This window comes from Chenopodium album, chromosome 26, assembly GCF_948465745.1.
Source record: "Chenopodium album chromosome 26, dcCheAlbu1.1, whole genome shotgun sequence".
Lineage (NCBI taxonomy): Eukaryota > Viridiplantae > Streptophyta > Magnoliopsida > Caryophyllales > Amaranthaceae > Chenopodium > Chenopodium album.
Window position 1 is genome coordinate 6,933,160 of NC_137859.1, and position 111,101 is coordinate 7,044,260.

A 111,101-nucleotide genomic window follows, 5' to 3' on the forward strand; every position below is an offset into this window, starting at 1 on the left:
TTAAATTTCAATCATCTTACAACTATAGAAACTATGTTAATGCAAAATACTCCGTAGTGTAAAAAGATACTCTCTTGTTTTTGGGTCTTTTTTAACATATCAGTACGTCAGCACGTGTATACACTTTTTATTGTCTAAACCTTAAATATTTAATAATTCACCATTTTAAAATCCGATCCATAATATATTTGGCTCAAGCTATTGATCCAAGATTATTGATGATCAATTACAACAAATTAAAGTACTCCATATAAGCTAAGTGTACAACATGAATTATTTCCTTATCAAAAGTCAGAAATAATAAATAAAAATAACAATTCATGAAGAAAGTGCATGCACGATACAAATAAGCCATCATGCTTAAAGTAATGCAGGCTTATACAAGCAATTAAGTATATTCTCAGCCCATAAAACAAGCAATTAATAATTATAGCATAATTATTTTTGTGGTGCAAATTAATAATAACTTAATAAATAAGTATACAATATAAATATATACATGTCATTTTATTAAATTAAATTGAGAATAGGACGCAAAGTTGCACATGAGCATCTATTCAGAGTAGAGGTGTCAATTCGGATAACCGGATGGAGTTTGGGTCGGGTCTGTTCGGGTCGGGTCTGCTCGGGTCGGATATGTTCGGATCAAAATTATCCTTTTAACTCGGATCGGGTCGGATCGGGTCAAATTCGGGTCGGGTCAAATTCGGGTCATGGTCTATCGAGTCCGGGTCGGATATGGGTCGGGTCAACTCCAGATCGGTTCACTTTCGGTTCGGATAATTTTGGATCGGGTTTAAAACGGGTTTAACCGGATAACTTCGGGTCGGATGAACATGGGTCGGGTTGATTTCGGTTCGGTCAAGTTCGGTTTAATTAAGATAAGGTTGATCCGTTGATTCATTAATTGGTCAGTTTCGATTCAATTCCTTTTTGTGTTTGGCTGGATTTTGGTCGATCTGACCAAATTCATATCCAAATAAGGTTATTTTTAATCTAGAGATATTATTGAGTTTTTACCTTATTATTGGTTCGATATGATTATTAATTATGAAGCACGAAGTTTTAGTTTTCTCATTTGATCAAGTTATGTATAATTTTTATCTTAAAGGAAAATTGAGATTGAATAATTATCGATAACTTATCATACCTATATAAGTGAGACCGAGCTAGTGATATATTGATGAGTAATAATAGTTACATATGGTGATATATACAAAATAGAATATCAGTTTTTTAAGGTTATTACAAGGTTACAACTCTTCATCAATTGTACAATCTTGTGAGGTTATGAGTTCTGTACTATTAGTTTAGTTTATTACTAATTCAATTTGTATAAGATATTTGTTATGGTTGTTAGAATTACTTTATTACTAATTCAATTTTTATATTAAAAACTTGACATTATACATAGTGATAGTTAATTGTTACTATGTACATTCTTTTTATTTAAGCATAAATTATTGCATATGTATGTAGTGTGTATATAACCGTACGATGTATAATGCCTATAATTCTAGGATAATGCACAGTCGTAGAGGAAGTAGTAATGAAGGAATGTTATGTATTTGTAAATACATAACAACAATTAAAATATTCTAAAAACACATGGTAAAGAGAGAAAAAAGGAGAGAGATAGGAAAAGAGAGCTCTTTATATGGACCCCACCTACTTTTTGGTCAGATTGTCTCACTTGATGGGTTTGTTGTAAACTTAAGACTCTAGACTATTTCTTTGTAGTAAAAAAGTTAACTTATTAATAATTAGTAAATATATAGTATAAGAACTTGAATAAAAAGTTCAATAATCAATTATGGTCGGGTTAAATTCGAATCGGGTAAAAATCAAATCGAGTTAAAATCGGGTCGGGTTAATAACAGTTCGGGTCAAAACAGATCGGATCTGATCGGTTATTTGTCGGGTCAATTTCGGATCGGGTTGAGCTCGGGTCGGGTCAAATCGGTTCAGGTTGAGTTCAGGGCGGGTCAAATCGGATTCGGGTTGAGTTCAGGTCGGATCAAATCGGTGCCGGGTTAAGTTCAGATCGGGTCAAGTTCGGATTCGGGTTGAGTTCGGTTCGGTTACAGATCGGGTTTGGGTCTTGAATTTCTCGAATCAAATCGGTTCGGTTACAGTTCAAAACGGATAATTTTTTTCGGGTCGGTTCGGGTTTGACACCTCTAATTCAGAGTAGTAGTTATTATTGCCTATGCAAAGGCAGGCTGTTATGCTGCAATGCAGGCATAGTGGACGTGGTAAGTAACTCATCTAATTTATTTTTCTGTTTTTATTATTTACGGCTTTTTTTAATTTTTATTGTGCCTACATAAATATACTACTAGTATAACATCAGCTCACATGCAGCTCATACGTTAACTGCTTTTTTTTCAACCGAAAACATTTGGACCCACTATTCATGTGGACCCAACTCTTTATTATATTTCTTAAAAAAATATTTGTAATTTCGATTTTTTTATATTAATAATATAATATAAAGATAAGCTCTGTTCGATGATTAAAATTTCATTTGATTGATAGTACTTTGAGTATAAGTATTAAAGTGTCGCGATAACTTCTTAAAGGACCTTAATGTATGAAATAGCTATAAGTAATCCATGCATTATTTTACAATGTTTGAAAAACAATGTTTATGTTTCTTAAATTAGTAATGATTCATTTACTTGTTTTGACTTTCTTTAAGAAAAAGTTTTGACTTTTTTCCAAGGTGATTAAGATTGAGTAATGACTCAAACGAGGGCAATGTGGATACTAACATAAGGTACGGTCTCTAGTAAGATTGAAATCAAATTATAAAGGAACAATTACTAAGATACTAGTTGATATATATATTGAAAATTTAAACAAGTTAACATAATCAGCATATCAATTCGTTCATAAATTTAACACCTAGGTGTAATTATACATTCAATTCGCTCTCTCACATTCTTCTCGCTCCCTTTGTACTCACAGGACCATATACACGAGAAGGAGAATATAAAAGGGTGCAACATTACATCCGATCCGAACATAAGATAAATTTGTACGGAATACTATTATAATATATAACAAGCTCATATGTGGTCCAATCTTATAAGCACATCTACACTTGCCACAAACCATAAGCAACGAGCAACGGCTAAGTCAAAAGCACCAAATTAAAGCAGCTGCTGCACCATTCTGATTCTCTTATTGTACGTGCAAATAAACTTCTGCAAAATATACTTAAACAAGTTAAAACCCACATACTCTGATATAACTTCCATCTTTGGAAATATGAACATTTTATCCATAATTTGCATGATGTGTAACATTCACAAAGTTGTAACAGAACATGTGTAACACAAAGAAAGCAACAGTATGTTTACACATTTTATTCTGATCTGAAATTATATACATTTAATTTGTTCTTTCCCAAACACCAGTGGATAATAATCCTTAGTTCCTGGCCTCAGTGTGCATGTATGTACATACGTAGTACGTTTTCCTGCAAATTTTATGCTTTGAAATGCTTTACTTTCCCAATGTTTTGCTGATCCATTTTGCAGTAGATTTTTATTCAATTGAAGTTCCCAGGCCATATGCATGCACGGTTAATCTTCGATCTGCCCGGGATAATGTTTTTATTACGGACTAGCCGTTTATCTTCTCTGTAAACCGAGTGTACGTACATATTTCTATCATTCAGTTATAAAGAGTCTGATAGACTTTGACTAAATTCAAATTCGAGTAGTCATATACTCTTATCATATTCCATATAGCGATAGATATTGATACATTATTATTCTCGAGATTTGAAAGTGAGACATTTGATCAAGTTGAAACAGCTCAATAAAACTGATCGAATCGCTTGTTGGTTCAATTTTTATAATAGTTGTTTTATATATGATATATAGTAGCATATTCATGCAATACGTCATCCTTTGAAGTAAGAAGCCTTAGCTTAGAAGTGTATAAAATGGTACCCACTTCATGCACACGTATATGATAGGCTAAGGTAAGTGGTGGTTAAAGTTAAGAACCAATTAAATGAGTGAAATTACAACCGACATTATATTGAATATTTCAATATTTGAATGCATTAAGTTAATTTTTTAGTATTTCAGAGATATAATTTATGAATTTTACGTGACAAACTTTTGTAACATATTATTCAGCCATGCAGCATAAATCATGGTGGTATTATACAATTCGCCACACTTCCATAGAATTCGGTTTATCGTTTTCAGATCATGCATGCGACTATACCTACCCGTGCGAGACTTGGATAAGTTTTTCTTTTCCTTTTCTCCCTCTATTCAATAAATCCGCCGAATAATTTATACAAGTATACTCTATCTATCCACAAATAATTTTCAAATTAGTACTGATTTAGAGAGTAAATGATAATATATTCGTCTATTATTGAAGATGTAATTACTATTTAGCTAATAGTCTAATACTAATAGTTAAAGTCATTGGTCACTTGCTAAAAAAAAGTGAGGGCAAATTTATGAATTTATCCCTCAAACTAACATTAGAGAAAAATTAAGTACCATGTGTAAAAAATATTTTAATGAACTTAGTTGTTTTTATTATATAATCTCGATATCAAAGTTTGTGCCATAAGATCGTGTTACAAGTTTTTAAAAACAGAAAAAGTAATAAATTATGTCCTCTGTATAACACTATAACATATACAAAGTAAATTCCACTGAAGTAATTACACTCATCTTTGCTGACATTAATCTTTCTTTTCTTCCTTCAACCAATTTGCCCCTAGCTTATAAATGAACTTCCTACTTATAAATCAAGTACGTGTCTGTTAACTTAAATTTTGTTTTTAATAAAATGGTACTTCGTATTATAAGTAAGTAGGATAGAAGTATTGAAAAAACATGTAAACCTTTCGTCAAATGTATCTCTTGTGCAATACACAAAGTATGCAATAAATATCAGTTGCTTAGAACTATAGTAATCCATGATTTCATTGGTTTGAGGAGCTAGATGGAGCATAATAATGCCATGGTTTGTTTAGATGAGCGACATTACTTCCTCTGTTACAACTGATACTATTAAAAAACCTGCTTTTTCTTTTCGATAACTAACTTAATCCGTCAATTTCTTTTGAAATACATAGATGTAATTTGTACTCCGTAGGAAATTATTACGGAGTACAAACGTAGGTTCTTTATAGTTTATAACTAGTTTAGGACCCGTGCCATGCACGGTCTATTTAAAAAAAATTCAAAAATTGACAAAACATACACATAAAATATAAAGCGTGAACAAATTAAACAAAAAATTGACATAATGTAATGTTGTAATAACCATTTTATTGTTGTTAATAATAAAGTATTTGTCAAGAAAAAATCATTAAAGAAATAAATTAAAACACAAACAAATATAGAGAAAGAATAATGTTGAATTGCACATGTGTTATCATTTGCTTTGCCTTTTATTTTTTTCATCTCCGGTAGTTGTTCTAGAAACTTGAACAATTATTATTTATTCGAGGAAGATAGCAATTGAATGAGGGCGTCTTTCTACATACAATCACTGCATAAAAGAGTAAGGATCTGTATATCTTATGTAAAATTACATAATAAAATACTGATAAAATGTACAGTTGAGAAGTTTATTAAAAAAAAATGACATGTCAAAATTATATAGAATATATGTATTCTTGAATTTTTTGTAAGAAATTGATCCATTTTTTGGTGTCTCTATAGAACAGTCAAATGCTTTTGATAATAAAAATAAAATATACATATATTATATATGTATCAAAGGAATAAATAATATATGTATTCTAAATTAGTGACACATGAACCCTTTAAAACTTTGAAAGTTACGAAATCATCAATAATATATGCATTTCCCAATATGTTTAACTGAATTGCAAATTACCAAACAGTGAGCCAATTATATTTATACATGCAATATATATGATCTGTATATATATTAAAAGATAAATTAGGATTCCTTGTTACAGATAATTACGATATATTAGTTGAAGTACAATAAAATATAGTAGTGATAACCTTTAGTTAGCATTTTATTAAGATTCAAGGGCGTCCAAGTTGTCTTGAGGATAGCCACACACATCAACTATCAAAAGTAAATCTCGGCTTAGACTATTGGCAACTCTATTCCACCTCCACCCCCCTTAATAAAAGAGAAGGAAACAATCTGACACTCAATGAGTAGAAGCAAAATGTCATCGACAATAAAACCAAATTAAGAGGAAGCCTTAGATATGATCAAAACACATAAATCTCATTTATTAAATTTCATAAACCAAAAAAAAAAAAAATGTACTATAGTTTAATTTTAGTGATATTTAACTTGATTGAAAAAGAGGTTATTTTTATATGATTAAATATCATAAAAAATCACAGTTGATGTATTATTAAAAATAATTCAAAACCTTACATAAAAACTACTTGAAGACAAAATCACTTTATTATATCTATCTTAATAACATTACTCAACTTGATAACAATCTTCTTTTGAGTTTTATTAGTTGAAAACTCAGATGATGTGAGATGTCCTTCTGATAGTTCTAGACGACATTGTAGACAATGTGTCCTCAATCTCTTCAAAACTTCTCTTTTTGTTCGGAGTGATACTAATAGTTGAACAATTAATCATCCGTCTTCTCATTGTCATTGAGAGAATTATCCTACATAATTGAAATAATAATTAATAAAAATAAGTTTATAAAACATAATGGATATCTTTTTGAAAAACATAAGAAAATCTTTGTATATAGTCTATAATATCAATACCTACCTATTCATTTTGGATGGGATCATAAGATCCTTGCAAATATTGATGGACTTTGAAGTCACATCTATTTCTTCATGCTCCACAAACTATGTCAATAGAAAATGGTAAATACATATATAAAATATATATTATAAATCAATAAAGTGTTTGTGCAATTAATAAGTACCTTATTTGAATTGTCTGCATCTTCGAACAGTTTTATTAGGTTCATATCATCAGAAAATTATCCTGCATAAATATTGAAACTCCATAAAATGCTAGCACAACTTATACACACATATATATATATAAAAAAAATAGACAAATATTAGATTACACCTGTTCATCTAGTAAAACCATCTCTAAAGAATGTATATCGTTTGCATTATTAAAGATGGAATAGTCCATAAGCAGATAACATTTAAGCTTTAAATTTTATGCCATTAGAAAATATAATGTTTAAAGTTATTTAGTGGTTCAGATTAAATTTTGAATTAATGCTTTTTATAATGGTTACGTAAGATGTTTTTGGAAAAATTGAGATAAAAATAAAAGGTAAAAAGAATAATGCATAACTTAACTTACTTTTTGTAAATTTTATTCAAATTTTCCTTTCTTTGTTTAGTCTAAGATTGCATAATTAATATATTAAAATCAAATGTAAACATTATAGTATATAACCGAACTTGTATCATAATTGACTTTAATTTCTATATTTTTTTTGTTAAAACTATTTTAAAGCTATGGTAATATATATTAAAATAATATGATTAGCTAAGATTTATTTTGAGGGAAGATTGCATATCAATTGTAATAATTTTTTTTGCAAGTATATCAATCGTAATAATATGATTAGCTAAGTATTTTTTTTTTAAGGGAGATTGCATATCAACGGTATGGTAATATATATTTAAATAATGTGATTAGTTAAGATTTTTTTTAAGGGAAGATTGCATATCAACCGTAATAATATGATTAGCTAAGATTTGTTTTGTTTTTTTAAGGGAATATTGTATATAAACCGTAATAATATGATTACTGAGTTTTTTTTTTGTAAGGGAAGATTGTATTGCAATGATGGTAATATATATTAAAATTAAAATAATATGATTAGCTAAGTTTTTTTTTAAGGAAATATCGCATATCAACCTAGTAATATGATTAGCTAAGATTTGTTTTTTTAGGGAAGTTTGCATATCAACCGTAACAATATGATTAACTAAGATTTTTTTTGTAAGGGAAGATTGCATATCAACCGTGATATATATGTTAGGACAATCATGGTATATTTAGTAGATATCTATTTGGTGATTATTTAAATATATTGTATCTTTTTCATATAATTTCTAAGATTTATATTTATTATTTACATATATGCAAAATATCTCCTTCTTAAAATAATTTTTTTAAAAAAATATATAAAAATATATACTAAGGACACGCCAGAAGATGACACGTGTCATGGCTGGTGTGTCTTTTAGTATATTGTTATTGATACGATTATGCCAAAATAACATCAAAGTGGTCTGATTGCATGAAACAGGTTTTTGAAGTCTGTAAAGTAGTTATTACAGACAAGTTCCTTAATATGTGTTCTGTTTTAGAGAGTCCAAAAATAGTAAACACAAGAGTATAAAGCTCCCATTTATTAAGGGATTTGCATGGTTGAAGATCAACCTTTGCATAGAGATCATCAGATTCAGTAATCATCGCGCATTCACAATCTGTCTCTTAATTTTAATAATCTATCATCTAATCGCAATGAACCCACTCCAACACCCTCGCCGTGATAGTTTAATTTGAGAGATAACAACTCGAACCCCTCCTCCAACCCCCCTTACAAAGCCCTGGAGATTTAAGCCAATGTCGATCTCTTTCTAATAAACCCATATCAACTTTCCCCAACATAGGGTTCTTTTTCCTTCCCCTGCTCTTCCCATGGCTACCTTATGCAAGACAAACTTTATGAATGTTTTGCAGGGTAGACACATCCGGCGGCTGATAATATTGAGAGCTCATCATCATCATCGTAACTCACTAGTATCATACAAGAAAATTAAGGGTCCGAATACAAGCTATGATGAGCCATCCTTTCGCAGATGGTGCAAACCACCTACGGAAAAGACTGAAAAGGTAGAAAAGATACCGAGAGGATCCTTACCTGTTTATGTGGGACCACACGAAAAGAGGTTTGTCATCCCTATGGCGTACTTGACAATGCCGGATTTTGAGAGCTTAATGGAGACAGCCGCTGAGGAATTTGGGTTTAAGCAGGAGGGCGGGTTGAAGATCCCCTGTGACGAGGATGACTTCAAGGAGATCCTGTCAAAGTGCTTGGCAAATCATAAAGCCACTTTGATAACCAGAAACAGAAAATGGGCAAGAGGTTAGAAAATTTACAGCCTATTATTTTTTTGTTTTATAATCTGGATTTTTATTCAAAAATATGATAAAAATAGGTGAAAAAAGAAACAGAAAATAGTGAAAATCATATGAAAAATATATACTATCATTCTGTTATGATATCGTTGGACCATTGCAGAGTCTTGAACACCTATACATCTCAAAAATATCAAAATTCTAGTGCTCAATATAATGTATAATATTAGGAACACTATCTAATGCTTCTCACCAAATGTTACCAGTTAGATTTACAACGCTCAAGAGCATAGGGGGGTTGACTGGCACTGCAAGCAAGGAGGTGGTCGTCACAGCGAGCTGAGAGCAAGGTTGGCCATGAATAAGGAAGGAAGACAGTCATGGCACATTGATGTATATTTATATTTGATCTGTTCAATGAACCATACTGTGGAATAGCCTATCGAAGCGACTCCGAAACTTTTTTTCTATTTTTACTTATATAGGACACATAGGAGCTTCTTTGATTTCAATTCTTTCTTGCTATGCAATCCAAATATACTCTGGGAAAGAAAGAATTAGAAAGTCAGAAATATATCCATGATAACATTAAGTTGATAACTAAAGAAAAACTTATTTGTGCAGTTTATATGCTTACATGTACATGTACTGTTAAGTTTTTGAGTAACGATCAACAAATGCCTTTGCTTTTTCTGGAGCAAAGAAACGTGCCTGCATATGACACACAGACTGTCATTCATATGGCCATCACATCAAAGTTAAAAGGCTTTTAAATATTTTCCCAAAATCTTGCAGATTTCATGAGAATATGCAGATAAATGTGACTAGAAAATCTTACTAGAGTTACAGAAATTTAAAATCAAATGCTGATCAACTAAATCACCCCATATATACAAAGTTGAAGACTTTCATATCATGAAAAATAAGCAACAGGTGAAGACTGCTCCAGACAGCATGGAGAACAGGAGAAAGCTCACATGAATTAAGATAGTTTTCCATCTGTCTATTTTTCAGTTACATGTCTAAATTGATTCATGAACAGCAGACATGTCAGCATAACTGAATAAGAGCACATGACTGAAGATAAGATTATGGTACATGTTATGCCAGAAAACTTAGGAGACTACCCGGAGTGAAGATCATAGATTAAGAAATAATGTTCTTCATTTATCACGATGTGCAAGATTAGATCATTAAAAAAGGTTGCAGATTGAATGCAAGGGCATCAAAATTAACTAACACACACACAAGCCAAAGAATTGCTCAAGTAAAAGCTGCATGAACACTATATCTACATGATAAGCAAGGAACAGCTAACATGAAGCTAACCAGAGGATTTCAATGTCTTACTTGTATAAACATCCGTTCTGCATCTCCAACATTGCCATTTTGTTTCAATATTATCCCCTGCAGTGCCAACACATGAAACCTTTAATTGGCTTACTACTAAAGACAATAAATTGTGAGAAAGTAAACAGGTATAGAATTCTGAAGATTTGAAGGGACAGTTGGACAAATATATGTAGCATGATTTACTGGACCAACTGATGATACAAACCCTTCTTATTTCGCAAATCAAAGCCTCTCTCTGAATTAGAGCATTAGACATCAGGAAATTGACCAGACGTAACCGTAAACAAAAACCAATCTCTAAATGCCAGCTTTCTTAAAGAGTATGAAAGAATTTGGAAAAATCACCTTAGCTAAGTATCCCCGGAAGTCATCAGGATGACTAGAAATCAATTGATCATAAACAGATAATGCATCGCTGATATGACCCCAATCTGAATAGGCTTTTCCAAGCAGCAGTTCAACCTGGACAACAAATATGAACCCTTTATCAACAACTAGATTCCAATTCTGATGGAAATAATATCATGGTATAAAATACGTCAAATCCAGCTTTCCAATAAGAAATTACAATAAAAAATCAGGTGTTTTTTTGAATATATTAAAGATACATACAAAAGAAGAACTCAATACCCAATTACTCTCCCCCCCCCCCCCCCCACCCCTTCCCCTTCCCAACGATGTACACAAAGGGGAATTTAAGAAAACAAAATTAAGATGGATTCTAGTATTCTTAACCAGGTGAGACCTACGATCAAGGTTCTGAAAGCACATAAAATTGTATTAAATAGAAACATAATAAACCTGTGGATGGAGCAGAAAAATAGACACAAAGCCCAGCATTAACCTATTAAGCGGTCATAATAGCTTTAGATCAGAGAGATTTGTACTTGTACTCTGTGCAAGACTCATCAAGAAAGCTTCACTTTGTACATAAAAAGACACGCTGGTTATCCTAGTTCAGTTTCTGAACAACTAGTTTGTTCAGTTATGAAATATTTATGAAGTTACTGAAAATCTAATGTCTGAAGAATTATCAATTCAGACTAACTTGAATTGGATCCACATTCTGGGCGTCATTTTCCTCTGTGCTACTTTCCGTCTTGACAGTGCTATCAGTAGATTTACCATTATTGAGACGTTCACGGGTATCCAGAAGGACCTGAACAGCCTACAACCAGAAAATAAAACAAATCCAAGTCAACAGATAGGTGTAGGTTAGGAGGAAAACAAAAGCCAGATGAAAGATTTTTTGATAGGTGTAGGTTTTTTTGACAAGTGACACATAAAATGATAAAATGACTTATGCAATGTTCTTTCAAAGGTTTTTTAAGGGTACTGGATATTCAGAAATAATAAGTTTGATTCTAGCAGAACAGCCTACATGCAGCAGATATAACAATCAAAATTAGATTGATGCATGCTAGCAACATTTAGAAAATCCCAACTGAACTACTAGGATCAAACTATACACTTCTTACTTGTCAAAAAAAAAAAAAAAAAAAAAAAAAAAAAAAAAAACTATACACTTCTTACAAAACATCAGATGGAATTAAAATTTAACTTCAGATCATGATGCACAAGACAAGGGTAGATAATAAGCAAAATTAAATTGGCACATCAATGCATGTGCGCAAAATGTCCATTATTGAGATAGCAACACATGGAAAAGCTAACAGTCAAGTAGTAGTGCACTAGCATGTGTATTTTGGGCCAGGAGGATGATGAAAAAGCATAAGACTGCAGAAAATGTACTACAAAGTCTTGAAGAAAGCACTCTAGATAAGCATGTCCATGCTGAATTAGACCAACACCTACACTTCCTCATAACATAAAGCTAATAATTCAAGCAAGACTCTCTAACCAATAATTGATTCACTCAAGTGTATAAGTTGATGTAAATTGCTTATCATAGCAGAACAATAACATCTTAAAAAACTGGCATTTTACTATCTTATTGCAATTCATATCGTCTCATGATGCTGAAGTAAAGACTAGCATGTAAAAATACTGAATGTTGAGTTACTCTACACAACAAAAAGAAACAACTAATCTATAATTGAACCAGATGGCAAACCTCGTCTGGCTTCTTAGAAGCAAGCAATGCATTTGTAAGGCCACGCAGAACTTCAAAATCTACACCTTTGGTCACCTTTTAAGAAAACAAAAGTTATAAACTGTCAGGATGCATGCAGCTCACAGCACCCAAAAAAAAAAAAAAAAAAATATTTGAAATGAATTCCCTCTTAAGACAACTATTTATCTTCATTGAAATAGAATTTAATAGAAAGGAGGGAGCATCTCTGAGCGCACAGAAGAATAAATGAGAACAACCAATAATATTTCTATTGCATTAGAAAATGTTATGCATAGGATATTTTAGACTGATGGTTTGCATTAATACCTGATAAGTATTTATCTATAAATTTAGTGCCAGATATTGAGGTAAAAAAAGTATGTAAAATCATTTGGATAGACTACAAGTAGCAGCTAATGGAAAATGCAAGAAAAAATCTAAGCATAAAGACCTTTGCTGAACTTTTGTATGCTGCAGCGCTTCCTTCATAATCGTTGAGCTCGTACTTTATCTCCCCCAACAAGCGAAAGACATCCGGGTCACTTGGTTTTTCCTGAGAAATCAGAACAACATACTTCAGATTGCCTAAATTATTTGAATCATGTTACGATTATATCAAAGTAACAAACAACCTTTGCCAAGTTCTCGAGATAAGTAGCAGCCCGAGCATATTCTCCAAGTTCTGCTGATGTGACTGCAGCTCCCTGCACGATGTCTCTATGTTATAAAAGAAGTTGCCAGATGCTCTTTTTGGCTGATGCAATAATAAGTGACTGATTTTGCTGAAATTATAAGATTTTCATTCCGCTCTATAGAATTTTGAGTCAATCAAATTCCCATTCCCACCAGTACACAAATATCATTATCCAAGCTGAGCAAGATATATAATATACATGCCAACAGATAAACACCATCATATAATATACGTAGTACACCAATGCTCTTTAAGAAATGGTCCATATTTCAAGGCTTCAAGCTGAAGGTTGAGTCTCATAACACTCATAACAAGCTTATAACATACACAAAGATCTTGATCTCCAGTAAAAAAATAGGTTTGACCAAGAATAGGGTAAAACTGAAACAAAAAGGAAATTGGAAAGGAAACAACAAACATATGAGTGTACAGCAAAGTATAAGATACCCAGTGTACAACAGAAACATAGACCATTGTAGCATAAATAGTCTGTTTAACTTTCCCAAATAAGGATGCCCATAGTTAACGGTTATATGTAGTATAATACCCAAAGACAAACATAATGCATGAATATTTGATATTTTTAATCAGAAACAAATTTGAAAGAAATAATCACTCACTTCAAGAGCAACTGGATCTTTAGGCGAAGAGCTCAGAGTTGCCTCATATTGCTGAAGCCTACTCTGTTAAGATACAAAAACAAAACTTGTCAATAGGGAGAGGAATTCGATAAATTCCTCCACTCTGGAAACACTTAAAGAAGAAATTTCTTAAATATTATCAACATAATCAATAGAAGAATGTCGTAGCAAGATCCAAACAACTGCAAGAAATTGCAATTTATTTCCTCACACGTGAATAGATTGGATGTACTAAGGGTGTTTTTATAATATTTAGCTAAAACACGCAATGACCCTGTTGATGTTACCTTATTATTAATGGTTCTACCCCAAATTCTAATATCTATAATATGAGGTCACATAGGCAAACAACCGAGTAAGCTTCTCACAACTCTTAATCCCGTTTTCTTTCTTTTATTCTACATTCATGCTCTCACCTTCAACTTCACCATTTTCTCTCTTAAAAGATGTGTAATCAAAAGTGATTGAACATTCAACTTACAGCCTTGCAGTAATTTACTAGAAGCTATAGAAAAGGCAGCATGCTGAAAATGACCGTCCACAAATTTACCTGAAGAACTGCTGTCTCTTCTTTGGACAACTTTTTACTGACTGCTCCATTGTCTTCACTAGAAGTTATGCTGCAAAATATGGACAAGCCAAAGAAAAAAAAAATCACCAAGATTAAATATTGTTACTTAGGTGCACATATGATAACATTATATTGACACTTTTTTTATAGAAGACATATGTATACATATCATTTAACACACACATGAGTATGTCACTCAAAAAACCAAAACATACAGAAGCATAAGCATCATGATGTCAATATCAAAAGAGGTCCATTTTCACATCTTGAGACCATTTAGCATTAAGAATGAAGACATACGCAGCCTCTAACAAAAGGCTTGTTTACTTCAGTGAAAGATGCTAAAGCATGTGGAAGTGAAGCTACAGAGAGAAAACAATAGTAAGTCTCTATCTTCTTTATTTTTATTTTTTATTTGTTTTATTTTTTTATTTTTTTGTGCTCAGAAGATTTGATGAGCTTTGAATTTTTAGAAATAAAAAGAAGAAACAAGAAACAATGTGACCTAATGAAATACAACTTTATACAAACAAGAGAAAATTTTATGATGCTATAGTACCTTCCAGTCGGTAGAAAGTCTCCCAAAGCAAAAACAAGGCCAAAGACCACAACAGCAATTCCAACTCCGATCTACCATATTTTCATATTTCATTCAGAAAATAGCATAGCCACAAAACACGAGAAACTCCACCAATATGATAGTATAATTGCATGAGACTACTTTCCAACTCAAACCTTAGTCCCAAGCCCTATTGTGTTCTGCTTTGGTTCAATTGGTGCATCATAGTCTATTGCCCTAAACTCATTCGTTGTCTCTGATCTCTTCTTTTCAACAGCGGACCTGATAGAATATATCAGAATTTAGATATTAAGATTCTACCAAGCAGAATGGAGCAGATGGGAAAGAGAATAAAAAGGAAAGATGCATAATCAACAACAGAAGATGACAACGTTTTAATTTATCAATAACAGAGTAACAAAGTTGTGTTTGCAGTTTGTTGCATACATTGCAGCATAAAATGAAAGTCTAAGAAGTAAACAAAAATTAGACTCAATTTGATTTTTTTATAACAGATATACAACAGTGGATCTTTAACATAAAAAATCACAGCTCAATTATTGGGCCATAGCACTCACATACTAGACAAGTAGAGGTTCATTCTCAGATGCCGAATATATTTGTCCAATGACCAACTTCATATGGATAAAAACAGACTAGCCATGTTCAATTATCAGTAGCACTTGGTCAATACCAAATTTGGTGAAAGACTCTAGAAAGTATAGTAGAATATATCTTGGCAATTATATCATAATTATGTGTACACAACACAATTGTGGGACAGAAGGTACATGACTTACAAGAACCACTAGGTGAGGGATCAAGGTGAGACATATTTCTGAAAATTCAAAGCAAATAGCATAGCTAACAAGGTCATACAAATTAATGTTGAAGTTATAATATTGATTAACCATCCAGAATCTTTTTATCATTTAAATCTGAAGTATATTCCTCCAATAACCACCCACTGTAAAAGTAAGTAGATTCTGAAAATGCCAGAAAATTGCACCTTTTGACTGCTTGAAGCTTTTCCTCAAACTCTAGATCAGAGAGAGTTTGCTTAAACTTTTTGTCAGGCCTTGAACTCACTCCTGGTGCTTCTACAAAAAATATAGTCTATAATTTTAGAGAGGGCAATGTAGAAAAAGGAGCACAGAAAGAAAGTCCACAAAGAGAGGGCATGAAGATGTCCATAAATCTTTTCCCATAAGATAAACAGACTAAAATGGGAAGTACTATGAGACAAATAAAAAAATATAATAATATTCAGAATGGAAACATCATACAATTAAAGCTATGATTTTTATAAATCATCTTGTATTCGACCTCGAGAAAACAGAACCCTCTATTGAAATAGGAAAATGCTTGAATCTATGCAGTATCCAAAACAAGTAGAAGAGGGAAAACTCCACTTACGACCAGGCATAGAGCTAGATTTCGTACTTGCTGACTTGCTGCACATAGCAATATAGAAAAGATTAGATATTGCTTTGAGATACAAAGAGTAATGAAAAAAAATGACAAATAAATCTAAGGTGACAATATGACAAAAGTAAAAAACAAAATCATGGGAATTATATGCACAATCATATGAAATAGACCTTGGTGTATACAAGACACAGTTTTTTCCCCTTGTTTCAACAAATCTACTTCACTTAAACTTAAACATGTGTCCAACCTTTGAAACTCCTGGGTACATAAAAGTGTATGACACTAGACAAACACCTTAAATTGGAATTGAGAGACATAGGGTTCCCTGAAAATAGTGGATTTTAAACTTAAAATCACACCCTACCCGATCCTTGCTTCCTTGGTCCAAGACCAAATAATACTCAAAAGAACTACAATAAATCCTAGCATTATGTTCAAAACAACTTTCATCTTATCTTTAGAGTAGACAGGGATAATGGATTCTCAGCTATGGCACCTTGCCTACATTCTACCAGCCATCTAAAAGCTGATTTATTTCTGCTTTGATATTGTAGTATCTTAAATATTCTAGATTACTAAGTGATTAAAAAAAAAAAACAACAACAAAATAGTTGCACATAATTCATTATGCATTTGACCAAATTTCAACCAATTTAAGACTACAATAATATACATCATGTTATAATTTTATAAATACAATTAGAAATTAAAAATTTCACAATAGATAAAACTAAAAACATTGACATAAGTACAAACAAAACCCAAATTAAAGGTTAAATAAAGGACCTTTGTAGTGGAAAATTGCTCTTTTGCTGCTTTGAGCTGCTCCATTTTTTGGTCTGAAAAGATCAAACACCCAACTCAGCCAATAAAAAATAAATACAAAAAATTGCAGCCATAAAAATAACTAAGTTTCATCATAAGCAACATTAAAGAAAAGAAAATTAATGTTTACATTTTTAGTATCGTCTTCAGAGCCGAATCCACGAGGATTATCAGAACATTGAACACGAAATGAAGAATAATTGCAGCGTTTAATTACAAAGAAGCACGAATAATTCAATGGGGTTGCTGCAACCCACATTATTTTTTATGGGTGTTGCTTCAATTTTCAATTCCCAAAATTTCTGGGCTTTACCTGCTTGATTTTAATTTAGTTTTTTTATAAATTCAGAAGAAAAAAAATACTGTACCAGAAAGTAAAGTAAGAGGGGTTGATGAACAACGGATAAAATTGAAGAAAATCTAATATATAACTAGGTTAGATCCCGTGCCATGCACGGTGATATATATATATATATATAGTTATATAGTATTGAATGAGAAGTATTACTGTACAGCTGTACTCAGTATAATCATAAATTAGTCGATAAATAATAAAAGTATGAAATATGTTAATTTGGTATTTGCAATTTTAATTGTAGCTTCCAATACACAACTAAAACAAAAGTAGGCAAAAAATCTGAGCAATATTTTTTCTTATTGTAAGATTATTTTAAAATTTTGATTTTTGGTATATAATTGATTATTTTTTTTTAGAAAGATTTGTGAATAAATATTTTATTTTAAATATAATAATTACTACATGTTAATATGGAATATGTAAAAAAATTAAAAATAAATAAATAATATGATTTTTGTAAGTGATTTGTTTCCTTAATTGAAATATTTTTTTTAGTAAAAAGAAAAAAAATAATTAAGGACACACCAGGAGATGACACGTGTCATTGCTGGTGTGTCTTTTAGTATATAGTATTGTTTCCTTAATTGAAATATTTTTTTTTTAGTAAAAAGAAAAAAATAACTAAGGACACACCAGAAGATGACACGTGTCATTGCTGGTGTGTCTTTTAGTATATCAATCTATAATATAATTACAGAGTCAGTTAATGAGGTTCCTCCAAAACCTCAATCCTCAATTCTCAAGAATTTAGGGCTTGTTTGGCACCGTTTTTGGTTTTCAGTTTCCTGTTTTTTTTAAAACTAAAAACCAAAAACTGGAAACAAGAAAAAGGTGTTTCCACTTTTTTGTTGTCAGTTTTCAATATTATTATGATTTTAATAAGTTTAAATAATTTTTTATTCATTATGTGACATATATCATATACTTATAATAAACAAAAAAACCAAAAAACAGAAAACCACAGCAATACCAAACGAGCCCTTAGTTTTTTTTTTTTTTTTTTTTTTTTTTTTTTTTTTTTTTTTTTTTTTTTTTTTTTGCTATAACCTCCATTATATAACTTCCATCTTTTTTTTTTTGTTAATAACTTCCACCATTCCTATTTTTTTTTAAGGCGTATATACCGTGTGCAAGCACGGATACACTCTAGTAGTATTGATTGTAGAGTTTTTTTTGGCAGCACTTCACCACAAACCTCCAAATCCCCAATACTTAAATTCTATGCATTTGATTTTTTTTTTTTTTAAAAAAAAAAGACAAAACCAATAACTACCATCCTACTATTTTATTTTATTTATATTATTTTTCTGGTATTTTTTTCAAGGGACTAACTACTAACATTTCGCTTTATCATATTTTCTACTGCACGGGTATCAATTCTCATGCACTCTCCTTTTTTTTTTTTTTGGCATCCAAACAACTTCCACCTCTCAAAAAAAAAAAAAAAAAAAAACCTCCAAATAACTTCTACTATTATTTTACCGAAAAACACACAATTACCCAAAAAGCTATCTATTTATTACATACGGCGTACTATATAAAAATCAACTTTTTTTTACATATAATTTTGCTAATAGATTTTTTTAATATATCCCGTGCATTTTGCACGGGTACACTCTAGTAATGGGAATTTTAAAGTTTAATTCTTGCTAAACCGCCATAGAATTGTAGTTTGAGCTGTTGAGTGTCTTCCTGGGTAGCTTTCGACAGTTTCACTAGAGTAGAAGATTGAAATGGATAAAGAAGAAACTTGTTAACGAAATAACGAGTACTTGTTTGCGGGGCAGTTCAATCCTGGCTCATGACTTGTGACTCATGAGTAGAGCCGTAGGGGTGTGTACTATCTGGTCCGAATTGGTATTTCGGTAGGGCTGAGCAAAACTATCATTTCGGATGGTGCTGATGGATTTTTTATTCCGGTTTTACAGGCTAGTCTTAACATATTTCATTTTCAGTTATTCTTTGAAATTCTTGATTTGAAAAGCCCCACCAAGCCAAAACCTCATATGTCAACTTGACCCGAGTTAGTGGAAATGGAGGGAAACTTTAAGAAAAACACTCACTCAAAAGTGCTTTCAATAGAGTTGAATCCCACAACCTTATAGTTGTGACTTGTGAGATTCAAACCTAACTAGACCAAGCCTTAATTGGTATGTTGGGAGTTGTTGGTTGCTCATGAATGATAGATTTACCATGATTTTTATTTTTTTTTCCGTAAATGGAACAAATGGGTAAACGTATACATAACGCAACCTCTTTTTTTTTTTTTTTTTGCTGTATAGAAAATCACCTTTAATATCAGCCTAAATATTGTAGAAGCAGAGTAGGGCAAAGGCCGAAGTGAACCAGCTCCTTTAATTTTCCTAGTCATAGGCTTATAAGAGTCGTAGCAACAATAGGACAATCCCTGAATTATGTACTTGATCTTACATATCAAGATTACAATAATTATAGGATGTACAGCTGACATTCAAAGCATAAAATCGAAGGAGATATGAATCTAAAAATCTAGACTAGATAGTTTGAGAATCAAGCAGAATGGGAGCTACATAACCTGGACTGTTAATCTCTTACCTTGTCAAAATGCATAATCAATAAAATGAGCATTGGTTAATTCTTCAATCTTCATTAAGAAAAAAGAACTCAATCCAACTTGCACATTTCTTGGCTCTTATTACCAAAACAATGACCAACTAAAGTTTTCCACTCTTCAGATGAACACCAACCCAAGTACTGCTGGAATACGCAGCAGGTTTTTAAGCTTCTCAAACTTGTACGTTTTATTCATCAAAATTCTCAGCGTGCTACAAGAAACAATGCAGATACAGGTATATACGAGCATACATTAACTGGAACTGTGATAGCCTGTACAGGTCAACTAACAGAGAAAACCTCTGGAGATCTGCATTCTTCCCACAGGCAGCTTAGTAGTGTTAATTGTCTTTAGGAGTGTCCTTCGGATGAACCTGTCCATCAACTTGCTTGGGTTTAACTTTCTCTGCAGCCCTACAGAATGTTACACTCCAGTCAGGAAGAGGAAAAAAAAAAAAAACAAAACAAAACAAAGCAAAGATAGTAGGAAATACACAAAAAAAACACAGGTGAAATGACAAACCTAATAATTCTGTAAATCACACTTTTCATAAACAAGTGTCTCAAACACAATCATACAATGAAAGGAGGCTAGTGAATATCACTTAAGTATTGACTAAATACAAGTCACTAAAAGGTGAGCAAAGGTTATAGTCGGCCATCTCTAAGTCACATGGACTTTCCCAACCAAAGTTTTCAGAGCCAAACTTTGAAGCTCGGACACCTAGATATAGCATAACAGGTGAAGATGATGGATTTGGACAGGTGCCCATTACCATTGCCTCCATACATGTACTGATATATATACACACACCCAATCTTTATCCCTAGGTCCAGATAACATAACACATCTTTTCTTATGTCATTAACTGAACTGCTCTAATAAGAAGTTTTTGATCAGGAAGCAGACTTCTGTTCAACACACAAAAACTCTAACAAGAAAAAATCATCTATAATATCTCGACAACAAGGCATTGACCATTTAGCAAAATGGTTATCTTTCATGAATGAAGAAGACACCAGATCCAACCCTAGAAAGGCCATTTTGTAGCAGAACCAGACAATGTGAGTGATTAATAAACTTGTAGTCCACAATTAGTAAAAAGTTGAGCCATGTGATCCTGTATTCTTGTTACAACCCTAAGGGCCTGTTCACATTTACTTAATTTCAGTTCAGTTCAGCTCCAATCAGTTCAATTCAGTCAGTCCAGTTCAGCTCCAATCAGTTCATTCAATTCAGCTCCTAATTTTCTTCTTTCATGAAATATTCATTTCTGCCCAATTCAGTTCAGTTCAGCTCTAATCAGCTCAGCTCAGTAAAAGTGAACAAGCCCCTATTAGTGCAGGATTTCAATAAAAAGCAAGCCGTAACATTTGTTCAGATAGCCAAAGTGGTTGCACCATTTTAAGTGCCATACGCTTATTACAACATCTCAACCATAGTAAATTGTATTCACAAAGATGTAACTTCTTATTAGTAAGACATGAACCTATGTTTAACGTGCAAGTATAGAGTCATAAACTTGGTAGTTGGTATCAGCCTCAGGCTAAAGAACATAGTTGTAATTTGTATACATTCGACTCGACTTACCCTCAAAATGGACAAAAGCCTTGTTAGAGGCATTGTGTAATGTTATTGTATTGGCAATTCGGCACAGACCTTGTTCATAAAATATACAAGCCTAAATTTTAAATGATCAACTAATACCAATTTCTTCGAGTCGGCCTGATTGCTCATGTAACACGAGGATTAGATGTACGCAACCTTACCCCTACATTATAACATTATTCTCTAACAAACTTCAATAAATAAAACAAATGGACAAACAATTTCTTTAGTAAAATCACAATCATCCATCAGTTTATACTACTAACACAACATTCAACTTTCAACGCAAAAATTTCAAAAATACTCTAAACTAAGCTACATTAACACTATTGAAGTAAATCAAAACTAATACATTGTAGGATCAATCGAGAAGAATAATTCATGAAAAATAGAAATTAAGAAGAAATTGAAAAAAGAGGGGAGAGAGGAGATACTTGGAGGAAGAGGAGAGAGATTCTTCTTCAATCCAATTACGAATCTGACGGATGTTGCGCCGGAAAATCGTGGAGGAATTCCTGACGTCGCTACGGAGAATTAGTATGGCGGCGCTTACTCCGGCCACCGTCAATATGAAGTTTGTCAATGCCATTTTTACCCCTTTTGCTCTCTTTCCGTCTCTCTGTATATCTCAGCTACGATATAATGATATATGCCAGAGCCAAGTGCTAGGGCCTAGGGGTTCAAATTGGGGTTGTTTTTATTGCGTCCATCAAAGTTGGGTCGAGTTTGAGTCGCGCTAACGAGTATTGCTTTTAAATCGAGTCATTTTTGAGTCGAATTTATGTTAGATGTTACAAATAAAACATTGTGTTCGTCGTTGTGTGTGATATTAAAAAGATTTGTATTTTGTCGACAAAAAAAATGTAACTGGGAAATAATATAATAGTGGTAGATCCTTACCAAATAAAGAAGTGTTGCAATAATGGGTATAAAACAGATATAAAAGGAAAATGTTGTGACTATACAAAACGAAAGGGATATGTATAAAAATTAGAAGTGTTACACTTTGTGCCTTTGTGGGAAAGTTGCAACATGTGACCATATATACCTGCAAGAAATCGTGATTGAACTTAATAATACCTCCGTTACATATTATTTGCAACGATTAGACATTTTCCCTCTCTACTTTATGTCAAATTGTTGCAAATAATATGTAACGGAGTATGTGAGAAGTTTAATGTAAATTTATTTTATTATATTTATTTAGAAAAAAAAATAAAAATAAAAATAAAAATAAAAAGGCAAAGTTAAGCAAGGAGTGGTTTAAGTGGATTTTCTGCTCTAATGACTTGCAGTTCTGTTTAAAATAGTATAATTTACAGATAAAAAAGATAGGAACTGAAATGTAAATTAATCATGAAAAATGCATGCAAGATTAATTAATGTCATTCCACCGCAAAATTTCCTATGAATATGCTACTTGTGGGAACACACTTTAGGTCTCTCCATTTTATGACTATATAACTGGGCTTCAATTGATCATGATTTCAAGCAGATGTGAATTTAGATGTTCAGGTCATGCTTACTACTTTAACATCACTCGTTTCGGCACTAGTTCATGGTGCCAAGGTGCCTCGAGTTTTAATGGCGGAGGGTAAAGAACAAGGTGATGCAAAACAGTTGTTGAGGAAATCCTACAACTTTTTTCTTAGATGCACTTACAAGGTTCTATCAGTTGGTCCCATCCCGGAACACATCGCCTTTATCATGGATGGAAATCGAAGGTATGCAAAGATGAACAACATTGACCCTGAGGATAGTCACAGGCCAGGATTCATAGCCCTCATGTCGGTTATCAAACATTGCTATGAGCTTGGTGTAAGATATATCACAATCTACGCATTCAGCCTACACAATTTCAGGAGAAAGCCTGAAGAAATTGAGAGGTTGATGAATTGGATGAGAGAAAAAATCGATACATTTCTTGAGGATGAGAGTTTTATCAAAAGGTACGGTGTTAGAATATACTTTGTTGGGAACTTGGAGAAGTTAAGTGAAGACCTTCAGGTTGCAACCAACAAGGCAATGGAAGTAACAGCCAATAATACAACAACATACCTGCTAGTATGTGTGGCTTATACTTCAACAGACGAAATTGCTCATGCTGTAGAAGAATCTATCCCCTGCAATGGTATGATTAGAAAACACGAAAACAACCTTGCTAATTTTAAAATCGAGTTAGCAGAACTAGAAAAACAAATGTACATGGCAGTAGGACCGATGCCAGACATTTTGGTTCGAAGTTCAGGGGAGACGAGACTCAGCAACTTCCTTCTCTGGCAGACCGACAGATGCCTCCTGTATAGTCCTTCCGCGCTGTGGCCAGAGCTTGGGTTAGGCAATTTGGTGTGGGCAGTAATCAGCTTCCAAAGGCACTATCTCTACTTGCAGAAAATACGAAAATCGTTTTAATGTTATGTCTTGCTCCTATATAATTTTGCTTTGCTATACTTGGGTAAACTTAATGTTCTTGGCCATTATATGAGACGTCCATGCTAAATCATGGGTCATCATCAACAAATTGAATGTCTGTAGTTCTGTTTTAACTGTTGGAATGAATCAGATTAGACATTTTTTATCAGTACATACTATAAACTTCTTACACTCTCAGTCTCTCACTAACCACTCCAAAACCTAGCTATCCAATGGGACTTGCAGAAGTTGGTCAGTCATAATCTAAGGTCATAATCCTTCGCAGGCTACATATTCCTCAAATAAGCACCTGATTTTAGCGCGCCTGTAATAAATCTAGGCGTATTGCATGTCATTCGCGTGCCAATGAGTGGCAAGGGGCAACATGAAGGCACTTAAGCGCGCTATTTAGATGCACAATAGAATTTGCGCTGGTATCTAGTTTTTCTTAAACCCAAATTAAGCAGTAATTTTGTGTATATCTATTTGGGACCTTACATGATTGAGCCCTTGGGGGTCAGCAATTTGCATATGGCAATCAGGCAAACAGTGTTAAATCAACAAACTTTTAGGAGTTTGTGCCTAATATTTAGGATTGTATCCTTTTAACTCCCCAAGCATCAACCCAAAAAACAATTTTACTCGGACTCTTTATTTCAGCTAAACTTGTCGAATAGTCTAATCTCAAACACGGGTATGACACAAACGCTCCATTTTGACCAAAATCATGTTAAATTTTAGGAAATTTTGTTTTTTACCACCTTACAAAAGCACTAAAATCTCTTTTACCACCTCCCAAAAAAAAAGTATTACTTTACCACCTTATAAAAAAAATAAATATAGGTTTTACCACCTCCACCTGACTCCGGTGACGGAAAGTTGATGTGGGTCCCATTCTAACGGCTACTTTTTGAAATTTACCCCTTTGTTCCTCGATTTTCCGTTATAAATACCCCTTTTAACCAATTTGTTCCAAAAAATCAACAGATTTTTGTTTTTTTTTTCGATTTGGTTCCAAAAAACTCAATTTAAGTGTGCCCTAGCATTCCCAGCATCGACTTGTTTGATATTTGTGCTGAATTAACAAAGTTCACTGAGACAGAAATTGGAAGGAGGTACGATGTTCAATTAAATCTCGAATTAGATGATTTTGTAGCAAATTTTTGCAAATTGTTGTCTGAATTATGTCGCAAATGTGATGTTTGATTGTAATTGTGGATATGACTTAAGAATTGAACCCCAATTTCGTACTTTTAACATTAGGGTTTTTGTTAGTTTCAATTGAATTGGGGTTTTTTAAATTTGAATTGATTATTATAATTAGGGTATGGCAATGGTAATTTTGTTCAACTGGGAGTAATGTTGATGATGGTGCTTGCCAATTGTTGAAGGAAATGTCTTCCGTAAGCTATTCACCATCAAAAGAAAAAAAATGTCAATGCGGAGTACCCATGGCGAGGCTTACTTCCTGGACTAGGGAGAATCCGGGACGCAAGTTCAGGTCGTGCAAGTTCTATGACCCTGTGACAGAGACAAGGGGTTGTAAAGCCTTTGAGTGGGTGGATCAGCCAGATGGAACACCATGGCAAACAGAGGTGATTAACAACTTAATACTTGACAAGAAATTGATGAAGGGTGAGATAAATGACTTGAAGAGGGAAGTAGATGATGTGAGTGGGCAGAGGAGATGCTTGTTGAATGAAATTGATTCCTTGAAGATCAAGTGTAAGGCACTGAATTCTGACAGGAAGAAGATGAGCATGGAGAGTCAAGGAAATGATGGATCATCAAAGAATTTGACTATGTTTATGGGTGTTGTTGTGTTTTGTTTCCTAGGTTTGGTTATGTCCTTGTATTTTGCTAGAACTTAGGATTAGTGTGGACATTAGTCAATTTAGGCAATGTTTTATGGCTTTTGTTAAGGTATCATGTTATGTATTTGAATATTTTGCGTAATGAAATGAAATGAAATATTTTGAAAAGGTTGCTCTAACTTGTAGTGCTTAATTTAGTCATTCCCATTCATTGTAGTAGCAAAAGGCATATTTACATATGCATACAAAATGTTGAGAAAGTGTTGCAGCAAAAGAGCACTACATATGTTGACCTTTAAAAACTAAGTTGTCCAACTACACACATGAAATTACTTAAAAAACTAAGCTGTTCATGAAGTACATATTCTCTAAACTATTACAAGCTGTTCAAATTCTTTGTCCTGCTTCTGGTAACTGGCAGCTTGGGCCTTGGTTGTGTTGCTTGGGCTGGCTGAGATGAAGACTCATTTGGTTGGGGTTGAGTTGAGCTCTTTTTTCTGCCTCTAGGAGTGGGTTGACTCAGAGATTGATAGGGTGCTGATGATGCAGGGGCAGTTGCTGAGAACTGGGAAGATGTTGCTGCAGTAGTAGCCTGTGGTTTTGGCATTGTCAATGCAGCCTGCATTTCAAAAAAAAAAAAAAAAAACATAAGTCATCAACCTAAAACACATACAATGAATGCAACATTTCATGTATATACCTGTTTTGCAGCTTTAGCCTCACTTTTCTTCCTTTGCTCTTTCATCCAAGCTGTCTGCAGCTGTGGCCTTCCCCCTTTGGGATTTTGTGCAGGCTGCTGTGGTTTTTCTGGTGCAGGACCTTGCTTACAGGTCTTGGCATAATGTCCAAACCCACCACAGTTTCTACATTGCTTTTTGATCTTTTGTTTTTTCCCCTGAGAAGTAGCAGCAGCAGACCCTTCACCTTGTTCAAGCTTCCTTTTTTTCCCTTTTGGTCTGCCTGGCTGAACCTTTATCACAGGTGGCAAAGGCTCTCTAAGCTGGACCCTTTCCCAATGCTTTGAACCAGGCATTGCAGCTATAGGAGACTCATATGCATCTAGGTAAGTGACCCTATAATAGTGTGGATGCACATACAACTCAGGGTCCTCCCTCTTGTCTAAAATGCAAGCATAAGCATGGGTACAGGGTATCCCTGTCAACTCCCATCTATAGCAAGTGCAGGTCCTATTTGACAAGTCAACAATGCACTGGTCATCTTTGTATTGAACCTCATAGGTCTCTCCCCTAGAAGCCACAACAGTACATGCCCTAGCATACTTCTCAATGCCATCAAACAACTTGTTGACATATGGTGTTAATAAACCCTCCCAGCTAGAGGCAGCCTCCCACTTATCATTACTTCTCTTCATCATGTACCTTCTTAACCATTCCATTTGGGTAAGAATGGGCTTATCCCTAGCTTCCCTAATCACAGCATTAAAAGTCTCACACATGTTGTTTAACAACATGTTAGACTTGCATGTAGTTGAGAAAGCATGCCTAGACCAGTGGTGGGGGGGGATGTTTGCAAGGTACTCATATGCTTCGTCATTGAGGAACTGAATTGACTCCATAGCCACCTCAAATTCAAACTAACACACACACACACACAAAGACACACAGCATACAAAAATTACTCAGTTTGTACAGCAATGCCAAACAAAGGATATACAGCTATCCCAAATTCAACAATCCAAATTATACATTCACACACAAGATATCACATGCAAACACAATTATACACAAAATATTCAAAACAAATGCAAAGATAAAGTCAAAGTTCTTGTATATACCACTGTGCTTGCCCTAGCTGCTGCCCAAAAAAGCTCCTTGAAAGTGGCCCCATGAAATTGCAATTTGAAATTTGCCCAAATGTGTCTGACACAGAACCTCAGCTCTGCCTTTGGGACAACTTCAGCAAATGCTTCAATCAATCCCTAGCATATGACAACATACACAAAAGTTAAACCATATACATGTATAAAAAAAAATTAAAAAAAAACAGAGTCAAGGCACTTACTTTCTGCCTATCAGACATGAAAGTCAAGCCATGTCCTTTGTCAAAGCACCCTAGTGACTCCATCAGACTTTGAAGAAACCAAACCCATGTCTCCTTATTTTCAATCTCACATGTTGCCCAGGCTATTGGAAATATGTTGTTATTTCCATCTTTACTTACAGCCACCAAGATTTGCCCAGGATATGCTCCTTTAAGGTGGCAACCATCTACCCCAATAATGGGTCTGCAACCAGAGACAAACCCAAAACTCAGTGGAGCAAGGCAAATGTACATTCTCATGAAGATTGGCCTCTGTATCTGATCCATTGTATCCACAACCACATTGCAACTGCTGCCTGGGTTGTACTTTAGGATAGCTTTCCCATAGTCCCATACCCTAGCATATTGCTCAGCTGCACTCCCATAAATAACCAATTTGGCCCTGCTTCTTGCCAACCAGGCTTTGTAATACCCAACTTTAATCCCCAAATCATTCAATGCCCTCTCTTGAATCTGTCTTAACTTCCACCCTGGGTTACTCCTAAATTCCTCTAAGTACCTGTTTGCCAGAAATTCAGCTGTCACCTTCTTGTTCATCTTTGTCCTTACACACCTATGCTTCAACACTAAAGACTTAATCTGGAAAGCATCTGATTTCAGTAACCTGGAAGCATAGAACTTGAATCTGCACTTCCTCCCTTTCACACAAGTACACTGAACCAATCTACAACTTTTCTTGTTGTACTGACAACTACACCTTCTTCTACAGTAAGCTGTTATCCTTTTGCTGTCATTATGTAATAGGTAGTACTCATACCTATTCTCAATTGCATGTTGCCTCAAAGCTTTCCTCACCACTTGAACATTGCTGAACTTTAAACCCACTTCAAATTGGATAGGCTTGGAGAAATCTGTTTCAGCATTAAACCAAGTACAACCACCATTGTCATCATCAGACTCACCATCTAAGCTCCTAAGTTCCTCAGATTCATCATCAGCTTCTTCTTCAACCCTGATGTCAAGTGAGTTCAGATGTCTATCAATGTCAACCCTAGGATCCTTAGGCTCCTCTGGATCTTCACCTACACCTTCCAAGCTGCCCTTCACCTCACTTCTAAGCAGATCTAAGTTTTGCCTCAACCACTCTTCATCAGATTCATCATCATACACATCCTCTTCTCCCTCCTCCCAGTCCAGTCCTAGATCACTGTGCTCAGAATCAGAAGACTCAGTTCCTCCCTCCCTATCACTGTACTCATCTTCAAACACCAACTTCTTCCCTGCTCCTTGCTTCTTCTTGCCTGCACCTTGCTTCCTAGGTTCTTCACCCCCAGATCTAGCACCAATAGCTCCCTCAAGAACCTTTCCCTTACCCTTTTCAGCTGCAGTAAACTTCCCAGAAGCTCCCTCACCTAACTTTCCCTTTCCCTTATCTTTTGCTGTCACTCTATCTGTAGCTGCATGCACTCTTTCACCCCTGTCCTCAGCTTCTTTGTCATGAATCTCAATCCCTTTTAACCTTGGGCTTCTCCTTACTTCTAAGCTAGTATCCTTTGGGCCTGTCTTAAGTATTCTAGGCCCACCAAATTTCTTTTTAAGTCTGCTCCTCTCTTTTGAAGTCAACTCATTACCATCTATAAGATTAAATGGTGTTTTATCAGTTGCTTGAATTTGCTCATGGCTAGTCACATACATCTCTATTTCCCCATCTTTATTCACTGTCTCAAGGAACCCCTTTACCTCATCATCACTATTCAACTCCCTTTTACCAGTTACCCAAGACTTCCCTTTCTGTTTATACCAACAACTAAATCCCTTAGGCACCCTAACAGTAGCATACACAAAACCATGTATAGCTGACTCCCTCAAGTAGTGTACATCTATGCTAGAAACAGGAACATTTTTCCTCACATAAACCCAACCACCATCCCAATTTAACACCCTTCTATTTTTACCAACTAATGAGGGTATAAATGCACCCCCCAATGTCATTTTAAGGTTCACTTTATCCATCCTAGCTGTAACAGGTCCAACAACAACAAAACAAACACAACAATGCACAATCTCAGTATTTAATTGAACAATTAATCATTCAATCCAGTTTACAACTACTCACAAATTACAACATGCAAGACCAATTAGGCTACACTTTGCACTTAATTAACAATTAAAATATAAATAAAACCCTAATCAACTAATTAATTAACAATAACACAGTTCAACCAAGTCAAAGATTCGCATAATTAGGGTTTATAATTGTTTAATTCACATATTCCCAAAAACAGCAAATTTTACCCCAAATTACTCCCAATTACCCACACAAAGTACAGTAAGGAGCTAAAAAATACCTCTTTCGTCAGAATTCGAGATTCTTTGTCAGCAAAGACTCAAGCTTTTGGACCTTTACGCGTTGAAGATGACAGATACCTCGCTCAGTAGCTTCGCTATTGTGGTCCCAACTACTCTTGCTGAGGGAAGAACTGTGCGACTTAGGGTTTGCTTTTTGACAAATATCAGAAAATGAGAGGAGAGAGAGTGACAAGGTTGAATGTAAGGGAGAAATTGATGAGAAATTGATGGAGAGAGGTGAGAATTGATGATAATTCAGAGGGGAAGGTGAGAAAAGGAAGAAAGAGAGGGAAATCGTATTTTTTGTCATAAATGTGGAGGGAAATGAGAAATGGTGGGACCCACAGCAACTTTCCGTCACCGGAGTCAGGTGGAGGTGGTAAAACCTATATTTATTTTTTTTATAAGGTGGTAAAGTAATACTTTTTTTTTGGGAGGTGGTAAAAGAGATTTTAGTGCTTTTGTAAGGTGGTAAAAAACAAAATTTCCTAAATTTTATCATACCATAGTGCATAGTCCATGACCTGCGGTTTGAGTGACATATTTCAATTGATGGTATGCATGTGACTTGAATAACTATACAATAACCAATTTAAGTCAGCAAAAAATTGCTTCTAAACAATACAGAAAAAATGACCACATCAAAATTCAATAATTCTCATTCCTCAATGCTCTACAGAATTAAAAACTACAGCCACTACAATTATATAACCACCACATTGTGGACGCCAACTAACTTAGTTCAATAAAACCCGTACCTCATATCAAATCCCGTCTACATCATTGCCTTCCGTGACTACCTCGACCCCCAGAATTAAAAAACATAACCCCCTAAGTATTAGTAGAGCCTCTAACAGAATTCCACATACTAGAAACAGCAGAAACAAGCTGAGGCCAAACAGCGGCGACACCGCGAAACGCAACAGCAGAAGCAACACCAATGGCGACACTTTCAGGGTACCCAGGTTTAGAATCAAGCTTCATTTCAATAATAGCAAGACGAGTATTAGCAGTATCAAGCTTTCTAGAAGCTTCAGCCATGAACTTATCTTTCTTCCCTCTTCCAGAAGTAACAACCCTAAAAAGCATGTGTTGAAGGTCGTCGATTACTTTAATGGAGGCTTCATTGGAATTCATTCCTTGGGATTCGTAATGGGTAATTAGCTCTTGTGGGGTTGGGAGTTTGAGTTTTTGTTTTTTGCCGGAGTTTGCGGCGGAGTCTTTGGTGGTTGATGGTGGTTGTTGTGGCGGAGATGAGGTTGAGGAATTGAGGGATTGGGGTTGCTCCATTTTTGGAGAATTGGGAGAGAGATAAACCCTAAATTGGATTGAATTGGGGGTTTTGGAATTGGGAGGAGGGAAGAAAATAAATGGGTGTTTTTGAGATAAGATTTTTATTTATTTGTGAAAATAACAAGTTTTTTTTTTTTATTACTTTTTTATAATTTTTATTTACAAGTATATTATTTTTAATGCAGACCTTAACCTAGTCCTTCACACGGTTTTTTTGGTATAGTATTTGCATGTTAGGCACTTGGGAATTGGGATTAAAGGTGAATTTTGGAGTTTTATACCTGTATTTGGTTGATTTAACTATACATATTATAAAGTATACTATCAAACTACATCTCTCTTATATTGGAATGAACTTACTATTCTCCATTACAAGATGGAGTTAAGTATAAAATAAGGGACTCAATTCTTGCAAAATGTGGGGAAAGAGGACTCTATTTATTTTATAGAGGGAAAAGGGACTGGGCTAGAATGGGTTTGGGTTTTCGGTGGGTTCTAATTATATAAGAGAAAGAATTGAGTCCCCTTGGTTAAAGAATTGAGTCACTTTGGTCAACTAAAAAAAAGGAGTATGTTTTTTTTTTTGTTTTGTTTTTTTTTTTTTTTTTGGTAAATATTTTAATTTAATACTAATCAAAAAAAGAGTTCCTTCCTCTTTTTGGAACAATAATAAGGCATAGAATTACAATACTTTGAATGTTTATTTTTTTCATCATCTTCATTACATCCTCGACCTTCTAACTCCACATTTCTCTTTAATTAAAATCATGATCATCTCATAAACTAACTCTGACTCACGTGGACTGTGAACCCACCTGCCACCTTATATAATCACACCCATCCACTTATTTATAGTTTGAGCATATTAGAAATCTCATAAAAGGATGCCTGACTTTCTTAGAAACTCTCCTTAATGACCTTTGGTTGCAATATACACTAGGCTTATCGATAATTTTTTTTAAAAAAAAATAAAAATTAGGGCCCTACAAGCCTTCACTAAAATTACGATGTGTGCTTCTACTACAAATGCAAGACAAATAAGCTACAAACCAAAGAGATGAAGAACTTTAAAAAAATATTGAAAGAATTTTTTTTTTTTTGGATAACAAACATTAAAAAAAATTTCAAGAACAAAGCTTTTGTATTGCTGTTGTATTTTCTTAATTTCAAACAGCTATATTTTCAAAACAATCAGCAGAAATGATTAATGAAGGGATTGAATTTGTCTGGTTTAATCAAGGCAATAATGAGGGGACTTAATTCTTCTTGGGTTAAAGGTGAGTTAACTCACCTGAAAATACCCCATAACATTGGAAATTTAACCCTAGTCCCCTTTTCCTCTATAAAATAAATAGAGTCCCCTTTCCCCACATTTTGCAAGAATTGAGTCCCCTATATTATACTTAACTCTTACAAGATGCATCTTAAATTGTTACTCCATCTCTATATGTGAATAATGTTGAAATAGTGAAAAGATCTAAAATTGTTGCGCCATTTCCATATACGAATTATGTTAAAATAGTGAAAAATTAATACTAGTAAAACATTACGAGTATTTAATAAATTAATATGTAGATATAAATCATCAAAACTTTTAAAAACCAACAAAATGCAATCAAATTCACCTTCTAAAAATAAAAAAAAAAAAAAAATCTCCCATACCCCAGTCTAAGCATTTCATTCGACTCCCAGACCTTTTTAAATGTGATAACTGATAGTTAGGGCCTGTTTCAGAACAATTCAACTCAGCTCAGCTCCGCTCCTACTTTCCTTCTCTTATAAAATATTCATTTCAGTTCAGTTCAGTTCAGTTTAACTCAGTTCAGTCAATGAGAACATGCCCTTAGTTTTCCTCTGTATGACTAAACGAATACTCCGTAATATACTAATCCCTTTGCTAATAATCAAGTGCAGCAATCGAAAACGAGGTTTGTGGACAAATTTCTTTTGGGGGTAACAAATCTCTCCATATAAATCTTTCACCATTGTCCTCGGGCCAACTGTTAATATTTATATTGTCATATACAGAAAAGTATTAATACAAGAGGATATTAGAGATTCTGCCTAAAGAGAGATTTATTCAAAATTAGGAAAAACAAAAAGAATTCCTGTGACTAAGTAACTCCACAAATCATTTTGGCACCCTCTTATCTACATCAAAGGGGGACGAGAAAGGGGTGCTGGTCAGTTAAATCTGCACTTTCGTATCAACAAAGTTACAGGAATACAGGCGCCATAACCAGAGTAATTGTCGCAAGCATTTTAATCAGAACGTGAATTGAAGGCCCAGCCGTGTCTTTAAAAGGGTCTCCGACACTGCAATTAAAATCAAAATTCAAACTTCCATGAGTTCAGCAGCAAAAGAGGACGATTATGTAATGACTAAAATTTCGAGCAAATATAGATAATCTCAAAACATATTGAGCAATCAAGACAAAAATGTTTGGCCTTAGTCAGTCCTGCTACAGAACATTGATCATGAGTAAGACTTATAGCCTGTAAACTTTAGTCTTATTTCTCATACAAACAGATGCACAGCCAATAACATCAACAGGAACAACGATTAAAAAATATATATATAGTGACGCTGAAACAAAAGCTAGCACTTCAATTGAGCTCACCTCTACAGGCCTACAGACAGCAACTACAGTGGCTACTGGCTAGTGACATATTTTCACTCCAAATGGTAGCTCTAAAAGAGTGAAGAAGGAAATATCAGGTTCCCTTCATCCACCCAAGGATTTCTATTTCTCAAATTTGGGGGGTTTCAAGGTTAACTTACCATAGCCATAACTCCACAATTCAGCATCACACTTACATTTTCTGTTAACACCACCATCTTGAACACCACCCAACATCAATTCAACTGCTGCCAGTACTCCTCTAGTACCAACAACTTAGATCCATTGTCCACATCTGTCCCCATACCCACTTCCACAGCCACCTCCACCAACACAGAAGAACAGTACTACCCGTCTACCACCCTTTGCGATTATGACCTCACTTTGAGGGTGCAGGCCATCATGCCAAGGGCTGTGGCTAGGCAGTGATTTACCGAGTGTAATTTCATCTAAGACTTCTATGTTGTCATTTGACGAGAATTGATTCTTTGATGTTTAATTGATCACAGAAAGCAAGAGTAAAAAATTTGTGATCAACACACTGACTTGATCCATCGCACAAGGATTAAGATTGAAGATTAATACACATTAACCTGCATTCTCTTTCTTTGGCTGATCCTCAATATACAGCAAGTTGAAGTATATACTTCTCACTATCCACTCCAATAAACATACAATACATCACTGGGTTGTTACAATTCAACAAAGCTGTCCCATTTAGGTTGTTGCAGGCTATACTAAGCAGGCTTATATGGTGTGCATTCATATAATTTGATCATTCAAACCACGGAATAATGATCACTGAAAGCATCTAAAGAATACAAGGTTGATGATATCCTCATTAAACCTACAATTGATGAAAAGTGCATGCACCAATGTACCGGGACAGGTAATGACAGAACAGAACAGAACACACCAACCAGCAAATCTCATTTATCAGTAAAAAGAAAAATAACTGCAAAAGCTTAGATAGCTTGGTAAAGGAGATTAAAAATAACTTACGTGTCTCCAGTAATGGCCGCTTTGTGACAGTCACTTCCTTTGCCTCCAAGAGCCCCAGTCTCTATATACTTCTTTGCATTATCCCAGGCACCACCAGCAGTATTCAAGAAAAGAGCCATAAGGATGCCAGAAACTGTGGCAAACATCAACATTGCAGCCACAACTTTAGCACCAAGTAATGGGTGTCCAACATAATGTCCTAGTATCCGAAAAACGACACCTGTAACAAACAAACTTATGTCAATAATGATCAGGCAAACTGGAAAATCAGGTATCTAATATTCAAAGCTTACCAGAGAGAAATATAATCATCTATACCACAAGAGTTTCTTCTGTAGACAAAAAATACCAGAACACAAGAACAAAAAACTTACCAACCACTATTGGTGATATAATAGCCAAAGCACCAGGTTTGATCATTTCCTTCAATGAGGCTGACGCTACAATTGCCACACATCGACCATAATCAGGCTTTTCTTGGTAATCCTGCAGTTGAACGACAATCATTAACTGGTACCAGACACATCACCAATCAGACTACAAACATGATGAGATAAATACTTGCCATGATTCCAGGTCTTTCAATAAATTGTCTTCTGACTTCATTTACCACCTCCTGAGCAGTACGACCAACTGCTGAACATGCCCAAGCACTGAAGAGAAAAATAAGCATAGAGCCTAGCAAGCCACCAACAAAAATTTCAGGAACTGCAATGTCAACCTGAAACATACAAAAAAAATTATAAATTTAGGAAGATAAAAACACTACAAGTACATAAGCAAGCCAAGGTGCAAGTTAATACCAACCTCTTTAAACGGTACACGAGCAAAAGAAGCCACCTCATCCATGTAAGCACTAAAAAGAAGAAAAGATGCAAGTGCAGCAGATCCAATAGCAAAACCTTTAGTGGTAGCTTTGGTGGTGTTGCCAACTGCGTCAAGGACATCAGTAATTTCTCGAACACTTTCAGGCTAGAAAGAAGCATATGATAATCAGTTAGCATGAGCTGATACTGCATATAAAATCATCTAGACTCAAAAATACATTGATACCTGTTGGCTCATCTCCACAATTCCACCAGCATTGTCAGCTATTGGCCCAAACATATCCATGGTCAGGACATAAGCTGCTGTACTGAGCATGCCCATTGTGGCCACTGCTGTTCCAAACAATCCACCGGTAGGGTTTCCAGCTTCATCCATCAATCCAGAAGTATGGCCCAACCAGAAAGAAGAAATAATAGCTACACTGATAACAAGAACAGGGAGTGCAGTTGACTCCAGTCCCAAACTGACACCAGCAATTATATTAGTCCCATGTCCTGATGAGCTTGCAAGAGCCAATGTACGTACTGGCTCATACTTATAATCAGTGTAGTACTTGGTGATCCATACAAATACATATGCTGTTATGATTCCGACCAGCCCACACAATGCAAAATTTAACCAAGCTGAAGGTGCCTGCTCTGTGTATAGCAACCAACGCGTTGACTGCAGATAAACAAAGGCATAAAAAGATAATTCAAAAAAAAAAAAAGAACAGTAAATCATTGTTTGGGGAACAGAATTATCAAAACCAATAAGCAGCTTTCTTCTCCCCCCCCCCCGGTTTTCCTAAGGGAAGTAAGTAGATAACGCTCAATCAACAACTATGCCCAAAGAAAACAAAATACAATGCTGGAGTAGATGAATGGATTGGTGGAGAAATTGAAGATTGATCTTACCGCACCAAAGGTCAAAACTGCTAATACTATTGTAACAGAATATCCTTTCTCAAGTATTCTCATTGGATCTTCTGCAGCTAAGCCAGCCTCTCGTGTGCCTCTTATTGAAAAGATACCCACAGTAGATACGACAAGGTCAAAGGAATGAACCACCAAAGGGAACAAGATAAAGCCAGTTGGATCTGTCACCAGAAAATGGGCAGCTAGTCAGACTATAAGATGCGAGAAACTTAATGAGGCAATTTTGTCATTAAGAAGCTCCAAAAAGAGCCTAAAAGTAGCTCTGAAATGAGAGAGAAAGTGATGAAAGTTTGATTTCAAATAGCAAATAATATAAAATATAAATTACAGCTATGAATATATATGTGAGTATGTCTACAAAGATCGGAAATGACGCAACCTACAGGTATACGTATACTTACCTTCAATTTTACAACGCTGTGCCATTGTTCCACCCAATATCATGGCACTTATGATCTCAGCAGCTATACTTTCGAATAGATCTGCACCACGAGCAGCACAATCGCCGACATTGTCTCCAACCTGCAAATGACATCTCAACAGTTTCATCTTTCAAGTTGCCATAACCAAGGAGCCTCAATATGTTTAACAATAAAGCGACTGCAAAGAAATCCAAAAGCAACAAAGTCCACAAGCTGACAACAATAAGCTTGACAAAAACCCCAAACGGAAAATCATGGTAAAGAAAATAGATGGGAAAGAGGGATACTCCTCCTTTGGAAACATAAAGCTGGAGCATTTCCACTTTCCTGGCATACTGATAGATTTTAATTACATCGCTGTTGATTATGCTCTTCTTTTGCCATTGGACACTGGAAGGTCTTTGGTTCTCCAGACTCATGTGCTTGTCAAAAGATTTTATCTTTCTCTTTTGATATTATATTCACTAATGTATAGATGAAGCACATCAGACACAATAATGAAAAGATAAACAAAGAGAGGGGAGCACATAGGTCAGACGTCACTCCCATCAAAAAAGTTTAGCATGTCTACAAAATTCATAAATTAATAATTGGTTTACTTAAATTATCTCACATTAGCAGGACAACTGGCCAAGTACAAATTTCATAGTCCGTCATCAATAATGCACAAAGTATTTAATCACAAGATTTGCACCTTTAGAGAATACACAATTTGTAAAGTGAGGAGAGAGAGAGAGAAAATTAAAAAAGAGGACCCGTCTAATGAAGAGAGAGAAAGGGAGAATCATTGGAAATAAAGTAATGTTGCAATTATTTTACAACTCCCTTGTAGGATTGCAATTAAAAAAGAACGGAGGAAGTATATGAGAAACTACAAAACTATAAGCTAAACTTCTAAAAATAAATTACCAGGTCAGCAATGACAGCAGGATTACGAGGATCATCTTCAGGTATTCCCTGCTCAACTTTTCCAACAAGGTCAGCTCCAACATCAGCTGCTTTCGTGTATATACCACCACCCAATTGTGCAAAGAGAGCAACAAACGAAGCTCCAAAGCCGTAACCAACAAGTAGAAGAGGCACTGGAATAATGAAATTACGGAGGATCAATCCTCATGCCAACTTTAGCATAATATACAGGAATCAATTACGCAGAAGATGAAATATAACCTACAGTGACAAGGAAAAGCATATCTTCTGTGTAAAATGCAAGGAACATGGATGAACAATACATGATCACATACCCACTTGTCAAACTGCATTAGCTACCAAACCCAAAAATGAACTAGTACCTAAGTGACTGGTGTGGACATTCAACAATTCAGCACAAGATTACATTTATGTCTCACTTTCCATCCTTCAAGCAGAGGCAAATTATAAACATACCACATCACAATAACAATAAAAACATTAAACCATCTTTTATAGTCAAGAAGATCTTTGATCCCTTTATCCTAAAAGAAGTGGTCAAAATGAAGCAAGTAGTCAACAGCTCTTTAGTGGTCTAACAACACATCATTCATGCTCAAATATACGAAGATAAATACAAGAAAAATATGAGGAAAAAGAAATAAGAATGCTTACAATCTGTGACTTTCATGGAACCATGTGAATCCACCCCCAACCATACATAGAAAGCAGCATAGAGAATGGCAACGCCAAGTACAGCCATGCCTACGACAATAATGGCTGAGAAACCACCAGCACGAACAGCTATCTGAAAGTATTGTCCCATTTCATTATATTTACATGCATATATAGATATACTATAGGATAAAAAAAAGTCACACACAACCACCAACCTGTAAGGCTTCTCTGGCAGACCGTCTTGCTGCACTTGAAACACGGACATTTGCACGAACAGACACCCACATCCCAACATATCCAGCTACACCTGAGCACAAAGCTCCCAGCAAAAAAGAAATAACAGTAATAAAAGCAGATGAGACCCTGCACCAGAACACAGAAAGAAAATGATCAAATGTTAAGCACAAACCAAAGGCTTAAAGTCTTTAATTTTAGTGCTGGTTTGGCTGAATACAGGACATAGAATTCCTAGGAAGTTTCATTCACTTGTAATAGCATTTCCTAGGAAATCCATAGTTTTGCTTGGTTGATCATAGGAAATTTTAACTTCCCACAACCATTTCCACTTACCTAGGGAACCCAAGCAAGTAAATTTCTCCAATCTGTGGGAAGAGCTTCATAGGAAGTTCAAATTCCCATGTTTTTCCAACCAAACAACACCATCTTCTTCCACTTCCTATGAAGTTTCAATTTCCGAGTTTTCTTTTGCCAGCCAAACAAGCACCGTAATACCAAAAAGAAATTAGATAATACCTCCCAATGCCAGCAGCTTCTTGCTGTGGAGTTCTATCCCGCAACAAATATATACTGAGAATTACTAGGGCGAGCAGTACAGCCATTTTGGAGATGGTCCCATACTGGGTCCTAAAAAAGCCTTCAGCTCCATCACGTATAGCATATGATATCTAACAAGAGACAAAATATCATATTAAGAGGCAGTCAAATTATCTTTATATCACTGTGATCAAGCAGCGGAGAACTGAACAGTATGAAATACTACGCAACTTTCACAAAATTAGGGCACTTCCTCTCAGACTCATGTTCAAAGCAATGAAAAAGTAATAGAAGAGCCAATGGAGTCCTTACACAGTCAAATTATTTAGTTTATTCTTTTCTGCTACCCAAGTTACCCACAAAACATAATTTGAAGAAGAAAACTTAGCTTCACTGCTCTACTCACAAAATAGCAGTCATTGGTGACCCCATTTCCCCCACTCAACAGTTCAGATATTTACTGATGTCCTTGAATTCATATTCCTCCATTTTTTAATTGCACCATTTGCCTCTTTGAGAAGTCGTATATTAGTTGTGCCATTTCCATGTATGATATGCTATATTCACTTTTTGTTTGTGTAAACACACCAATAACCCTGACTAACCTTGCAAATATTTGAAAACAACCATTGTTACCCCCACCCTAACTACCCTTGCAAATATTTGAAAACAACCATTGTTACCCCACCTTTTCTCTCTCTCATTTGTTTGTATCACATGGGCAATATTGGCTTTCCTTGCCTTCTCTTTTTCTTAAATTCTGGTGCCCTTACCAAAAGGTTCGATTAAAAAAAAAAAAAAAAAAAAAAAAAGGAGGAAGTATAAGCCTTTGATATTACACAATCAAGCAGGAGGAATTAGAAAACCCCTGGTGTACTCCTTTTTAAATTGAGAGTAACCCATTAATGACAAAAAATGACATAAACAGAAATTACCATACCAACAATCTGTACAACGAGGGAGGATAAACAACAAATGCACTGGAAGTGTACAAAATGAATACATGTGAGAGATATCAACAATATACTATGAATGTACCTGGACCATCTCTGGAGGTCCCTCATCCTTTGCCAGAACCCACTTTGTGAGATATGTTGCCACAATGAAGCTGATGATGCAGATGGAAAATACAAAAACAATAATTGGAGAAGTACTAGCTCCAATATAGAAGATAACTCCGAAGGTCAGAAGCATAAGAATATAAAGAACGCGAGTGTTTAACCCCATAATGAGTTGGAGAACCTGCAAATGTAGATATTTACACTGTCTGTAAATTGAATATTGAATATTCACTTAAATAAGGCATCAAGGGTGGCAGATAAATTCATAAGAGAACAGGGATACTGACACACAGTAATATAAAATAAACAATCACTGGAAGTTAGATTACCAAGTTCCTGTGAACATTCTACACTGCAAAACTCCATACAGTCATCCACCCAGAATGTTTCTGTTTCTCCACTGTCCAAACCTTTATATCAGATTAACCTTTCCCTAATAGCCTATTTAGTTTATTTCACAGTTTGCAATTTTTTTAAAGAGAGGTATAATGTAACACCAGAAGCTTGTACACCGTCAATATTTCACAAATGTACACTGAAAAGGGAAAAGTATTTATCCCTTGCATCAAGCTCAAAACTAGTAGCCTTTGCTTGTCTTTCAAAAAAAAAAAAAAAAAAAAAAAAAAAAAAAAAAAAAAAAAAAAAAAAAAAAAATCAACAGTGGGGATAAGTTCTGTAACAACCTTGTACACATTGATCTTGCTATAGTACAAGCTCATTTTATGCTAAAGCCAATTATGTTTTACAACTTACAAGTGTTTTTTTAATACTAGGAAAAGAATATTATACATGCAAATATGTTATACATCCCCATCTGTAAAATGTGTTATATTATGGTCTTGTATTCATCCACTTACTCATACGCGACTACGCAAATACATATGATATGGAGTAATTACATTTGCTTTCATTAAAAGTTCCTAGTTATATATCCCCAATAATACCAGTAAAGGGTGATTAAGTCTCACCTGCAGATCTCTATAATATTCAATTATCCACAGGCAAAAAAAAAAAAAAAATCAAACAATAAATTTCATAAATATGTACAAGCAAGATTGTACTTGACACTTATAGAGTTACAGGTCATGCAAAGCTTTCTATATCTGTGCTAGAAATACAATAATTTTGTCCACCTACTATTCTTTGGCTTTTGGATTATAAAGCAATATACTTAAATTAAATAGCTCATTAAACTAATTAAGTTAGTTATTTATTGTAAGATTGCAGGCATTATTATATATTGGATCAACCATACAACTAGAAAAAACCTGTCACTGTTTTAGTTACGTATGATCATCCCTGGACAGAAGTCTCTTTAAGTGTTGGGTTAATGATAATGACTTGAAGTACACTCCGGTAAATTCGAATGCCAAAAGCATACTCACAGAAGATATTAAAATGGAGAACCAAAATAATTACTCATACAATAGTACATACTTGTAATAAAGTCTCAATGCATTATTACCCGAACAGCAACAACAAAGCCTAAGTCCCAAAACAAAATGGTGCTACACGCTACAAAGGTCTGCCAATGATGTTAACATCAAAACCAAAAGCACAATCATGCCTCGGCCCTAGGGCACAATATTGTACTCTATATTTCCCAAATGTCATTCTCATCTGAGGTTTCACCATCATTCCGATCATATTACAGTGGTTTCACATAATGAGTCTATGTAAGCAGTTTTCTAGTTCTCCCTTCTGTCCTTTCTCTCTAATTGAAAAACCATAAACATATATTTACAAGAGCTCAAATATCAGTAAGTCTTAGACTCCCTACCCTGTAATCTATCAGTTCTCACTTTCCTCAACATTCCATACTCAAATAAACTCGACTTTTCCAAAACCTGCAAAAGGTAATGCCGTAAACATCCAGAAAAAGTATCACAACCATTAATATATAACCCACAAAAACACAGTATAACATTTGAGAAACATCGGCTCAGTGTTTTCATGACCGTAAAATTGTTGTCTTTTCTTAGCAAAAGATAATCAAAAGGTTAGTCAACCCTAAAACTGATATTTTTCCCCCCAATAAGTACCAAACAAACAAGCTAAACTGACATATCAAAACATCTCCGCCCAACAAACTTGCCAAGCTAGGGAAAAAAAAGTCTTACCAAAGGGGTGTAAGGTTTGGATCGCATGTCGGGGAAAGTGCGGGCCCGGTCTTGGTAAGACCCCATAGAACCACTCTCCATATCATCCATCATGATGGAATGAGTAGAATTTACCCTCCTGGCCACAGGAAACGAACTGAACTCGCCACTTTGGGGGAACTCACCCCCTGAACTTGGTCGCTGTATCTTGAAACGCTTTTTATCACACCCCTGAGCTCCTCCCAGAGAGTCTGATAACAACGGACTTCACCTCTCTCAAATACAAATCTCCAAAACAACCTGCTTACGAAACCTTAGCAAATCCTCCGGTCCAGCTTCTTCTCACTTACAAGCAGGTATTCTAACTTCAAACAAGAATTCCACTCTTTTTTTTCTCGACCGACACTTCTGTGCATATAAATCACTCAAATAAATTTAATAAGTCCACTACACTAACAATCATATGAGCATTGCCCTTTCTCTTAGAAAAACAATCTACATTATCATTTGTACACAAAAATTAGCTTATATAGCTCATATATAGTCAATCACACTAAAAAAAATCAAATATTCTACCCCAAAATTACATGAAAAACTTTCCTTCAATTATAATTTATCACTTTAATGGAATTATTTTTTAAAAAAATCGTTTTCCACATACTATTTTCGGATCCATTGCGAACCAAAATACGAACTACGCTTCACAAAATTAGCACATTACGAACACTAATTCACATGAGAATTCAAAAAATCAAACCTCATAAACAACAATCCCAATCAACAACATAGCCCTAGAAATTCGATTATAGCACCAAAAATTCCGCAAAAAAATCAAAATAATCTCAAACAATCAAATCAACAAACAAAATCACAAATCAAAATTCAAACATTTCACAAATGCGAATCGATCAATGATCAAACCAATCAAATGCTAAAAACAACAAAAGAGATCCAAAATTGATCAAAAACAATGAAATTAAAACTTACAATAAGATGAAGATTGAAATGTGAGATGAGATCTTAGGATAATGTTGAAGCTTTCTTCAGCTATTATCAATGGCTCTTGTGTGGGTCACTTCTGCAACTCCAGGACGAAGAAGAGAAAAGAGGAGAGAGAAAATGCGAGTGAGAAAAGGGGGAATTTTTGGTGTCTGATAAGTCTGTGAGCGTAGAATTTGTCTTTTTTCTTTCTAAAAAACGTAGGATTTTTTCAGTTTTAATTTTTTTTTCCCGTTTGCCGTATTGTACGGAGTAATACTCTTCTTAAAATAGTGTTAACATTTGACTTTGTGTAATTAAATGGTTTATGAATTAATAAATTATGAAGCATGCATTGGATAATTAATCTCTTTGATACGGAGAAATTGAGTATTAGAATGTATAAGGATAGATAAAAGGATTAGAGAAAAACTAAAATGTTCATACTATAACTAAGACCCTAGTTATGATAATGGCTTACATTAGCTATTCAGGTGAACAGGTAGTTGCACAACCTTGTCTCACACTCTCACATATTCACGGTGTGCTTGTCGATAACTGCTCCAACAAGGTAGTTAATTTTAAGTGTAAACGTTTGGTTCAACTAGAATTAACCTACTTATAGTGCTTAATTGGATACCATCTAGTTTAGTTGGATAAAGTCAAATGTAGAAATTTGAGATTCGGGATCGATTCTTATGTAGTTTTGTATTACCACAACTAAAACCTAAACAAAAATATATTTTCAATCATATCAATAGGTATGAAAAGTTGATTTTACGTATATTGGGTGTGTCAAAATCATTTCCCCTAAGGATGAGGCTATGAGCCATGCTTTCTAAGATCAATCTACACTTGCACACAATTTATACACGCATAGGCATATAACACATGCAACACAGTATCTATAAATACAATTTGCATACGTGTCCTAGACACAAATTAAAGTGTAAAAAATACTTACGTATTTAATATTTGGGGGATTACAATGACATCAACAATATCACACGATATCTGCCCATAGTTACAAAGTCCTTGCAAAAACATTTAGAAATAATAATCAAGTATCATCTTGTCCTTTGCTTTTTAAACTTAATTGAGTTCCTTCTTCTACTCTTTCTCAAACTTGACATCTGAACTTCATTGAGTTGATCTCTTCTTCTTCTTCTCCTCCTCCTTCTATGTGACTTGCCTCCTTTCATACGGACAGACACTTGCCCTCCTCTCTTCAACCTAACACTATTACAACGACTCGTTCTTCTCCTTCTTACTTGTTCTCTATACGACTTTCTCTTTCGACCGAGACTTGATCCATAATTATTAAAAGCCCCCCTCTCATCGCCATCTGAAGTAAACGATGTACTAATGTAACCCAACTCAACATCCCTACTAAGTTGTCGCCTTAGACGACGACGTCTACCACGATAAACTCGTTTGGTGTACCGGATCTTATGCCAACAGAAACAACAAATGTAGTCTAATGTTAACCATGAAGTTTCACAAGCTGCCCAACACATTTTGCATAGGGACTTTGCTATACATTGACATAACCCCAACTTATATAACAGGTATAGAAAAACTAGACCTGCAAATAATCATCAAATTAAAACTTTCAATGTAACTAAATATGTAAACAATTTATACATATAACAACAAATAAGTATACTTATGCGTCTATAAATTCCATACGGGATTCGTCATGAGTTTATGATTGTATATGTCTGTATAATTTAATTCATTTTTTGATAAAAAGGGACATTAAGGATCTTACATATGTATAAGAGACAGCAAGCCAGCAGAAATTTCACCAAATCGGCTATGCAAATGTGCTCAACAAAACAAACAACATCCCATTTTCCATCACATACGTCCCTGTAAAATCAAATCATGTCACAACTTATAAATCGCATACTATATTTCAACGAACGATGAAAATACAATTTATATGTTATCATTTACGAGTTAAACGCTATGATATCGACTACAAGAACATAACTTTATCTAAATAAAAATAATTTCGGGTACTATATAGTCCAATTCTTTTTTTTTTTGAGGAATGTAGTCCAATTCTCATGTAACGGTTCAGATTATAAGAAGGAAATTGTTGAAAATGAGAGAAAACTTACTGGCATGATCGACCAAAGATTGATTTAAATGGAGTTGCAACGATGTTTCCAATCACGGAACCAATATCATTAAGAACTTTGCTTGTGGAGGCTCCCATTTGTGGTTCTATATCACTATATGCACGTTCACATTAAGCCTGTCTTTGACATTTTCGTCGTCGTTCGTCTATCAACGTAAATTGCACATGATAAAACTCTCGCAACGAAATCGCTTGTTATACAAGTAAGATTTGATTAATAACTTCAGTAAATATAACCAAACTACCAAATTAATCCACCTTCGAATAACAATTGACTATACTAACAATCTAACATACTGATAACTTCAACAACAAATAAACATACATTGTGCAATTGATAAAATGATAGTCGATTTTTATCAATTCAAAAATAAAAAAAAAAAAAAAAACCTCAAAAGGTTGCTTTAATGGAGGAGAGAAAGGTTTAATGACAAATCCAAATACGAAGCAGTTATCAACTTACTACAGTTTTTTCTTATTTTATTTTATTTAATAGAAGTTTTTAATGTGGGCCGGCCCAAATAAAGGGGTAAAGCCCAAAAACCATAACACAAAATTGTCCAGAAAAATCCAAACTCCAGATTTAAATACCCTAGAAAAAATAAAAAAAATCAAGGGGTTAGACGAATTCTAGGGTTTAAGAAATCGGTGATCAGATCTTGAGGAGAGAGAAAAATGGCGATACCAAAAGGAAAGGGAAGAAAAGCGCGAGCAGAGGAAGAAGCCTGCAAGACCTTGAAGTGCTTTCAAGAGTGGACTAATTGGAGCTTGAAGAAGGCTAAAGTCGTCACTCACTATGGATTAATCCCACTTATTATCTATATTGGGATGAACTCTGAGCCTAAGCCTACTCTTTCTCAGCTTCTATCTCCTTTTTAATTTATCATCTAATGTAATCTTTTTATTTTTCTACTTTATTATTTAATCGAGATGTTATAATGCTATTAAAGCTACTTATTATGAGTATTGATTGTTCAAACTTGAGAAATTTATGGTGAATTTTTAGAGTTTTTTTTTGGTATTATTTTGATGGTGATTTTTGTGTTTATTGTTTTTTCTTTATTTTTTTTTTAATGCGTTTTTATGTTAATTTGTTGGTTGTTGAATTGAATATTGGCGATTATGATTGTTAGGTTTTAGGGGAATGGCGAAATTGTGAGGAAGATGATGAATTTTGTTGGTTATTTTAGTTTGATTATAGCGGAAGGGTGAAATCGCAAGAACTATGATGAATTTAGGCGAATTTTTATGAGTAAATTTGGATTGTCTTTGGTAGGAAAAATCGGTAGATTGACGAAATTGGTGCTGTAGTTGTTCTGTTGCTGTCGAAATTGCTAGAATGATTAACTTTGGTGTTGTAATTGCTCGGTTGACTTTATTATAATAGTTCAGTTGCAGTGAAAAATCGATTAAACTTGAAGAAATCGGTAAAGCTCGAATTGCTATTGGAATTTGGTCATGACTCATGGTCATTCATTCTCTTGGAATTTTGATTTGGTTATAACCTAAAATTCTACTTGTATGAACAACCAAAGGTGAAAAATAGGCAATTAGTACAGCATTGTGTCTATGAAATAGATCTATTAAGGCGATAATAAGTTCGGAGTACAAAGCACATAACACCCTGCCTATTCTCCTTGATAACCCTGCTGCACTCAATATGGCAAATGATAAAACATTAAAACCTTATTTCTAAACTAGAGCATACTTATATGAACTTTACACCAGCTGCAATAACATCCTAATTATTCTACATTCGTTAGCTTCTATATACACGTCTATGATACGCGTGAGACAAACACCAGAGTTGTCTGAGACCATCAACACCAAGCACCTTCAAAAAGTGGAGTGGTTGGAGTGACATCTGCTCCAAAAGTCTTGACCAAATCTGAGCACTTGGGGTCTGGAACCTCTGTCTCGGTCTGAAGCTCCAAACCCAATTCTTCCTCTATATCATCTGATGCTGATATTAGAAGGAACTCACACCCTTCATAGTTCAGAAAGTCAGGAGGATCAGCTGGCACATAGCGCTTACCTCCAAACTGCCCTTGTAGGTGTGCTGGAAACACGGCTTTGCGTTTGTTTCCAACCCCTTGGAATTCAGACCTCGCGCCACCTTGTTCTGGACTCTTTATCTGGATGATAAAAGAGCCTTCTCGCTCTATGTTGAGCTCTTCTTGAGGTTCATTTTTCTTGTCTTCAGGGGGTAATTCTAGCTTGTATACCAAATGAGTGTGCATCTTTCCTTTAGAATACTTGTGCCTTAGTATGCGGTATACACCTTCTCCTAAGGCCCTTGCATTAGGGTTGTGGCGATGTCCCCTTGTAGCAGTATCATATTCTCCTGCATATCACAATGTACCAAAAATCAGATTAAATATGAATTCCAAAGCCTACTCTTGTCAACAGCATTGGGGTAACAATAGAAAACATGAAACTGGATCGTGGGAGCAAGATTAGGAGCAGGATTGGCATACCTCCTCGAAGAGCATCCTTGATATCATCAGTCTTGGTGGTGACCAATTCAACAAATCCCCAAAAAGGCCTACTCTTCTTACCAGGCTCAGGAAGACTCTTTCGTCCAGTGACAATAAATCGCAGAAGTGGTTGTTTCTCTATGTTAACTTCCTGCATAACAACCATGTCGAATATAAATCATATACTGCGTTTTTACAAATTTGTAATAGTATCAAATAACAGAGCAACTAATTTGAGTAATCACCATTTTTCCATGCCCGCCTTGAGGATGTTTCTCAAGTCGACGATTCTCATCATCATTTTCACCTTGATCCTCATGATGACTCGAACTAGGACTATGCCCAGACTTGGTACCTTCTTTGCCAGAATCAGGGGCTTGCTTCTCCTCCACTGTCCTTTCACCGGATTCAGGGCGTAAAACTATGTACATTCTTTGAACATCATCAACACTGTGAGCTTCTTCTCTGTTTACCTTGGGCCTGTAAAAGAAAAATATCTCCCCTCTTTCCTGCAACGCGAATTAACATTTCAATTTCGTATTCCACTCTTGCATTCCAAGTAGGAACACTAAAGATCCTGCATTAATTCTAGAGGATGCAATAGCACCAGATTCAGCATACAGTTTATCATATTTTCCTAACAATAAGAATGCAGTATATGTTTTACAACAATAAATTACTTTCAAATTAGATAAATAATAGTAAGGTGCATTAGCCCTTCTATAAGAATATTAATCATGAACATCATTGGCTCATTGCTATGACAATTATACAAGGATAGACCAAATAGTATCAATCCCCGACTTTTAAACATGAGGCTAGAGTTGGAATCTCATTAAACTCATACTAATAAACACTTCCCTACATATCCTTCTAGAATAGGCCTTCTTACCCAAAAAAAAAAAAAATTAAAGATTACATTATTATTCATAACATCCCATGATTTTGTCCACTTAACATACTGAAAATTTTGACAAATCAACAAACACAAACATTATAGATCAAATTATAACACACTTCGAATATTATGTTACTTGAACTTGGATACGACACATAAGTATACGTCTACTTACACTCGGGTATTTTATGGGAAAAGATAACATACATAACAAAATGAAAAATGGATCAATACAGGGGATAGAATTGAAGACCTGAATTTCAACTTGAGGATCATTTCTAGTCTTAACTTCTTCACCTTGTCCCATTATTTTTTTCCTGCTTGCATGCGGTTGCTTCAAATTCAAATGTTGCTAAACATGGAAATGAAACGGTTAACTATAAATCTAGTATAGTCCTATAAAAGTTGATGTGTTCAACTGAATATTCTGGTTAAATGAAAGGACATGGACACCTGTCCTTCTCATGAATATCACTGCCACGTTACTAGAGCTTGGCTATGCCACGACCACAATCTTGTGTATTTCCTTGCGGCCTTACCTAGACATTGTTCCTTATAATTTACGATTTAATTGTTGTAACAAAAAATCGTTACTTTGATCCTAATCTAATCTAATCTAATCTTTTCTTGAAATAAGAGAAAACAAGGTAAATCAAACATAACATTGATCAGTTTGTTAGGTGTAGGTCAAAACTTTAGGTACGTTTTATTATAGGCTAAATTGGCTGCAACAACATAAACTATTAATAAATTGTACTCAGTAATACGAATTTTGACTAGTTTCTCAAACAACACGACCTATAACATAAGGTACACGAAACATTATTAATAAGTGTTGCCACCCAAGATTCTCCCGGATTAGCCCATATTTTATATTTAATTATTTTTTCCTTTTTGATTGATTTTAAATGCAATTCAAATGGATATACATTCCGTTTTGGACACTCATAAATTCCTTTTTCCTTGGTTTGATTAGACTTCATAAACTTTTCATAATACATGCAAATCGCCCACAAAACATCCTACCATGACTACCATTGTTGTTGTTTGCCTTCATAAACGATGAACAAGCGGTTGAGCTCGAGCTCATGTAGTCGCTCAATTGTAGAAATCAATTTAGGGTTTGATTTGGGATTTTGGATTGAAGTGAAATTGAATAAAAGAAAATTGCACGTGATCTATAGAGAGATACTAAGTATGGGCTGTTTTCGGGAGAATCTTAGGTGACAACACTCATTTTAATGATGTTTCGTGCACCTTATGTTATAGGTCGTATTATTTGAGTTATTATTCAAAGTTCATGTTGTTGAGTGCAACTTGTTAATAGTTCATGTTGTTGCGGCCAATTTTACCTTTATTATACGAGTATAAACTTATTATTATGCTATTAAAAGTTTAAAACTAATTTTAGTTAAAATTAAACTTGAATTCCTAATAAGATCTTATCAAATTTATTTTTCTTAAATTTATCTTATCCAAAATTATCATAACTTATTAAACTATTGAAAGTAAGGGGGTGAACAAACTAAGGTCGTAGTTTAATAAACCGCAATTGTACGTTTTGGACCTTTTGCAAAGTTCAATACTCCTTATACAAACGAGCCTGCGTCCATAAAGGTAAACCATATGATTCGTATAACTATAGTCCACCTAGATTTTTTTTTTTTTTTTTTTTTTAAAGATAGTCCACCTAGATCTATAGCCGAGTTTACTACTCGTATTATTTTTCTTTTATAAAGGTGAGATAAACGGCCTAATAATGGGGCAGTCACAACCTACAATCATACTTATATTTTTTTATAGACGTTCAACTGTTGAAGCACTCGTTTGGTTGGGTTCACTCTACTTCCCTCCTAAATCCAGGTTCCTTTCTTCCCAGCTTTCAATCCCACTTTTTTCTGGGTTTTTCATCATTCAATTAGAACGAGCTTCAATTTTTCCCCCCTTTTTCGTCTATCAAATTTGATAAGATTTTATTTCCTTCTCGAATTTCTCTGCAAATAACATCAATAATTTTGTTGTTTCTGAAAACAACCCCAAATTCGAGTTCCTCAATTCCAACATTCTTCTCTTCCGCCTGTAATTTTCTCTCTCCTCCTTTTCTGTAATCGTTTTTTCTCAATTTTTCGTTTATGCGACATTAATTGTTCTCCAAATTTCTTTATTTTATTATTATTTTTTATAATTTGGGCAAAAGATTCAAAATTTGAAGTTGGTGACTGATTAAATTGCTATTTTTGTTATCAGGGTTTTGTTTCGCGTAATGCAACATGAATACCCAAATTATTGGTAATCAATCTCTCTCTTTCTTTATTGGTTCCAAGTTTGCAATTTTTTAAAAAATATTTTTGAATTTAATTTTTTTTTTTTTTTTTTTTTTTTTTTTGTTGTTGGTTTGAAGATCCATTGCAAGGGGATTTCCCAGAAGTGATAGAAGAGTATTTGGAACATGGTGTTATGAAATGCATTGCCTTCAATCGTCGAGGCACCCTTCTTGCTGGTATAATTTTCCCTCTTTTACTATGCTTAATTATTGTAACAAAAATTATTGTGAAGTTATGAGCTTGAATTTAACAAAAACATAGCTTTACTGAATTTTAGAATTGCGTGTAATTTGGCTTTGATTATGTGGTAGCACATATTTGTGGGGTTATCCGGTTTGATTTATCGATTTGAAATCCCAAAATTTGTTGTTATAACATCATAATTTTAAATTAGGCAGCGTCTCAATCCTGGTGGAAGAAATATGTGGGTTTATCATGTTTCTATCCTAGAGTTGAAATTTGTTGCTCTGACTTTCGGGCCCTGCATCGCCTTGTTTGTAGTTCTATTAGGGTTTAAGGAGTTAGCATTGTAGTTAGAAGGTTACAGCTTCAATTTGATGTGTTAAATGTTACCGCCATTTAGGTTGGGAAGGAATTCAGCTACTGTCTATGATGATTAATTGATCTAACCCGAACTAATTCTGATATTCATGAGTAAAAATGAAGAAAAGTTTCTCACCTTGTCCTCTGAAAATTCTTCATTCTTGCAGTGCGATATAGGAATGCACTGAAATACTGATTCTGTTCATGTTCTGTCGTGGGTAAAGAAGTATGAGACTTGTTTTTGCGTCAGAAATCTAGGGTATTTTATTTTGAAACTGTGCTCTATTGCTCATGTGCTTAGGTGGACACTCCATTTACATCCTAATGTCTTAGTGGCTCCCAGTATCCCAATGTATATCTTGTGGTTAGTAGCATTCATTAAAACTGAAAAAGGTTTCGAGCAGTCAAGCTGGGACTTCACTTTTGGTCATTATTCTATCTTGTTGTTACTCCAATATATCTGTACAACTTTTGACACTTTTCTATTTACTTAGCTGGCTGCTCCAATGGAAGCTGTGTCATATGGGACTTTGAAACACGGACGATTGCGAAAGAGCTCCAAGATAAAGATTGTAATGCTGCCATTACAAGTGTCAGTTGGTCAAAGTATGGCCATCGCATATTAGCATCTTCTGCTAACAGAACATTGATTCTCTGGGATGTAGCTACTGGAGAGAAAGTTGCCCAAACAGCATTGGAAAAAGCACCTTTGCAAGCCCGTCTTTATCCCGGATCTTCTACTCCATCTATGTGCTTGGTGTGCCCTGTCTATTCGCCTCCTTTGATTATTGAAATGAAAGCTGGGACAATCACTGCTTTGCCTGCATCAGTTTCAGATGGGGGAGATGGGCTTTCTGTTCCTTCCCGAAACAAAGTCTTTGATGAAACTACTCCTCATATTCCTGCATGCTTTAACAAGCATGGGGATCTTGTTTATTTGGGAAATTCTAAGGGGGAGATCCTCATAGTTGATCATGATAAGGCTCAAGTACGTGCCCTTATTCCTCCAGCCGTGGGTGCCGTGATCAAGAACATTGTATTTAGTAGGAATGGACAATATCTTCTCACAAATTCCAGTGATCGGATTATTAGGGTTTATGAAAATATGCTACCTTCAAAGGATGGTTTGAAAGCGCTAGATGAGATGGATGAAACTTTGAATGATCTTGGTTGGGTTGAGAAGTTGAAGGCAATTGGATCTAAGAGTTTAGTCCTATACCGAGAGTTTCAAGACTCTGTAACTAGAATCCACTGGAAGGTTCCCGGTTTTAGTGGTGATGGTGAATGGGTTATTGGTGGCTCTGCTAGCAAAGGAGAGCATAAGATATACATATGGGACCGGGCAGGACATCTTGTGAAATTCCTCGAAGGTCCTAAAGAAGCTTTGATTGATTTGGCTTGGCATCCGGTTCACCCTATTGTTGTCTCAGTGTCCTTTTCTGGCTCAATCTTCATATGGGCTAAAGACTACACTGAGAACTGGAGTGCTTTTGCCCCTGATTTCAAAGAGCTTGAAGAAAATGAAGAATATGTAGAAAGAGAAGATGAATTTGATATCATGCCTGAAACTGAAAAGGTTTGTTGGTCATGGCTGTGTGTTCTTGCAATGTAGCTTTTCTTGATTTGCTTGTTGTTAATTTGTGTTATATTGATAGGTTAAAGAATCAGAGGCTAACCAGGACGAAGAGGTTGATATTATAACAGTGGAGCATGATTCAACTTTCAGTGACTCGGATTTGTCGCAGGAAGAACTTTGCTTCTTGCCTGCAACCCCTTGTCCCGACGCTCCTGAGCAACAGGATAAAAATGTTGGAAATTCACTGAAATTGGTAGAAAATAATCACTCAGCATCTCCTTTATCAGCAGATGCAGCACTAAATGGGCTAGCTATGAACCACGAGTCCGGTCATGTTGAAGGTAAATGCTTGATCAATCATTTGTCTGAATCATGTTAAGATGCTTCTTTCTTGTCAATTGTTCTTGGTAGGTGCTATGAAGTCGTTGGAGATGCATGTAATTCAAAATATGTTACGCGTTGGAATTAGAAAGCAAAAGGTTGAAATTAACTAAGGAAATATTACTATGTTCTTAATAAAATGAAATCAGAAGAAAGTGCCTTTAAATAGGTTACAAAATAAATCAACTTCCTAAAGAAACCAACAAATGACCTTGGAGTACTTAGTGCCATAAACATAGGAACCATATATCCCGCCAACTTAGTCATGCTACTAGTTAATTCCACTAACAATGTTGGCTTACTAACTAAAGCTAGAATATAGCAGCTAAATCAGAAAGACTAGTTATTAATGTGACCAAAGAATACTTATTTTTGAAGCATTTTTAGGATTTCTATACTAGTTATATGTATTGCTATGTAGGTTAGGGTTTCTGTCTTTACAAGTGAAAGGAAACCTTTAATTACGGGATACTCAAAGATCAGTATATCCTTATCAATAATTCAATACTAACTAGACCAGACTTTCTCGTGGCAAAAACATAACCACATGCTAGTCCAGAGGGACTTGATTAAAAATCTTCAGAAACTTCAAGGAGCAGACTGAAAGATGAGTGATTGTTAGTTATGTAGGAAAAGTCCCAAAATCATGATCTCCATATTAGATGTTGAAAGTAAGTGAAGTTCTTTGTTAAGCTTTGCTGCTTTAGCTGGACTCTGATTTGGTTTCAATCACCAATAAAACTAACCTACCTTTAATCAGGTTTCCCTCACATAATCTAAGGATTCTATGTTTGAGTTTGCTTACGTAGATATATTGCGTGATAGATAGAATACACAGGCTATGGACTGGTCTGCGCTTATTGGCCCAAAACAGAGATCCATTATGTACAGATTTATGGGAAATGTGTCCAATGATCGTTTATTTATTTTTAATTAGCAGAGCAAATACTTAGATATCTATTTACCTATATAGGTATATATTATGTCCCAGTCTTTTTGGGTTAATCTTCCTTTATGCGATAGAATCATGGAGAGTGAAGTAAGGCTGATGGTAAAGCTCACAAGTAGACCCAATAACAATACGGAGTATCACTGACTAAATATGAAAACTATGAAGTCCAAAATGTGCTAGATTCATCTGTTTATTTTTTCTATTTGGACTTGAGTTGATAATTTGCAGTATATAGTGCAAAAATTGCATGCATGGACTTAATGATCACCACCTGTTATGTTACAATGTGCTAGATCAATCAACAGCAATTCTCAGTTGTCTATTTGGCTGTCTGGCTGGGCTGGCATAAATTTACTCGACCCAAAAAAGCCTGATCAGAACTTAATCTGAGATAACCTGTTAACACCAACTAAAAAAATGGAAGATCAAAACTGACTCAAAAACTGATTTTAGCTGTACTCATTACTGACCTGGATGAACTTGTTACTGACTTGAAATTGTGACAGTCTACTGCCAATTATATCAATGCTAGTGCATGTTATAAGAGTTACTTGTCAATGGTTCTGATATGAATGCCATTTTGGTTTGCAGGTATAGACAATTCTCCTGTAGAAGACACAAGTGGACGCTTGAAAAGGAAGCGAAAACCCTCTGAGAAGGTATTGGAGTCACAGGCAGAGATGGTGAAGAAACCTGTGAAGAAGGCAAAGCCTTCAGCTAAAGCATTGAAACCCAAAGATAAATTTGTAGTTGATGAAGATAATGGTGTATCAGTATCTGTAGATGAGGTTTCCGATGATTATTATAGATAACCGATTTCCTTAATGTACACGTAGGCTTCTTTGTTTTTTCCTCAGTAGCTGAAGGTCCAAACCTGTCAGAAACTGAGCAGGAAGTTAGGACTGTAATGGTATGAAGGAAGACAAACATTGTTGACAAGCCTATTTGTACAGGGTATTTCGCTCTAGTACCATCTGCGCTGGGAGGTGAAAGTGACAGAGTCGAGCATAGGATTTAAGATAGTGTTTTTTAGTTAGGTGATAGTATCTGTAGACAGCCATTAAATTATTCAAGATTTTGCATTTGCGTTTCCTGTATTCAAGAGATTTCATAGAAGCAATAGAAGCTAATTAAACATCCCCAAGAAACGCTGCATGTGTAACTCTAACCTTATGTGTCTAAGGCTGAAATGGAAATGGTAACACTAAATACATATAGTGGGATCATAAAGAGTGTTAGGTATGATTATGAATTAAATTGTGGAAACATTCATTAATATTTTGACAATAGGAAAAAGGGACTCATAGTTGTTGATTCTCATGGCATTCTAAGGAACATTGTATGTGGTGCAAACTCAAGATTGTGCTCTTCATATGAAGAAAACATGTTCACTTGGATGCTCTGCATGTAGACATGTGAGATTTTTTAACAAGGCGCTCTTGTGATTTAAAGAAAGCCAGAAAGGATATTATATTTGAACAAAATTGCTTGAGATTTTTCACGAGACTCTCTTGTAGTTTAAGGAAATTTACGAGATAACCTTTTAGTTAATATTAAAGTCACTAGGCAAAAGGGATTTAATAATTCATGCGCGATCCTAAAAATTACAAGCATTAAGGACATTAGACATGACTCACTATAGCGTTGTGAGACTATTAAACAACTAATCCAGAAAGTACGCACATGACTCAATTTCTTACCCTAAATTTCTTACTATTACTTATCAAAGTTTCCCAATATCTATCTTTTTCTTGATTGATAAAAATTAGGAGAATGGAAATTGGGAAAGAATTTTTGCTATTGTTCACCAATTTGTAACAATTGTTACTTTTTGTTTTAGTTACTAGACTAGATGTGAAACCTAGGAGACTTGTCTCATTTATAACGGAGGCCTTATGCTACAATAGGAAATTGGGCTCTTGGTTTAAATTTTAGATGAGAAAATTTTGTAACTACTTTTTTTTTAATGGATGTAAAATAAACGTGAGGTAGTATTACAATTTACCACATTTTGGAATCCTTAAAATCGAAACAACAAAGCTCAAACCCAAGCCTAACCATTTGGTCTTATGGTTTTACATGTGCAAACCCTAATTTAGGCTCTACCTAAAACATGTTGGAATACTATATATATATCAAATTAATTTAAAGACTCCATTTTCTTAAGGACCCTAATCCGTGTTTCATGTTTGACATTTGAGCTGAGCATGAACCCTAATTAGTAGGACACTTGTTATCTCATAAATCCATTATAGACTCATTATCCCTAATTAGTCTTTTTTTAAGGATATTTAAACTCAACTAATTATATTTTAGACTTTGTCACATCAGTTGTCCATTAAATTTTACCTACTTTCTTTTTTTTTGAAACGAACTTTTACCCACTTTTTATTATTCCACTCATCCAACCATCTCTAATTTTAGAGTTTATCCTAAGTCCTTTTTTTCCACTCTTTACTTTATCCATTTGACGAGGGTCTTAGCCTGTTCAAGCAAAACCCATCTTAAGACTTTGTCCAATTGTCAAAAACTTTCTTTAAGACCTTCTTCAAGACAAGGGACAAACTTACCCTTAAGTGGACAAATCATAGATAGGATGTCTATAATGATTAGTGATATGATATGGTGTACAATTTGTACATTATACCTTTTCAATTCTTTTTAACACTAATGAAGTATCCTTCATAATGGATTGCCACACCGTATGGCCAACCACATGTAAGAATTTGTGAATAAACATGGATTAGTAAAGGACCCTACAGAGCCGTAAGGAAATCCCCCTACTCCCAAGCATTTTGTAGTTGGTGGGCTCGAACTCGTGATCTCAAACCAAGGTGAGTTCCCCACCAACTCCACCAAGTTTTGCTTGGTTTCATAAATGTACTTACCTAATTTATACGAGTGCCTTCAAATTTATACGAGTACTCTACACTACAGGCTACAGAAACTCTGCAAGAAGAAAAAAAAAAAAAAAGTAGGACTCCCGCCCTCAGAAAAATTACCAAAATCCTAAAACAATGTTCAATTGTTCATCTTTGAAAACTGAGAAAATTAGGATTCAACTTCGACTGTTCAACTCAGAAAATGGGAAATTTGCAGGTAACCCAGTTGATAATTTAAGTTTGATTTGGGGTTGCATGCATAGCAATTAAAAATCATATGCTATGAATTAAACTGATTTTACTGTAAATTGCAAAATTACTAACTATCAATGCATTCTTGTGTTTGCCCAGATTCTTGATGCCTTAGTTTAGCAAGGTACTTCCTTCAATTTTGAATTTTTGCTAAATTTAATTTATTAATTACACCCCCATTCACTTGATTTTTAGTAGATAATTTTATATGCTGCTGCTAAATTTTTGATGATTAACAAAGAATTTATCTGTGATTTACCCACAATCTTGCTTTTTTTATTTTTTATTTTTTTTTACTTTGAATTACTACACTAAATTTGTTTTCTAGCTACCACTTAAATTTCATAGTAGTTAGAGTGAGAAAGTGTTGATCTTCTCAAACCCCAGTACTGTTTGAATCAAATTGGGTTTATGTTGTTTTTTTTATTACTATTATTAGTAATCTGTATTGTTTTTATTGGTTAGCAATAGCATACAATCCTGCACTATAGCAACTGGGGAGGGGTTTGGTATCGAACCCGGGCCGAGATCCTTGTTACTGAAGGTGCTCCCTAAGTCTCAATTGAGCAACCTTGGTTGCTTTGTTGTTGCATTATATCTAATTATTTATTGAGCATTTTGGAGTATAATTGTCTTCTTGCAATTGGGTTGATGGGAACTATGACTAACAAACCTAGCTTTGCCCTAGCTCAAATTTTGATTACACCTTTATGTTTGGTGTTGTGGTCCAGCAAATATGATTCTAGGTAAGTAGAATGTTGGCAATTTCTAAACCATTTTCGGTGGGTAGCCACTGATTTTGTGAAATCTAATTGCTTGGGATAAAGATTGTTAAGATTTCTTGAGTGAAGTTTCAAATAAGTTTCGCAATGATGTTAGTAGTAGTGGAGGTTTTCTTTCAGAGAGGGATAAATATTGATCAGCATTGTGTGATATTAATTGCAAGGAAAAAAAAGTACACTTTCTTATCTTTACATTGGGGGATTATGTACACACATTGACATGCACAGGAAGAGGGTTAGATGCTTCGTCTTATTTTGGAAATCTACAGCATTACAGGCTTGTAATATATTTCTATCTATATTACACAATACATTGTTAGCCTTAGCTGTGAAAACTAATCTAGGTCATCATTTCGATTCCTTTCATTATTTTTTGAAGCTGCAATCACTTCGAAGCAAGTCTTTAGCTCTCCAAGGGCTTGAGATCATGGAAAAAAATTGCAGTAATGGTTGGGTTGTCGCAGAAGCGGCTTATGACAGATGAATTGAATGGATCACCGTCAACATGGCATGGATTTTTTCAAGATAGTTACATCATTGGGTTTTAGCCTCATTTACAATTTTTTTTTTTTTTTTTTAGTTTTTTAAAACATTCCTTTACCAACCAGAATATGAAGAAACCTATATTAAAATATGTGTTTTTTTTTTTTAATTTTTCCTTAAGCTAATGTAAGAATAATTACGTAAGTTAACTTGTTTGATGAACTGTACAATTTATTTATAAAATATTTTTGACAAAAGAACATACAGCACGGGGAAATATGTTCTAGCGTGGTGAGTTACCGTTATGTATCAGTTGATGCCACAAGACATATGAAATTATTACCATGGTATTTGGAACAGGCTTTCATGGAATGGCAACCTCAAAATCCTTTACAGAGTGGCCAATTTTCCATGCTTGAGTTCCATTACTTCATGTATTCCCCCCCCCCCCCCCCCACACACACACCTTTTTTTTTTCCTTTTTCTAATCTATGTTTCCATGTAACTATAGCACATGCTAAATACCAGCTTTTTTGTTACACTTATTAACAGGCTTCAGCAATTGACACTTTTGACTTGTATGAGATAAGTTGGCTAAACAGACTGGGGGTAGCTCAACACGCTGTCAAAAACTTGTAAGTCATCTCTTTTCTTTATTCTGTTTCATCTGCATTTGCTGTAAAGAAAAGAAGGTAAAGGGTTAGAGGAGAACATCTTAAAAAAAATGAATTTATTGCTGTTGCAAGATGTGAAGAACATATGTTTTTGATTATTTACCTCTTGATGATGTTGTGGATGAGGGGGCCTTCGTGCTGCTTGGAATTGAATTAGAGGCTTCGCTCTGCAGATTTTATTTTATTTTATTTCTATTGTAAGAATATTTGCTAACATCACATTCACAAGGACAATAATCAATAGCACTTACCCTACTCTGAGCTTTGAAGTAAGTGGGTATAAAATATAGCACTTACCCTACACTGAGCTTTGAAGTAAGTGTTATATGACTTTTGAGTTTTGAATTACTTTCTCCGTTTTCTTAAGTTCTACTCACTTTCCATTTTCATTCGTTTTTCTAATCTCTACTCACTTTTACTTTATTCCTAATATGGTAACCTTTTATTAATTTTTATTATCTACAACCCCACTTTGTGGGACCCAATTGTATTTAATAAATCCCTTACTCTCTGTCTTTTTCTCGTTAAAACAGATGTACCTAAATGTATGGTCCCCATGGTTTTTTGTAGCTATAGTAACTGAGTAGATCAGATTGACAGAGGGAGTATGAAAGACTAAATAAAATAGCTTTTAAAACTGCTTCTTAGTGATTTGCAAAGTAGCACACAACCATTATATTTCAGGTAATGGGATGAATAGAATTTAGCTTCTTGATTGTCTAGGGGTTAAATGTGTATATCTGACCATCTAATTCTGCCAAGAGTGGAAATAACTTAAGAGGCATCAAGTAGCTATGATGTTGTAAGTAGTAAGTGGGAGCAGATACTTTCAGTTCACCTGACACATAATATTGGGATTTTGTCCTATTTAAAATTCTAGTTTGAATATGCAGTTGAATAGAGATGGACAATAAAACATGTGCTATCTAAAAAATGAACATGTCAAATATAAACGACTGTAATCTGCGCTGAGGCTTGTCTCCACTGTTCAAGGTTTTCTGAGAGAATTTGTGGAAGAAAGTAAATGGTATGAATTCAATTTGTATTTTGAATATACCAGCCAATTAATTTTAGTTTTCTCAGTTTCGTGTTTACTATTACTGTATTTTATTTAAGGGAACAAAAAAATTACTATTCCTTTTTTGATCATGTTATAGCTTCTAGGAAGGCCTTAATAGTTTTATATCTAGAAGCCATATTGTTCATGTAATTGTTTCAGGCTTTCAGCATTCATGCTATTACAACTGAAAAAGTTTCCTTACTGCTGACCTGTGACATGGATGTCTGGCTGTGGATAGGGGAAGGTTCTGGTGTGGCAACAAACATGAATTGATGGGTTCTTTCGTCAGCAAAGTCTCTCAACCTCTCTAGCTCTGGCAAGACAACTTTCTCAAGATCTGGTCGGTCTTTCCTCCTCAACTCAGCACATTGAATAGCTACCTTCGCCAGACTTAAGGCTTCCTCCACTGGCCAATCAGGTACTGACTGATCCAGTATATCAGCAAATGTTTCTTTCTGAATGTGATGTTCCACATGGTGAGCCAAACCCATGGGTGGCTTAGCAGTTAACAGTTGGAGAAGCACAATCCCTAGTGAATAAACGTCAGATTTAACGCCAAGCATTCCACTTTGCTGATACTCTGGATCAATGTAGCAGAAAGTTCCGGCAGCTGATGTCTTGCAATATTGTGTTATGTGATCAGCAACAGACGGGGGCACCAGCCTTGCCAATCCAACATCTCCAATCTTAGCAACATAATACCTATCCAGAAGTATATTCCCTGGTTTTAGGTCACGATGAACTAGCGGTTCTGGCTTTGTCTGATGGAGAAAATTCAGCCCTGTTGCAATGTCTGCTGCAATTCGGAACCTAACTTGCCAAGAAAGAGGTTGGGTTTTCCCTCGACGAAACAGTCGGTAATCTAAACTACCGTTGGCCATGTATTCATAAACAATGCAACCATATTCTGGGCATGCTCCTAGGAGAAGAACCATATTGGGATGCCTGATGCAGCTCAGTACTTCAACCTGCAACATATTCAAGGTAAAGAAAATTGATGTGTTAGATTTTATATTTAAATTGGAGTATATATTTTTAAACTCTTGCATTTGATGTTACAGAAGTTCAGTTTAAGTTTGGTTTAGATGACTGAACTCTTCATGTGTATGTGAGGTAGAGCTATGAGTTCCACTGAATTTTAGTAGATAGAAGAGAACTAGTGATTTTTAAGGGGTAATTTTCTTCCCATGCAATTGAAATTATGTTCAAATGTTATATTCAAGGGTGGTTTTTTCCTTTAATAAAATTTTGATGATCCACCATATGTAGTTTAAATTATAAATTTATCAACGTCTTTTAAGCTTCCAATCATAATTTCTCTTAAGCACAAAACATTTCGTCTCTGCCTTGTGAAAGTCTTTGCAAGCTACATTTTCCTCAGTTTTTCATTCCAGACATCTATGATATTGAGAAACTATTAAAGCAGTAACATTACTCATTTTTTATGATGAGAGAATAACGAGACCAGGGAGAAAGCCTTGTACATCTCACCCTTATACCTTGCCCAAGGCAGGGGATTTGTTACAAGGCATTGGGTAATGATATCATAGGTGTAGAAGTTGATATATAAATGCTAAAGATTGTCAGATATATGACCCTTTTGAGTTTATTAACATGCAGTGATGGTTTATATCAGTTGGACATCTGAAGAAGGGAAACATATCGATAAAATAATATCCATTTCAGTTGGAGTTGAGGCTTCTTTTTGAAGTAAAGGAAGCATGCATCATTGTCATCATAATCCTTTTCCACATGTCATCATCAGTAAACAAATTAAGTCATTCTCAGGTGAATAAAGTGTACTAATATGGTTACCCATGTTTTTCTCCCCAGCATTGGTTGAAATCTATCTGGTGCATGTGTGATTTTGTTGTCACAAGTTATTCTATTTCTTTGTCTACATCACTTAATGGAAGATTGCACAACACTAGCCTCTGATAGTCTGATGTAGGGACTCATATTCTACTAAAGTAACAAATACTTCCTTATATATTACCTCCTGCTGGAACTGTGTTCTTCCTTGAGCGGCATCTGGACGTAAAACTTTCACTGCTACTCTTGTATGATCAAGGTAACACCTAAATACAGGTCCATAGCCTCCTTCTCCAACCTTGAGAGATGCAGAGAAATTATCCGTCGCTGTTTCAATTTCTTCAATGGTGTACCTCTTGTAACTTAAGGCACTATGGGTTGGTCTGTATTCTGTGTTTCCTGCAGTTAGTTTTCTTTCTTCCTGCAGTGCTGCTGCCCTTTCTGCTCTTTTTCTTTCAGCAAGCAAAATTGCAACTTCCTCAGGAGTTCCTGCTTCTTGCAATTTTTTGTCTTCTTCTAGCCTCCATCGGTGGAGCTCCATTGCCTGCACTTGTTTGACATTCTAACTATCAATTGCCAGATATGTGGAATTATTTGTAAAATGATCCTTGAGAAAATATCTTTATTTTGGGACAACGGGGGTAGGGGTAGTATAAAACGCACTTGTTGTCTTTCTCTCTCTTTCGCAAAAACTGCTTCTTTGCAGGCTTCACCATACATGTGCATGGTTTGCTTTAGCTCAAGCTTTAACCTCCTCATCTCAGCATCTGTTTCTTCCTGTATTTACGTGAACAAAATTCATATTATTGCAAACATGATTTACCAAAAAAAAATTAAAAATTAAAAAATGCAAATAAGCACAGAAGTCACTGGCACATGGTTTGTATTCTGTACATGACTGGAGAAACCAGTTACCAATACTTGCAAGACACATATAAGTCTGCTGCCTCTGTTAGGAAAAGAATATGGAAGGATATTTTAGAACTAAACAACCTAGTTATTATACCAGTTGCATTTTTGCACCTGCTCTTTTTTTAACCAAAAGATTCACCTTTCAAAAACAAAAAAAGAAAAAAAAAAAAAGAAAAAACTTTGTTGGCAGATTACTTCATACATATTTCCTTCTCACAAATGCTATTGACAATATTTCTAGGTTCCCTGGTGGGCAGCTGTTGGAAGTTAACGCATAGGTATATATGGTAATAATCGCTATTTGTGTAAAATATATTTATGATAATATGCTATTTGATATTAAGTGACAGTACTTAATGTTTTGCTGCAATTGGATATGCTGTCCATTGATATGTCAATTGAAGTAAAAATATACTTACACTATGCTGTGAGGAAACTGAAGTCCATCCACTATCTTGCGATGTGTATGAAATTTCAGGCCTTAGGTTAGTATCAATCATCCTTTGTCCGCCCCTGCCAGACCCATAACTGTAATCTAAAGTAGAAGAAAATCTTGGTGTGCGTGTTATATCCATGTAGTCATATTGCATAGAAAGGCGGTCAACACTTGTTCTGTCAGAGCTCACGAAGGATATATCTGTTTCACTTTCTGGAAATTCACTCAACATCAGCCTTTCATTCCATCTGTCTAACCTGATACAACATTTGTTAAACATGAATGAATATCATCAAAATAATTCTGTACCGTTGAATGGATGAGAATATTGGATACGGATATTGAGATTTAATTAGTATTAGAAAACTGATCGCATTTTTGTATGCTTATATTCTACCTTTGAAGTCTGTGAAACATGATTTTTTTGCCTCATGTTTCATCATATTTAAGCTTTTTTTCAAAGAAAATACCAGTATCTAGTATCTAAGGAATGTTGACACTACACTATTGACTAACAGAAATTGAGCTTCCCCTGGTAGTGGATGTACCTCAAGTCTTTTTCTTCTCTTGGAGGTGTGAATGAAGGCCTTTCCCCTGCTTGCACAGAATTCAGGTATTATTATTTTGAGTTCAAGAAACATTAAGTAATATATTAGGACAATGGAAATAAAGAAACCTCTAATGCTCATACTACGTCGTGGTGGTGTTGAAACAGGTGTGGAGACATTTGGTTTGTCTTTGACTATGTTTTCTATGTAGCTCTGAAGAGGGGACATGTGTGGAACTGGTCGTGATGCATTGCGTACACTTGACATCTTTGCCTTGGAGATTACATAAACAGTGCAGAAATCAGGTGCTCCTCTTGACACCATAGTTGGTATATCTGCACTCTTGAATTTTCTGTGTCATCATAAAATAAATGTTTAGTAATCAATGTCTATCAGACAAATATATTTCTTCACATAATTTTTATGCTTGCTTTAATCTGTGATGCCAAATTAAAAAGGTTTCAACTTTCAAGTATATATCTATTACTGCTGGGTTAAATTCAACAAGATAAGAGAATTGCTCTTTTTGTCTATACAATTTATTCTTTTTTGACATGCCATCTGCCTGAAACATTTTACTGTGTGGCTCTCATAGAGCACTATTTACTGCAATTTCTGTGAGGTTAGCTGTCATACATACTTACATAGATCCATGCTTGTTTGTGATAAATGAATAGATAAGCTAATGTGTACTAGTACTTATTAAAGGGCATTGTCTGGAGCTGTCACCTGATAAATCCACCTTTTGAAGCACCAAGAACCAAATTCTCAATTGCAGCATAATTTGCGTATTCTATTAGAGCCCTGCCTACATCGTTATCTTTGAGTGTGACATCTATGCAGCGTATCTGACCAAGTCCAGATAAGAAGTCAGTTTAGTAAGCACTTTAACAAATACCGAAAAGCAATAAGACTAATAGTGATATTTCTATGACAACTAGCTTATTTGTTTTCAGGTTCTGCTCATAGACCCTGTCAAAGATATAAGAGAACAACTTGTACTTGTTAGCTTATATTGATCTTGCTCCATCACCTAGATTCTTGATCTTTGCGCTTCTTTTGTCTAGATCTTGGTGACTTATTTAGTGTGGTTATTCTAGCTAGTGTAATTAAGTGTTGATAGCTACATGGTAATAGTGTGGCTCAAGAAAACATACATCCTTGCGAGTACAAAAGCAACGAAATGTGAGGAACAGGTCCTTAGTCTTCCTGTCAACTTGTTGATAGTTTGGTGATGTGCCTGGGCTTGATGTTGATACAATGGCAGAACTGCCCGCTGCCAGCAACAAAGAAATTATATTTACATCTTGGTGATGTTTTTTGTGTGCAATTGCAAATGAGAAAAGGCCTATTTGCGTAGGGTTCTGTCTTTTATTTTAAAAAACAGTAAGGGGTAACTTATGATCATCTTAGTGATAATTTCTATGATCTACTACAACTTAATTTTCTGGCCTGTTTTCTCCTGTATCGTTAGCCTTCTAATGGCTCATTAATTCGTTTTACTTTTTTCTCAATTTTCTATTGAAGCTTGCAGGAATTTATACTATCTATTTAAAAGGTGTGGCTCATCACATGACTCCGCCAGTTATCACCCTATTTCCAACCACTGAGAGAGCTAGCACATCATTGGAAGGACTATAAGATTAATGGTAAGCTTACAACCAATTGGTTCATGCTGTAATTGGTTGTTATTCATATAATATCTGACTCATGATAATAAAATTCTTGATGCTTATGAAAATCCGGTAAATAATTCTGCATACATCATAGGTTTAATTACTTATTTTTGGAAGGATACTGTATCTTGATTAGATGTTCATGAAAAAAAATGTGAGCAAAGCCTTATTTTTATTATGTTAATGTAATTAACATTGCATGTTATACCAAGACATATCTTTACTTGACATAATTTTTGTTTTATTACACTTATGGTATGGACGCATAGTTGCATTTGAATTTAATATGAGCTGATTAGAAGATTTTTAGGGTGAAAATTTATGTAACTATTTACTATGTAATTCATTTGAGAAAAAACTTCCACTTGCTAAAAAAATTTATAAAAATTGTACAAGAATATTATTATTATTATTATTATTATTATTATTATTATTATTATTATTATTGTTATTATTAATTTTATTTATTTATTTATTTTTTTATTTTTTTAAAAAAAAACTCTCTTTGATTAAAACATAATCATCCCTATAATTTATCTTGAAATATTAGAGAAAGGCTTAAGAGTTTTAATTAATGGAGGGAGAATAATTTTTTGGTTGGCTTATTGTTATTTGACAATTAATAAAAGATTTACAAAATGAACAAATTTAACTTTGTATAAATTCTTAACAAATTATTTACTACCTCTGTTTCATATTAATTGCAACAAAAGATTTTTATGTCCCATGAATAATACCTATTTGTTGCAATTAATATGAAATGGAGGTAGTATAATGATTTGACTCCTAATCTAAAGCACGAGCTAAAAGGAATTCCATGGCCTAATCTTGAAATAATTATCATTAGTTTATCTGTCTTAATACAAGTAAATGGAAATTAAAAAAAAAAAGGTTAGGGATGGAACCTGCATAAGAAGAGTCAGAGGAAACATGTATCAGGACAACCGGCCGACCTCGACCAAGAAGGTGGTCAGTGGCCCATCTGATGGCATATTGGCTGCCTTTGTCCTTGTCTATAGCCACTGCCACCAGACCGCGGTCCTCTGCTTTCTTTCCTGCATTCACTTTTGATCCCCACATTGCAAAACGTTCCTCCTTTCGGTACTTTTGTCTACCTTTTTATGGGCCTTTTCTTCTTATTTTTCTTTTTCACCTCCTTTTCTTTCTCTGTTAATTCATCTCATGCATGCAAATGCATGCATAATGATCTAAACTCAAATTTGGCCTCATGTTATTCCTGGTGTTTACTAATTCTCTACATTATTTTTGAGAAAGAAATGAAAGAGAAAATTATCCACCTTAATTTCCTCGAGTCAATGTGCTTCATCTTTTTCTTTTCCCTTATTTCTTTTATTTTTTTGCTTTCTTGGGCATCCAATTTTTCCCACCCATATATGTTGTGCTTATATTTAGCTAAAATCTACTATATCCCATGATAAAAGGGGTAATTTTTTGAAAGTCAAACATAAGAAGAGAAAATCAGAAAAAAAATAGTAATATTAATGAAAACTTTGATATTATTTTCCACGTTATTAATGTTTGTATTCCGGTACATGTTAAAGATTGAATTGCTATTATTTATAAGGACTGCTCTACATGCATTATATACGAGTATAATTTTAGTATGTAGAAGATAAAATATAAAGATTATTATACTATGAATAGTTAGTTAATTTAGTTGAAATGTGTTTTCATTGTCTAATATTGCCGTGAATCTATTTATTTTATTAATGAATAGTTGGTTAAGTTGGAAGAATTGGTTAGTATAGGTTTCCATTTTTATTTCAAAACATATCTTTATCTTAAAATAAGTCTTACATTCTTTAAAGCTTGCAATAATTTGACTTTTGCTCCATGTATAACTCTCACTTTTTAAGCTAGTTTGAAGCCAAAAAAATTAAAAGTTGTTAAGTTAGGCTCAGTATATGTTATTAAAAAATTTAACTAAGTGATTCATAATTTAAGGTACTAATGTTCAAAGTTATGCATTGGCAAACATGCAATCGTTGCAAGCCTTAAAGAATGGCTGAAGTGCTGCATATTACTCGTATTTGTATTTTGAGGTAATACAATATTTGTGAGAAAAGAAATACTTCTAAGTCTTACCATGTTTAAAATGAGAAAATAATACTAGCAAATTGGCTTGGGACTTTGTGTAATTAATTGACTGCAATATCGATTTTTCATCCAAATTTAACCCGGATTATGGAAAATGACTGGTAAATTGAATTAAAAAATAATTGTCCAGCCTTGATATGAGCAGAGACAATTATGAATTTTGATGATTATCAACTTCCAGGAAATTGATAAATTGAAAATCTGTACGAGTTGGGTTGAATTATGCATAGAGGCTAGATCTAAAATTATTCAAACGTATAATGAATATGAGTTACCATTGCAGGGCCATTTTGTTGGTGGACATTTGATCATAAATTGAAGATGGTGTTATTTCATGAGGTTTTGGGTCTAGTTTGCTATAATTGAAAGGCGGAATGAATTGCTTCATTGATAGTCTTGGGGTGAGAACTTCTGTTCCTTTTGATTTAATTTCTACCCTACATATTTAATAGCTGTTTTATTATTGTCAAGTTTTTTTTTTCCTCCTGGTTTTATGGGGTGTTTATCATACCATTATTCAGAAACTTTCAATATCTATAATGTGGTTCCTGCCTACAGTAAGATTGGGGGGGGGGGGGGGGGGGACGGGGGGTTTAAAAATCTCTTTGGTGAAATCAATTTGATAAGTAAAACAAAAAAGAACGAGGACACAAGTGCAAGAATTTATACAAGTTTTATAATTGTCTATGTTTTGACCAAAATGCCTAATTAGAAAAAATAAAAAAAAAATAAAAAATTGGCCTTTGATACATTCTCTAATTGACAATTGACGGGAAAGCTATATTATTAGGATCTTAAATGAGCTCGTCTGTCTCTTTTATCTCTTCAATCTTTTCAACAGCCTCTTTTATGCTCCATCTTACATCTATATTCTCATGGCAACAACCAAACCCAACCTTCAAAAGTTTGTTCATTTCAACCTTGCTGTAATGAGTACCTCCCATCCCTTTATCAAACACGTCTTCCCCCTTTTCCTCTTCATTAACTATATCATTTACCCAGGCCACTAGACTTTCACCCTTGACATTTCCGACGGCAAGGAAGTTGGTCGGGAATTTCCCAGTTAGTACTTCCAGTATGAGAATGCCAAGGCTCCAAACATCAGTTTTCTTTGTAAGACGGCCAAGGTGAGCATATTCTGGTGACTTGTAGGCAACCATTAGCTGTTTAGCATGCTCTGTGTTGATCAAAGGTTTGAGGGCATAGTCCATGAGTAGGGGTTCGTATGAATAATCGAGAAGTACATTCGACGATTTGAGATATCCATGGGGCACTATTAAGCTTGGGAGCTCACTGTAAAGGTAAGCCAACCCCCTTGCTATTCCTTTGATAATCTTCAACCGCATTGGCCAATCAAATACTTCATCTTTCGTAGTATGCTTTCCTGAAACAGATCAAGTCACACTACATTATGTTTAAAAATCTTCTTATGCATTATCTTCTAGGATTATTAATGAAAGGCAGCAATTTAGGCTCCGGAGGAAGCAATATATATTGACCATTTGGGAATTGTTTTAATGATGCTCCATATGTTATAAAAGTTGAGTTTTTGTATTTCAAAGAAAGGGAAGGGTCACTTACCATGAAGGTGACTAGCCAAGCTTCCGTTGTCGACAAAGTCAAAGATAAGAAGCTTCTCTTCTTTTCTATAGTAACATGCAACTAAAGCAAGCACATTTGGATGTCTTAACTTGCCCATTTTCCAAATGTGCTCATGAAATTCATCCCTTCCTACTCTGCTCATCTGCCTAAACCTCTTCACCACCAAGAGCTCTCCTGCAAATACCTCCACCTTGTAGGAAGACTCGAAATTTCCGCTCTCCAACACCTCTGCTGATGCAGTTAACAGTTCAGAGAGGTCAAACTTTTTCCTGTCATCTCTCACAAAATCTAGCTTCCCTGGTTCCGACCGCTTCTTTATGGTCCTTGGGTGCTCCTCATTTGGTGTCATGTGTGTATCCCCAAAATGGTTTCCATCTTGAGATGCAAAACTATCTAGTTTCTTTAGCTTTGCCTTGCGTTTCTTCTTATATACTATTAGGATTGTCGCTGCCAAGATCACTAGTGCAAGTAGTATAACTAGCACAATTACAGTGGCTTTACTTGATGAATTGGTTATGTCTTTTAATGCTGCATCACCTGTATTACCTGTGCATGGCTTAAGAGGGGCCCCACACAGTCCCTTGTTGCCTGCATTGATTTGTAAGGAAATGTATAAATTTGACATTTTCCAAGTATCGCAACAAACATTGGTCCATTGGTAGGCGGTAATATATGGTCGCAATGGTATTGAGTTTATATGAGAATTTTAAAAAAAGTTTTATTCCAATGTCCATGGCAATACCTTTTCTTTTGTTGCGAATTTATGAAGAAAAACATTTACTTGAGTTTAGAATTGCATTACCATGAACTTTAGCATTAGATATATAATTACACACTAACATGTTACCATTATCAGTGCTGGCATTACAGCCTAATTCTATGGTGTACAACGTGTTTTACCTGAAAAGAGCTTTGGATTGAGGTGCATGAGTCTTGCAGGTATCGGACCCTCCAATTGGTTGTTAGCCATATTGATGCTTGGCAAGTTTTTTTGATGAAAATCCGGGATGGTGCCTTGGAATTGGTTGCCATCTAGTTTCAGCTCAACGAGGATGGGTAACGAGGTGAGAGATGATGGTATCCTGCCGGTGAAGGCATTGTTTGCCAGGATTATCCTCCTCAAAGCATCCATTCCAGTAAAGGCATCGTCAGGAATATCACCAGAAAATTTATTGTTAGACAGGTAAACGGATCTCAGTTTGGGCAGACGACGAAAATCTGGGATTTGACCCTCAAACTTGTTATTTTTAAAGCTCAGGGTCCTTAGCTCAGGCAATTGAGAAATCGCATCAATATCAATGGTGCCACCTAGACCCATATTTTCCAGCTTTAATCCCCATATATTGCCATGTTCACAGATGACACCGATCCTTTTTTTATCTGAGCACGGAGCATTAGAAGGGTTCCAATTGGAAATAGCATCCATGTTCGTGAGAGATGACTTGAACTTTAGCAGGGCCTCATCCTCTGTGAGTCCAGATACCGGTGTTCCTATACCCGTTATTGCCAATAGATATAGAATATGGAAGAGGTAGGAACATGGGGATGGTGGGCGCACAAGCGGAGCAAATGCATGCGCGCCCATCAGCAGTTTTAGGAATATATATTTATGTATTTTACCTGAAGGTAGATGATAGATAATAATGCCGTTTGTAATATATTTCCTTTCAAAATTTTGGTTTTTAACCGTTACTTTTATCGTCTTGCATGTTGTATCTTCATCTTCAATCTCTTTCCCCTTCGTCTTTCATGGGGATTACGTAGAGGATACACAAGTGTAATGCCAAAAATAGGAGGGGTGGTTTCGAAATTTAAAAGGGTTGATAAATGTCTATGCGTTTAAAAAAGTAACGAAATAAAATTATAATAGGGGTAGGTTTTGGAGGGTTTATGGAGGTGTTTAGAGGGGAAAGATAGGGTGGTAATGTCTCTGTTGGCTTTACGAACTGTGAACTTGGCGGTTGATTTCGGGTTTTGGGGCGTTGGGGAAGAAAAAACTGGGATATGAGCTGTGCATTTCGGGTTTTGGGGTGTTGGGAGGAGAAGAATCTGGGATATGAGCTATATTGAGGCCGAGAAGAATGGCCAACCTTTTAATCAAGAACCACAGTTTTCCTTTCTTTTTGCATTCTATTAATAGTTTTGCCAACTTCTACGAATAATAGTTATGTAAAATTTATGCATGAGTTCATATTTCTAAAAGAAATTGAATATCAGCATCTGTAACACTGTAACTTGTTTTTATCTCTTACTATTTTTATACGCACTGTTGTGCATTCACCACTCGTGATGAGGGCCATCTAATGTAATTTTTCCTTGCATTATTGAAGAAAAAAAAAAAAAAAGATGTACATGTAATTGGGTTTGTGGTTTTTGTATTAATTTAATAAAAATCGTAAATTGTTTTATTAGATTTTTAATTGTTTTTAATTGGGAAGAAAAACATTTTTTTTGAAGATAATTTCATATTCTTCTTTGTTTGATCATTTGTAGAAATTTAAAATGTTTTTTTGTAAATACAACGGTGTTTTCCTTTGTAAATGAGAAATGCTAGCCCTCTATCAGAAATCTATGCCTTTCCTTGTCACCCAAATCCTCTCCTCCCCCCTATGTGGTTCCGTTTTCATTTACATTATGTTTGGATAGGAATTATGAGGAAAAAGGGAGATCGAGGAGGGAAGTATTAAAAAAAAAAATGGAACCATATAGGGGTGTGTGATTTTCGGAAATTATATATTGAGACAATTTTAAAAGTGCATACAGCCGTATAAGACAATGTTTAATGAATTACAAGATTTATTACTCTATACCAAATTGGAATTTGTTTCAAAAAAGAAAAAGAAAAAGAAAAAAAGAAAAAACTACATTGGAGTTTTTTTTTTGGAAGGAATTTTGCAATTTTCTATCTTAAACTCTACCTTTTTTTTTCTAAATTTTTTTTTTAAAAGCATTAATTTGTTTAAGAAATTCATTATATTCTTTCAAAAAAAAAAAAAAAAAAGAAATTCATTATATCTATTTATTATTATAATTGTTTCTAAAGACAATTATTAATTATTATTATTACTATTGACTATTGTGTTATATTTCGTATTATTAAAACTTCTTTTTTTCAATTATCAATAATTTAAAAAACTGAGTATGACTCAGGTATTATCTTGTTATTGTTTTTGAAGACAATTTATGCTAAGTGACCATTAGATTATAAGAAAATAAAAGTACAAAGTATATTAGACCATTTTTTTTATAAAGGTAAAAGAAAAAAAAATTCTTAGAAACCTCTCCTCACGAGGAGAATTCCTTGCATCAGAGGTAATAATTGAATACAAAGACAAGAAAATACAAAGAGTAATGTCTATGTTATCATTGATGAGATGACCTACTACATTTGTGATCTAGTTTGCTACTCCGTATTTGATTTGTTTTTCTGTAAATGTGGTTAATTTCCCATTTAAAATACGCTTTAACTACAATATTTTCTTTAAAAAAAAATAGATTTGATTTGTGATCAGATACACAAAAGATTCTACGAAATCGGGTGCACATGAGATTTTGTGTACCAACCCGGCCTCTTTATATATTGTTGGCATAAATTACGTGCTAGGTTGCACGAGGACAAGGTTCAAGGATTAGGAAAGGAAAGAGAAATTAACAAAGAAAAAAGTCACAAATTAAATTAATAAGCTACTCCTAATCAAAACGGAGTATTTTAATATGTCCACTGACTTCTCTTCATCGACCAAAACATTCACTATAGACTCTTGTGCTCGAGGCTCACGTGGAACATTTTTGCATTTACACCACCTTTTTTTTTTTTAAAAAATTTTATTTTTGAAAATTATTTTTTATTTTATTTTCTTATTCAAACTTACATATTTGGACACAGATTTTATTTGATCCTTACTTTTTACAAGGCGTATTAGAATTTTTATATCATCTCAAATCTCTTACTTTTTATAGAGTAATAAACTGAACTATTATTCCATTATTTCTTTTTCTATGATTTTTAATTCTCTAACAAATCATACTTACACAATATTTCATCAGTTTACCTTAGCTTTCTAAAACTACGTGTCAATCAAATTATTTAGCTTCCTCCATTTTTTTAGTTGACACATTTCTTTTATCCAAATTATCAATATACAAGTGAACAATTAATATCTCTAATTACGAATAAGTAAAAATTATAAATAGACCTAGTACCAAACATTAAAATATGACAACTAAAAACCTAGTATATTATACTTCCTTTGTTTTTTTTAATCGTAACGTTGAGCAACTCGTGAAAAATACTTGTTAACGCTAGTGTTACTAAGTACTATTGTACTAATCGCGAGCACCTAGCTAGACAATAATGTTTGCTAATGACATTCATCGTTCAATTTTGCAACTAGACAAAAGATGTTTTCTCAAGCTACTAACCGCGAGCACCTCGTGGGTCTATTTTGCCTTATTTTTCATTTCTTCATCAAATAATAAATTTATATTTTTTTATTTTGAGAATATTATATAAAATCGATCTAACATTTATAATTTGACTTTACGTTTTTCAATACTACGGTGTACTAATGAATATTTTTATGGATCTTTCCCTTTAATTTATTAAATTACTACCACTTTCCGTAACCTTGGCTCTTTTGTAGTGATAATCTTAGCTTAGGTTGCGTAAATTCTTACTTGATGAATATCGGTATATTTGTCCAGTAAGTCATTAATCTTACTTATTAACATTCTTTAATTTTTTAATTAGAGAGAAGACTGTTCTAATAACTTCTTATGTACCTTTCTCCCTCATTTTTTTTATCAACTATATTGAAAATTGGATGCAGTTATTATCGTATAAACATTGATTTACCTTTTTTTTCGAGGGAAAATAGTGATTTAACTGATTAAACGTTGAATGAGCAATAGTACTATAAATGAAATATAAATTGTTAGGAAAGTGTACACATACTACGTTTTTTTTGTATTTTTTTTTTTTAATGAAAGATTAAGCTGACACCATGAAAAGATATAATTCGTATTACATAGAGTTAATTCAGATCAACTATCTTACTTTTGTACAAAGCAATCAGCATGCATACATGTAGGCACATGTTTAATGTAAATTGTAACATAGTTTTATAATTTTTTTTTTCCCAACTCCCATATCATCGAGTTACATAATATTAGGTAAGGTTCGAAGAAAATACTACATACACACCACACACCACACACCACACACTCTATCAATATATAAATAGACACAACCTCCTAAGTATTAGTGAAGAATTAACTCTAAATTAGCATCCACCTCCCAAAAAAAGAATAAAAAACATGGAGCTCATCTTCTTGGTTAGCATAGCCCTTATTTTCTCCCTATCTCTACCTTTTCTCTACCTATTCTATAGGCATAATTCGACCCGGGGGTACAAGCTACCCCCAGGGTCGATGGGATGGCCCGTTGTGGGCGAGTCCCTAGAGTTTTTCTCTACCGGGTGGAAGGGATACCCGGAGAAGTTCATCTTTGATAGACTTAAGAAGTACAAACCTAGCCAAGTGTTCAAGACTTCCATCTTTGGAGAAAAGGCTGCCATTTTTTGTGGCGCGGCTGGTAACAAGTTCTTGTACTCGAACGAGAACAAGTTAGTGCAAGCTTGGTGGCCTAAATCGGTTGATAAGATCTTTCCTGCTGCCACACAACATTCTTCCATAGAAGAAGCTAGGACTATGCGAAAGCTTATCCCTCTCTTCCTTAAGCCCGAGTCTTTACAAAGGTACGTAATGTATTCGGACATGTATTAGTATGTATGACTTCAGTAATTTTCAACCTCATTAAAATGTGTTCATCATTTCGTAAACATGGATTGGAGCTACCTAATTAAATCATAAGTACAAATCTTTGGTTTAATATATAACAACACATAGGTCATTTTTATGTATTGATATGTACATAAATTTACTAATATACATGTGGTTCTTATTAAGAAAACCTAACATAACTGATGTGGTGTTATAATGAAAATATTATGTCTTCTACATGTTTTATGTGAGTAACAACGCATTCTATACAATACTTTAAACTTTTTAAAATGAACCAACTCAATTTAAAGTTTAAAGTTGTATAACCTGACCTGGTGTATGAATTTATTACCTTGCACAGGTACATACCCATCATGGACACCATAGCCACCCGACACATGGAGTCCGGGTGGGAGGGCAAGGACAAGGTAGAAGTGTTCCCCTTAGCAAAGCGATACACCTTTTGGGTCGCTTGTAGGCTCTTCTTGAGCATCGAGGACCCGGTCCATGTAGCCAAGTTTGCCGACCCCTTCAATGAGATAGCCGCAGGGATCATATCCATCCCAATAGATCTCCCCGGGACACCATTCCACAAAGGGATCAAGTCTTCGGAAATCGTTAGGAAAGAGTTAAGAAGCATCATCAAACAAAGGAAACTAGACTTAGCAGATGGCAAGGCTTCACCAACACAAGATATTCTATCTCATATGTTGTTAACTTCTACTGAAGATGGGAAGTTTATGAATGAAATGGATATTGCTAATAAAATTTTGGGACTTCTTATTGGTGGACATGATACTGCTAGTGCTTCTTGTACCTTTATTGTCAAGTTTCTTGCTGAGCTCCCTCACATCTATGAAGGTGTCTACAAAGGTAACTAGTTAACAACCTTAATTAATAATGTGCATGGATTTATTTGTTACTTATAATTTGCTTGATTATTATGAACTAGCTCTAATGAGTAGTAACTTGTTATTAATTTGTCATTTTTCTAGTTAATTAATCTGATGTCCCATATGAAATTAATTCTAATATTGATTTTGGCATATCTCCCGCCATGATTGAAGGTTAGAGAACAGTATTTTACAACGAGAAGGCCAAAATCAATTTTATTTGGAGTGAAGAAATCTATTTGTTTTAAATTATATATAAAAGGAAATTCAATAAAGATATGATGAGAAAAATATAACGCAAAATCTTATATATGACTGGTCACACTATTAGTCACCAAACACTTGAAAAATGGTTTTAAAAATGATTTTTAAAATCAATTATTCATTAACAGTTTATACAATGAGTCAGTCAAATTAGGTATGAGTATAAATTTGTTAAAATCAGCTAATACGATTAATTTCCATTTTCAATTTTTAGGCAAACATATTGGATTTTTGGATTGATAGGTTTAATTTTTAGTTGGTATGGATCATAAATTCTATGATTTTTTAATAATTTGAGAAACCCAATATATTTAGATCTTGCTAAACCAAAACCAATAATTTAGTTGACTAGATGTATTTTAAAATAATTCTTGAAAATTGTGGCATTTACTCCTCGTTGATGATTTATGGTCTTATCAACTTATAGTAATAGTATTGATTTTTGTCCTTTCTTCATTACTCGTACTACTCTCAACGCTCGTTAAACTCGCGCATACTCGATAGTCGGTTCTAGTGTTGTTTAGTGACGATAATGACATCATACTGAATCTAAATCTATTTATGGGAAATTTAAAATAAGAGTAATGTTATTACATAATTCTTAGGACTATATATAAGCATTAAAATTATTGTTGAAAATTGTATAAATTTAGGAATTCATGACAAAAACACGCGTAAATTAGTGTGTCTGTGTCATGATTTTCTAAATTTAAATAATTTTCAAGAGTATTTTAAATGTTTATATGTAACCCTAAGGGTAGTATATAGCTTTTCAATAAAACTAGCGAATCTATGTTATTTTCATACTGTAGTAAGTTGTTGTATCCTTAATTTAACAATGAACAAACGTAAAATTTAGTGGATCTTGTAGAAGACTAATTATTTGATTATTATCTAATAATGGTGGTTGGAAATTTTACGATGCAGAGCAAATGGAGATAGCAAATTCAAAGAAACCAGGAGAGCTTTTAAATTGGGAGGACATACAAAAGATGAAATATTCATGGAATGTGGCATGTGAAGTGATGCGTTTGGCTCCTCCACTCCAAGGTGGTTTTAGAGAAGCCATTTCCGATTTCATGTACAATGGATTCGAAATTCCCAAGGGCTGGAAGGTAATTTCACTATGACATCTTATCATTTATTTCGAGTTCTGTTCAAGTCAAGTCAGTTTGACCAGGTTTAAATTTTAAGTCGTAACTTAAACTGTCACTACATACAAAGGTTTTACAATTAGCTACTAAATCATGCATGTTCCACATCTTTTACAACTTTTACCTTTATTTGTACTAAACTCCTAGTCATAAAGACAAACTAATTAATTAAGATTATTTAACATGTATAAATGTACTTAATTGCAGCTATATTGGAGTGCAAATACAACACATTTGAACCCAGAATGCTTCCCAGATCCAAAGAAATTCGACCCATCGAGGTTCGATGGGTCCGGCCCAGCACCATACACATTTGTACCCTTTGGAGGAGGGCCAAGAATGTGCCCAGGAAAGGAGTATGCAAGGCTAGAGATACTGGTGTTCATGTACCATATTGTCAAGAGGTTTAAATGGGAAAAAGTGCTTCCAAATGAGAAAGTTATTGTTAATCCCATGCCTATCCCGGAGCATGGCCTTCCCGTCCGCCTTATCCAACATCCTCAAACCGCGGTTGCCTAATTTGATTGGGATTCGGGGATTATATATATTTTTTTTTTTTTTTTTGGTGTTGAGAAAGCTGCAAGAGCAATGATATAGATAGGTTAATTAAATTCCAAATATTTGACTAGTGTTGTAAGTGTTGTTGGCTTGTATCATATGATTAATCCCAATAAGATATAGCCATATAGGACTAGAATTTATTTTAAAACTCTTGATCTAAATAATATATCAATTTTGTTAAATTTATGAAGTGTGTACTTTTTGTGTTTAGTACTTTGCATTACCCTATAAATAATATTGTATTTAAATATTTGGTTAGAACGAAACAAGAGAGTACATAGAAGATGATAAACTGCTTGGGGTGAGAGATGTTATTCCAAAATGGTTATTGCATAATATCTTGGCATCCAATAAGCCACCGTGGTCCACAGATATAGACGTATGTGTGTTTATGTGTGAAAACAATCACCTTGAATAAGGTTAATTCACTTCTATATAGAGTGGGAAAAGACTAATTGGTAGGCTAGTGTTTGATGGAATGAGCACCTACATACAGGGCGGAGCTAGAAATTGTATATTAAGGGGCCAAACTTTATATCCTACGTAAGTATTGCAAGGAAAAAAAAAATATAAGTATTAAAAGACTTAAAGTGCAAAGTAAAATTAAAAAAAAAAAAATAATAATAAAAGAAAGCAAATACTTTTTTTTTTTTTTTTTTTTTTTTTTTGTGTTTAGAGAGCTACAGGGCGACGTGAGAATCGATCTCAGGGTCTCCTGAAATCGGGAGGGAGCTTTAACCACTTGAGCTATCCCTCACTCTCACTTAGATCAAATACAATAAATGCTAATAAATTAGATTTTGTGTGTGTGTGTGGACTGTGGAGTGTCTTTGAATGCTCAATGAAGTTTTCGCCAAAAAAAATCCTTTGGCGTAGGCACAAATGATGGGCCTAAAGCATTGAGCTAATAGATAATACGTGGGCCATGTTGACACTAAAACCATGAGAGGCCCAATGACGCAAAAAGTCTTTCAGGCTCAAAATAAAAGTCATTTTGACACCCAAACAACGTGTATCATAAAACTAATTAATTTTCATACTTGATCATGAAATATGAGAAAACTATGTCGTATTAAACTACTTCCTCCGTTAATGATTATTTGCAACAAAGGGGTATTATTTGTGAGATATAAAATATTCCTTTGTTGCAAATAACCATTAACGGAGGAAGTATTAACTTCTTAAAAACTTATACTACGTATATTGCATGAGGTAATAATGTCAACTAAAAAACTCTGGCATTTTATTTCATATTTAGAATTGAATATTACATATATTCTTCATCCCGAAGATTAATTGAAACAATAAGTACATAAATTAATAAAGAAGGGCATTCTTGATTATAAATAAAAAACATAATTAAACAGAGTTAAGGTAATGGAACAATCTTGATATATTCAGCAAGTGCCCACAATGGAAAATAATTCCTGTACAATGGATAATTTAATATGCATGTCTTCAAGGACGTTCCCGTAATTTCCTATTTTTTTAGGATACACAACAAATGAAAAATAAAATCAATTTAACTTCCAAAATTGAAATTATATATCCATGGACAAGTGTGCTTTTGAGAGGAATAGTAACGGGTATTGTTAATTAAAGTTGAACACGATCACACGAAGATAGTGAAAATAGTTTATTATCATAAAGTGAAATTAGAGAAAATATGGTGGGATTTGACACATTATGTTGATTAAAAGAGAATAAAGTCACCTAAATGAAACTTATTGGTAAATAAATTAGTAGGAGCAATTAAATATGTTTTGGGAGATAAATTGAGTTATCTGAAGAGGAAAATCATCATTTTCTAGCTGTGAATTGATCAAAAGTTTTGCTGCACAGTGTAGAGGACTAAGGTCCCTATTTGCCTGATTAGGATTTAATAAACATACTACCTCCGTTATATATTATTTGCAACGATTAGACATTTTTCCTATCTACTTTATGTCAAATCATTGCAAATAATATGTAACGGAGGTAGTATAAAATATAGTAAGAGTCAAATATAATTTTTTATACACTCGGGTGCAAAGTACATCTGGTCATCTAAGGCTATATGTTGCTCATTTTGATGAACATTGCTCAACCAATTGTCAAATGAGAAAAAGAAATACTACCTTCGGTCCAAATTACTCGCAACTTTGGGCTATTATTTGTGAGATATAAAATATTTCAAAGCTGCGAGTAATTTGGACCGGAGGTAGTAAATAAAATAACTTGAATACACGACCTTGCACCTAGGTGTATATAGATTTTATAAGAGTTGGACTTAGAAATTTCAATAAATAATAATGTTCAATATTTGAAATATCAAGGGTCCATTAGTAAATTTACTCATCATACTCTCATTTTAATCTCATTTTCCTTTCATCACTTTGATTAGGTGTGCTTGTCAATTGAAGACCTTTAATCTTTAATTATTTATTTTTTTAAATCGTTAAAAAACTTTTATTTAAATATATTTATTAACTTTAATCAATCAATATCTTTACATATTAATTAACATTTGTGTTCATGTACCGTAGATAGTACAAAAGATCCAAATTTGTAAGAGAACGAGAACTAAAGGAGAACTTCCGCCACCTACTTTTCTAAATGCCCTACTAATCACATACATTATTTTGACTAATATTTATGCTTTATACATAAGATTAATTAAGCATAGTTATGTGGGTATTTGTTAGAATCGTTTCAAACTATCGTTTCAAATATTTACACTCTATAATTTATAGTTAACGATAATTGAAGATGTCACTGGTCAAAATTTTGCATTCATATGTATATCGTCCAAACTTCAAAGCAAAGGAATCATAAATCTATAAGTTAGTATGTACCTGCCCACCATGGAGTAGACCCATCAAAGCCCACGCAGTTTGGACCAAATTGGATTTTGGAAGTGGCACAAGTTCCTTTTGTTAAATCCATGAGAGTAATACATAAGTTGATAAGTAGATATAAATATATACTTCAACAAGTATGCAAAATGCTAAAGGACTAAAATTTAGAAAAATACTGAATTTAAAGAAAAAGAAAGTTAGGATAACTAATCTCACTAAAACATGTAATTTCCTTTTGTTTATCATAACATGTTTGACTTTAAGTATACGAGAGATAATTTCTCCTTTGAGTTGGATTTACTACATTTAAATGTTAAATTTTTTTTTATCCACCAAATCAATAAAAGGAAAATTTGACAATTACCACCTTCTATTATGTCCATTTTAGCAATTACCACCTTCTTTTTTTTTTTTTTTTTGAAAATTACCACCTTCTATTTTCAAAAACATCAAAAGTTACCATCTTCTTACCCCTCAACTACCACGTGACGTCATTTTGGGCTCATTATTTCCCTTTCCTCCCTATTTCCCTCGCATTTCTCATTCCTAACTCGATTCTCATCCCCCCTTTCACTTCTTTTCCCCCAAACAATCAAAACACTTCAATTCACTCCTCCAAATCAAAATTGACGAACAATTATTGGTGGTTTAGGGGAAAAAAAGTAAAAGGGGAGATGAGAATCCAAATAGGAATGAGAAATGTGAGGGAAATAGGGAGGAAAGGGATAGAATGGGCTCAAAATGACGTCACGTGGTAGTTGGGGGGCAAGAAGGTGGTAACTTTTGATGTTTTTGAAAATAGGTGGTAATTTTCAAAAAAAAAAAATGGAAGGTGGTAATTGCTAAAATGGACATAACAGAAGATGGTAATTGTCAAATTTTCCTCAATAAAAAAATAAAAAAAATTGTCAAATATAATTTTTTAAATAATTGTGCTCAAGCTAAATACGAAGTAGAAGCTTTATTGTACTGAAATGTGCGTGGATTACATTGTGCATAGTTGATATGGCAAAGTGCTAGAAGAATTTATGAACTTAATTACCTCCTTGTGACATGAAAGGTAAGAGAACAAGGACTTAGTATTATGTCAATGTATATAATTATATCTTATGTAAATACTAATGTCGTCAACTAAATAAGGTTAATTAATTTGGTATTAGTAAGGGTTAAGATTTTTCCAAAGCAATTTATCTTGGTAGGAACTAGGACGTATACACAACTAACCCTTTTATTTTTGCCTTGTCAACATTCAAATTACAATTGACTACATTAATCAATTTTATGTAATACACACTATACACATGATAATATGGAGTATATTGTATATATATATGTAGCTACATACCAAGATCCATCAGAAAATTGAGAGTTCTCAAGGTATTCAACAGCTTTTGTGATTAGATTTTCAATCTCTTTTTTCCTATGGCTTGGATATAACTTCTTCAACAATACTAGAGCTTGAATTACCGAACTCATACTCTCTACGTACCTATAATAATTTGCATCACGAACAATCTTCTCATATATGTATTGCTAGCCATTCAAAAAACATGATAACTAATGTTGAATTTGTGAACATTATTTTACCTGTAATTTGAATACTCACTCATGTTCAACGATAACATTGGCAAAGAAATCTGTTGAGTTAATAACCTGAAATGGTACAAAAGAACATAAGTTCATATTTAGAGATTGCACTAAAACATACTCCATTTGTCTAAAATATCGTTTGTACTTTGTAGTAGTCGTTTTATTATCTTATCGATTCTTCACTTCACACATGCTGGCTATGTTTAAGATACAATTCTAACCTATTTAATTATATACTTGTATAACATAATTATACATAAGTGTGTACAACAATTTGCAAATAATTTACTCACTTCCAACCATTTGTATTTATTTGGTGGAGTTGGTGGGGTACTCATCACCTTGTGAATTTAAGGTCACGAGTTCGAGCCCCACCAACTACAAAATGCTTGGGAGTAGGGGAATTCCCTTACCTCCCCCCTCTACTCTCAAGCGATGGCCTGCGGAGCTGGCTGGCTAAATTAATCAGGCAGTAAGCCCTCCGTTTTTTTTAGTTGACACCATTTGACTTTTACACTATTCACACAATACGCTTTGACTCGCTTTTATGGTTTATACATACGATAAAACATATTTATGTGGAACCTTGTTTGAATCGGTTCAATGTAAATTTTATTAATATCCATTCACTTTTATAAATTTACAATGTTGATGATTAGAGATATTAATCGTTAAAAACATGTGTTGGCAAGCATAAAAATAAAAAGGTGTCAACTAAAAAGAAATAAAGAGAAAATATTACACCAGTATGAGTATTTTTCGTGTTTATTGGGTAAGAACACCTTCAATTACAATTCATCATATAACCGGTTGTACCTTAAATTAGAAGGCATAAGTATATAATTGGTTGCCCAATTTGTGTATATGAACAAATCTGTTTTAATTTCTCATTTGCACGAATGCGTAAATTAGCAAATAATAAAGATAAGAAAAGTGCGTGACATGTGCACTATAAAACGACTTTGCTTATTTTGTACAAATAAGCAAATATGATTATCAGTATCTAGAGTATTATATAAAGAGAAAACACCTTTTGGTTTATAAATTTTTCTTTTCCTAAAATAACATTTTACATTTTAAAAATTATATTTAATCAAAAATAGGGCATGTTCTCTTCAACTTAAGTTCAATTCAGTTCAGCTCCAATTAGTTCAGTTCAGTTCAGTCTATTTTTATGTCTAAGAATATTGCTAGTGATAATTTAAGCCAAACTTCATACGAAATACTTTTTAGCATATATTACAAAAATGATGATGATGATGATAATAATAATAATAATAATAATAATAATAATAATAATAATAATAATAATAATAATAATAATAATATGAGTAATAATAATAACATAAATCATCATTATTATTATTACTATTATTTTTCATAAATATTTTAATATGTATTTTTGTATATACACTTATATATATAATCGGAGTAATTAATAATCAAAGATCACTAATCCGTAGTTAAAAATCACTAATCAATAGTCGAATAGTTCAGTTCAGCTTTGTTCAATTTAGTTCAGTTTAGTTCAGCTTTGTTCAATAAATCAGAACAGGCCCTAAGTGCAATTACAAAAAAAATACTACCCTAGAAGAGAGAAGAGAGAAGAGATAGGAGAGAGAAAAGAGAAAATGAAAAAAAAAAAAAAATTTAAAGTTATTTAATAATTGTAATTCTTCTTGTAGCCATTTAAATTTGATCTAATAACTCACAATTAACATTTTTTTTTTTTTATATTTACGAGTTTTAAATTATACGTCCTCAATTTATAATAAAAAAAAGTTGCGTATCCACGAGATTCGAACATGCAACCTTTATAAATAATAATAATAAAAAATAAAAAAAAAACTAAGTGTCCTACCACCGAGTTACATCAAGCTTTATGTTATTTATTTTTTGAATGCAAAATAATATGTAGTGAATGCTAATATGAATAACAAATTGATCACAGAATTTTGAGTCATAATTGAAAACGTATTTTAATGTCAACCTCATGTAATGTTCTGCCATTCGGGGCATTACCCGGGCCAAAATACTTGTAATTTATAAATTGCATTTATCCTATATATATATATATATATATATATATATATATATATATATATATATATATATATATATATATATATATATATATATATATATATATTTATCAAGAAAGAATTATTTCAATTTGCATTTACAAGAACATGCAGCGAAAAAGAAAAAAAAAGAAGAGAGAAACTATCTCGTGCATTATTACATGTATACATATTATAAATATTGTGCAATCATTAAGGAATAAACCAGAATGAGCTTAATCAAAATTAGTTGATTGATGAAGCTGGTAAAGGAACAAGCTTTCTATATTCAGCAAGTGCCCACAATGGATAATAATTTCTGTACATTGGATAATGTAATATGCAATTCTTCAAGGAAGTTCCCGTTGATTCCTATTTTTCAACAAATAAATATAAAATCACCACAATTGACCAAAATAATAAGTAGAATTTAAATTATTGATAGAAAGTAATGATTTTATAGTGAATAAATCGAGTTACATGCTGAGGAAAATCACCGTTTTCTAGTTGTGAATTGATCAAAAGTTTTGCTGCCCGGTGTAGAGGGATAGGGTCTCTCTTTGCCTATTCAATTTTTAAGTTTAAAGAAATTAAAACGAAATGGACTTGATCAATCATAAATCTATTCTAAATTTGGTATTGATTAGGAATATATGACAAAAGCATGCATAAAATAATGTAATTAATATAATATTTTTTATTTTTTTTTTCATATTAGCTCCTTTTATATAGCCCGTGTATATCATTTTTCAAATTATTTATATGTAGCATTTTTTTTGTGACACATTTGTGTAACATATAAGTATAAACTCTCTCTGCTCTAAGTATAAATACTTACAATAGTTGAGTTTGCAATTAGGAAGTATTCGAAGAACAAAAACCACTTATCAAAACTTTACAAGGTGTAGGTAGTTCCTCAAAACTAACCAAGTTACACCAATGTGGAGAACCAGTAACAACACAAACAAAGTTATCCATCCAGCTAGGTCTTTTTGTGGGTCTTGATGACTGTCTTTCTGGTATAACAGGCTGGGTTTTTTGTGTTTTGGTTTGGGGTTTAGGTATTTGGATATGTGTTTGGGTTTGTGTTTGGTCATTTTGTGGAGTTGGGGTGCTAGATTCTGAAATAGGAACAGCTGGATCAGAAGAATTGTGTTGTCCTGTTCCTGGGCTAGTGTCTGTATTTTGGGCAAAAATATCTGGAATTTCAAGATCCGTGGCAAAATTGAAGGGTGTGTCAGCAGGTAAGAAAATGGGATCAGGTTGTTGAGTAGAAGATGTGAAGTGGAAGGGAAAATGTTTCTCATGAAATGTAACATCTCTAGAAACAATTATCTTGTTTGTTTCAAGATTGAGTAACTTGTAACCTTTCTGTCCAATTGGGTAGCCAATGAAAACACAAGGTGAAGCCCTTGGATCAAACTTAGACCTATGTGTTTTCAAAGTATTAGCATAAGCAAGGCACCCAAAAACTCTTAAATGATCAATACTAGGTTTTGACAAATGCAGCTTCTCATATGGTGTGACAAAACCAATGCTACTCAAGGGCATTCTATTGATCAAATGTGTGGCTGTCAAAAGGCATTCCCCCCAATATCTTATGGGTAATTTGGACTGGAAAAACAAAGATCTAGCTGTCTCCAAAAGGTGTCTATGTTTCCTTTCCACAACACCATTTTGTTGTGGTGTGTCTACACAACTTGATTGATGAAATATCCCATACTTCTGATAAATTGAAAGAATTCTACCCTCACACAATTCTTTGGCATTGTCAGTTCTTATAGACTTGACTTTCACCTCAAACTGATTTTGAACAATCCCAAACAAATAATCCAAAATGTCAACAGAATCAGTTTTATTTTTCATTAAAAATGTCCAAGTATGTCTTGACATATCATCAACTACAGTAAGAAAATAAGTACATCTGTCATGTGTCATAGCCTTATAAGGCCCCCAAACATCTATGTGCAACAAATCAAAGCATTGACTACACTTAGAACTAGAAATAGGAAAGGATTTTCTGGTTTGTTTAGCCATTGGACAAATTTGGCAAACAGAATCTATACAGCACTTGGAGGGAAGACTAGCATTCAAATAATGCAATTTATTGAATGGTAAATGTCCTAGCCTTAAATGCAAGAGTTTAGCTTCTTCAGCAACTGCCAAATTCACAGTCAAACTGCTCTCCACATTATCCTTATCAACAGCATAAAGACCAGATTCCAAGTTACCAAGAACCAGGGAATTTTTCTGAGAATCCTGGATCATGCATTTGTCATGAGTAAAAACAATTTCACAACTCATATCTTTACACAGTTTATGTGTAGAAATTAAATTGAACTGTAAATTTGGAACATGCAAAACATTTTTCAATATTATGCCATTACCAAACCTAACAGTTCCAATATTGAGAACCTCAACCTTTTTGCCATCTGCTACTGTGATCATATTTGGCATTTTGTCAAAAGGAACATATGAATCAAAGAGATCTAGGCTTGAGCATATATGATCAGTAGCTCCACTATCTATGATCCATTTAGAATTTAGACAAGTAATAAGACAAGTGTTATTACCTGCCATGTTGGCCATTCCAGTTATATTTCCAGCATCATCATGTTTGTTTTGCTTGATGAAACTTAGGAACTGATTAAACTGTTCCTTAGAGATGTGAGTTGCATCAGAATCTTCAGTATCTGAACCATCATCACCATAAACCACAGCAGCTACTCTTTTTCCTTTTGAGAATCTTCCTTGATTTGGCCTAGGAGGATAGCCTTTCAGTTTATAACACTTGTCAATGGTGTGATTAGTCATTTTACAGTGTTCACAAAACAAATTGCCTTTCCTGTATCCTCCAGCATAAGTCTGTCTCACATCAGAACCAACCGATGTATGAAATCTCTGATTATCACCAGTTGCAAAAGCCATGCCTGAGTGTCTATTATACACATCAGTGATCTCCTTCTGCCTTTCATCTTGAATCAACAAATTATAAGCAGCTGAGATAGTAGGTAGAGGATTCATCATCAAGATGTTAGTTCTAACACTTGCATGCTTAGGATCCAATTTCATAAGAAATTGAATCAATCTTTCATCCTGCTGTGTCTTCAGAAACTTTTTAGTCAAGTTACAGGAACAACCATTACATGAACATATAGGTATAGGATTTGCTGCACTAATCTGATCCCAAACACCTTTGATTTTAGTGAAATATTCTGCAACTGATGAATTATCTTGACTAATCTGACCTAATGATTGCTGAAGAGAATACAACTGAGGTCCTGAGATAATGGAATACCTGTCTTCCAGATCTTTCCAGATCTCATGTGCTGTGGTAAAATAGAGAACACTCTTAGCAAGAGTATTGTCCAAAGATCTAAGCAGATAGGAAATAATCATGTTATTGCATCTGGTCCAAGCATTGAATTCTGCAGCTGTAGAATCTGGTTTAGGCAAGGAACCGTCAATGAAAGCCATCTTGTTCTTCATAGAAAGAGCCAAAACCATGCCTCTCTTCCAATCTGCATAGTTTTCACCATTGAATTTTTCAGAAACTAGAGAAACTGTTGGATTTTCACTCGGATGAATGTAGTAGATTGAGCTTGGATCTGCAGTAACATTTGGAGTAGAATTGACTGATTCTCCCATAATTTGAAGATCAGATGAAAAATAGGAACAATTTTGATAAAAAATGGAAATCTGAGTAAGAATTTAGCACAAAACTTCTTGAATTTTGGCTGAAAAATAGAATTTGATGCTGGAAAAATGTTTGATAATTGTTGATCAAACAAAAAATGAATGAATTTGTGAGAAATATGCGGAAAAATTAGCAGGAATTCTTCTGCTCTGATACCATATTCGAGTTCTTGAACTCAGAACTCTGGAAAAATACAGAGAAAATAGAGAAAAAGAGAGAGAGAAATTTTTATTAGAGAAAATCTAAACTTCTCATACAAGCTAGCTGATATATATAGCATACATCAGGAAATAGAATCTCTAACAAACTCTATGTATCACCAAATACGTGGGAATCTAACCATAACAGAATATTGCCAGCTCATACAACTTGTAACAGAATTTGTTACTGAAAAATGCCAGCTCATTAATTATGTTCTTAAGGAAACGCTGCTGTATCATCTTTAGCTTGATCAAAAACTATATGCTGCAATGAATGATCTTGTTCTTCTGCTGTAAGCTCATCATGATCAAGATGATCATGATTCTCATTAGGAAGAGTTGTGAATTTTATGACAATGAATAAACTAATATGCAAGTGGTCCTTCAAAAAATAAAAAATAAAAAATAAAATCTTATTGATAACCAGTGATAATCAGTTAAGGATGAGTGTTTATGCAATAACAAACATAATAGTAGTAAAAGAAACGTACTGTATCAACTAATTTGGGATAGATGAAGTATGTAATGTAAGTTGGTATACATAACATACCTGCCTAGCATGGAGTAGACCCATCAAAGCCCATGATGTCTGAACCACATTGGATTTTCCCTCTTGTGGCACAAATTCCTTTTGTTTCATCCGCAAAAGCAATAATAATACATCAAAATTAAAGAACATTTATATTAAAACATTAGATGATCTCGTAACCCCAACGACAATGCTAAAAAATTTAGACAAATTTTGAATATGCCTATTGTTATTACTCTCTCAAAGTCTCAATCCTCAAATTAAAGTTCTTGTTTCAAATTGTTTGTACTAATATATTCAAAAAGAATGTTTATTTGTAAATTGTACCCACGAACTCATTTAATTTATCACTTTTTTTTAAAAAAATGTTTTTTTATTCACTCTTCAATACATCTATACTTCGGGCCTGTTTACATTTACTGAACTAAGCTGAAATCAGATGAACTAAACTAATTGGAGCTGAACTGAACTGGATAGAGTTGAAATGAATATTTTATGAGAGAATGAAATTAGGAACTGAACTGAACTGAAATTAAGTTGAAGTGAATAGGCCCTTCTTCTCAAGACTCTCATGACATATTACATAATAAGCTATACCCAATCACTCTTAGCAATAACTATACCCAGTCACTAGCTCTTTATTTCTCATTTAAATCAATAAAACTCCAGTACATATTCAACTATTTGCAATATATTTGTGGTCAAAGAAATTAGAATATTATTTTATTTTTGATAGAAAAAGAGAGACAATTAAAGAAGTGTGTTACACATCGTTTATGATATATTGATATAGCAGTGTTGAAAATCAGGTAATTAATTATTACCTCCTTGTGACATGAAAGGTAGCTCTCACCCCAACCACCATCCTCAATTTGTGTTTTGAGAAGAAATTCAACACCTTTTCTGATGGCTACACAATTATCGTATGTCTTTCCTGCCGCGACTAGCCCTCCAAGTGCAAAAAATGTCCCATATATGAAGCAAATTCCCCAACTTCCATACCTAGATGCATGTAACAAACATTGTTGCACTAAATTAATTGTTGTTATTAAATAAACTCCTTTTTTACAATATAATTTTTAAATATTTTGTCATGAATTTCTAAATTTGTTCAATTTTAGAAAGTGTATATAATGTTAATATCATCAGCCCTAAGTATTTTTCATAATTGGCTCGTTACATGTGACAATTAGTTTCTTTTTTGTGGAAAATCATCATCATCATAAAAAATAATACTAGTAGTTGTTTGTGATAAAGTATATAAAACAATCTTGACTTTCAACCATCAGTTTAAACTTTTAATTTAGATGATCTATTAACATATATGATCTATTAACAAATATGGTATCAGAGCAAGTGTTCAAAATTTCATCCACCCTCAACTTTCAAGTGGAATATTTCACGCCGGATATGAGGAGGCTTATGACGCACCCACATATTAAGCTGAAAGGGCTCACATGTGAGGAGACGTGATAGAGTATATAAATCAATCTTGGACAAAAGTCATTTTAAGAAACCTAATACGATAAGGATACAAAATATATCCTAAATCTGTGAAAGATATTATTATACTATAATATCTATCAATATGAAATAAGGAGTATGTAATTACATACCAAGATCCATTAGGATATTGAGTGTTCTCAATGAATTTGGCTGCCTTTGCGATATAAGTTTCAATCTCAATCTTCCTATGACATGGGTGTATCTTCTTGAACAATACTAGAGCTTGAATGGCTGATCTTGTACATTCTACGTACCTATATTATGCATAACAATCTTGTTAGTTCTTAGTTACCCATTTAAAAGCACAATATATAAATGTTGAGTTAGTGAACATTGATAACTAAATACTCACTCGTGTTCAACCATAGCGTTGGCAAATGTATCTGTTGGGTTTAGCATCTGAAAATTAAACGTTCAAAGTAAATAACCCGTACATCAAGTTCATAATTAGAGATTGCGTTAAAACATACTACCTCCGTTAACTATTAGTTACAACTTTGAGGTATTATTTGTGAGATACGAAGTATAAAATATTCCAAAGTTGCAACTAAAAGTTAACGGAGGTAGCCTTTGAACAAAATATTGTTTCTAATAGTCATTTCTTCCTCATTGTCTCTCCTTTAGCTCATAAGCATTATGATTATGTTTGGAAATTAAATCCAACCCGATTAAATTTAATTTCTAAATTAGGATACATGATATTGGTCGGAATTTTTTCAAGACATCTCAAATTATACATGTATGTACAACATATAGTCAATTGTTTACTCACCTCCAACCATTTGTGACCTCTCGCTGGCTCCCAGCCAGTAATCCCTCCATTTTTACTCTGCAAGTATAGATGAATTAAAAAAGAGAGACGGTATTACAAAATTCAAGAAAGAGTTACAATACTTGTAAATTATTAGTGTATAGCTAACTAGAATGTCTATAAGCCACGTGGATCTCTATGTCACTTAATGTTTCTCATTCCATGTCATTAACTTATATAAAAAAAATTTTAAAATGTGATTTATACAAGATTCGAACATACATCTTTAATAGCTATCTTTTATAGCTATGTAACATTTTTTGTTTTCTTTACAAATTATCAATAAGTAATAAATGTCAATCTGAATATTAAAGGTGTGGTTTTTTTTTTTTTTTTCCCCAAATCTAACTAGATAATTAGCGAGTTTATTATGATGCTATATTTCAAAAATTCTTGTACTCTTCTTTAAAAAAAAAAAAGGTTTCTTGTACTCTTGAAGACAATTATAAATTCATAATACAAAAGTCAGCCCGTTTTGTGTACAGCCGACGACATTGTGTGGCCACTTAAAGTAACTCCTATAACATTGATTAAGTAAACCCTGTACCCCTATAACACTGACCGAGTAACTCTATAACAATGACGAAGTAATTCCTTTAACATTGACCAAATAACCCCCATTACACTAGCGAAGTAACCCCAATAGTGACGTGTGGCCAGCCACATATATAAGACTTTCTGTATAAAAGTATATAAATTATAGAAATTTTGAACAAGGGAAGATTTATTTACCTGTAAAGAAAGCAAGAAATCGACGGAGTTAAAAAGATGCTCAGTGTCCATCTGATCTCCAACAATTTCCGAGGGCATCGTCGATAACATTAAGCAACACTTAACAACAAATTATAATAAAAATAAGTACAATTAATAGTGAAATTAATAAGAAATTAACTTATAGAATAATAATTGGGCATTTTTTAAAATCCCTCAAAATAAAGTATTTGTAGTTTTGTACTATATATAGTTACATTGTGTATTTGTGTACAAATGTTGCTAAAGTGTTACCTTAAGAGCGTCAGCGGTGCAATCCGAAACTTGCCAACCTTGATCTCGATCAGCGAAAGCCCAAGCTCCCTTCGAGACGTATCTATACATAATCTCAAAGTCGCCCGACGGGTTTTCCTTCATCTACATTATTATAGCTATACATTAAGATATATAGATAATGAAAAACTTAATTATGCATTCTACAATTATTTAGATAGAGCCATAGAGGAGCAAGTCTTATAATATACGTAGTATAACTGATGTATAAAGTATATAAACCAATCATGGGTTTCAACTTAAGCTTCCGATTAAGCAGTTGATCCTTTAATATGATATCAAATTTAATGTGATCGTATAGTCAGAAGTTTGAATCTCATTTACCCCTACTTTTAATTATAATAAAATAATAATCACTGGAACTCATGCTACATCCACATTTCGTTGGCCCTTAAATTATAAGTACATAAAATCTAATGCCTTTTATAGCATAAAAAAGGTCTCTACTTCATAATACATTTATTTTAATGAAGTACACGTGAACCTAGCTTGTATGTATCTAACCTACTTATGACCTTATCTCATGCAAAGAAATTGGGCCAATTATAATTTATAAGTCTTCAAGCATGTTCATTTCAGCTTAATTTCAGTTCAGTTCATCTCCAATCAGTTCAGTTTCTAACTTTCTTCTATCATAAAATATTCATTTCAGCTCTATTTAGTTCAGTTCAGTTCAGCTCCAATCAGTTCAGTTTAGTTTAGTTCAGTTCATTTCAGCTCGGTTTAGTAAATGTGAATAGCATAGGCGGATCCGAGGGGGGCCTACCCGGGCCTTGGCCCCCCCAATGCCCAAATTTTGATATTATATACTACGTAAATAAAAAAAACTTGTACAAATATTAATGTTTTATAGTAGGCTTAGTTGGTTAGTTACTTGTTGCATAATTTTTGAAGGTCAAGGTTCAATTCCCCTTGCTTGCATTTGTGTGTGTGTGTGTGACTTTATTATTTGAAATTCTTTATAACTTTGGCCTGATTTATAAAAAATTTGAATCCGCCCTTGATGAATAGGCCCTTAATCTTATAAAATTCGTATCACACCTTAAATAATAGGAAGAGAAGACAACACTTTCCCACGATAGTTTCAATTCGATATTCCAATAAATCCGTACTAGTATATTATGATATTGGTTTCAAAAAAAAGTATATTATGATATTATCCTTATATATATAGAAAGAATTTGGTGTGTCAAATTAAACAAAGGGGAAATAAAAAAGGATGTGTACCGCACCTGTGACTCTTTGATGTAGAAGTGCGCTTTCTTTAAAGCAGGTCCAATTTCATTAAGACTCAAATCTGAAGCTAACAATGCTTGGACAGATATCCCACAATCCCATTGTTGGCTCCCAATACCCTGTTTTTTTTTTTTCCAACCAAATGTATTTCATTAGGATATTTTATGATTGAAGCTTAATATATATTTTTCTCCTTAGTCTTGAAAAGAAACTTTACCTGCATTTTTAAACCGTCCTCCGTTATCCAAATAAAATCAGGAATCCTAGCAAGGTGTTTCATATAATGATCTTCGTCTGGATTGTCTACCCAACATGCCAACATGCACAGCGTCTGTAAAAAATAATAATAACAAAAAACACATTTTGTTACAAATAACACTAATTATTTTTTTTAAATATATTATTACAATTCTTAATTTTGAGTATATTTTGTGTCAACTAATTTAGTTATTTGATGATATTTTTAATTCAAAGTAATTTCAAAAACTTTGATATCAAATCCCGTATATACCACTCTCGCTCTCACGTGTCTTTTGTAGACATTACCTTTTCCACAATTCCAAGTGTAACGTAACAACTGTTTTCGTCTTCATAATGTATGTGCTTCATAGTAAACTCCAAAGCTTTCTTTCGAATTAACTTGTTAAGGGGCCATTGAGTAAGAAAAGGCTCCACAGAGTAATGAAGAGTGTCCCATATCAAATCTTGAATCAATGGGTGAGGGTAAAAGAGATCTTCCTGTTGTATAATAATCATCATAATCATTTAGTTATAGATTCAATTGGTACATGTGACTAGACCGAAAATTAAAATTTTAAGAACCTAAATCCGGGCCGATTAAGCTAGAATCGAACCCGGACCGGACAAAACAAATCCCGGATCGAACAGCCTAGGACCAATTTAAGATTACTTTTAACTAAAATCTAATTTTTTAATAATTTTATGGAAAACTCAAGAAATAGATAACAATAAACAATATCATAACGTCTTTTTATGTATGGTTAGTATAAAAAAGCTCATACAATTAAATTTCTTTAAGCATTTAAAGATAATTTTAATAATTATTTAAGGTTTTATGCATAATATTAAGCAAAAAATCAATCCGGTCCAAGACCGGTTTTTATAAGGTTTTGGACCGGACAGGACCAAAGACCAGAAAATTAAATTTCTCAAGCCGAAGACCGGACCAATCAATCCGATCGGGTCAGTTCCGATCCATTTTTTCGATCCTGGCCGATTTTTGAACACACCTACGTGCGACATTTGCACTTCATCTGTTCATATAATAGAAATAATTTTATTTTCATTCTTATCAAGAGCTCTTTTCCTAAATAATGTAACCAAAAGATCCAATTTTACAAATGCTGTTAAATTTTTTTTTTAAATTCCCACTTTACCATCTACGTCACCGGTTCAAGCTTTTTTTTTTTTGGTGAAAACCGCTACTTGAAGTGGCAGTTTATTAAGATAAACCGCTACTACTAGAAGTAGTAGTTTAAGTGGCGCGGCGCGCAGTTTATTAAGATATACCACTACTTCAAGTAGCGGTTTATCTTAATAATCCGCATTTTAAGTATTTAAGAATATTTTTTTAAAAAAAAATAAAAAAAACTTTCATATTCTTATACTATCTCACGTTAGGGGAAAAAAAAAAATCTTCTCTTACATTTCCTCTCCTGCTCAAACATACATGTTGTTCGAGTCCTTGTTGATGTCGCCGCTCAGAGCTGCGCTTGATGTCGGAGAACAGCTGTGGCCGCCAGCCCGCCGCTATCATCAATATTTTCACCGTTTTGTTTATGTTGTAATTTAGGGATGAAGGGTTTGTAGTATAATTTATACCCTTATTTTAATCCAATTGTCAATATAAGCCCTAAATTCGTTTTTTTTTTCCTTCAATTCACTTGTGAATTTTTCAATTTTTGTAATTATGTAATATAGATCTAATCAAATTAAGTTTTAACTTTTTTTTTTAAGTTTTGTTTTTGTTTGATTTGGAGTATTATCAATCTTAATTGGCTCCATTTTCTTTTCTTCTAAGTATCGTCATTCTTGGAGTAGTATAGTTATGTGATCCATTTTTGTTTTTTATTATTTGTTTGTTGATTATTTGTTTGTTGAAAGAATCAGGTTGCAGGATACTATAGCTAATACTTGTATACTAATACTCCCTCCGCCCCCTTTTGATAGTCCCTTATGGGTAAATTTTAGTCCCAAAATGTTCACCGCATTTACTTTTTCCAACAACTATTAATATTAATTTTTTACCAAAATTCCCTCCAATTTGCAACAATAATTGTGCAAATTTAGATTTCCTATGTAAATTTTGTTTTCCCATGTACTTTTATTACTTTCTCTCTACTTTTTTGCATATCCAATATTAATTTACTTTTTCAATGTACTTTTACCATTCTCATTTGTGTTTATTAATTCCCGTGAAAAATGCCCATAAGGGATTATCAAAAGGGGACGGAGGGAGTATATTTTTTAAAAAGTTACGGCAGAAACCAAGTAGCGGTCTTCAGTTTTGAAACCGCCCCTTCAAGAAGCAGCTTTCTGAACCAATAAAAAAACTTTGTTTTAGCCTCTTGCTTATGTTGACGATATTTATGGAATTTATTAAAAAGTGACCGTAGTTTGGGAGTTGAGTCTTTTGGGAGCATTATCCATGGAAAGGGCTCTCTTATCAATATGTAAATTCATTAATTCAACTATTAATTGATTATTTAATCATCAATAACTTAATAACCGAACATTACATTGATCGAGATGATCTATTAATATCCACTAATAATGATTTATTAAATAAACACGAGCTATGAAACACCCCTTATAAAAATTATTGAAAGTCAATGCAATAATTCATCACATATCTTAGCTTATAAGTTGCTATCGTATTTCGTACTAAATATCTTTCTAAAGATTTGTTACCCTTTAAATCTTTAATTAAAGAGTAGGTGCTAGGTTCTTCAAATAAAAAAATAAAAAATAATATGAAAAAAGTAGGTACTCGTACTTGGTACGCCACATTGCAAGGCACATAAATAATATAAAATGAAATAATACCAGTAGGAACTAAGAAGATTTTACCGTAGCACAAGAATGACGAGCTTTTCTCCAACTAATTTGGTCAAAGGGTTCGTTGTAGAGTTCTTCTCTAAGTTGCTTAATTAGTGGTGTTATTGGACCCACAAACCTTTTCCCATATAAGTAGGACAATGGCAAAATTACCATTCGAACGTAGCACCACATTTTACCTACATTTTAAATCACATATTCAAAGCTAAATTACATGATGAAGTCTATTCTAGAGTGTTATTTGTCATACATATTACCATTCTTAAATGCCACATGCATCTGTGTATACTTACATATAAAATCTATCCTAGAGTGTTATAATGGAAAAATAAAATACACTCAGCTCCCTCTATCATATATTACTTGTAACATTTTAACTGTACACGCTTGTCGATATACATGTTTGATCGTCGATATCTTTTATTATATACTTATAAAAGTTATATGAAGTTTATATTATTTTTAAGAAATCTATACTTATATATTAAAAAGCGTTCCTAAAACATAATCTGTGTCACGTGTCACCCTTTTAAACTCTATAAACGTGCCAAGTTGATAAATTTCGAAACAATATGAAATGGGCCTGGGCAACCCGAACAAGGAGGAGGAAAGTTAGGCCCACAAACAAGGCTTTGAATTAGAGCACAGCAGAAGGTACAATATAAATCCTCTTTGGGAATGAACATCCAATAAAGGCCCCTTAACCAGTGGCTTGACAAATACCCAGTTATAAACGGCCAAACAAACCTGGGCTCTGATACCATGATAAATTTCGAAACAATATGAAATGGGCCTAGGCAACCCGAACAAGGAGGAGGAAAGTTAGGCCCACAAACAAGGCTTTGGAGCTTTCATACTAAAACCAATTGGCAATAGTAGGAGTTACTCCTCTACCTTATAAAGTGGAACCACCTCTCCTCTTTCTCCAATATGGGACACTCATAAGTGGGCTACAATGGGATTCAATACAAGTCGTCATCAATATATGCCATGTCACCTCCACAACAAGAATTAGATTTGACATTGGCTTTTTATACATCAAAAGAGACCCAACAAATCTCACATGATTACATTGGCTTTTATATAATAGCTAGAAAAAATGGTCAAAGTGAGATGTATAAATAGTGTAAAAAGTCAAAACATTGTGATTAATTTGGGACGGAGGGAGTATACGAGTATATGTACCTATATGCGTTGGGAGAAAAGATGGAAGTAGAAATAACTCTGGTGGCATTGGGTTACATCCAGCCCAATCATATACACCAAGTATCTGAAAAAGCAAACAAAATTTATGGATTGATTCATATAACATCATTTTTAGAGTGTAGTATATATCGTTTAAAAAATCAAGTGTTTACTGTTCAGACATCAATATCCAAATTATTTACCATAATAACGGCTTACCGTGTAGAGAATTCAGGGATGTGCACATGACCAACAATAATATTGGATCAATTATTTCATAGAGATGCCATTAAAAATCAATATTCATTGTATCAAATTTGTTCCCTTTGTTCCACACTAAAATATATCACTAGTATATTATTCCGTTTTAAATTAATGTATCACTTTTATTTTTACGTTATCCCTCTTACTTTTTTTTAATCATCTAAGTGGCCATGATCTATGTTAGTTAAAAGTATATAATAACAAAACATAATCTAATAATGTATATCTTGTACAAAGCTAGGTATGTACTAAGACTTACAGAGAGCCATGCTTTTCCCCAAGAAGGAATGTGTGTAGCACTACCATGGTCGAGGATCCATTTACGAGCTCTTTTGCAAGCGTTGTCATCACCTTCATCAGGTCCTACTCCAAGTATCCGCAAACAAACGTAGTTAAGCGCGGTACCAAACATGGTGCTAGGTCCATCACTATGAAATCCCCAGCCTCCGTCTTCATTCTATTTCCAACATACATAAAAAAAAAAAAAAAAAAAAAAAATCCAATGTTACTATTCTGGGATTTTTGTCGGTGCAAACAGATGGCTACCTCCATTTCATATTATTTGCAACAATTTGACATAATATGTGGATAAAAAATATCTAATCATTGCAAATAATATAAAATAAAAGTATTATAAATCTTTTTGCGTACCCTATTTGCTAATGTACATAAAAAAATAATAATTAAAAAAAAAAGGCAAGAATGAGCAACCTGATGATAGTAAATGTTACGAAAGGTGGTGAGCTGAGAAAGTAGAATTTAGATGTCCTGTAATGTATAAGCAAAATACCTGCGTAATTGTGTCACGCATATATATATTAGTACATTATGTTCATAAAAAGTACGGTACGTACATACATACATAGACAATGAATTGAATCATAAGAGAAAACTAACCAAAGGAGGGAGGTAAAATTGAGGATAAGAAGCTTGAGCAGGCCAGTGGCCATCTTCAGCTTGCAAAGCTACGAGGTACCTCGCAGCTCTCGTCACAGTCGTCGAGGCGGTCTCATATGTGATCTCCTCTCCATCACCCACCTTCACCTGAGGTATTGTTTGCTCGAAGCTTTTCTCTCTTAGGAACTGTAATTAGTCATTCAATTAATTAATTAATGAATTAGCGGGTTTTGGAACCTACTTAATAATTAACGTGGCATAACCATAATATATTAAGAGTAGTACTCCGTAATACTTCCACCATTCTTTTTTACTTGACCCACTTTGACTTTTACACTATTCATCACCCTTTATTTGATCGTCTTTAATTTTCTGAATAATATGTAAGGAAAAACATATTCATATTGGATTTTTTTTATTCGTCTCAATAAGTACTATTATAAATTATAATATATACTAGCTTTTATATTTTTTAATTACTTATGGTGAATAAAGTTATTTCTCGTCAAAAAAAAAAAAAAAAATTATTAATCGTTAAAGATTTGCATTGGCAAGCATAATAAAAGAAACAGGTCAAGTAATAAAAGAACAGAGGAAGTAAGTTAATAACTGAACCTGAAATCGCCAAATGAGATCACCACAAGTCTTATTTTGAAAACGATTTTCGTAGAAGTTACGACGAGCTTTTTCGACCTCCTCTTTCTCTTCGGGGGTGCCATAGTTGGGATCAAACTCCCAAGTTTGTCGCCCAATGAAGTTGTTGGTGCTATACAAGTAAGGCTCATTTGCACCTTGTGCTATCTTTAACCTCCACATTTTATGATCAACTCAAAGTTAGTTAGTATCACAGACTAACTTTTTTGTGCTTGAATAAGCTCAATGGGAAAGAGATCAGATTAGAGAGATTTTAAGTATTGAGATGTATTGTGGTGGTATCAAAGTTATCTCCGTGAAGCTTTATACTATAATAATAGTTCAAGCTCGCAATCGGTTAATGTGTTGTTTGTACGCATAATAATAATAATAATAATAATAATAATAATAATAATAATAATAATAATTATTATTATTATTATTATTATAATTATTATTATTATTATTAGTTCAAAATCACGTTATAAAACTTCAATTATTGATGTATGTACTTTTTTTTTTTTTTTTTTTTTTTTTTTTTTTATGATTGCAACATTTTGGTTTTTCACGTATGCTAATATACATATCCTTTTTTTTTTGACACATTACTAATACACATATTCAAGGGATTTTTTTTTTTTTTTAAAAATATATATATTTTTGGTGATATTCAAGGGTATTATGTTTAATCATGCATTGGTAATGTATCAATAAGTGGGGTATCTGTATACGTGTACTTCCTCCATCTTTAAGTGAAATAATTGAATTTCATAGAGGCATAGAGCTATAGACATTTGAATTGAACTTTTTAAAATTATACTCTCTCCGGCCCCAAATGATAGTCACTTTTGAAGAAAAATTACGGGAATTAAGGAGAATTAAACAACGTACATTGAAAAAGTAAATTTACATTGGGTATGTAAAAAAAGTAGAGAAAGAAAGTAATTAAAGTAAATGGGAAAGTTAAATTTGCACAAATATTTATGCAAATGTTAGAGAATTTTCAAGTAATATTAATGGTACTTGAAAAAAAGCAAATGCGGCTAACATTTTGGGTCACTAAAAATGGCAAAAGTGACTATCATTCGGGGCCAGAGGGAGTATGATAAAGTGGTTTGCAATAAGTTATTTAAATAAAATTAAGTGATTGAGAGAAAAAGAATAATAAAAAATTAAAAAAAAAAAAGTGAGGATCATCTGTATAGACTATAGAGGGTGCTTAAATACATAGTACTCGTATAAAAGAAGTGTACAAGTTTTTTGTTTTTAATATAGTTAGTTGCACTAATTGAATTAAAAAAAACGATTTTAAAAAGCTTTGCTCTTGGAGAAGAAAAAAAAAAAAAAAAGTATCAATGAAAAGGATGCTTAAAATAAGAAATTTGAGAAGTAATTATATTAGCAGCTAACTCAATAATTCTTATTAACCTCCAAGTTGTTCTTTTTCAACAGACGCTTCTTCAAAGTTTGAATTGAAGAATATTCATTATTAAATCCCACAATCTATATTAAAGGTGACATTTGGGTATTGTAGATTAGGTTAGAGTTGAGTCATATACATGTAAGACTTCTTTGAATTTAGATTGGTTTGGATGGGTTGGTTTCATTTTCTATTCTAACACCAATCTAGTTATGTTTGATTTTTTAAGCTCAAAATCCTTGGAGAACTCCATAATATTCACAAGGCATGCAATAAGGCAGGGAAGATTACATGGAAACGAAAAAAAGTTGTAATGACGAATTCCTTATCACTTGATATTTTATGCAATACTTTTTAGCCAACGTCAAAATTATTATCACTCCAAGTGACATTGTTGTCCCTCTAGATTTGCATCCTCCGAACCAAAATCTAGCTCCATGCCAAGGTTAAATCTTGTTTACATCCATTACGTGCGTCAATATATGGTATGTAATATTTGATCAGGATATGTGTTATTTGATAAAGGATATGTACAACTTGTTGGAGGATATGTATTATTTAATAGAGTATATGTACAATTTTGTTGTAGGATATGCATTGTTTGTTACTACCTCCGTTACATATTATGTGCAACTTTGGAATTTTTTATTTCTCTCAAATAATACCCCAAAGTCGTTGCACATAATACGTAACGGATGTAGTATAATATATGTAGTTTTTGATATAGGATATTACAGTTTGTTAGAAGATATCATCATATAGCCAATAGAGGATATTGTCCATCCTATTAATAATATCATTAACACAATTATAAATAATACTTCCTCTGTTTCTTTATATTGGCAACACACACTTTATCACGGTTTTAAAGAAAAGTGGACCTTACATAATCTAATATATATATATATATATATATATATATACATATATATATATATATATATATATATATATATATATATATATATATATATATATATATATATATATATATATATATATATATATATATATATATATATATATATATAAAGGGGAGTTTTTTCCCGAGTTTTTAGAGAGCCACGTAGGATCTAATTTTCTTAGCGCGCCATTTAGTATTATAAATCTTAGTAATAGCCAATTAAATAAGAGATTATTAATTTCTTTTAGGATTAAATAATTCAAATGCCACGTAAGCAAAATTGGCGAATGAGAATTTTAAGTTTAAAATAATTAAATATGAAATATTATCTTTTAATATTAGGAATTTTATCTAAATATACAACAAATTTTAGCTAATAAACACAAAAAAAAAAAAAAAAAAAAAAAAAATCAAACATACCGTGCATCGCACGGGCTTCATCTAGTATAAATATATAATACACTTAAATTGGGGTTAATAGGTTGTTAAGAGCATAATAATCAAGTGGGTCATGTGTGTTTAAATAAAGGTAATAGTACAATCTTCTAAAAACCTTTCTTTTATAGTGTGTTGCAATTATAGTGACATTTCCATTTTATGAAAGTGTTGCAACTATAAAGAAACGGAGGAAGTATCATATAGCCAATAAACAATATCATCAAGCTAATAAAAGATATTATAGACACAATTATAAATGATACTTCCTCCGTTTCTTTTTAGTTGACACGTTTCTTTAGTCACGTTTGCCAATGCACTTATTCAATCATTAATATCTTTAATTATCGATAAGCAAATTAAAAATTCTGAAAAGTTGATATTTTGAAAGTATATAACGTGACGAATCTAACAAGATTCCATACGACTATATTTTTCATTACGTATAAAGCACAAATTACGGTTAAAGGGAGGTGTGTGAATAGTGCTACAGTCAAAACGTGTCAACTAAATAAAAACGGAGGTAGTATTATATAGTCAATAGAGGATATAATTCAGTCATGAACTCATGATATTATATAGCCAATAGAGGTGTGCAAATTTAGACACTAGCTATATTATTGTTTGGACGGGGGAGAATAACTTATGCTCTTGATTGTTTTTCTTGTAGATAAGCTATTTTTTTTTTGGGGGGGGGGGGGGGGGGGCGGGCAGATCCTTGACATTTTATTCTCTTTGATTTGGTGTGTGTGGCTGGATTACTATATACAAATGGGGTGTAAAACATGTGATGTTGATTACTCCTTGAATTAGTCCATAACAAAATATAGTTTGTGATTTCCACGACTCTATACATGTTTCAATCAAGTATTGTTTAGGCAACTGTTAATGACACAACTTCAAGATCGATGAGAATAAATTATAAACTTTGACATATCCATATATGGAAATTGATCATTTATTTTTAACAACTATGTTTCTCCTTATTATTAATTTATTATTGATCCAATTATGTCTTAGATCATGGACCACAACTTATATGACAAAAACAACGAACTTTATATTAAGTTTGATGAATTTAAAATATAAAAGTTGACATATCGGAAATGATTCTTGTAAGATTGATCATTTGTTTTAATTAATCAACGATTTTCTCCTTAAAAGATTCAATATTTTTGAGTTGATTAATTTGTTTGACTATAAAAGATTTGGATAAACAGTTGACAAAGATAGCTTGATTAATGTTTTTTTTTTCCTGGTAATTAATTGGAGAATATTTGTCTATTTATTGACGGTAAATAAAATAAATTAAAGGAAATTTTGTCTAAAATCACCCACCAAATCCACTTTTTGGTCTAAAACCACCCACAATAGAAATTGTTGCCCAGGAACACCCAATCAAAATTTTTGCTGTCAAACGCCACATGACTCATATTTCCGGCATTGACTCAAAACTCCAGCGTTGACTTGACCCACGTGACTAGCGTGTGACATTTAATGACCCCTCTCCCCCTTTCTTTGGCTGGGTTTGGGTGGTTTCGAAGAGGGTGGGTTTTTTCCGAGTGGATTTTAGGGGGTTTCGGTGGGGAAGGGTGGTTTTGGGTGTGGATGGGTTTTTTCCTTGGTGGTTTTGGGTGTTTTCGATGGGGGAAGGATGATGGTTGTGTGGTGGTGAGTGTTTTGGGCGATGTTTTTGGTGGCTAGGCGGTAGTTTTGGTGGTGGTTGGGAGATGGTGTAGATGTCTACCCGTTGATCGTTGTGTTTGGTGGCTGGGCAGTAGTCGACGTCGGAGTTTTGAAGTAAATGCCGGAAAGATGAGTCGGGTGGCGTTTGACAACAAAAAATTTAATTTGGGTGATCCTAGGCAACAATTTTTTTTTTTTTTGGTGTTTAGAGAGCCACAAGGACGGGTGATGAGAATCGATCCCAAGATCTCTTGGAATCGGGAGGGGAGCTCTAACCACTTGAGCTATCCCTCACTCTCACATTTTTTTTTTTTTTCTATTGTGGGTGGTTTTAGACAAAAACAATGGATTTAGTTGGTGGTTTTAGACAAAATTTCCTATAAATATTATACCTTTTATAGACATTATAAGGGTTATTTCGTTAGTGTTATAGAGATTATTTTATTAGTGTTATAAGGGTTACTTAATTGATAAATGATACAAAAGTTATTTTGTCAGCGTTATAGGGATTACTTTGTTCTTTTACAAGTCGGACACACAGTAACATTAAGGTAGAAGTGTTCCCCTTAGCAAAGCGATACACCTTTTGGGTCGCTTGTAGGCTTTTCTTGAGCATCGTGGACCCAGTCCATGTAGCCAAGTTTGCCGACCCCTTCAATGAGATAGCCGCAGGGATCATATCCATCCAATAGATCTCCCCGGGACACCGTTCCACAAAGGGATCAAGTCTTCGGAAATCGTTAGGAAAGAGTTAAGAAGCATTATGATTGAAATACTATAAAAGGGAATTCAATAAAGATATGATGAGAAAATATAACGCAAAATCTTATATGTGACTGGTCACACTATTAGTCACCAAACACTTGAAAAATGGTTTTAAAAATAATTCTTAAAATCAATTATTCATCAACAATTTATACAATAAGTCAGTCAAATTAGCTATGAATTAGTTAAAATCAGCTAATACGATCAATTTCCATTTTAGTTTTTAGGCAAACATATTAGATTTTTGGTTGATAGATTTAATTTTTAGTTGGTATGGATCATAAATTCTATGATTTTTTAATAATTTGAGAAACCCAATATATTTAGATCTTGCTATCGTTTCTTTCAAAAAAAAAAAAAAGATCTTGCTAAACCAAAATCAATAATTTAGTTGACTAGATGTATTTTAAAATAATTCTTGAAAATTGTGGCATTTACTCCTCGTTGATGATTTATGGTCTTATCAACTTACAGTATGGTCTTATCAACTTATAGTAATAGTATTGATTTTTGTCCTTTCTTCATTACTCGTACAGTCGTACTACTCTCAACGCTCGTTAAACTCGCGCATACTCGGTAGTCGCCTAGTCGGTTCTAGTGTTGTTTAGTGACGATAATAACATCATAGTGAATCTATTTATGGGAAATTTAAAATAAGGGTAATGTTATATATAATTCTTAGGGCTATATATATGCATTAAAATTATTCTTGAAAATTGTATAAATTTAGGAAGTTACGACAAAAACACGAGCAGATTAGCAGGGCCGTCTTATTCAAATAAGGGGCCCTGTGCTATTTTTATTACTTAAGAGTTTACAATATTGCCAATAATGAAAAAAAAAATGATACAAATATTCAAGTTTTTTATAGTGAATTTATGCGTTAATGATATATAATCATATACTCTGTAAGTGATACACATGTGAGACATAGATAATGTAAGACATAGTATTATTGTAATGAGAAAATTCATTCAGTTAATTATAAAAAAAACAGATAAATTGTGTGCAAATAGCAAAGTACATGATAATATTTTTTAAATAACAAAAAAAAAGAGTGAAAATTATTATATTACACAAAACCAAAGTTAAAAAAAAAAAAAAAAAAAAAATGTGAAGAACACGTTAGCAAAAAAAGGAAAAAAAAATATCGTCCTAAAGGTTCGAACATCACACCAAATTAAACATTGCCTATTAATTCTTCCACCAAGCCATCAAAGTAGTGTATGAAAAAGCATGTACAAATTTGATAATTATACCATGCTTTGATTTGGGGCCCTTGAAATTTATTGGGCCATGGGGCCCTGTGCTGAGGACCAGCTTGCACAGGGCCTTAGCTGGCCTTGCAGATTAGTGTGTTTGTGTCATGATTTTATAATTTAGACAATTTTCAAGAGTGTTTTAAATGCTTATGTGTAACCTTAAGGACTATGTACAGCTTTTTAATAAAACTAGCGAATCTATGTTATTTTTTATACTGTAGTAAGTTGTTGTATCCTTAATTTAACAATGAACAAACGTAAAATTTAGTGGATCTTGTAGAAGACTAAATATTTGATTATTATCTAGTAATGGTGGTTGGAAATTTTACGATGCAGAGCAAATGGAGATAGCAAATTCAAAGAAACCAGGAGAGCTTTTAAATTGGGAGGACATAAAAAGATGAAATATTCATGGAATGTGGCATGTGAAGTGATGCGTTTGGCTCCTCCACTCAAAGGTGGTTTTAGAGAAGCCATTTCCGATTTCATGTACAACGGATTCGAAATTCCCAAGGGCTGGAAAGTAATTTTACTATGACATCTTATCATTTATTTCGGTTCTGTTCAAGTCAAGTCAGTTTGACCAGGTTTAAATTTTAAGTTGTAACTTAAACTCTCACTACATACAAAGGTTTTACAATCAGCTACTAAATCATGCATGTTCCACATCTTTTACAACTTTGACCTTTATTTGTACTAAACTCCTAGTCATAAAGACAAACTAATTAATTAAGAATATTTAACATATATAAATGTACTTAATTGCAGCTATATTGGAGTGCAAATACAACACATTTGGACCCAGAATGCTTCCCAGATCCAAAGAAATTCGACCCATCGAGGTTCGATGGGTCCGGCCCAGCACCATACACATTTGTATCCTTTGGAGGAGGGCCAAGAATGTGCCCAGGAAAGGAGTATGCAAGGCTAGAGATACTGGTGTTCATGTACCATATTGTCAAGAGGTTTAAATGGGAAAAAGTGCTTCCAAATGAGAAAGTTATTGTTAATCCCATGCCTATCCCGGAGCATGGCCTTCCCGTCCGCCTTATCCCACATCCTCAAACCGCGGTTGCCTAATTTGATTGGGATTCGGGGATTATTTCTTTATTTTTTTGGTGTTGAGAAAGCTGCAAGAGCAATGATATAGATAGGTTAATTAAATTTCAAATATTTGATCAGTGTTGTAAGTGTTGTTGGCTTGTTTCATATGATGAATCCCAATAAGGAATAGCCATATAGGACTAGAATTTATTTTAAAACTCTTGATCTAAATAACATATCAATTTCGTTAAATTTAAGAAGTGTGTACCTTTTATGTTTAGTACTTCGCATTACCCTATAAAGAATATTGTATTTAAATATTTGGTCAGAACGAAACACAAGAGTACATAGAAGATGATAAATTGCTTGGGGTGATAGATGTTATTCCAAAATGGTTATTGCATAATATCTTGGCATCCAATTAGCCACCGTGGTCCACCGATATAGACGTATGTGTGTTTATGTGTGAAAACAATCACCTTGAATAAGGTTCACTTCTAGATAGAGTGGGAAAAGACTAATTGGTAAGCTAGTGTTTGATGGAATGAGCACCTACATAAATAAGCACGTAAGCTGACTTCGGGGGTGACGGACTGACGGGGTGTTTGGTAAAACCCTCTTGATGCTTAATTTAGCTCGGGGACAAGATGTGAGACAATGTATTAATTGTTGGCTCAAGAAAGAAAATACAATTTTTTTTTGGTGTTTAGAGAGCGACAAGAGCGATGTGAGAATGCATCTTAGGGTCTCCTGGAATCGGGAGGGAGCTCTAACCACTTGAGCTATCCCTCACTCTCACAAAGAGCAAATTCAATAAATTCGAATAAATTAGATTTTCTTTTTATTATTATTATTATTATTATTATTATTATTATTTGGTGGAGTGTCTTTGAATGCTCAATTTATTTGAAGTTTTCACCAAAAAAAATCCTTTGGCGTAGGCACAAATGATGGGCCTAAAGCATTGAGCTAATAGATAATACGTGGGTCATGTTGACACTAAAACCATGAGAGGCCCAATGACGCAAAAAGTCTTTCAGGCTCAAAATAAAAGTCATTTTGACACCCAAACAACGTGTATCATAAAACTAATTAATTTTCATACTTGATCATGAAATATGAGAAAACTATGTCGTATTAACTTCTTAAAAACTTATATATTGCATGAGGTAATAATGTCAACTAAAAAACTCTGGCATTTTATTTCATATTTAGAAGTGAATATTACATGTATTCTTCATCCCGAAGATTAATTGAAACAATAAGTACATAAATTAATAAAGAAGGGCATTCTTGATTATAAATAAAAAAACATAATTAAACAGAGTTAAGGTAATGGAACAATCTTGATATATTTTTAGCAAGTGCCCACAATGGGAAATAATTTCTATACAATGGATAATTTAATATGCATGTCTTTAAGGACGTTCCCGTAATTTCCTATTTTTTTAGGATACACAACAAATGAAAAATCAAATCAATTTAACTTCCAAAATTGAAATTATTGAAATTATATATCCATGGACAAGCGTGCTTTTGAGAGGAATAGTAACGGGTATTGTTAATTAAAGTTGAACACGATCACACGAAGATAGTGAAAATAGTTTATTATCATAAAGTGAAATTAGAGAAAATATGGTGGGATTTGGCACATTATGTTGGGGACGGAGCAACAGATAAACACAATATCAGGAAGAATAATAAAATACGGAACAACAAGAAAACAACACACAAGATTTTTACGTGAAAAACCCCTCCTCAATAAGGGGAAAAACCACGGTCCGGATTTCAACGGACGAAACAACTTCACTAGCAATAATTAAGGGAGTACAATGACCACCACGACAATTACAATATTAGATACAATGTATTTTAGAATAGTCTACACTAAGTACCCTTAACATTGATACTTATACTAATCGTAAAATACCCCTCACGCTAATATTGTGTTTGCCTCTCGTCTGTTCCTCCCTCACTACTACAGCTCACTTCCTAGCTCCACTTCTACACGGTGTGTGTCGTCTCACACACACCCTTCTTATTACTAGCAAACTACATTTTGCTAGCTTCACTTTTCTTCATGGTGGTGTGTATTTCACACAAACACGCACTACTTACTTGGTACACTTCTATTTATGATGCTCATCCTCCTTGGCTTCTTCAACACAACTCACCAAACTTCTCACGTACACAAGCAAGCTTCCACCTACTTGACAAATAAATGCAAGTCACAAAGTCAAGTTTTCTTAAAAACCTTCTGCCACAACAATTGGACTTCAAGTCCCAACCGTCCAAAAAAGCATGCATTCACTCCTTTGTTTTTTCATTTTCTTTTCTATCTTACAACTTCAAATATTACTAACATAAGTAATATTACTTAACTAACTAATTGTGATTTGGGGAGAACAACCCAACAAATTCCTCCCTCGACCCAAATCACCACACACATCTACAACATCACAAAATTCGACCCTTTCCACTCGGTCTCAATTTTGTGGCCACGAACAACTTGGCCCCTTAGATAACAAATATTGTTATCGACCTTCCACCTACCTTCGAAATCGTCTTATACCACCGCTATCACTCACGGGACTCGCCTCATAACCATTCACATTATTAGGAGAACTTTCAACATAAGACAACAACATAGCCTGGATCTTCAACTCGCATCACCTCTAGCTATCATCCAAAACACGCTACCTAACCAACACGATATTAGGCAGACTTCCAATACAAGGCTACAACTCCGTAGCTTAGATCTCTCAACTTGTACCGCCGCTTCCACCATGGAACACGCCACTTAACCATCACAACATCAAGTGAACTTTCGACACAAGGCT

The 111,101-nt window shown here is 33.7% G+C and overlaps 11 protein-coding genes, 2 long non-coding RNA genes and 2 pseudogenes across 14 annotated transcripts; 6 read left to right on the plus strand and 9 right to left on the minus strand.

The window, feature by feature from the left end:
- The first annotated feature begins 8,685 nt into the window (after positions 1-8,685).
- Positions 8,686-9,511, plus strand: LOC145616717 (uncharacterized). The gene is made up of 2 exons (XM_081671464.1): positions 8,686-9,133; positions 9,393-9,511. Exons 1-2 carry the CDS (start codon positions 8,686-8,688, stop codon positions 9,467-9,469), a joined length of 525 nt encoding a protein of 174 aa, XP_081527590.1. The 3' UTR covers positions 9,470-9,511.
- Positions 9,227-17,688, minus strand: LOC145617293 (uncharacterized). The gene is made up of 16 exons (XM_081671987.1): positions 17,405-17,688; positions 17,236-17,288; positions 16,435-16,472; positions 16,028-16,118; positions 15,195-15,300; positions 15,019-15,089; positions 14,439-14,508; positions 13,868-13,930; positions 13,186-13,257; positions 13,005-13,106; positions 12,554-12,628; positions 11,528-11,647; positions 10,825-10,941; positions 10,477-10,533; positions 9,764-9,837; positions 9,227-9,668 (listed from the first exon to the last, which is right to left on the minus strand). The coding sequence occupies exons 1-15, from the start codon at positions 17,531-17,533 to the stop codon at positions 9,778-9,780; spliced, it is 1,224 nt and encodes a 407-aa protein (XP_081528113.1). The 5' UTR covers positions 17,534-17,688; the 3' UTR covers positions 9,227-9,668; positions 9,764-9,777.
- A 4,684-nt stretch (positions 17,689-22,372) lies between these two features.
- LOC145616718 (dehydrodolichyl diphosphate synthase CPT3 pseudogene) lies at positions 22,373-24,245 on the plus strand (annotated as a pseudogene).
- Positions 24,246-26,239: 1,994 nt separating this feature from the next.
- On the minus strand, positions 26,240-30,867 carry LOC145618154 (uncharacterized). The gene is made up of 4 exons (XM_081672945.1): positions 28,082-30,867; positions 27,855-27,998; positions 26,760-27,653; positions 26,240-26,678 (listed from the first exon to the last, which is right to left on the minus strand). The coding sequence occupies exons 1-4, from the start codon at positions 30,071-30,073 to the stop codon at positions 26,436-26,438; spliced, it is 3,273 nt and encodes a 1,090-aa protein (XP_081529071.1). The 5' UTR covers positions 30,074-30,867; the 3' UTR covers positions 26,240-26,435.
- Positions 30,868-31,042: 175 nt separating this feature from the next.
- On the minus strand, positions 31,043-31,727 carry LOC145618155 (uncharacterized). The gene has a single exon (XM_081672946.1). It carries the CDS (start codon positions 31,697-31,699, stop codon positions 31,241-31,243), a length of 459 nt encoding a protein of 152 aa, XP_081529072.1. The 5' UTR covers positions 31,700-31,727; the 3' UTR covers positions 31,043-31,240.
- A 1,903-nt stretch (positions 31,728-33,630) lies between these two features.
- Positions 33,631-44,170, minus strand: LOC145617312 (pyrophosphate-energized membrane proton pump 3). The gene is made up of 15 exons (XM_081672004.1): positions 44,001-44,170; positions 43,035-43,421; positions 40,892-41,095; positions 39,833-39,984; positions 39,295-39,442; positions 39,077-39,209; positions 38,402-38,574; positions 37,472-37,592; positions 37,050-37,231; positions 36,379-36,816; positions 36,133-36,297; positions 35,891-36,046; positions 35,700-35,811; positions 35,326-35,545; positions 33,631-34,018 (listed from the first exon to the last, which is right to left on the minus strand). Exons 2-15 carry the CDS (start codon positions 43,125-43,127, stop codon positions 33,919-33,921), a joined length of 2,397 nt encoding a protein of 798 aa, XP_081528130.1. The 5' UTR covers positions 43,128-43,421; positions 44,001-44,170; the 3' UTR covers positions 33,631-33,918.
- Positions 44,171-47,957: 3,787 nt separating this feature from the next.
- LOC145616719 (uncharacterized) lies at positions 47,958-49,840 on the minus strand. The gene is made up of 4 exons (XM_081671465.1): positions 49,766-49,840; positions 48,860-49,123; positions 48,615-48,765; positions 47,958-48,481 (listed from the first exon to the last, which is right to left on the minus strand). The coding sequence occupies exons 1-4, from the start codon at positions 49,817-49,819 to the stop codon at positions 47,958-47,960; spliced, it is 993 nt and encodes a 330-aa protein (XP_081527591.1). The 5' UTR covers positions 49,820-49,840.
- Positions 49,841-51,287: 1,447 nt separating this feature from the next.
- On the plus strand, positions 51,288-56,436 carry LOC145618681 (protein RBL-like). 2 transcript variants are annotated; one of them, XM_081673459.1, is made up of 6 exons: positions 51,288-51,591; positions 51,760-51,801; positions 51,914-52,012; positions 52,874-53,955; positions 54,035-54,296; positions 55,880-56,436. In XM_081673459.1, exons 2-6 carry the CDS (start codon positions 51,783-51,785, stop codon positions 56,098-56,100), a joined length of 1,683 nt encoding a protein of 560 aa, XP_081529585.1. In that variant the 5' UTR covers positions 51,288-51,591; positions 51,760-51,782; the 3' UTR covers positions 56,101-56,436. The 2 variants fall into 2 exon arrangements, with proteins under 2 accessions (XP_081529585.1, XP_081529586.1); XM_081673460.1 differs by having other exon boundaries at positions 51,295-51,375.
- Positions 56,437-58,247: 1,811 nt separating this feature from the next.
- On the plus strand, positions 58,248-60,387 carry LOC145618683 (uncharacterized). Its single transcript, XR_014107970.1, has 3 exons — positions 58,248-58,387; positions 58,522-58,546; positions 60,240-60,387. It is a non-coding gene; the product is annotated as an uncharacterized LOC145618683 (long non-coding RNA).
- Positions 60,388-61,591: 1,204 nt separating this feature from the next.
- LOC145616720 (U-box domain-containing protein 52-like) lies at positions 61,592-67,885 on the minus strand. The gene is made up of 9 exons (XM_081671466.1): positions 67,711-67,885; positions 66,287-66,405; positions 65,859-65,977; positions 65,258-65,481; positions 65,130-65,175; positions 64,565-64,838; positions 63,897-64,010; positions 63,418-63,777; positions 61,592-62,389 (listed from the first exon to the last, which is right to left on the minus strand). The coding sequence occupies exons 1-9, from the start codon at positions 67,883-67,885 to the stop codon at positions 61,592-61,594; spliced, it is 2,229 nt and encodes a 742-aa protein (XP_081527592.1).
- Positions 67,886-69,585: 1,700 nt separating this feature from the next.
- LOC145618680 (pollen receptor-like kinase 4) lies at positions 69,586-72,110 on the minus strand. Its single transcript, XM_081673458.1, has 3 exons — positions 71,426-72,110; positions 70,505-71,113; positions 69,586-70,307 (listed from the first exon to the last, which is right to left on the minus strand). The coding sequence occupies exons 1-3, from the start codon at positions 72,108-72,110 to the stop codon at positions 69,718-69,720; spliced, it is 1,884 nt and encodes a 627-aa protein (XP_081529584.1). The 3' UTR covers positions 69,586-69,717.
- Positions 72,111-75,841: 3,731 nt separating this feature from the next.
- Positions 75,842-79,151, plus strand: LOC145617633 (beta-amyrin 28-monooxygenase CYP716A378-like). Its single transcript, XM_081672356.1, has 4 exons — positions 75,842-76,281; positions 76,668-77,179; positions 78,391-78,578; positions 78,825-79,151. Exons 1-4 carry the CDS (start codon positions 75,842-75,844, stop codon positions 79,134-79,136), a joined length of 1,452 nt encoding a protein of 483 aa, XP_081528482.1. The 3' UTR covers positions 79,137-79,151.
- A 1,851-nt stretch (positions 79,152-81,002) lies between these two features.
- LOC145616612 (uncharacterized) lies at positions 81,003-83,075 on the minus strand. The gene is made up of 3 exons (XR_014107668.1): positions 83,058-83,075; positions 82,013-82,087; positions 81,003-81,046 (listed from the first exon to the last, which is right to left on the minus strand). It is a non-coding gene; the product is annotated as an uncharacterized LOC145616612 (long non-coding RNA).
- Positions 83,076-85,911: 2,836 nt separating this feature from the next.
- On the minus strand, positions 85,912-100,928 carry LOC145616611 (beta-amyrin synthase 1-like; annotated as a pseudogene).
- A 6,689-nt stretch (positions 100,929-107,617) lies between these two features.
- Positions 107,618-108,297, plus strand: LOC145616721 (Cytochrome P450 superfamily protein). Its single transcript, XM_081671467.1, has 2 exons — positions 107,618-107,740; positions 107,986-108,297. The coding sequence occupies exons 1-2, from the start codon at positions 107,618-107,620 to the stop codon at positions 108,295-108,297; spliced, it is 435 nt and encodes a 144-aa protein (XP_081527593.1).
- The last annotated feature ends 2,804 nt before the right edge of the window (positions 108,298-111,101 follow it).

What these genes read in the sequence shown, in the direction of transcription:
- LOC145616717 (XM_081671464.1), top strand. Translation starts at nt 8,686, where the DNA reads ATGGCTACCTTATGCAAGACAAACTTTATGAATGTTTTGCAGGGTAGA. An exon ending in AAACAGAAAATGGGCAAGAG is followed by an intron (nt 9,134 to 9,392) that starts GTTAGAAAATTT and finishes AAATGTTACCAG; the next exon opens with TTAGATTTACAACGCTCAAG.
- LOC145617293 (XM_081671987.1), bottom strand. Translation starts at nt 17,533, where the DNA reads ATGTGGGTTGCAGCAACCCCATTGAATTATTCGTGCTTCTTTGTAATT. An exon ending in ATCTAGCTCTATGCCTGGTC is followed by an intron (nt 16,119 to 16,434) that starts GTAAGTGGAGTT and finishes TATTTTTTGTAG; the next exon opens with AAGCACCAGGAGTGAGTTCA. An exon ending in CATACAAAAGTTCAGCAAAG is followed by an intron (nt 12,629 to 13,004) that starts GTCTTTATGCTT and finishes TTTTCTTAAAAG; the next exon opens with GTGACCAAAGGTGTAGATTT.
- LOC145618154 (XM_081672945.1), bottom strand. Translation starts at nt 30,073, where the DNA reads ATGGATAAAGTGAACCTTAAAATGACATTGGGGGGTGCATTTATACCC. An exon ending in TCATGTCTGATAGGCAGAAA is followed by an intron (nt 27,999 to 28,081) that starts GTAAGTGCCTTG and finishes GTCATATGCTAG; the next exon opens with GGATTGATTGAAGCATTTGC. An exon ending in CAGCTAGGGCAAGCACAGTG is followed by an intron (nt 27,654 to 27,854) that starts GTATATACAAGA and finishes TGTGTGTGTTAG; the next exon opens with TTTGAATTTGAGGTGGCTAT.
- LOC145618155 (XM_081672946.1), bottom strand. Translation starts at nt 31,699, where the DNA reads ATGGAGCAACCCCAATCCCTCAATTCCTCAACCTCATCTCCGCCACAA.
- LOC145617312 (XM_081672004.1), bottom strand. Translation starts at nt 43,127, where the DNA reads ATGATGGATGATATGGAGAGTGGTTCTATGGGGTCTTACCAAGACCGG. An exon ending in CAGTTTTGACCTTTGGTGCG is followed by an intron (nt 36,817 to 37,049) that starts GTAAGATCAATC and finishes GTTTATCTGCAG; the next exon opens with TCAACGCGTTGGTTGCTATA. An exon ending in CTCGTGTACCGTTTAAAGAG is followed by an intron (nt 36,047 to 36,132) that starts GTTGGTATTAAC and finishes TGTATGTTTCAG; the next exon opens with GTTGACATTGCAGTTCCTGA.
- LOC145616719 (XM_081671465.1), bottom strand. Translation starts at nt 49,819, where the DNA reads ATGGGACAAGGTGAAGAAGTTAAGACTAGAAATGATCCTCAAGTTGAA. An exon ending in ATCCTCAAGTTGAAATTCAG is followed by an intron (nt 49,124 to 49,765) that starts GTCTTCAATTCT and finishes TTCGCGTTGCAG; the next exon opens with GAAAGAGGGGAGATATTTTT. An exon ending in CAAGGATGCTCTTCGAGGAG is followed by an intron (nt 48,482 to 48,614) that starts GTATGCCAATCC and finishes TGTGATATGCAG; the next exon opens with GAGAATATGATACTGCTACA.
- LOC145618681 (XM_081673459.1), top strand. An exon ending in TCATGCCTGAAACTGAAAAG is followed by an intron (nt 53,956 to 54,034) that starts GTTTGTTGGTCA and finishes TTATATTGATAG; the next exon opens with GTTAAAGAATCAGAGGCTAA. An exon ending in CGAGTCCGGTCATGTTGAAG is followed by an intron (nt 54,297 to 55,879) that starts GTAAATGCTTGA and finishes TTTGGTTTGCAG; the next exon opens with GTATAGACAATTCTCCTGTA.
- LOC145616720 (XM_081671466.1), bottom strand. Translation starts at nt 67,885, where the DNA reads ATGTGGGGATCAAAAGTGAATGCAGGAAAGAAAGCAGAGGACCGCGGT. An exon ending in CTCTGACTCTTCTTATGCAG is followed by an intron (nt 66,406 to 67,710) that starts GTTCCATCCCTA and finishes TGTTGCTGGCAG; the next exon opens with CGGGCAGTTCTGCCATTGTA. An exon ending in GAACACAGTTCCAGCAGGAG is followed by an intron (nt 62,390 to 63,417) that starts GTAATATATAAG and finishes AATATGTTGCAG; the next exon opens with GTTGAAGTACTGAGCTGCAT.
- LOC145618680 (XM_081673458.1), bottom strand. Translation starts at nt 72,110, where the DNA reads ATGGGCGCGCATGCATTTGCTCCGCTTGTGCGCCCACCATCCCCATGT. An exon ending in CAATCCAAAGCTCTTTTCAG is followed by an intron (nt 71,114 to 71,425) that starts GTAAAACACGTT and finishes AAATCAATGCAG; the next exon opens with GCAACAAGGGACTGTGTGGG. An exon ending in CTTGGCTAGTCACCTTCATG is followed by an intron (nt 70,308 to 70,504) that starts GTAAGTGACCCT and finishes GATCTGTTTCAG; the next exon opens with GAAAGCATACTACGAAAGAT.
- LOC145617633 (XM_081672356.1), top strand. Translation starts at nt 75,842, where the DNA reads ATGGAGCTCATCTTCTTGGTTAGCATAGCCCTTATTTTCTCCCTATCT. An exon ending in CTATGAAGGTGTCTACAAAG is followed by an intron (nt 77,180 to 78,390) that starts GTAACTAGTTAA and finishes TTTACGATGCAG; the next exon opens with AGCAAATGGAGATAGCAAAT. An exon ending in AAATTCCCAAGGGCTGGAAG is followed by an intron (nt 78,579 to 78,824) that starts GTAATTTCACTA and finishes ACTTAATTGCAG; the next exon opens with CTATATTGGAGTGCAAATAC.
- LOC145616721 (XM_081671467.1), top strand. Translation starts at nt 107,618, where the DNA reads ATGAAATATTCATGGAATGTGGCATGTGAAGTGATGCGTTTGGCTCCT. An exon ending in AAATTCCCAAGGGCTGGAAA is followed by an intron (nt 107,741 to 107,985) that starts GTAATTTTACTA and finishes ACTTAATTGCAG; the next exon opens with CTATATTGGAGTGCAAATAC.